General features: G+C 40.4%; 1 protein-coding gene across 1 annotated transcript; it reads left to right on the top strand.

Annotated features, from left to right (window-relative positions):
• Positions 1 to 496: 496 nt before the first annotated feature.
• PTN (pleiotrophin) lies at positions 497 to 77939 on the top strand. Its single transcript, XM_041487509.1, has 5 exons — positions 497 to 786; positions 54073 to 54182; positions 55650 to 55823; positions 56907 to 57068; positions 71264 to 77939. Exons 2-5 carry the CDS (start codon positions 54074 to 54076, stop codon positions 71314 to 71316), a joined length of 498 nt encoding a protein of 165 aa, XP_041343443.1. The 5' UTR covers positions 497 to 786; position 54073; the 3' UTR covers positions 71317 to 77939.
• The last annotated feature ends 59578 nt before the right edge of the window (positions 77940 to 137517 follow it).

Genomic DNA, 137517 nt, shown 5'->3' on the forward strand with positions numbered 1-137517 from the left:
TTTTTATTTATTTATTTTCTTGTTTCCCACTCCCGAGCAGTATTTCCAGCCGATCACTCTATGGTGAAAATGGCAAGCTGGAAGTCAGCGAGGCCGAAGTTAGAGCTCTCCAAACTCTGACAGCCAAAGGCGACCGGGGCAAAAGCTGCGGGGGACGTTTGTACCTGCAAAAAAGCAGCTGAAGCCCCGCACCGGCCGGGCTGTAGGGCGAGCTGCCTCTCCCTCTCCCTGGGTGATGAAGAGGAGGGCAAGTTGCTGGGCTAACAAGCCCGGCAGGGACGCTCGGGCGAACCTCGCTGCAGCAGCTCCCCAGCCGGCTCTCCCCGGCGCGCTGCTCCCGGGGGACCTGCGGGGGAGAGGAGAGGAGCGGAGCAGAGCGGTTCGGTCCCGTCCCGTCCCGCCCCCGCGCCCGCCCAGCCCCGCGGCGGGGGCGAGGCTGCCCCGCGGGTGACCCGCCCGGCGGGCGCGCCCCTCCGCATCACATGAGGGGGCAGCGCGGCCGCTCGCTCTGCCCCGGCGCCCGCCTGCCTTCCCTCCTCTCGCCGCCTCGCCGCAGCCCGGGCTCCGCCGAGTCAAAGCGCGGATCAGGTTCCCTGCCTCCAGTATAAAGATCTCGGCGAGAAAGCTCCGGCGAGAGAGAGAGCAGAGCCGGGCGTGAGGCGGCGGCCGGCGAGCCCGTCCGTGAGGAGCGCAGGGACGCGCGGCGGCAGAAGCAGCCGCTGCTCACCGGGGACGGTCGCGGCTCGCCCCTTTCAGCTGCGGGAGAAGAGCTTTTTGCCGCCCGAAGTAAGTCCGAGGCAGCGGCGGGGACTCCCGGAGTCTGCCCGAGGGATGGTGCCTCCGGCGCTTGTTTCCCCGGGCAGAGTGGGAAGCGCTCCCCCTCGTCCCTGCCGCGGCTCCGGGACACTTGCCCCAGCAGGACTCCGCAGAGGGTGGCCGGCCAGAGGGGCCGTGGGACTGGGTGGGAGCAGGGGTGCACCTGAGGGGGACAGCTGAGCCCCGGAGACACCTGGCCGCGGTGGTGGGTGAGGTCTGGGAGTGCCCAGGAGCAGGAACTACCGCGCTTTGCCGGGTGGGGAGCGCTGCCACGGTGCTTCGGTCCCCGGGAGCGTTTAAATGCCAGTGCAGGGTGAGAGGGACAGCGGTGGCGGTGGGTGACGGGCTCCAGCGGGGAAGGGCGGCAGGAGTGTTCGGGCAGGTCCGTTCCGAAGGACAAAAGGGCAGCGGAGCGGCAAACCCCCTGCGTTCCCCTGTGCCAGGAACGTCCCGGCTGGAACTCGGGAGTTTAAATTGTACCTTCAGAGGAGCGCTTCCGCTGATATTTTTTCTTGGGACTTGCCTTCTTATCCCTGATTTACTCCTGGTGAAACAACTAAATCTAGCAAGAGCTGATAGCTCTATCTAAAACTGCCGTCGTTAGTTTTTGTCTTCTCCTTCTTCGGGAGGGATAGGCTGGGGGAAAATCTGAGTTAACAATGGTGAAAACAGTTTCCTCTTTGTTGAATATATATGTGATTCTGCAAATGTTTAATAGTCTCCAGCCCCGGTGCTTCTAACTCCCTACCCTCCTTTCTGCTCTCCTTTTTAAAAGTACAACTTTTCACAGAGGAGGGGTAGTCTCCATCCTGCGGGAGCTTATCTGCTCCTTTTACCTCTTCCACCTGGCTGTTGCACCTCTCTTCCACGCTGCCAGTGGCTTTGCCTTGGTGGTGAATGGCTACTGCACTTTAATGTAGTGGTACCCTCGGGAGCTGGCTCCTAGGATGTGCACCTGAGAGACTGGCTGGTTCTTGGGAGCACTGGGGAAAGGTTTGTGACAGGAGTTTAATCTTTCTCTGCCACATAACCCTGCAGCTATGGTTAGTGGTGTTTTAACTAGATCCTGCTTGCTTGCAATGACTTGTATTATGGTAGAGGAACATTTTACCTGTGGCTCATCATCTCTTGAGTTGATGTCCTTTCCTTGCTTTCCCTCTGGGCACTGAGTCTTTTTAGCTTTTAGCAAAGCTCAACTTTTTGAACAAGAAATAAACGATGTGTGTAACTGACTCTATTAGGGAGAAGGAGGGAAGGGATGGAGAGAGAGAGAAAGAGAGAAGGAAAGTAAAAGTTGCTACAAAGAAATACCTGGGCTTTTATGTGTTCTGAGCAGTGTTCTTAAGCTGATTACAAAACAAATTTAATGTTACTGTGTGTTTGTTTTGTTCTGTTTGTTTCTGTTTCCTCCATGAAAAAGAATAAGAATTAAAAAAAGAAAAAGTCTGAACTTTTGATCATGAGAAATAGTTTGAAAGGAAACAGGAACCAATGTATTTGTGACAAAATTTTTTATTTGCTGTAGGAAAGAAAATTTGGAAGTGCATGGAGAGGGTACCTCATCAAACTAAAAAAAAACAAACCCCAAACCCCCTTAACTGACCCCAAAAAGCCGGAAAACCAATTCCTGATGCATAATTTAGCAACTTTTGCTAATGAGAAGCAAAGTGGAGATTTAATAAACTCCAGGCTGCACTAAACTCTTCAGTGATTTTTTATGTATGAAGCTTTGGGTGAAACTGAAGGACCGAAACTCACCGACTTTACTCCTGAGTCAGCTCTTGGGTGGGGAAAGAGGGAAGCCAGCAACAAACCTTTCTCTTACAAATGGTAAATATTCATTTACAGTGTAGAAGTGGCCTAAGAACAGCAGGTTTTTTGCAGTTATCCAGACGTCTATCCCCAGTTATTTGAGATACAGTCTGTGGCTGATGCATCCTTGCCAGCAGAAGGTTTGTCTCACTATAGGTTTACAAAACATAGTGCTGCTATCCCAGTACCGTATGCCTGACACTGGGGACACTTTGGAGGCTTATCTTATTCCTGACACAGCTGTACTGGTGAATGTTTTGTGTAGATTAATCTTTCTGCCACGAATGTGAATATTATTACTTAGTAAACTTCCAGCAGTCGTGGCTTCGGCAAGGTACTTCCTTGACATGTCCTCAATTTCGTCTTTATTATTCTGGGAATGGTTGTTCCTGACTCCTTAGACAATTAAAAAGAATTCTTTACAGGAGCTCTGAAAATGCACTCATTTAACTCATACTATTTTTTTTTTTCTGTGTGTGTGTTTGTGTGTGTTGGGGTTTTTGTCAAGGAAAATACAATTTATCTAGTGTTATGGTATAACAAGTGTTTTAGTGTAAGACTAGGGCATTAGGGATGGAGCTGGCATGGCTCATTGCTTCTGTTCTGTTCAGGCCCCCTCATTACCTACATTCCCAACTGTGGCATTTTCTGTGGGAATTGCTCTTTAACAATGTATGCTTTGCTTCGATATTTACAACCTCTTGCTGGTCAGTGTATCAAAAGCATTTTCATTTAGAGGATGCATTTCAGGACTTTAATTGAGGAAATCTCTTTGTTCCGGGCTCCATAATAAACCATACAAAATGCTGTCTTTGAACGAACTAGGTCACTGTAACGCGTGCACACACAGAGTGATTCTCATCTGCTTAGGGTAGCGACACTCGCTTGAGCCATATCCCTGGTGAGCTTGTCCCTGATTTATCCTTCTTGGACTGGCTTGTTCACAGGGAGCTTATGCTGAAAATTCACTGCTGGAGGTCATTCTCCATTCTTGGCATCTCTGGCAGCCTTAAGCTTAAATTGCAGCCTCATTTTCTATCCAATCAATACCACTCTTATGTCGCTGAGTTTCCATGGTGCCCCCAATCTTCTGTCTACATATTGATGTCTGAGAGCAGGAATAGCATTCTGTGTCACTATATATACTTACTGAACCTGTCAAAACTATTTAGGGTCTGTCGCACTAATTTATATCCATATCCTGATATTATTTGTATCTGTTGAGCTTTGACTGATGGAACTTGCTGCACTAAGGAATTGGCCCCAACAATGCACTCCAGGGATGGCTCAAGGGATGGATGTTTTGAGAAAGGGGAAAAAGACTCTCTTCTAGAGTAGCTGGGGTAGTCTAGAATCCTTTAAGCACAATAGAGTCATTTTGAAAACATCCAAGTCTCAATGGCTCCAAGTTAATGCTTTGGAAATCATTCTTCATTGTGCTGCTCTGAATGCACAGAGGGTCCTCTCCAGTGAGCTGTGGGGAGGAAAATAGAAAAGTGGGCATTGTAAAGTGTTCAATGTGTGTTTGAGGGGAGTTCAGGGAAATTTGAGTTAGTTGTCTGACATCAATTTCTTCAGCAGAAGCACTGTGGAAAAATGGAATTAGAGGAGCCAGCAATGTCTTCTGTAATGTGGATTTTGTTTTATTGCAGTAACCCACTGCAGTTTACTGCAAAAACTACAGTTTTTGTTTTACTCCAGTAACCCACAGAGCAGAGTTGTTGCATAAGAAATGGTATGGCAGTGTCTCTGTGGACTGACAGAGCAGCAGGGAAACCAGATGAGAAAAGACACATCTTCTGTATATCACTAAATTTCAGGGCACTGACTACTTGTTACTCGTGTCAGCAGTATTAGGCACTGAATAAAGACCATATCAATTTTTTTTAAAATTCAAATGTGCTTTGCAAACTGTTGATTTTGGATTGAACAGAAGTGGTCATCAACTGAAGATCTCTTTAATTCCACTACCTTTAAAATGAGCTTGATCCAACCCATGAAATAAGAGCTGGCAGTCAGTATGGAATTTGTGTCTTAATATTTTTCTGAGTTGCCAGAAAAAGTGATCTTGTGATGCCGAGTTCATCAATATTTTCAGAATCTCTTCAGGCTCCTACAGTTTCTTACCAAGTGAAAAATAAGGACCTTGAAGACTTCAAAGGACCTGTTGCAGGTGGTGGTATTAAAGTAGTTCAGTTTGTTTTTCAGCAATGGTTCACCTTACCATGGTAGAAAGGGTCAGCAGGACTTCTCCTAACTAGACACTCTCTTAGCAAATATGTCTCACCTTCTTTTATTCCAAGGAACAAAACTGTGCCATTTCAAAATATCTGGCTCTACCTTCTGCAGTGGCACTGTGATGATTTTCTTATTTTTTAACTTTATTTGCTTCGTTGTCTATATGTGTAGGAGTGACTTTTGAAAAACAGTAGTCGTCTTGCAGGCTGCTTTTTCATCTCTTTCAGGCTGAAGATTGAGAGAACACAGCTGTAGGCAGTTTGATGGGGGATGAGAAGGGGGAATGGGAATGTAATAAAAGAAAGCTGTATTACTGATAAAGCCAGGGGATTTTCACCCTCACCATCCCTCCACTCCCAAAAGCCCTTCCTAGCCTTCCCAGAATGGCACATTCTGGTTTTAATGGGGATGACCTCTGGAAGTGAGGAGATGAGCTAACTATATCTGAGGCAAAATCCAGTTCCATTGCATTAAGAAAAATGTATTAATGTGTTATTTTGGGCCTTAGGAGCACATTGCTTGGCAAGTGCCACTGATTGCATGGCAGCTGCAACAGAGGGGTAAAGACTTTTCGAGTAGAAGAGGGTTACAGGAGTTGGGTATTTTCAGATATAAATAGTCTTTGAAAATAAATAGTGCTTGGGGCTCCTGCACACTGCCATTTAGTAAACTGCAAAGTTTTAAAATGGACCTTTCTCCTTTGAGGTCTGCCACCACTATTTCAGAGCTCATTAAATGTTTCACAAGAGCATTATAAAAATCTTCCTTCCTCATTAGTTTCTACACAGTTTCAGGATAACTTGGACCTTGTAAACATCCCCTATTTAGTTGTGGTTGAAATGATCATCAAATGGCTTTGGGGAGGGAAGAGAAAGACGAGGAATTCTCTAATACCCCAGTCTAAATCCGTATTTTGACACTGGTCTACAGGTAGCTAACCACATAAATGAAACACAAATTTTGCCATCTTCAAGCAATGTTTTTGGAGGAATTCCCTATCTGTACAAAAACTCTCCTATTAAGAGTAAAACCAGACAGAACAATTGGGAAGGAAGACAAAACTGGATGGGCTCAGCTTTCCTTCCAAAAGCCTCATCTGTACACCTGGGCTCATACATTTTAGGGAGGCTGGTCCAGCTGAGTGGAGACAGGCACAAGACTATGAGGTGGGTTTCTTAGGCTGGAGTGCAAAGTTGGTCTTCATCTTCTGAGCTCATTAAAGCACAGAGACAACTCTGCTGTTGTCTTCATCATCTGACTTTGTTAATTGCATCTACCTGTGGGTTTTTCTGTCTCTAAGGATTAAAAATGCAAAAAACCAGATAATTTGACTCCATGGGTACTTTGGAATTGAATTCCTTGTGCATTGACACAACCAGTAAATATATATGTGTCTGTGGAAGCTAGAGTGCAGAGTGTCCCTGCACAGAAATAACTAAGTTAACTTCTCAGATTCAGTTCCAGTGGATATCAGGCACAGAACTTGTTTTGTTCTCTTTTTTTTGTGTTTTTTTTTTTTTTTTTTTCCCTCAGAGCCATGCAAACAGTGGCATTAGTTTCATAACCAATTAAAGATGATATGACTCTTGCATTTAAGGCTTCCTTGTTTCTACTGGATCACTAGAACAACAGATTCATTTATGTATGTATTTATTTTTTTAGCTCTACTCCTCGCACATCATGTATCTCGAAGTGCAAAGGAGCCTTAGTAGTGCAGTGCAAATGTATGCACCCATCTGTAGCCAACAACAACTGCTCACAGTCTGTAGCATCTTTCCTCCTGTGATAGGAGCATCCAAAATGTGCTTAATGCGTTATGTAAAGGTATTTGTTGTACCAAAAACTTTGTTTTTAAAGATAACTATTTTAGATGTTCTTTTTTTTTTTTTTTTTTTAAAAATAATTTTTTTTATTTTTTTTTTTTTTTTTTTTTTTTTTTTTTTTAGCAGGTTTATGGCATGTGAGCAGCAGTGGGAAGAGTGGCATTGTCTCAAAATGCCTATTTTAACATTTCTGTAATGCTCGTTTAGGCACTTTGTCAGATGGTAACGGATGGCTCTTGTAAGGAAGGTTTGTTGTCTTTGAGAGTAAGATAGGAATTGATTTAGAAATAGCCTTGGTAGAAAGATGGTGGTTCTGATATGGTGGTGTCTGTGCAATGGTGCTACAAAGCCACAGCTTGTTTTCAGACAACCGAGATTCTTCCATTTCAATATTTAGTTCTTTTTCAGCTCACTAGAAATCATATTCTTCCTGTCTAGATGAGATTAATATTTAACCAGGCACACAGCCTCCAAGCATTATTCAGGCGAAGTTGATGCTTCAGCAAGAGCTTCATCAGAATAAGGAATATATAATTCAGTCTAAGATTTAGAAAGAGTACCTCCTCCTTTGTTTTGGCAACAAATTCTTCAAAATAAGACACAAATGCACTATTATGCTGCTAAATGGTTGTGACTCTTCTTGTGCTTCTTGCAGCAAAATCTTGTTGCATTCATTGAAAGTGCCTTTGGACTGAAGCATCTTTTAGTAAATTAGAGATAATAAATTTGTTCTGGTGTTCTGCCTTAAATCTGGTAGAAAACCACTTTGTTCCTTTAGTTCGCACAACAAAAATTGCATGTTTAAAAGTAGCCTCCCTCCCATCACATTGAACAGAAATAATTTGAAGTTCTTTTTCTGCCTAGGATGGTTTCACCTGGAAAACCAGGTGAATGGTTTACTGTAGGGATTTAGCTTGCTTTTTGGTGCTGAAAAGCCCCTGAGATGCTGTGGTTGCTTCCCAGTAGCTTGTGCCACCTGAGTGCCTGGTTGTTTGCTTGGATTGCTGCCTTCCCAGAGGCCAGAAAGATATTTTCCTTTGTGCAAGAGTCACTTGCTTTTATTAGAAGCCTGTCTGGCTGCAGCTGATATGCAGTAGGGACGGCTGGGTGGAAAAAATCTACTAGCCAACAGATAGGATTTTCAGCAGTCTTCCAAAAATGCTGCAAGCTTTGATTCGGGAACTTCATGTCATTTCACTTAGTAAATCCTCACTTTGCTAAGCTGTCCCTTCAGCCCATGTTTCTTGTCCGATTTGCGCGTTGTCAGACGCTTTTGCTAATCTCTGTAGTCGATGTTTGCTTAAGTGATTATTTGGCAGGAGCGTGTGAGCAGGCGTGTGTGTGTGATTGCTGCTGGCATGGCAGTTGGTATGATATGGCATTAGCATACTTGTTCCGTGCTCTGGGCCTCCTCCTCTTCTAGGCTTATTTATGCAGCAGAAGGACAAAAAAACCCCCACAAACCAAATCAGAAACCCATGTGGGAGCTAGTTACAGTACAATGATCCACTGGCCAGTTTGACCAGAGATCTGCAGAGTTCAGAGGAGCCTGAAGGTTGCTCTCATTTCCCTTCTAGTATTAATCCAAATAAACCATCCACCAGCACAGGATTTGTAAAGAGCTAGCAGGGATTATGGGCTGCCCATGGTATCTGCATTGAATCTTGTCTGCTGTGCTTGCAAATACCATGGGAAACTGTATTTATGGGATGATAAAGAAGAAAAGGCAAGCTTCTCTCCCTTCATATTTGTTTGCTCAAGAGTCTGTCATTAAATGGGACATGGGTTTTAGTTTGTATTTTGGATTCATTAATATTGAGTGGTCATTGGGATTATAGGTGTATGTGTTTTAAGAAGTGCCATTGTCTTTTTTCCATCACTTCCAATTTGAGCTATAGTCTTTGTGTGTCTTGTACAATGCTGGAACATCTTTATGGGCTCTGAGTTACCTCACTGAGAACAGTGGGATTTACTTAGACAAAGTAAATATGTAAAAGTGCATGTGAAATCTTTGCTTGATTGTGCAAACTTCATTTATAAGTTTAACATAATTAGTGGAAATAAAGCTCTCTGATGACACAGTATGTGCTTGGGTCCATGCCCTGTGTGAGTGGGTGGGATGAAAGCTCTTGTGGAAGGTTTTGTAGAAACACTTTTACCATAAGGCCTTTGACAGCTTCACTTGGTATATTTCTGTTTAAGCATGAGCTGCTCTTCTATTAATTTTTTTTTTTTTTTTTTTTTTTTGGTAGAGACAAGTTAATGATCTGGGTTTCTCCTCCACTTTCCAATATAAACTGCTTCTATCAGTTCATGTTAATAGCCATACCTTTCCAAGGCAGAGTCTGGGCCATATGGGTGTATAACCCCTGGCCAAACCTGTCCCTGAATGACAAGCTTGTGCTGTGAAGCTTCTGAGCTAATCCTGATGAGAAGTGGAGGCTTCCATCTTCCCACTGGGATCAATCCTTGTTTTTGTCTCTGAAGGGAGAAATCTTCTGGACTTAACGTCTGAAATGTTTTGTAAAGTTGGCTGAAATCAGAAACACAGGAGAGAGGGGAACATTTTCTCTCTTTGATTGCAACTACCTGGAAAATTTGCCGTGTTTTCATGATGGAAAAAAAAATTCCAAAGTTCGAAAAGGCATAGGAAAGTGAACTTCCTATTCTTACTCATAATATTGATCCAGAAAAGTTATTTTGAAGCTGCTTTCAAAAACATTTATAGGCACTTCCAGTATTTTGCAATGGAGTTAACATTTACAAGCACCTCTTCTTTCGTGGTGGAACATGTAGTGTCCTACGTGTTCCTGGCCTTTCTTTGGCTGTTTCTCTGTGCCCAAATACAGCACCTCTGGACTGGCTTTGCCAAAGGGTGAGAGCAGTGGTAGGTTGAATACTGCCACACAAGAAAAGGGCTTAAAAAATAAAGGTGGCATCTTAGAGCATCTACTTTGTTCATTTAGTTGCTATGTACTATATTTTAGTTTGAATTATTTATGACTCTGTCTGCAAGTCCTTTAAATAAGAGCCCCTCTTTCCTGTGCTAACCACAACCGTAGGATGAGTGGGTATGGCAGGCGTGTGTTTTTATAGCGGAAACAGAGAGAGATGTGTAGAGACTTTGCCCTGACATCATGCTTTACACACACCCCAAAAGCAAGTCTCTGCTGGGAGAAACTTTAAAAAATGTAGGGATGCATAGCAAAAATGTGTTAGATAACTTTAGACTTACCAATTGTGCAACATGTACTGTAAATGACAAGTTCACATCTTTATGCATCGACACTTTCAGCATGTGCAATAAGGTTCTGATTCCAGTTGGGATTTTACCAACTGAGATTTCTCAAGTAATTGTGGGCGGGAATTTCTTGTCTTATTTAAACTGCAACAAACAAGAAACTCAAAGCAGGAGAAGTCTGTGAAGTGTAAATTATTTGCCTTAAGTCAAGAAAAATTGAGGTTGAAATATTTCATCTAAGGCTTATCGAAATGGAAATTTTTGTGTTACTGAATCTGTGATTTCAGGTCAGTGGAATTCTAGTTTGTATCTGAACACTTCCAGCACTTAATGGGCATTGAAAGAATGGAAACAAGGACTTGACCTAGGTAGGAGATAGACACAGTGGCTACAGTAAGTTCTTCATGTTGCCCTGTGATGTCCAGCTCATGCTCTTCATTAGGTCATTTTTATGAACATGATGTCTCAGAAATAAGTGCTATAGAATACAGCAGTGTGCAACAAGGGGCATTTTCTCAAGTTTATCCTTTCCTGATACATCTAAAATTTTCTTCAAAGCATACCTTTGAGAATTAGATTCTAAGTGTAATATTTGTAAACATTTTAAACAGTTGCAATAATTATAAGTTATTATAAAATTGTCTATTTATAAAATGATTGGAAACAGTTGAAATAATTTGTAATTGTTATTTGCAATTATTCCTACAATTATTGTAGAATTGAATAAAAATGTTTTATTTCATTTTCCCCCTCAAAACTTGTGCATGTCGTTTTCAATTGCTTCACAGGACAGGATGTTTTGCTATTTTTTTCTCTTTTCTTTCTTTTTATTCTCCCCTTATAATCATAACTTCTTTTGCAAAAAACATTTTAGCCTTTGATCAGTGCCCTTAGCAGAGAATAAGCTTGGTTTTCACTGCCTGATGAAAAGTGTGATTGGTATGAAATGAAAGGGATATTTTTTAAATCTCATTTGTACCTTTCTTCTATTCCTTCAGGTTTAAAATATACATTCTAGGTCTAAATACTTTCTGGAGTAGCAGAACTTCCAAGCTGCCGCTGCTGATCCCAAGTGAGCTCTGGTTTTCTTGCTCGGATTCCTGTATGCTCCCAGCTTTGCTGCCTTGCAGAGCTAAACAATTGAAGGCAAAAAGTGCTTCTGTAGCAGCAGCTGGGTCAGTCTGTGAGTTAGGCCTGGCTTTTCCCTAGGCATGGACCGCTCTCTTCAGTCCTGTTATAAAAGATGTGTAAGTGGATGGAAGTGCAGGGGTTGAGTTCTGTACAACCAGGCTTATGTGGATTTCTTAAAAATCTTTGCAAATAGTGTTCATTTTCCTTGGCTATAAGTGTGGACAGATCTGGAAGGGGTTTTCCCCTAGGCAGATAAGTCACAAGCAATCTGTTTAGGTTTTGAAGATGTATTTTCATTACTCTGAATAGCTGAGGTTTCCTGAATCTTAATTTTGAATTCATGTGTCTGTAATGTCCTTATTTTCATAACCTCAACTTGTCTTTTCTTTAATCTCTCTTCTATTTAAATAGTGCAGTAGGTCACCTTTCATAAATATTACATATTCTCTCATGTTTCTCATTTTCAGTAGCCTTTTACAGCCCCATACCTAGTTCTAAATCAACAGAATATTTCAGTTTCTTTATTTCGAAGTGTGTTCACAATTCATGTCCTTATTTTAGCAATCACATTTAGTTGAAATTTAACCCAGCATTCTATAATTTTAATTTCCGCAGTCAAACATTTTTTCATATTACAGCTTACAGTTTTAGAAGTGCTATTCCAAAGTTTTGTCTACTCTGAAATGCCTCTTTTGCTAAGGACAGGGATATGACATCATCTGTCTTCAGAACTTTTTCATGTCTAGAAGTTAGTTCAGTAGTGACTGGTGTATAGTGGAAGCAGATAAATATATATATATATATAGATATATATAGTTTGTTTGTGTTTTTTTTTTTTTCTTCCCATTGGACTTCAATATGTCTGTGGTGAATTTTATCTGGTATTTGTGTTGTCCAGTTGCCTGGATAGTTGGGAGAACAAGGACACCCATACTGAAGGTTAACACCACAATTTGTGTTTTGTGGCCTTGTTTTCCATTCTTTGTATCAGATACTTCACAAATGCTTTCTGCAACACTGATCCTCAGCAGGATTTCAGGTGCTAAAGCATCTCCCTTTGGTATGAAAAAATTACTATTGTTATCCTGGGAGTCTCCGTTCCTTGGCTAATATTGAAAGAGTGACAATTACCTCTTGTCCCAAGATACGAAGCTCTCATAACAGTTTCAAAGTCTTTGAAAATCCGAGCAATTTACATCTGGCAAAAAATAGACAGGATATGTTTTTGAAACCTTTTTCTGGGTTAGTGAGTTACCATTTGCAGGTTATGATTTATCATTGTGAAAAGTGTGCTTTTTTAGACTCATCTAGTTTGTGGGGCTCCTATTTCAGGGTAGCTGGTTTACACTTGCTTTTAACTGACTTTTTTCAGCTCTGGAAATGCAGTTTAGTGCAATCAAATTTCTCAAGTAGGTGGTTTTTTTTTTTTTTGTGTTTTTATTTTTTTTTTTGTTTGTTTGTTTGTTTGTTTTTTTGGTTTTTTTTTTCATTTGCTTTATTTCATTTCCCCTAACTCTGTCTGACAGTTCTGCCTCAAGTTCTTTACTTGTATAACCCGGGGGGCATGCATCTCCCTTCCCTGCTCTGAAGTGAAAAACGAAGCAGGGGGACCATTTAACTTCTGTGCAATCTCCCTTTCTGCCCTCACTGACTTTGCATCAGGAGAGTCTGCAGGACCTACTGGCTCTTCTGGAGTTCCAGTCTCCCGTGTGCCTAAGGAATGCCTTATTACTTGTCACTATGCATTTGCTTCCTTGTTCTTCAGCCTTGCTCTTGGACCTCTTAATCTCCATCTTACATCTCACCTGCCAAAATTGTTCTCTCTTATTAGTTTCACTTGGGCTGCATTTCCATTTTCTTTCTCTTAAAGATATTCTGTGGGTGAATAAATTCTTAAACTACATTTGTGAAGTAATTTTGTTTGCTTGTTTGTTTCTTTTTTTTTTCTGACTGACCGGAAATATCATCAGTGATTGCACTTTGGCATAATTTCAGAATATCTGTGCTCATTCTTGGCATGGTTTTTGAAAGGACAGCTCTCAGGGAACAGAAAGAAGCGACTCCCAGATTCTGTGATTTTTAAAACCTGGTTCTCTTAGCACTGATGACCTCCCAGTCATACACCAGAATCAGGCAGTAATTGTGGTGTGAAAATTTCAAATGACTGTGAGAGAATTCTGTGTTTACATCCTGTGGAAATGTATCTGAACTGTTGAAGCCTCACTTTAGAAATAAGTCTAGAAACAGCCCTAATTCCTTAATCAATTCTTTTTCATTGTTTGGGGCTTACTCATGGTAGATTTTCCTTCTGCAATCTTCAAACTAACTGCCACCATGTGAGTTGGTTACACTGACAAGAATTCGTTTATAAACATTATCTCACTTTCACCTTTATGGAAAATGGTAAAACCATCGTTTGGTCACCAACAATTTCACATCGATCAGCCCTGGTCTCAAGTGGAGGCTTGTATATTATCATCCTCAAAACTATAGCTCATCATTTCTAGTTGGAAACTCTCTCCTCCTGTACCTCCCTGCTAGGAAAGCCTGAAAAGTCCTATTTGTCCTTCTGACTTCTTCCTCCTTAGCTGGTATGTGAGCAGTATTGTATGTTTTTGCCTTTTCTGAAGAATTCTCTCTAAGCATTTTGACTAAAAGCCTGATCTGAAGTATCTGAAGGTCCACCAAAGTAACTAAATATATATGTAAAAGTAAATGTATATCTTTATATAGGCTCATTGTGATTTAGATTGGCTGTATAATTTAACAATTTTTGTGCTCCCGCCTTGTTGCGGGGGGTGGGGTGTGTGTGTGTGTTTTGTTGTTTTAAAATTAACAGCTAGGCAAACTGTGCTCCAGGAAGCTGTTTGTGATATTAGAAATGTGAGCTAATTACACCGATATACATCTAATTTGTTGCCCTGATGCTTTTCAGCTGTGGTAAATGGATAACTATTTGAAAACAAATATGTTGTCAGAAGTGAAATGTCCTGTGCAAACTACCCATTTTCCCTTAAGTCTGACTGTGTTCAGTGTGATGCTGACTTAGTCTCCACGCATCTCACAGAAAACTATTTTAATATTAACTTCTCATAATAACACTTACACATCTAAATGTCTTTCATTTAACTCCTAGAATTATTTATATTATTTGCAAAATTGATGTTTATTCTTTTCTCTTTTCCCCTTTCTGATTCCTTTTATGGAAAATCAAGTCTTAGTAAGTTGAGGTTATGGGTACTTTAATGTTATTACCTTTCAAGTGTGGAATCCCAAAGCAGCTCTTTTTTGAAAGAGAGAAAGCTTTTGTTTCAGCCTTCATTTTGGAGCTATCCTGCATGCTCAGCAGTGGTGGGGAGGGCAGGGCTTGGACATCTGCCACTGTGCTTGCTCCTCAGCAGAAGGTCATGTGCAACTCTTTCCCAGGTTGCATTCCTATGCACAGATGGAATGAGAGATGGGACAGTAGTGTCTTATCACCAGCTGATGTCACAACAAGCAGTCTCAAAACATCTCTGTGCCTTTTTTTTTTCTATTTTGATGCATGCCAGCATCTTTTTAGCGGAAGAAAATCAACTTATGCAAACATACGCTATGAGCAGAAAAAAAAGGCTATTTGATCAGGAAGTATGAAATGGGCTTGTCTTTAACAGTTGGTTTGCTTTCTTTGTCCTACTGGAACAAGATTTATAACAGTGATTAGTAATCACAAAGGTCACCCAAGCCATTTTTAATTCATATCTTTAGAGAAAAAACATCTCTAAAGGAGTATATGAAGAGGAAAGAGGCAATTGTGAGCCTGAGTTAGATAGCCCTGACACATTCTTCCTTTTTAGCAAACTGGTGTTTGCAAGTTAGGTGCACTGCCACTTGTCAGCCCTGTCTCTCAGCATTTCCATATAAGCCTGTTAACTGGATTGGGCTGGATTTAAGAAAGAGCTCATTCCTAATCTTGATGAGCTCAAGTGGCTTTTATGGAGGGTGCTGTGCATGGGCACAAGGGCTTAGTGTTCCTTGTCATCATGTGAGTCACTAAATGCGTTACAGATTTTGCTGTGACACACACAGCACCAGAAGTGACAGAAGCCAACTGAGGTTGCAGATAACCTTCTGCTTCTAAAGGTGGAGCTTTTACAACATTTGCCCACTGTGCCTCTGAGTGTGGCAAATGAAGGCGTGACAACAAATAGCTTTTATTTAAAGTCAGTCATTGTTTAGGTGGAACTTGAGGAAAAACGTGCCTGGTTTGAATGGTGCTCCTCTGTGCAAAGGCTTTGGAAATGAAATAACTTGGCCTTTCTTAATAGCACACCTGTGTTTGACATCCAGCTGCTAATGCCACTGTGCTGAACTGCACGGTTAGAGGATTTGTGGGGGAGGGAAGAATTTAAGTGTGCTGATTGGAGTTCAGTGGAAATGTTGTTGTCATGTGACAGGTAGAAACAAGGACTGCCAGCCTTCTGGGACTGGAGTGAGCCTTCAGCTTGGTCTGGTGGGATTGGTCTATGGGATTTGGTAGCCCTGTTAGTGCTAACTCTGGTGTTCACCACAGCTCATGTAGTATCCATGACGTTGTCTTATGGTGTGCTTTCCCATGTGTGTGCTTTGCAGGTTTCCAGCAGCTCTGTGAGGTCCCAGAGATTGATGCCATTCTCCTCTCTCCCTGTATGTGTGGTGAAGCACACAGTATGTGTGTATAACAGGCAAATCACAGGAGCTGAGGTCAGGAGAAGTCCAAAGGATCTGGACAAATCAGTTTCTCTGCAATTGAGAGAGTTTTTCACTGTAAAATGGAACAGAATGTCCTTTGGGGTTAATAAAATCCGCACATACAAAATTTGGAAATGTATGGTAGCAAGAGACTGTCTGAGAGCAGTTCCTCTTTGCTGCCAAGGATGCAGGGTGTTCATCTTTTAACCCAGTCACTCCAGGACAGCTGAGCTCTACCTGTGGTTTGTATGAGTTATTTGGTGCACAGGGACTAACCTAGTTACTGTGTGCTTACAGTTATGACAGGTTTTGGTGTGACAATTTCCAAGTAGGAGTTGGGCATAGTGGCTAAAATGTGGTTGACCCCCTGTGGAGCAACTTCAGCATCTGCCTTTTTGGAGGCTGGGTTGGTTTGGAGCTGGGGAGGCTCCTGAAGAGGCAGAGACCTCTCAAAACATTTGACTTTGTGATTCCTGGAACATCTGCCGTAGCTGGAAAGGCAGATGAAGATGGTGTCCAAGAAAGGACCAAAGAGGATTAATTGAAGCATTCTCTAAACCTGAGGAGAGGACTTTGATGTGCTATGACAAACCTAGACAGGACATCCTGGGAAGCTCCCAGGCCTAACATTGATAGGGAAACAAGCTGCATTGTCATGCTCTTAGACCCTTTTTCCAGGGCCGGTCTTGGGACAGCTGTTGGGATGGTGGATCTGGGAAAAAGGGCTCTCACACTGTGGGGAGCAGTGGATTAAGCAGGTAGTGATTAAGAAGTGGTGTGAGTGCAGGGACACAAAGGACTGTAGTAGCAATGCATATTTGGTTGGTTTTTTTTTTTATCCTAGTGGCTAGAGCAGGACTGAATACAGAGGAAGTGCAGTAGGATAAGACATGTTTTGATGCAAGACCAGGGCAAGAGAAATTAAATGATGCAGTGTGAAATGCTTTGGCAGAATTGTGTTTAGGAAGATTACATTGGGCTTGTGTGCAGCAAACTTGGTGCAGTTAATAGTATTTAATGCTATTATTTGGTTTTTTTGAGGTTTTCTTTTCCTCTCTTTTAAGCAATGTATTTACCACATTAAGGAAAACAAAATGTTATTCATATATGTAGTACCTTCCAGGGAACTGGGAGGAATCCAGTGCAGTTTGCAATTCACACAGATTTATTTATTCCTGGCTGAAAAATCGGCTCCTGGGATGCTGTGGGACAGTTCCCAAACAGGCATGTGATTTGACTTAAAAAAACTTCCAGCTTCTTGTGTCATACTGTCCATTCAAAACATTTCAGGACATTTTTAAAAGCTGGTCATGATCTGGGCCTGTGTATGTGTGTTCTCTTCCATTCTCTTTGCTATCCTAATTACTTTTAATTTGCAGCACCTGAGCCTTGAGGAGAAATCCCATCAGAAATTGTGTGGAGTCTCTGGATCTTTTACTGGATACAGAGTTGAGGCTTTCTCTTGCTCTTCCTTGGGAAAAAGGAGAAAAAAAATCTATTGCTGAAAACATATTGGGTTAAGAAGGCAAGAGATGAAATAATTACACTTGTGGCCCCTGGAATGTAAGGATAAGTGGGTATAGTATCAGACTGCAAGGGAAATCAGAGGCACAACTTCTTCAGAGACTTCCCCAAGCATGAGCTGGCTGGTCTGATGGCAGAAAGTTTGCACACTTTGAGGAGGTTGATGTCATGGTGCTCCTCAGAAGCCTGCGTGTTAAATAGCATCCCTTCCCCATTTTCCAGTCACACGGCTGCATAAGATAAAAGCTCCGTCGAACTCCAGGACCTTGGATCGGTCTGGCAAAATCCAGCCAGCCATTGTGAGTGTGGTTAATTCACACCGTCGCCACAGAAGACAAAATGGATCTTTGAAACAAATGTGGTGGTGGGGGTAAACCCATCAATCATGTGAATGCCGCTTTACAGTAATTCACAACTGCAGCTTTTCTCTCAAGCAAGGGCTGGCCGAGTCTGATCAATCCCTTGGCTCTCAAATGGGTCTCAGCAGGCAGTAGCTTGCTCCTTGTGGGTTTGTATGTACATGAAAGCCCACTTTATATTAACTCTGTGGAATAGTATTTTTCCCTCTCTCTAAACCCCTTAGCACTAATTCAGTGTAATTATACTCACTGAATACAGTACTGACAGCCCCATTCCTCCCCCTTTCCTGTCAGGATATTTGCCTAAAAATCTCTAGATGAAGAAAATCCAAAACAACGATGGGATTCTTTGTTCTGGACTTTTGCAGAGGTTTTTATTATTTTAATGTAACCCGATGGTCATACTTTCAAGTATTTTCTTTAAAGCTGAAGACTGAAAACATGTTTTAATTTTTTTCTTTTAAAAATTAATGAAGAATTAGACTTTAGTCTATAAGGAAAATGTTAAATATTGCAAAAGTCATTGCTAACTGAGCGTTAGAGTAATTATTAACAGTCTGAGGCTGCTGAGGACTCTTTCTACCTTTCTGGAAACAGGCAAAGATGTCAGGAAAGGACAGGAGCCTCTTTCCACTTGTTCCTTTTTGTGTCTAAGTCTGTATCGTAGGGTTGGGTGACATTTTCCCTGTTGTGTTTCAATACTGAAAATAATCTATGCAAGTGGCTTAGCACAACATGTCCTTTCTATCTCCGTATGTATGAATGAAACCTATGTAGTGGAAATTTCTGGAAAGCAGTGATTGAAAAGGATTTTAGGGGGTCACAGGAAGCAGGAACTGACAGATGAGCTCTGAATGTAGTGCTGTGGAGAAAAGTTTAAAACCAAATCTTAGGCACTTGCCTGAGAGGGTCAGACCATGGTGATGATGGGGATACCAGGATAAGGCATCCTGTGTTGGTGTCTACATTTTCAAAAGATGCAAAAGAAAAGAACGAAAGGAAAGGATTAACTCTTCAGCAAACTAGTGCCTGGAGAAAGTTTGCTCTGCAGCTTAAAGAGCTTAGTCTGCCTGACAAACTCAAGAGGAACAGATAACCACATTATAAATGTCTCCTAGGGAGAAAAATTTACAAGTACAGAAGGCCTCTCTTGACTTGTTGGGGAAAGCTATAATAAGAAAAATTCAATTACAAACTAATTTACTGTATTACAGTGTTGATGGTGCGAGGCAGGATGATAATTTCACAAAAGCTTTCCTTAGAAGGCTCTGGATCTCTCATTTTAGAAAGTGTAGATGGCAAATGTGGAGTTGTGGATACCAGAAGATTGGTACAAGGAGCTAACATGGGGCTTTTGCATAAGGACATCCATTTTGTCTTGACAGAAGAGTTTTTCTCAGCTTTTCAGGGGTGAAAATGTGGGCGGGTCAGGGAAGCAGAAGTTGTGTTTTGAAAGATAGCAAATGTGTCCTGCTTTAGCAAGTAATTGAGTTCCCTTTTTAACTGTAATATGCAAATACTGTAATTTAGGTGCCAATTTGCTTCCTACAAAGGCTGTGACATGTTGCAAGTCACACCTCTTGTGTGCCCTTTATCATATAAATTTGTAACTTGGTTTCTGTAAACCTAGAGAAATAGAGTCAAACATCAAGTGAAAAGCAGGGGGAACAGAGAAACATTCATCATAGAAACTAAAAGGGCCATGTTGGGAGGTCAGCAAAGTAGAGAGTTGTTTACTCTTTCCTTTCTAGACATATTTTGGTTGTTGGTAGTTTTTTCTGTTTTCTTTCTGTTTTTTCTCCTGCTTACCTTGTCTCTTTGGAATGCTAGCTAAGTGCTTGCTTTCCTTTCCAATCAAGAGATATTTTCTTGACAGCAGACAGGCAGGCCACAGCCCTTGTTCCTGAAACCCAGGCACAGAAGGTCTCCATCCAAGCATTATCTTCCTCTCTTCAAATCTCACCTATATGAAGCCTCTTAGACAGGTGAATTTGAATGAGCAAAAACATGCATTTTTGAGATACGTGGATTGTGTTTAGGTGGGGTGGAGGAGGTGTCAGCTTTATAGGCTTCCTTTGCTCATGGGAGCACCACATGCTTTTCTGGTCATGTGGATAAGCCAGTTCTGTTTCTAGAATCAAGGGAAATGCTGATTTTCCTCTCATTGAGAAGAACGAAGAAGCTTAGCAGCTTTGAACTCTAGTTCAATCTGAGCACTGGCTATAGCTGTAATAAATTGCTGGCTTTATTTAAGAAGATTCTGAAACATCAAATACCTAGCAGGATTTTCCCAAATGGGAAAATTTGTTTGGTCCTCTGAGAGTATGGAATTATGCCAGTCCTTAAATTGTGTAATACAACTTGGGTGGGGAGGACGGGGCAGGAGAGCAGAAGTTGTAAGCCCATGATGTGGAAGGTGGTTATACGTCAGTTCCACAGACCTTGGAGCAGCTCTGTTCTCTTTGTCCTGTTTTGTTTCACACAAGGATCATTCTCCCCAGTGAGCATGAGGACCCATTAGGACCCTTTCGTTTTGTCTATCTGATTAATTTTGCCTGTTTTAATGATTTTGTTGATCTAGTGGTACTATCTGGCAATTCAGCTTCAAAAGGCTGAAACTTTAGGCTGAAAACTTTGGATAGAAGTGCCAAGATTGGGCTAACCTGGGTTCTGTGGCGCAGCAGGAAAGTAATTTGGATTTCTAGAGCTGGTGAGATATTTATTCTCAAGCTTTATGCAGGTAGCTCCTCCTGTTGCTACAAAAAAGTGTGTTCGACAAGTTGTGCTGTTTAGGCCAAGGGATCTTAATTTTGAACTTTCTTCTGTGAGCAGTTGCCTAGGTAGCAAACTTCCTAGCACAGGAGAGGACATTTGTTTAAACAACACACACAATAAGTGTTACCAGAGCCAGATAACTACAGATAAGCAGGCAGCTTGATGAGATTAGAAGGGCAGCAGTAGATACCACAGATACACTATGAGCTATTCAGATTAGCTCCTAAAAATCCTTAAACAGACTTTACTGAACTGTGCCTGGTTGAATTGTTCTCTCGTGGGACACTGTGTTTTGATTTGTGTTGCTGACACAGAGGGACTATCCATGCTATCTTTTTTGAGTAATTGTGAGCTGCCAAGGCTGAGAGTTCAAAGCCTGGAGCACACTGAATTGGGGAAAGGCAGCCAGGAGCTGGTGCTCTTGATGAACAGATGGTGACCCAGAAAGCTGTCTGCTCAGCAGTAAGTACTTAATGACATGCAGGTGTCCTTCATGTTTGGTGCACTGAAGTTTTTAAATTTACTGTAGGAAGTTTCTTTGAAGACCAAATGAGGCTTCCCACCTCTGTGGAGCCATTTGTGGCACAATTTGCTGCTTCCAAAATCTGTCTGTTTATGTTAAAAAGATGTGCAGCACAGAGCTGACCTGAACTGCCCTACAGCAGGAATCAACCAGAGACATCTTCATTCAGGACAATTCAAAGCCTTAGCCTGAAGCCACCAGAGAGAACCATTTAGAGGGTAACTCTAAAATATTACTGATATCCATTCTTAACAGTAACACAAGTTTGTTATGCCAGAGATGTGTGATTGCTCTGTGTGGAAGAGCATCCATCATCAACTTTTGCCATGCCCTGAATAAACAGTGATTTTTTTTTTTTTTTTTAAGAACTAGCAAAACCTTTCCTAAGTGATCTCTTTCTGTTTGCAAGCCAGCTTTGAATAGGCAAGGCTACATGGAGGTAGGGAGAAAGGAAGTGGTCTGGCAGTCAGAGGCCTGGGGAAGATGATGCAAGGTATGAGGATATGAGGAACATCACTGTTGGGTTTCTTGGTCTCTTACCTTTCCCCCTCAGCTGTGTTGCAGGGCTCTCTCCCTTCTGTCCTCAGCCTATGAGTCTGTAGCATTACTTGTGGTTTTTCCACCTTAGCAGAGCTGTTTCTCCTGAAGGACAAGGCACAGAGGGGTAGCAGCAATTCTGCATTGTGCTGGCAGCTTCAGTGCTGGCATCCCTCTGTAGTGAGATGTGCCTCACCAGCTTTAATAGGCAATACCTGTGGTCTTAACAAACCTTTGTGTGTTTGGAGGGATTCAATCCCCAATGACAGGGCATGAAAGTAAAAACACCACCTCAATAGCAGGCATTCTACAGGTGAAAAGGAGTGGTACCTGTGCCTACTTCTGTTTTTGATAGATGAGTTTTGATAGCTATGGAAGAGAGATTTGGAAGCAATGCAGAATGCCAGCTTTAGTTTCAGTTAATTTGTATACAAGCTGCCAATTCTATTTTTCTTTATTCAGAAAGCTTTGTGAATATACTGGCTCTCTCTTACTGTGATTCCCAGGCTGTATATTTTATATTCACTGAAGTGAGTGTTTGTGCTTGTGCCTGGATTTCCCTCCCTGAGGAATCCTCGAGGTAGCTCAGGCTGGGGCAGGGTATGAGCCACCATGGAGGGTAATACAGATTAACCAAGAGCTGAAGCTTGAGTGTGAGCTCTGGGTCTGAGCTCTGTGGCCAGCAGAGGTGCTAATGTCATTCCCAGGAAGCTTGGCTTGGCATCCAGTTCCCTGAATTAACACTGAATAAAGTTTAATGATTCCTGCCTCTTGGGTGATACCTTTCCACTCGAATGCTAAAAAAAGGGAATTAAATAGTGGCAAAAGGATTGGAGGAATGAAAGAGAATCATGCCTGATTAGCTTTAGGAAGGAGGAAAAAGAATCTCACGGTTTAGAATGGTAATCACTCTGCAAGGGGCAGCTATCTCCTGGAGTTATCACTTAATCTCTAGGTAGGCTCTCTTCTGAGTTGTGCTTAATGGGTAAGCTTTGGACTGGCCTTCACTGTAAAGAACTGCATTATTATTTCTCTGTTGGGATAAAGGCTGGAAGGCAGTCTTAGGTAAGAATTTGCCTCTTACTGAGATCTGCCTTTTACAGCTTTTCTCCCATAACCATCCTCAAGGGCCCTGCTGGCTTCTGCCTAATTTTTAGTATCTTAGAGATGAATTTTGACTGGTTATTCTGGGAAGTCATCAATTATATAAATGTCCTAGTATAATCTATGACACTCTTATCTAATACCTTTGCAAAAGGTTCTGGGTTTAGGGAATCACTTGTCACAGCTTGTTGCCTTCCTTCTGTCCTGCTTATCTCTTTTTCAAGTGGTGCAGGCAAATTAAGCTCTTTGGAGCTGCTGCATTTCACTTTCCTTTCTATCCTTCTCTCTTTCTTTCTGTCACTGGCATCAGCAAGCTCCCTCAGCTCTGTAAGACAGCATGCAGTAGCACATTTTCCTTCATCTGATGTTGGGATATGTGGTGTCCTTTGGATGTGTTTTTAATTATTATTGTTTCACTGTGCATCTGATTCAGATGCTCTGAAAAGAAGGAACTCTTTGCAGTTGTAGTGAGGTTGTAAAAAATGGGGAAATTGGAGGAAGGCACTGGAAAACCAGTGCTATGTCTGAGTGAATTAAGCTATTGCCTCTAGAGTGCTTTACTCCCTAGTGACAAAAATGGCTTTGGAATTTGATTGATATCACACACGAAGACAAATCAAGCTATGCGATGCAGACATGATGGGGAGGAAAGGCAGGTGTATGCATCAGGAGAAAAATACTTCTCTCTAAAGTAGACGACTTGCTGGATGGAATTTAAACACTAAAAACACAGCTTTGTTTGTAATTACATTTTTTCCTTTCCATGAGAGGTCCATCCTTCAAACTTTCACAGAGATTTCTTTTCAGGAATTTCTCCCTTCTCCCCTCAAATATCTATGTTTTCCTGGTAATCTTTTGTTAAGAAATTCTATCTTGGGAAGGGGCTGAGGAAACCACCCCTGCTCCCCAAACCAGCATCTTTCTTGGTGGAATCTGTAGTTTTTGCAAGTGAACTATGTTCCCTCACACCTCCTGTGCTTTTCTTTTTCAAATCACATAACTTCCTGCATGAGGTAACCTTTTCTATCTCAGGCTGTCTCTCTCCCTTGCTTGCTCTGCCTCTGGCTTGCTCTCTGGGTCTCCTGCTCAGTGATGAATGAGTTTCATTCATCTTTCTTTTGGGGGCTCTGTGAAAAGCTTTAGACTTTGCCTGCTCCCATTTTTTCGCTCAGCTATTGATTTCCATGGCAATGGAGAAAGGAGGGGGGTGGCAGAGTGGGTGGCAGTGGGGCCAGAGGTCAAGAGTGGCCACTTTCTGAATTAAAGCTTTGAATTCTATTAAAGGTGACACGTTGTAACCTGGAGTAACTCTCCAAGAACTTGGCTGTCAAAGTCATCAAAGCAAAGAGAGAGGGAGGCAGCAGAAAGAGAGAGATCAGAGGAGGAGGAGGAAACCAAGAGCTTGGAACTGCTGTCAGGATTACATCTGGTGACTTAATATAGGGGTAGTTCATTTGTGTTGCCATACACTGTGCTTCAGTGAGGCTGTGCTCCAAAATCTGCATGTGGATGGGGTGTGTGAGCTAGGGAGGATTCTCCTCATCCTTTGATCAACAAATGTAATCTGCCGATTAAGTGATTAAGTAAACAGCCCTTCTCCTCAGAGAAATGGGAGGGGAAAATTGAGTGCAGATAAGAATCCCAGCTACTTTGGCATTTCACTAGGCTGTTTTTTAATTTCTTTCAAAGAGGTTCCAGGAGGACTTGGCCCACAAAGATGAGGGATGTTTTCTTGGCATCATACAAACAATCCTTGAGTGAAAATCTGTGTCCCAGAAGACAGCATGTGAAATAGGAAAGTGTATCAAGCTGTTTCCAAACATCCAAAATGTAGGTGCTTTAAACCCGTTAATTTAGGAAACTCATAAATCTCTATATTAAGCAAAAAGCCAACATTAAACAATAAAAGACCAAAACCAAAATAATACCTGCTGAATTTTGGCATTTGCAGATGTTTTTTTCTCTGAAGGTTGGTTATACAGGGGAGGAATTGAAAGGAGGCACCAGCACCTCATGCCGTGTGTGTTACATTCTTGATTCACATCCTCTGTTTGAATGGTCTCATCATGGTGGTAATCAAGTGCTAAGATTCCCCTTTTTACACTTCTGTCTGAGGCAGTGGTTCAAAGCAGAATTTTCTGTTAGTTGCCAAGTGTTGTGGGATCTTGCTTCTGATACTATTGAGTTTCAGAACTTGATATCCATCCATCTCCAAGCTTTCCATTTCTTCTTGTATGATGACCTGAGCCTAATAGGAACTAGCAGAAAAGCCTTCTAATTGTAGAGTGGAAAAAAATTGACATGCTTGATTTCTTGAGTTTTCTGTAATAAATGAAAATGCAGATGTTTGGTGCTAAACTCCTTGAGGAACCTGCTTGGAAACCTTGCCCTCCAGCATTATGTTTCTCAGCTTGCTAAATCTGTCTAGATCCCAGACTGAGCAATGCTGTTCTTACCAGTCCTGAGTATGTTGCTGTCAAAAACTGTGCTGAGTGCTCAGCCACAAAAGTTTATAAAAGTCTCTTTGTACTCTGAATCATAGATGAAACCTTCAGCATCCAGGTCAAGTTGGGATGTCTGGAAAGACTCAGTTCCTTCTCATTCAGGGTACTTGACACTTTGCAGAAAGGTTGTTCTTGTAATTATGGTTTCTCTGCTTATTTTGCTGCTCACTAGCATCCCTGAGTTTGTGTGTGGGCCTGTAAGGAACAGCTTAACCTGTTAAAGATAGAGGAGGATTCTGAGGTTTTTATTTTGCTAGAAAGGTGGATTTATTTTGCTGGAAGCTGTTAGGGTTCTTGGCTAAAAGTCGACTGTGACAGACTCTTGCTGTTGTATTTTTTTATTATTATGCATTCCTTAATATACAAAAATGAGTCCTGGAATCTTGTAAAATAATAATCTTAATGATTCTTTTTTTTATTTTCCAAGCTTGCATTTTCATGGAGTTTTTCTACTGACGTGTGGTACATAAGACAGTAGCCAGTAATTGGTCTAGTAATAGTAAGTAGCATATTATTTTTTTAATTTTAGGCATTTCTTCACTTGGTTAAAAAGCAATAATAAAGGACTTGTAGCAAAAGGAACACTGGGTTTTTCAGACTAATTTGCACAAACTCTGCATCTTTGCAGTGGAGTAAAAGTAAGATTTAAGGCTGTATGTAGTAACTACAGGAGGTAAAAATGAGGTGCTAGGAAAGTTATTAGAAAAGTGTGACATTCATGTGCATTTTTTGTTTGTTTTGGGGCCTAGGGAAGATAGGGAAGGAATAGCTTGATATGCCAGAAATACTCTAAACTGACAAGCAAAGGCAGAAGAGAGGCTTACATTACTGAATGAGTGAGAGTCCAATTCGTCAAAGGTAATTCAGAGATATTAAAATTCCTCTAATGAGGGAGAGAATCAGCTGTAATATTCATTATTCCCTGCTAAAGGAGAGACTGCTGAGAGAAAGAGCTCTAACTTTGGGGAAATGCTGCAGCTAATAAAGGCAGCCAAACCAGGCAGGGAAAGAAAGGATCAAAACTGCAACAGCAGCCACTGGTTCAGAGGTATGCAAACTCAGGCCGAGGGGACCCCAGAAATAGGCCAGAGACAAAGTGAATGGAGAATAAAGGCATAGGAGGTATTTTTGCATGAGAGGTAGAAGTAGGCAGTGCAGGGAGTGAGAGTGTAGAGTTTCTTGGTTAATAAGGGAGATATTGGCCTACTTTAGCACACTGTCTGGCAGCACATGAATAGGAGGGGAGCTGCTATCGTGTTTGCAGTTGTGGCATTTGATTGGAGGTCTCCCTGTTCTGCAGGATGATGAATTTGTTGCAGCCTCACCTCACAGAAAGGGTGCTGTGAGCTGCCTCAGGTGCAGCACTTGTACCAAGTGTACTGCGTGGGGAACCAAGGGTATTTATCTTAATCTACTTTTGTTGGTGAGATGTTTGTTTGTAACAAATCTGCTCCAGCAGGATTTTAGGTTGTGTTATTCCTCTATTCCACTCACCTGAAACAAACAAAAAACTAAGACAACCGACAGAAAGCATAGGAATTTGATTTACTGCAGAGACTGGATTTATCTGTTCTGCTATCTTTGATCCTCCTTTTCCAGGTACGCTTTCCTTCATGTGATAGTCTCCTAGTTTCACCCTCAAGGGTGTTGCTTTCCTCAGTCTTATTAAATTTCTTTGTATTTTCATATGTACTTGGCATACATTCTTCCCCTCTCTGTAGCAAACCCACTTGTTAATGTTGGCTCTGCCTTGAAAAGCTAGTGCTAAGAGGAAGCTGACTTAATTGTGTGTTATCTGAGGAGTGAGAGTACACTGCCTGGCAGAAGCTGTAGTAGGACTGACTGGGTAAAGCACAAGCTTTTCTTTCCTGTCAAGCCATTTTCAGAACCAAAATGCAGGAATACAGCATTTTGCAAGCTGTAGTAATCATGCCTTCCATTTAGATGTGTGTCTTGCTGAAGAGCAGACATGGCAGAACATTAAATTACAGGACTTTTGCCTCCCTACCTGGCTGGATGTTGACTGTAAAACTTGTTAGCAGGGATGAGGTAAGGTGAAGCACATGTACTGTGTGGTATCTTAAAAGAGAAGGGGACAAGTGGTGCTAAACTAGCTTTTTGTTTGTAGGAACTAACGTAGCAACATTGCCACTTCAGCTGCTGTCTCAGTCTTGTGCAGCCACTGACATCCTGATAAAGTTCTGTGTCTGAAGGAATAATGTCTTTGCTCCTTAAAAGAGACCTAATTGCTGTGGAAGGCAGCCTGGAGCTGCAGGGAAATTGGTCCTCTGCTGGTGGTTTATACCAAAGTAACTCTTTAGACTGCAGAGATTTCTAGGCATCCTGTGTGTCTTCTTTGGTCATGGAGCCAGGAAGCCAAAGTAGCCTAATAGAGGCTAAATTTGCTAGGAAGCCACCTAAATCAGAATTGTCTTTGCTTTGGAGACAAGTCCAAACCTCCAGTAAATGCAGAGGAATGGTTAGATGATTTGTGCAGTCTGGGTGGTGTGAAGAGGTCCTGATCACATTAACTGTTTAAATACAGCTTCCCTGATACCCGTGAAGATGAATTGCTGCTAGGAAAACTGGTAGGAGTGCCTTGGAACAGTCTGCTGTCAACTGGCCCCTGAAATGGCTTGAACTCCTTGGATGGTTTTGTTCCTTCCTGCCCCCAGTCTCCAGGCTTTTCCACTAAGAGCCCTGCTTTTTATTTCTAAGGTTATTTCTGGGTCAGTGAAGATGAAGATATAAGCCTTGAGCCTTGAGCCTTGTGAGGTAATCATCCAACCTTCTTCTGGCAGAAAGCTGCTTACAACAAGCCTATGCTGTGGCAGGGAGAGAGGTAGAGTGAGAGGAGATAGGATGGCCTGGATCACAGATCTGGAAATAGATGCTGGAAATCCCACTCTTCTGACGTAGAACTCCCATTGTTAAATCCCCTGACAGCCCCTGGCTTATGTAAATGTTTATATGAGGGGAAATCAAATTACTACAATCTTCCAGCGGTTGAAAGTCTGACATCTACGGGTAATTGCTTTTCACTTAAATTCTATAAGGTTTAGTAGTAACAGTTATTAATTTCTGTGTTTCCATCCTTTGAAATCTTACAGGGTGCTTTTTTTAAGGTCTAAAACTTAGTAAGTTCCAGTATAATTAAGCTGTCATCATCTTGGCTTGAGAAGACAATCTTCGGAAGGATTTATTTTTTCTCCATTTTCTTTGTTGAGTTTCAGGGCACACAAACTAGTTGCCTGCTTTCATGTGCTCTCAGGTGAGCTACTACCTCAGTTCCAGTGTCCTCATCATAGCTGGCTGGGCTGAGCTTCATATTCAGAGATTTTCTGTATTAGCCTTCCTCTTCAATTCACAGCCTTCTTGTCCCTGTGTCTCCTGGCCCATCCCATTCCTGACTGTCATTTTCGTCCAAGTCCTTTCTTGTGCCATCTGTTTTAAGCCTTTTCCATCTGTGACACAGTCCTCTACCCTGAAAGGGTTCAGAGTCTTTTCCTTGAGTGACAGAGTTGGGACTGATTTCTGTGCTCAGTGTATCTAACATACAGCTTTTGTGCCATCCCTCTCAGCTTTTGGGAACTGTTTCTCGTAAGGTTTATATGCAATATCTGTGTGCTAGGACTTTACTCTCTACCTTCAGGAATGAATAAAACCTCAGGTCATGTGAAAATGCAATGATGTAGTACATTTGTTTTTTAAATATATATTTAGAAGAATTAGTAGACAAGGGATACAGACAAACGTAAATCCAAGTCCTTGTCCACTTCTCACTGGATTCATTGTGACTGAATCATTACTTTTCTCTTTTCCTGAAAAATTGCAAAATGGGCAAATGACTCTGAAAAGATGAAGCAAATGATTACTGCTCTTCTTTGGTTTGTGCTGTTGTAGTAGGAGGAATCAATGGGGTGAATCAGAAGCTGGCTATCTGCCCTGACCCATAAGGAAACATGGTCCTAGGGCTGGAGCAGGGCAGTGGTAGGAGAGGCACTGGCTTTATTCCATCCTTTCCAAGGGCAGGCTGCAGTTTTGGCCAATCCTGTCCATGTGATAGTGAGGATGTATTGCAGGTTGCTGTGCATCAGAGCATCACAGTAACCAGCAGTGCTGCTCTGGGAATCTAGGAAGAGCATCAGACTAATTTTCTCATCACTTTTGGCTGATGTGATTAGCAGTCAAGGGTAATCACCTGCAGGAATGCTCCCTGTTGCCTCCCTGAATCCATACATGAAAAAGCTGGTGTTATGATCCTTGGCAGTATAAGCTGTTCTTCCTCCTTTCTGTCATAGATGAAGATATAAATATTAATGAATTTAAAACAGGGTAATGCTTCATCCTCTTTCCTCAACTTGTCTTCTTTCTGTGTTCTGTGTTGCTTTGTTTCCCCTGTTGCTAGAACAGGGAATGACTGGAATGTTCTCAGAAGCAATCTCATATGCATACATCCATTATGCAAACAGATACAGGTTCTCTTTTTGTAGCACAATGTAAAAGTAGAAAAGAGCCAGCCAGTCTCAGTATCACAAACTACCCAGAAGGGAAAACCTAACATGGCAAGGCTGGATTTTGGTGTTTGAACCCTTGCCTTTTATGCTGGCATGCATCACTGGAGGTGCCTTCAACCTTAGTAAGCTAATTGCTCAGGAGTGGGATTGAGAATCATTAAGATTGATGATGTACAAGGACAATGAAGAGTCTATGGCTGTGATCCTTAAAGGCCTGCTGACTGAGTGGTAGCTTGGGTGCTGAAGATTGTGTGGCTACAGTAATGTAAAAAGTTAATGAGGTAAGTTAGCTTCTAATGAGCCCTATGAAGCCAGAGATTTCCAATATTCTACCTACTCAGGATGGAGCTGAGCTGCAGTGATGTTTAGCTGTAGTTAAACTTCACTGCCCTCTGAGAAGTTATCAGCACTTGCTGAGCACTGAGCAGAGGTATAAAAGATACCTAGATTCACAAAATGTGTATCTCATACATCAGTCCCTTAGGACTGAATATGCAAGCACTTGCCTGATATCAGCAGAATTAGTTGCCAGAAAAAAATAATGGATTTTGTGAGATGCACACATTTATTAAAGGCAGCAAGTTCACTTAATGTGGGTTTTTACTTTCTAAAGCATGCAGCCTTACAGACATGAACACATGATCTTGCAGTTTTAAATATGAGAAAAGATCCATTGCTGGGTCCATTGAATGTTTTGGGTTTTGTTTTGTTTTGGCTTGATTTTTTTTTTTTTTTAAGATTATTATTTTTTTATTTTTGTAGAAACTGAGGTGGGAAGGGACGATGAATGCATGCAATTTTCCAGTACTTTAGGCTTTGTAAATGCAAGAGTTTTTGGCTCTGCTTTCTCTTGGCATGTGACGAACAATAATAAATAGCATAATTTTCAGAAAGTTTTGACAGTGGAAGGTTGTTCCTTGCCCTTCTGTCAGCATTACTCTTTCATTTTCCAAATTTCATCAGGATTTATGGTGCCACAAGGTCCAAGTTGAATGCAAGTCTTTCTTTTTCTGCTTGGACTGTGCTGCCTCACTCCTGCCTTATTGCAGTTGAAACTTGAACTCAATCTTCATAGGTATTTTCTCTGAGAGGGACTAAAAGTCAGTCTCAGGAAAGCTTAAATATACTGTTTCTTTCAGGCAAGATATTTTGAAAACTACACTGGACTTTCTCTACCTTCTTGTTGGCAATAATTTCCAAATGCAATTATTTGGTGTAATTATAAAGAGAACAAACTATTCCCCCCCCCCCCCCCCCCCCCCTTTTCCTATTGGCAACATTTAACTCAAAAGGAGGCTGTATGTTGCCAGAGTCCTCCCACTCCAGTCCTGTCCTGCAGGGACTCTGTATATTGCTTTGGAATGTGCCAAGACCTTTTGGGACACCCACACCCTGGGAGAGAAAGGAAGATCAGCCATTTCATAGTTTTCCTGCATTGATTTTCTGATATTGCTATGAAAAGTATCAGGGGTGTACTGTCACTATTATATTTGTGGCCATCTAAAGCCTTGCAAAATCTTTTTTTTTTCTCCTCATGTTTGTTCAGGATAGGACACTGGTTGCATGAAGATTTTTCACATTCTGTTATATCATAATCACCAAGCGTTTTCCAGTATAAAATATGAATGGCTACTGTTGTAGAAAAAAAAGGTCAATTTAATCAGTTAATCAAAAATACAATCAGTCATGAAGTACAGTGTGCCCAAAGGTCAAGAACAGTCCTAAGTAAAGTTTGTCTTTGTAACTTATGTTTTAAGCAGCAATATGTTTGGGTTTGTTTTTTAGTTTTTTGGTTTTTTCATTTGAATCGTTGTGCTTTAGACTGTAAAGTAGGGAATGAACCCGAGTGTGACACATTGAGAATTTTATATACATTGCCTTGCACCTGGTATCACTTTGCTGAAATATTTGCATTGTGATTTATTCCCTCAGTCTTAAACTGGAGCAATCATCTGCATCACTGGCCATAGTGACCACTGATAGTTCCAAAACAATTGATAATAACTGATACTGTTTTGGAATTGTTGCATGTTTAGGTGTCTCCTATCATTACAAGAATGGTTTTATGGTTTGGCATGTTGCCCAGTCATTGGTTCAAGGTGAGTATAAAACATTAATGGATCATTCTCCTACTCATTTGAATGAGGATAAATAATTAAAAAAAAAACCCAAGAACTACACAAAACAGTGAAAAATTGGGCTGATGCTGTGAATTGTGTTATTTAATGTCTTCCTGGTCCATAAAAGTCTGTTTTGGCATCTGCGTAGACTTTGTATTTAAGAATTGATTTCTAGGTGTAAACCTTATCACCTTTCTTTTTTTTACTGTGTATATAATTCTTATATTCCGTCTGTCACCCTTTCAATACATTCTTAGAAATTTCATGTCTTAATACTTGGATCTGTAACAATGCAGACCTTTAATCAGTGTTAAATGTTCTACTTTGCTCAGTTTGTAAGCTGAAATCACTAGTTTATCAAGCCTTGACCTGTGTTGCTAACTTATTTCTAGAGATGAAACAATGTAGGCTTTGTTTTTTTTTTTTTTTTATTTCATGTGGCTGGGGTTGAAAATTTTTAAATTGAACCCCAACCATTGCTCTTGGCTTGGCAGTACAGGGAGAAAAAAAGAAGCAGGAAAAGGCCAAAGTGCAGTTTGATACTTTGGAAATGCAGCACAATGAAAAGGTGAAATGTTATGGTGGCAAAATTTAATTAGCGTAAGATAAGAGAAAACAAATCATGACATTTATTTTTAGGAAGAAGCCTCCCACAGAGAACTGTGAATACCTTGCAGGGAGAAACAGGCTGAAGGGGGCTGTTTAGAGTGCAGATATTCTCATTAAGCAACAAAGCAAGAAAGTATCTTTAGAAACTGAAGTTTTTATTGTTGTTGTTGTTTTCGCTATTAACCATACCACCACCCATGAAGAAAAGTGGGTTTCTCCCACAGCCACTAATGACATAACAGAGTTGGAATCCTAGAAAAACTGGGGATATAAGCAGCTGCTTTTGCAGACTAGGTATTCCAAAGAGAATATACTGCCTGTATTTTTGGTGAAAGAGGGAAAATAAGTTAAATGATAAATTGAGATTGAAATGAGAGAATAAGGTAGAGTGAAAAGGGAAAAGAATGGTGGGAAAAACAAAGTTAGAAGGCACCAAATAAAGGACCACTTAAGAAGTGCAAGGTTAGACTCTGGAAATTAGTATAAATGGAAAAGAGCTTTCTTACTGCATTTCCTTTTTATCTGAAACACTATTTTGCTAACTCTCAGCTTCCTGTATATTAGTCTGAATTAGCAGATGTCCTGATTCTCTGGATGGGGTCCCATTCTGTACAGCATCGAGCTACAGGATGCAAAAGGCCCTGCTGTGTCTTTTAGATGATCAGCAAGAATAATAGCTGAAGAAATACAGAAATGGGATTTGTTGTCTTTATCTAGGTCATATGAGTATAATTAATCCATTGCAGGCAGCTGTGATCAAATACGTATTCACATATATAGGTGTGCCTATTTACTTATATATGTGTGTGCATTTGGTTGGTTATACCAAAAAGTCAATTAGACAGGGAATAGTCAGAAAATTATAGATGAGGAAAAGCAAGAATTGACAAAAAATTTGCTTTATATCATTGTGCTGCATCCGGTTTGCTCTTTGTCATGGTTTAACCCCAGCTGTCAATTAAGTACCATGCAGCCAGTAGTTCACCTTTTTCTCTAGTTGGAGGGGGAGAATAATTGGGAAGAAGTAAGACCAATGGGTTGAGATAAAAACAGTTTAACAACTGAAACAGGATATAATACTTATAACAATAAAAATAAGTGTAATTAAAAGGAACACAGCACAAAAGAGAGAAATAAAACAAAGAAATAAAACCCCAAGTCATGCACAAAGCAATAGTTCACCACCCACTGACTGATGCCCAAACAATCCCTGAGCAGGGATAGGCTCCTCCTGGCCAATTTCTCCAAATGGTATATACTGAGCATGATGTGCTGTGGTATGGGATAGCTCTTCAGTCAGCTGGGGTCAACTGTCCTGTTTGTGTCCCCTCACAACTTCTTGTGAACCTCCAGCCTGCTGGCTGGCAGGGAATGAGAAGCTGAGAAGTCCTTGAATTAGTATAAACACTATTTAGCAACAAGTAAACATCAGTGTGTTATCAACATTATTTGCATATTAAACCCAAAAGGCAGCACTGTGCCAGCTATTAGGAAGAAAATTATCCTAGTTAAAAGCAGGAGATCCTTCCTCATTCTTGTCACACTCATCCTACATCAGTCCAGAGACTCTGTATTCATAGCTATGAAAAGACTGGAAATAGCCCTTGAGTTTTCATCAGGAGATGCCCAAAAAAGTTGGTAGAAGTTGCATATAGCAAGAATGCTGTGTGTTGGGTAACACCCAGTTGGAGTGACAGTCATGTGTGACTGACCACTCTTGCAGGTACCAGAATTCAGCCAGAATTCACCTACAATTCCGATTTTGCTTGTTTAGCTGTTGTGTATCTGTGTGCAAGTCACTGCAGTATCCGGGCTCTGGTGGATGCATAACAGTCCGTGACTGTTGCTGCGCTGGGGAAGGGCTGAGTAAGTCAACACTGCCCCTCGTCTGAAACACTGCTAGCCCAGTGGGAAAAAAATGCTTAGGAAGAAGCATTCATTCACTATTTCATTCCTTATTTGGTGGCAGGATATTCCCTTGTGGTAATTAGTACAGTGTTTGTTTAAAAATCATCCTCTCTAGCTCAGCCAGAGGCAATTTTTGCATGAGTCGACAGCTTAAAATCCAGCAGGGGGCAATGCTGGATTGCACCTATACAGCTACTGCAAATGAATCTACCTCGAGGACCCTTGAGTTATCTTCCCTAATGAGAAATCCTGCATTTAATTCATGACAGATTATACCAACCTTGTGGTTGGGATTTTGCAATAAAGTCCTGAGGCATTTCTGGAAAAATCACTCTCATTGGAAGTAGGTGTGTTGCCAGTATAAAAATGGACTGATTACATTGCAGGTTTGAGCTGTGCAGAATAAACTGGTAAAGACTTGTCATAACTTTTTCACTAAAAATATTAAGAGTTAACATCTCTCACCTTTTCTTCTTTCCCTCCTCAGTACCTGCCCATTAACTTCAGCTATTGCAGTTTTATTAAGGCCTTTTGCCTCCTTCAGTATTTTTTGCAAATTCACAAAAATGAAAAATGACAAAAGTCTGTGTTCTTGGGAGACTCATTGAAAGGGAATTCCTTTTTTACAGAAATTGTAAAAAACTTGCATACCACGGCACTTTTCTGCTTATTAAACCTCTGGGAAGAAATTAGAAACGAAGGATCAGTGGGAAGTACCATTTAAAGTTACAAACATATTCAGCTCTCTAATCCCTCATGAAGAGTATAAAGAGCAGTGGAAAGCTTACAAGGTCTGGTGCATTTCTAGACAGCTTCAGATTCAGAGGTTTATATGACACTGATTTCATTTGAGGTGGATGGCACTCCTGTTGTCTCAGGATTCTTGTGTGTGTAATTCTGCTCTAGCTGAAGAATTCAGAGCCTTTGGGAGCTCTTTGCTCTGACAAGGGTCCCTGGGCCCAGAGAGGAGCCCATTAAATTGGTCTTTCAGTCACACACTAACTCGTCTTTATTACCACTCTGGTGGCTCACAGTAGCACAGTCCCTGGAAAGCTGCTTTTGCCATGCTAGTCTCCAAATTCCTCAGTCAGCAGTAGCACTAAAGAGTTTCAGTTAAGTTTATGGGAACAAAACAAAATGTGTTCACAAGGGATTCTGTCTTGAGTAAAGCATCTCTTTGAGAAACCTTGTGTACTTTTCCTATTCTCTCAAGTCAGACAATTCTCTGGAGTAACCTGCAGAGAGGTCTAAGCACCAAATGGAGAAGGATTTCACTTTAGATGTCCAAAAATTGTTATCACACTTTGTATTTTTTCCCTGTTCCTAACTCCAAAACAAGTCATCAGTGAATTCCACATCTTGCAAGCCAGTTTGTTCTAGGGCACTAGCCACCCTTATTAGGATGCAGGGCAGAGAATCCATTTTCTGTGGTTTGCATATTTGATTATAATTGCAGAGAGCAAAGGAGAGGAGAGGATGGAGGGGATGAGGGTTTGTTTCACTGGTGCTTACCTCTAGGGTGGTAAGGATGGTATGATATTGAGGGAGGGTATATTGAAATGGAAGGAACACAGTAAAGCCTCACTAATTTGAACCATGGGTGATACACCTTTTTGCATTTAAATATTGTGTCTTGGAGGATCCAACTTGTACAAAGAGAACTTGCTGGAGACAAGCAGATGCCCCCCTTGCTTTGTTTGAGGGATTCATGCTGCTACTCCTGTCCTGGGCAGGTACCACAGAGACATCCAGCCTGGGACCAGCAAAACACTGTGATTGATGGTTATTGTAAAGAATAGAAATTCAAGAAGAAGTTAAATTTTAAGGGGTTTAGGACAGTGGATTACCTGAGGGAGGTAGTTATGAGCTTTTCAGTGACAAACTTTACAGTCGGGGAGTTATAACTAATCTCCAGGCAAACTATTTTTCTTAATTGATCTGTGCAGAAATGAAGATGACCTAAAATTCAAAGTCTGGAGCCAGTCCCCTCACAAATTCAGTGTGTGTGTGGTGCCCTGAGACAGCCTGCCTGCTGCTTTTTAGGAGAACTGGTGTTCCTGGATGAGAGCTGTAAATACCATGCTGTACAGATGAGTGTCTCGAGCTACCCCCTCAGTAGGCCCCAAACCCCTGGAGCAGCCAAGTTGTGTCCCAGGAGGAGGAGCTGTCTCAGGTGCTGTCCCCAGTCTGTATCTACCCCAGTGGGAGCTTCAAGGTGCTTTTGGGTTTTGGCTCCTGTCTGTCCCCACCAAATCTAACCCCAAGAACAGGTGTAAAAAAAATTGATAGAAAAATATATTCATTTTTGTAGTAGACAACGTAGATACAAAGGCTATAGATACAAAAGAGGATGAAGGTAAAAAGACTGCCATGGCATTTCTCTTCAGCAAGAACTAAAGACTCCAAGTGTTGTTTATAAAACAAGTCTCAATATCCAGCTTTTCTCAAGTCTTTAAGAGTGCAAATATAGCTTGGAGCCAACGAAATTTCATTGTCTCTGCTTTGTGGCCAAGTAAGGGTTTTAATTATATATTTTTTTTAAGGACATTCGGACTGGGTCTCTGAATACCAAGTCCCAGCTGATCATGAATTCAAATGGCTGAGGCCTAAGCCCCTGATAATAAGGGTTTATTAAGGAAGCACTAACAGAGCTGAACTGGAGTGGACTGAATGGCTAAACCGAAATAATGGGATGCTTGTGGCAACCAGAAAATGATTGTTTATTGGCATAATCCCAGGATAAACTTCTGCCAAGAGCACAGGGTCTTTCCTTGCCAAGTTCTTCATATGGGGAAATACAGTACTGAATTTCTGCACGTATTAGCAGTGCAGAAGACTGGGAGGAGAAGTGGCAGTTTGCATGAGGAAGGGAAAAAATTGTTCATCCCAAATGGTGTAAACACTGTGATCCCTAGAGCTCCACTCAGCAGCAGACTCTAAAGAGACCACCTGGGTTTCAGCTTTAGGAACATGGTCTGAAAAACATGGGTTTGGCTACGGAGTTTTACCACTTGAATCTCTTTAAGTATCCCTGCATGCATCATGCAGAGAGCAGAAAAATTTGGAACTTTTTCCTAAAAATCCTGCCTCTATGATTGTTGAAGTGCTTACAAGCAGTTTCTTTCACTCATGACAAAGAAAGCTGTTTTGCAACTCTGCTGGGAGATGCATTCTGAAGAAAATTCTGTAGAATAACACTTGGCAAATATTTTATTCACTGAGAAATGCAGTTATACAGTGTAGCTTTGCATGACTGCAGGTTAAGTTTAAAAGTTTATGGAATATCTGCTGTTCATATAAGGAAGAAGAGAGGTTGCTCTATATCATACTGCCTTGCCCTTTTCTAGCAGTCTTTTGAATATGATATTTAGTGAGGAAGACCTGATTCACATTACCTCTCTGTTGAGCTGGGAAAGATTTTTCTTTTCAGCCAAAAACTGGCATATATGGATGCCATAAATATTGTCCTATGAGGCACTTCATAGTGGTAGTTTCCCATATCTCCTATGCAAGATAAACATGTGGTATAAAATACTTTAAAATTCCCTAGGGCATAATAATCTCACCTTCCAGGAAAATGCCTTGGAGGCCATCAGAAATATCTGTAGTATAAAACAAATTCTCTATACGGGTGATTGAGGTGCCTGTCTGAAAAATCACTGAGCTGTAGCTAGGGCTGTTTTGAGGAGTGGGAAACAGTAATCAAAACATCAGCTATCAATTACAGAAGACAGATATTCCAAGCTTTAAAATTTTGTTTTTAAATTAAGCATAGCCATAAATTATTTTTCTCTTTCTTTTACTTTCTGCTGGCAAATTAGCACAAAGTTTGTGTGACTAACTGATTGTTCAAAGTGCCAAAGTGGTGGTTCTCAAAAAGCTTCATCAAGAGCCTGGTTGCTGAAAACCAGTCTGGTTTGGAAAGATGTGGAAAATTATATTGTCTGGGGAAAAAAAAAAAAATCAATCAGTAGATCATCAAGAAATCTAAGCTTTTGTCAACCTGGTTTTTTCCCCCTTGTTTACTTTTAGTTATTGCTGCATTTGGATATGTAGCATAGATGCAACTTTTAAAAATTACATTATTTATATGTTAATAAGAACTCAGTTTGACTGAAACCTGCCTTTCAGCAGTATTTTAACATCCTCTAGGCTGTAGCCTCCCTTTGGAGGTTAAAAATGGCAACTTCTTCCTTCCTAAATCCATCCTTATCTTTCTGGCATCTCCTGGCTGATTCTGTAATATTGTGATGATACACTACATCATTAGTATGACTTGTGTCACACAGGTCTGTGCAGAATCTGGACATGATTCAAAAAAAAAAAAGGAAACAAAGATGAACTTAAATATCTCTTTAGCCATTGTCGTTTGGAAAGACAACTCAGTAGAAGGCTTTTCACGTGTGACCTGTTGCATTTGTATTTATGTGAATCAGAGTGAACTGAAAAGTAGTTCTTGGGTCATTTTGTTATTCTCAGCTTGCTATTAACTCTCTCCACCAAAGATAGTGGTCTTAAATGTCACTGTTTAATACTTTTTTCTTTCTTTTTTGAGTATTTAGTTCTCCTGTTTGGACTCTCAGGGTAACAGTGGGTCTGGTTCTCCCCCTGTTAGCTGCCAAAGTCTCCAGTTGTCTCCCTGAATTTTCTGTCTCCTACTTGCACATTGAATACTGAGATCTGTGGCAGATGCAAAATGAAGAAAATGGGAACAGTCTGAAATGTGTATTTGCCTGCCCACATTTTAAGAAGAGTTTCAATTTTATGTTGCAAATTTTGCATTAGCAAGAAATTCCAGTTTTCTGATTATTGTTGTATGATCTTCCCATCAAAGAATTTGTTAAATACATAATAGCATAAATAACTCCTCCAATTTTTTCCCCTTGTGGTGTTGTTTTATATTCTCCCAATGCTAGAAATTATTCTTAGTATCAGAGACTTAGATGGAATAGAATATATGTCTGGTTTTGGAAGAATGTAACTTGCCTTAGGTGCTCTCACCTTCCACTGGCTTGGTAAATGCTACCTTCCTTTTATTCCTGCTACCTTTTATTTTATTTTATTTTGTTTGTTTAAAAAGGGTTGTTTTAGTTGTCTTGAGAGAACTTTGCACCTAAAGCAGCCATAGGGTGCAGAACAACTGATAAGGACATTGTCTTTAAAAATGTGTGTACAAGGGGAAAGGAACAAAGAGGAAGGGAGCATTTTCTGTGATTGGAGAAGATGAGGTAATTGAAAGGGTAATTGGAAGGGTAATTGAAAGGACAAAGTGAAATGGTGTCCCTCAGTTTAGAGCAGGGATGTCAGATGACAAGAATTTTTCATTTGAAGGGAGTTTCTTAATTTTTCCACAACTTTCTACCAGGTAAGGATGATAACAGAGGGAACAAATCAGCCATGAAGATGTGTTCCCACCCTGCTTGGGTAGATGAAAATAGACTTTTAAAGAATTGAATGTATTTTGACCTGTTGCATTTCTGGAATGTAGCTGAGGCACAGTGTCCTTTCAGTAGTAATGCAGACTGCAGCCTTATTCTGTAGCTACCAAAATTTTGCTGCAAGTATGCAGCTCTGGATAGGAAAAGTTTTTATGAAAAAAGGAAAGGTTTTTATGCAAAGTAACAAAAAAGTTCAACTGTGCAAAAGCCAGAAAGGCTGCACTGAAGTTTCACCTCAGGTAAGTTGCATGCTGTACAACTTCATCCTCTATCATCTATTATATAGCTACACTATCCTTTGACATTTTTTACTTTGGATAGAAAAATGAAACTTATTGCAATAAGCTAAGAGACTGGACAGGGACAACTCTGTCTTCCTGGGCATGTTTTTTTTGGGGATTTTTTTTCTAGAATGTTTCCCTCATTAAGGTGAAAGACTCTTTTCTCTGAAAAAAGTTCTCTCTGTCACACACATCTTTTGGATAATTACAAGCAAGTCAATTTATGTCTATAAACTTCAGTTTCTGTTCTGCCAAGTGATGTTGATTGTACTTTCCTTTCTTCCACTGGCTTGCTTGTTTCTAGGACACAAGAAATCTCCCATGGATGGAGGCACTACCTTGTGGTGCTGACACCATCAGTGAAGATCCTAAAGCTGCTTCCCTGCAGCTGTCAAAAGGTTGTTCCTTTCTAGCACTGATAAGGTCCCAGTGAGCACTGGCCTGTCTCCAGTAACTGAAAAGGAAATAGCAGTGCATCCCAACTCATTTTTGCTACTATTAAATTATATGATGAATGCTCTTTCATGAATCTGAGGGAGGGTCCCACTTAGTTGCTAAAATTGCACCGGGATAAATGAGGCAGTTCCTGAAGTTCTAGCTAAGTGGAAAGGGCTGTGAAGTACCTGACAGGAGGTTGTGGTGAGGTCAGGGTCATTCTCTTTTCCCAAGTAACAGGTGATAGGATGAGCAGAAATGGCCTCAAGTTGCACCAGGCAGGTTTAGATGGAATATTACAAAATATTTCTTCACTGAAGGGGCTGTCAAGCCCTGGAACAGGCTGCCCAGGGAAGTGGTTTAGTCATCATCCCTGTAGTGTGAAGATGTGGCACTGAGAGACATGGATTAGTGGTGGTCTTGGCAGTCTAGTTTGATGGTTGAACTTGATGATGTTAAAAGTATTTCCAGCTTAAAATATTCTATATTTCTATGAATCAATTGCAGAACATGAGGTCTGGGCTTTCGGCTTTGTTTGCTGACTGGTGTCACACTGGAGGGCATTTGTGCCTTGGAGATGCTGTTTGCTGACTAGCAAAGATGAGATAACGTGCCACACAACTGCTGCCCTTTGCTCACTGTTTTTGGAAGAGAAGGATTTAAATACACATTCTAGCCCTGTGTCACAACAAGGCTGAGACACAGATTTCATTTCACATAGCCTTTGTTTCAGTTTATTTAATTTTTTCCTAATTCATTTTTGCATAGCTGTCCCAATGCCCTGATGTTTGTCACTTGAAGCAAAGAGACAATTTCTCTGAAAAAAAAAGTATAAAGAGAGTCCCTTGGAAAGATTAATAGAGAGCATTAGTGAGAGGCTCTGTTCTTTCAGGTTAGATAGTTTTCTGACTGTACTGCGTATTTTGGAATGTCATCTGAAGGGACAAATAGCAAAGAAGACAGAGTCATATTGAATAAATGAAATGAAATGGGTTATTTTCTTTATGAGTATGGCCCATTTCCCAGAGCCTGATTTGAAGATTAAAAAAAAAAAAACCCAAACAAACAAACTAGTAAAAATTCTCCAACCAGGCAGTCATTTCAGGCAAATCAAAACTCAAATATTTGCTAAAATTTGTTTGCTTTTGAGGAAAGGTAGTTATCAAAGATAAGGGGGTTCTGCTGAGTCGGGCAGCTTTCTTTTAACAGCATGCTGAGACACTGGGAGTTTTACAGTGTTCCTGCTGCTCTCCTCTGCTTGAGGGAGTCTGCCTACCCTGCTCAAAACCTGGAACTATGGAGGCATGAGATGCAGGAAAGTAGAGCAAGCTGCAGCTGATGCTGGCTAATAAAATTATCCCCTCTTCACATAATCATTTTTATTATGGGTTTCTCAGTGTTCTTTTAAGGGAGGCAAGTGCTATTATCCCTGTTCCAGAGATGCAGAAGTGAGGATAGTGATAGATGCGGTGATTTGCCTACTACTGTTGACCTGAAAATGTCTTCATTGGGGCAGAGGGAGAAAATGAAAACAAAAATACAGTGGAGGCATCTGTTTGGCTTGTACAGTACAGCTGTTCATTATGCAAATCATGTCACAGCTTAAACAGCTCTCAAACCATGATTCATTCACAATGGTGGTGTGACCACTGGGACTGTGGTGGCATCAAAGTGTATCTGCACATGGTTTGTGTCCTCACGGTATCAGTAATAATCTTTGGCTCTGGACCCAGTTACAAAAATTGCTCCTTGATTGCTCCTTTTTTTTTTTCCTTCCTGACTGTGATACCCACAGGGCATTGTTACAACTGCAATGGACAGGAAAAAGGGGCTTCATAAGCTTGCTCTGTTTCAATAAATGAATTTATATGAGTAAAGAAAACTTTCTCTTGGATAGACAGGGAGAGTGCAAGACTCTTTTCCACATTCTGTTCAGCAAGTTAATGGGAATATGCCCCTCCTTACTCTAACATTTTTCAGAAGGTACCCAAATTAATCTCTGGTAGATGAAAACACATTGGGTAGTCAAGGAGGTGTCAACAATATTCTTTATATCAGAAGGCTCTCTGTAATAGTATTTATTTGGCATTTTCTGGTCTTGTAGTGTCATGGTAGTGGAGCAGTTGGGATCTGGTCACTTGCCAGAGTTTGAAAAACCATGAAAAATTATTTGCATTTTAACAGTCTCAGCTAACCAGAAGATCATTAGGAAGAGCAAAACCACTGGTAGTTTGAGGTGTGAAAAGAGGCAGAAAGAATAACTACTTAAAGCCTGTATTCCCTCTGCTATCATCAAATAATTACATCTTTTGCACCTTGGGAGAGCAGAGTTGAAAAGGAACAGAGAGAGAGGATTTACCAGTCACTGTGGTACTCCTGACCACAGCATGAGGAGAGAAACAGTGATGCAGAGGATGCGCAGGAGAGTTCAGTCAGAAATTTGGCCTCACTGTCACTGAAACAAAAACCTTTGGAGGGAATGCAGGTCAGTCTCCTGTGGTCTTCTGGTGAGCAGATACAGGAGTGTCTAATCTTTAGTCCTGGAGAAATGAAAGTCTAAGAAACCCACTGTGATTTTGTTGATACCAAGATGGAAGCAGTGATTGTTGTGGGAAGAGCAGGGAGGGGAAAAATATTGCAGTAACAATTGCAGTAACATTTTAAGTGGCTTAAAATGTCTTTTTCAGTTAAGATTTGGAAATATAGTAGAAAGAACTGAAATATTAGTTGGTTTGGGTTTTTGTTTTGTTTCTGCAGCCTCACAGCTGGAGCACAAGGAGTGGAAGGTCAACAGAAGAGGAATTTCCAGAACTGTATTAGTTATCAATTCAGACTTGCTCAGACCCACAAAGAGCAAAAGAGAGAAAGAAAATGTGTGGGTTGTGGATGAGAACAAAATAAGAGCTCATGGAATGAGAGGAAACTGATTTCAACAGCAATGTTCATTTCAAAAATCTCATTTCTAAGACAATTTTTGAAGTCCAGGGCTAAGAAAATGATCTCTGTACACTCACTGGGGACCAACAGAAAAAATAGCAACCAGCCCTTTTGCATTAAAGAAATGTAATGCTTTTTTTGAAAGCACAGCATGTTTTTTTCATCTCTTTATAGACATGATTGGTTTCTTAACATCAGTTTATGATACTGAATGGACTTTTTTTGTTGTTGTTGCTAGGTTGTTAGTTGGGTATTTTCTCTATTATTACTGCTTGGAAATATTAGATGTGTTCCCTAGGCTTTCTAAAACTAAAACCACTTTTTAAAAATCTCATGTTGGAGGTTTGGAAAGTGGGAAGCATAACATTTTTAATCCCCTTGAAAGTTTTGACCATTTGCACTCCAGATTTTTAATTCTTTGGCCTTTTAATCAAGGTGCTGCCTGATGTGTTTGTTTAGAGCTATGTTTCCACTTACTACACTTTTCCTTTGAGGGAGAAACTATTTGCTACCATTATGTCTTGTTCACAACTGTACTGCATGAAAGCTAAATTTTGACCCCTGAAAATGACACCTTTTATAAGTGATTAATTATTCTTTGATCAGCTAAAAGAAGCATTAGGGTCCTCTGTATAGCTTGTGTAGAATTATTTACACATTATTTAATTATTTAATTTTTTTAATGGGACTGCAGTTGTATAGTAGTGAGCTATAAAAAACATACATAAATTTCTTTTAATTCATAAGAATGCTTTCAAAGACTTTCTGTCCTGTGGAAACTGATGCTCTCCCATGGAACATTTTGGAAAAATGAAAGAAATGTTCCATCTGTGTTTGTTTGTACCATCCATTTTCTTGAGTCTTGCATCAGTCTAAATTATGCTCAGCATTTAAAGGCAGAACTCATGTTCTAACACACCTAGGGGTGTCTGTTATCAACTTGAACTATTCATTTGTGTCTGGGGAACTAGAAATATAAAACATCCACAGTGTGTGTGTTTGCCTCAGCCTGATGTGAGTGACAAATATGCAATCAGCTAAGCAAATATCAAAGACTAGGGGAACTCTTATCCACAAATGAGCTAATTACTTTGGTTTATTTACTTGAACAAAACTAAATAGGATGTGTTAATAGGTTCTTGTTTTTTGCCTTTTTTTTTTTTTTTTTGTTTGTTTGCATGTTAATAATTTTCTTCAGGCATGCAACTCTTGATTCCCTACTTCTTTTTATGGCATTGCCATAGTTCGCTGGCCTCATTGCTCATTTTTCTGGCCCTTAATAATGCCCATGTTGAAAAGAGAACATAGAATTGGTTACATGTTGAAAAATGTTGTCCCCGAGCTGCACACTGCAATTTTTGAAATGAAGTGTTTGACTTGGGCTCATCAGAAGGGTCATGCTAAGATTTTTTTCCTTTTTAGCTAATTGTTTAATTCTTGTTTGTTCTTATGGTACTCTGTGCTGTAACTGAACATAAATGCTGGTTTAAAAAATACAGAAAGTTTGCCAAATATAATTCTAGCCTTCTAGAGCTTTCTCACATCTCCGTGGCTGATCTTTAGCCACAAACAGATAGTTACACTCAATTTTATGTTTTCCAAATTTGCTACTGTACTGCAGAAAAATTTGCTGCTTACCCAACTCTTTCCCACACTGGCTCACCTTGAAGCAATTGCCTCTTCCCTGCCAGCTGCTGCTTGCCAGCTTTTTCCCTCCTGCCTGCAGGGAGAGCATTGCTGGAGCTGCTTCCATGTGTGGTGGCCCCTCTCTCTACCCCCAGCTGGAAGCAAGGTAGAGGATGGAAAGAAGGAAAGCTGAAAAGTGGCTGCTAGTTGAAATTCCCTGATTCTCTTACCATTTTTCCCAGACAGGAGGACCAGTCAGCTGCACTGGGTTGTGTGTTTCAAAATGGGGACCTGAAGGCTGTTGTTGGGATGCTGGCTCTGCTCCAGGGCTGAAGTGCAGGGGGCTTGTTTTCAGTTTCCTACATGGCTTTGAACTGTCTTGTTAGCACACAGGTTCGGAGTACTGGCATACAGTGTTTGGAGTTAGCGATGGAACTGCCAAAATTTCATTAGTATGGGCCAAGAGGAAACCAAACCCTCTCAGAAAAGTCATAGAAGTATGAAAAATGAGCACACAGGTTTTGCTTTGGGCAGAAATGCAGTGGCTGCAGGTCTCTGAATTAATATGGGGGAGTGTTTGATACACTGACCCATCCACTCACCCCTACCTACCCAAGTATAAAATATAATTTCATTAATTACTTTGTCAAAAGAAGAAAACTCGTTATTTCGTCATTTTCATAGTAGGTTTTCTTTAACAAAATCATTCTGAAAGATCGCTATTGTTATAAATGAGATTAAGACATGTTTTTTTCAGGCAGAGAGAGACCATTTGGCTGAATAGTCAGTTACTATAATTAAAGGTTCTTTCTCTCTTTAAATCTTGGCTCAGTCTTGGACTTAGATCACTAAGGCTATAGTAGAAGTTTTAAATGAACACAACAGTTCTTTGGTCCATGAAGGTGTGATAAAATGATGGAGACTCAAGATTTTGAGCTCTGAGAAGAGTTTGGTGAGCTTTACCCTTAAAAAAAAGTATACAGAGAAATGTATGTGATGTCTCTGTCTGCTTTTCATACTCAGAAAGGAAAACTAAGGTAAATAAAGATTTTGCATTGGATAAAGGAATGACACTACAATGGCAGGGTAGACAAGGCAAAGAACTAAATTGGATTATAAACCACAGTAGTCAGGATGGAAAGCAGTTAAGGAAAAGTTGGAACCTGAAACACATTTGAGTGAGAACAGAGAGAAATATCAGGTGTGGGTGGCCTGGGAAATTAGTTGGAGGAGCTGGAAACAGGTGTAGTACTTGCAAATGAAAATTATTGGGTTAGCCCCCACACACTCTGTAGTGGTAGTCATGACTGGTTAACAGAACTTGAAGGTCGAGAAAAGGTTCCAAAAATAGAGAAACCACAGCAAAGGAAATATAGCTGGAAATTAATGATACACACTAAATAAATAAATAAAAGCAAGCTATTGATATACTTGTTTTGTTCAGCCCGGAGAAGAAACTGAGGGGAGACCTCATTGTGGTCTTCAGTGAGGGGAAGCGGAGGGGCAGGTACCGCTTCTCTTCATTCTCATGATCAGGCACAGGGCCCGACAGAGCAGCCTGAAGTTGGTTGGAAGAGGTTTAGGTTGGATAATCAGGAAGACGCTTTTCCCTCAGAGGGTGGTGGGGCACTGAGCAGGCTCCCCAGGGAAGTGGGGTCAGCACCAAGCCTGACAGAGCTCAGGAAGTGTTTGGACGATGTTCTCGGGCACATGCTGTCGTTCTTGGGGTGTCCTGTGCAAGGGCAGGAGGTGGACTCAACGGTCCTGATGGGTCTTTTCCAACTCAGCATACTCTGTGATTCTGTGGTACATAAGGCAGTCATGTGAATCTTATCCTGGAGGAGTATGGAAAAACATCTACGAGCTTTGTGCCATCCCAAAGTTGGATGTGGATAACTTCAGTAAGAAGCCCTTGTCTGATTATGCACAGGTAAAATACAAGGAGATCTTTCATAACAGAAAGATTGATCTTTCACAACTTAAATTAGAAGGTAAAAAGTGCTAATAGTAATAGGCTCTAAAATGTGTTGATGTGATTTCTTTACTACCTAATATAGAAGTCTAAAAAGTTGCGCTATTTTAGAATGTGATTCAGTATGATCTTATATCTCATCTTAAAGTTTATTCCTAAAAATAACCATTTGTATCAAGTGTTAGCAAGCTGATTTGCTTTATGTTGCATAGGAGCTTGAATATAGATCTGATTGAAGTTTTAAATTTTAAGAGTTGGCTTTTGTGAAATCAACTAAACTAATGATGTGTGTTGGACTGATGCAATTTTTTTAATAAAGGATTGATTAAAATTTATTTTGTATCAAGCTAGAAATAAAATTGAAATTTATTTCCTCAAGAAAATGAGTGGGGGGAAAAAGCTGTAGAGCAGAATTCCATATCTAACTGGGAATTCTATATCTAACATGTCTATCAGCCCACAGAAGTGCTATTGTGAGCTTGCAGAAATCTAAAAAAATGGCAGTGATCATCCTGTAAAATAGTGTCTTGAAAGTCCAGACACAGAAGACTGCTGAGACTCACCAAAAACTAAGCTGGCTTAAATCTTGCAAGGGCAACAAAGAGCAAATCTTGCTTTTTAATTTTATTTCCCTACTAGTTCAAATAAAGTCAACAAAGGAAATGTGTATGTATGGGAAGGAAGAGGGAACACGCTGCAGCTGGAAGAATATGGCTCATAAAGGTCTGGCTCCAGAAGCATGTTAGCTTTTGCCTCAGTTCTCCATATGGGTGATCAGGTAGGACATAGGGGCATGCAGTGGGTGGTGAATGAGATAAAGACCTGGAGAAAGCAAAAGATTCTTCAAGTGTTTCTGAGGTAAAACTCCCAAGAGCCAACTGCTCTTAATTTCTCTTTTACAGAGAAAACTTGTGTTTTCATCTCTGACTACTGTAAAAAATGGCATGTGACATTTCAGATTCATTAAGACCACTAAACCATGAAAAATTTTATTTCCTGCTGTTGTGCAACTGCAGTTTAGCAAATAAAATATTTACATTTAAGAAGAGGAAAAGAAGCAGATCCAGGTAGCTACAGACATCTGCCCTCAATGGACTGCAAAGCGAGCACATTTTGAACAGGAGAATAATTTAAGAACTGGAATTAAATATTAAGTTTCATTAAACACAGCATGTGTTTACTGAAAGGAGACTGATGTCCCAAACTAGCTCATTTAAAAACTGATTTTGTAGATGTGACTAATCTGGCACTAATCAAACTGTAATTTATTAGAGTATTTGTTGTGGAACTTGATGAGAAATTATTCATTCAAGCAGGAAAAAAGAAGGATTAATGCAAAAGTTAGTTCTAAAGTGGACAGGGAGTTTAAAGAGGACTCAAATTGAGCAGTGTTTTGAAGAAACATAATGGGTTGCAGGAACTTCTTAAGTCTGCACCTGGGATGCATTTTTATTTGTGGTCATGGGATGAAAATAATAGTGTGTGAAGCTGGGAGTCATAGCTCAAAATATTGTTTACTGCAAAAGAGGAACCATACCTTTTTTTTTTTTTATAGTTATATTAAGCCAAAGATTTATTGTTAGTATAATTTAAATCTTAGTGGTTTAATCCAAGGATTGTTATTAGTGTGGATGTAATTATTGCAGGAAAAGATTATATCTATGCAGGTGTTGTAATAATGTTGGCAACAAAGCCACCACCACCACCAGTTAAATTGTTATAAATACACTTAGATTCAACTGCTTTTCCTGATGTTATGCTGACCCTTCCCCAGCTCTTCTTAGCCCTCAGCTTGGTGATTTCCTTGTGTGGGTGGTAGAGATGGTTATGGTGACCTGTCATCCTCTGGGGTCCTTGTCCAGGAGGATGCTCATGTTGCTGGTTTCTTTTTCCTTGCTCGAGGATCACCCTGGCGTTGAGGTTTTTTTTTATGTTCGCTAGCATGCTTTGATACCTTTCTCTCCTTCATTGGTCTGCAGTCTTGTTATATCCAAACTTCCTACAGATGACACCTTTCAGGTATATTGGAAACTACTTCTGCTGTCTCTTTCTTACCCCTCTATCCAGTTTTGTCCAGGTCCGTGTCTGAATTTCTTTATCTGACCTTGGGACAGTTGTTTATAACAAGTGTTTGTGTCTCTGTTGATAAGCTGGTGTCCCATCTCACATCTTCCATGTCTGTATTCCTCTGCACCGTATCCTGTGTCTCCACTTCTCAAGGCCTTTGCTAACATACCAGCCCTGCATTTCTTTATAAGATATTATCATAATAGAGTCACAAAACCTGTGTGGCTCCATACAATGACAAAGAAAAGTAAATCAAATCAGCCACAGCTGGCTGGTCAATTGGAAGAAATGCTGTTGCAGCTAAAGCAAATATGACAAAGCTGTGAATAGGACAAGGAATGCTCAGAAAGGGCAAACTTTGACAAGCCTTGATCCAGAGCCCTGGCAAACTGTCTCCAAAGCCCATGGGCCATCATTAGCAAAGGCAATACCTTCAGTGTTGCTATAGATGCAGCTTAGCAGTGTCATCAACACAGCTGGTGTTTGGAAGAGCTGGAGGATATGGACAGGTTGTTAGAATAATGTGAAAAGACCTGATTGTTCAGAGTGGTAGATTGCACTCATATGGACTAATAATGAAATACTTGCTTCTATAATCTGGGACCTTGCCAGTTGCTTTGTAAAGAACAGATGAAGGGAAGGGCTTGTGCATAAAAGTTATTAACAGCAAAAAAAGCCACCTGTAAAAGGCATATGTGATGCTGGGATGTGTTGCATATGCCAGCTTCAGTCAGGCTAGGAAAAATTAACTCTTGCTCACCAATAGAGCTTTCATCCAAAGTTGTCTGCTTTGCTCTGAATGCTTGTGTTCAGGAAAGACTTGTTCAGATTCAGGAGTACCTGGGTGTAATTGTCTAAGTGCAGATTGAGTCACTCTGGCAAGCTTGACTTGCTCTAGCAGAGATCCAGTGGTCTAAGAACAACATGGAAATGTCTGTGCTGCCTTGGGCTGCCCACTTGAGTGAGACTGTAAAATCAGGTTGAGGGTAGTGTGGGATTTAGAGTGGGAGGCTCAAGCTCTGCTCAAAAAGTCCCTTAAACTGCAGCCATGGAGTGATTTCTGCCTGATTATCTTTCTGAGGCTCAATATGTAATTGAAACCATGGATGGATGGTTGATTAAGCCATTAATTCTCTGATTGCCTGCCATTTTAAAATTTTCCTTTCATTTTTTACTCCCAAGCAGAGATTGACTGTGAAATCAACTGTAAGCCTGAAGTAATTCCTGTGCCTTATTGTTGCTGCAAGAAGCTGTTTGCCATGGTGTATCTCAACTGGTCTTCAATTCTCCCTTCATTTTACACTTCATGCTTTTTTTAACACTCTCTGGTTTATTGCTTAACTATCATTAACCACTCCTCTTTTCTATCTTTCCTGTTTTGGTGCTCTTTATGTGATTGCTCTTTTCTTCATGTTGTTCCACCTTCCCATTTAAACTGTTCTAAACTCTCTTTCTCTCTCTTTACCTTTTCTCTCTTCTGAAGTTTCCTGTAGCAGCCCATGCCTCAAAAATCTCTTTTGTTTCTTTCACTTTTTTCTTTATCTTTCTGTGGTTGTAAATACCCCTGCCATTTGTTTAAATGCTGCCACCTTACTCTGTTTAGGAGCTGTCATGCAGGATTATAGAGAGGCTTCCCTCTCATGGCACATGATTTGCTTGTTATTGTTGATGTAGCCAGAGGGCTCATTACAAAAATAAAAATATCCATGAGGAGTCCATTTTGTATATAATGTAACACTTTTTATGTCATTGCTGTTACCAGTTCTGGCAGTTCTTTAAATCAATGGTTGAACAAAAAATGTTATCAAAGAATCTAATAAAAAGGAAGAACTTTGAATTTTGAAAAAGTAAACCAAAAAAAGACACAGTTATTTTCAGTAGAATATATTGTTTGAAGAAAGTCTGGTCTGGTGAGTTTTTATTTTAATCTAGCTTGTAACTGGCAAGTAAAATATTTGCAAAAAACCTGAACATTGGACTTGCATACTTGCTGGTATTTTCTGGTCTTTTGGGAAAAAATACCTACTATTTTGTGAGTACTACATATGGGCTGCTTGTAATTTTGTGAGAGTACCCACCTTTGCTGTTTACCATGCAAACTGTGCAAAACAGTTAAATGGTTTTCTGTGGTCGTACTTGTTACATGATATTCAAGGTGTTGGTGTGGTGTGAGGCAAAGTCTCCATTTGTACAACATGGCTTTTCACTTGTGGGTATAGGAAAGGCACTTCAGGAAGCAGTCTGGGTCTCTGCAGAGAGACAAAATATCTATATCTCTGCAGGTTTAGTGTTTGCATTAGACATTTGGCAAGTGTTTTGGCTGTAGGGGAGTCTTGAGTCTTAGGAAAACATGCTATATTAAGGCTCTGTGGGGTTTTGTTTATAGGGCTTCTGGAATGTTTCAGACTCCAAAACCTAACTATTTTCCCCATCTGTTCTGCTGAAAAGAATGTCAGCCTGATTTAAATTTGAGTCCCTTTCAACTTAATATGAGGCAGCTTCCCTAGTAACAATTATCCATGATTCCCAGTGACTGGGGAGCCTCTGGGATATGTGTGACCACATCCCAGGTCCCTGGGGTGGGCAGCAAGGATGTAGGAGGCAGCCCCAAAACTGTGACCATATCTTGTATTTGATGGCATCCTGCAGAGTAAAACCACTAGTGCTGCCTTTGCTTCAGCTTCTGACACCTGGCAGACAGTGACTTGAGAGAGTGTTTGTATTTCCTGCTATATGTGCTTCCATGAAATTAACTCTCTCCTTCAGCAAAGGATTCTGGAAAGCTGATTGAAAGAGATGAAGTGAGAAGATAAATTATGGTGAAAATTGGGTGTTAGGGGATGTGCAGTGTTACTGGTGGAGAAGCTCCCCCAAAGGAAGAGACAAGGGACTGAGTGTGGAGTTTGGTTTGGTTTTTAAATAGTATGGCAACTGTGTTTGAATCATAAAATGGTTTGGATTGGAAGGGACCTTGAGGATCATTTAACTCCAGCCCTCTGCCATGGGCAGGGACACCTTTTTATTAGACCCCTTGCTCAGCACTCCATCCAGCTTAGCCTTGAACACTTCCAGGGATGAGGCTTCCACAACCTCCTTGGGTAAGCTGTTCCAGTGTCTCCTCACCACAGTCACAGTAAAGAATTTTTTCCTAATATCTAATCTAACCCTACTCTCAATTTGAATTCATTCCTCTTAGTTCTGTCACTACATGCTCTTGTAAAAAATCTCTCTTAATCTTTCTCAGGAGCTCCCTTCATGTCCTGGAAGGCTGCAATTAGGTCACCCCAAACCTTCTCTTTTTCAGGCTGCACAAACACAATTTTCTTAGCCTTTCCTCATGAAAGAGGCGGTCATTTGATCATGGAAAAGAAAATTACTTTTGAAGTAACCTGAGCTAAAAGGCAGGTTGCATATTTAGTTTTTAATTGCTTATTTAATGTATTTATTTATCTATTTAATTTTTTAAATTAATTTTCTGTGAAACATGCGAGGTTCTGAGTGGAAGCATGCAGCAGAAGAAAAGGAAAAACAAACCCAAGCTCTCTGGCAACTCACGTGCTCTACTCTGGGCTGAGTTTGCTGGAAACAATGGTGGTCCTTTCTTCTTCATGGGAAATGATACTTTCTTTTGAAGTAAATTATACTGGTGCTAATGACAGCTCTTTCAGATATTTGAATGCCAGGCCTCTTGCAGTCTTCAAATGAACTTTACTTCAACACAGCTATTAAGTTGTCTCATCTGACTGCTAGAATGATATTAAAGCCAGATACTTAAAAGTCTCCATGTTTGGGATTCCTCTCCTGTTTTCCATGTCAATTATAATTATGTTGCATTTGGGCAAGAGATTGCCAGCAGAGAATACTGAGGAGTGCCAAATTAAATTTCAAATACATTTTGTTCTTTGTTTATGTTGAGAAATATTTCTCCTCCATGGTTGCTGTGCTCAGCAGAATGAGATCAGGCTGCCATTAAACTCTGTAAATATCAGTCTAGCTGAGTTTTAAAGACTTAGTGGCACTGTTATCCCTCCTCTGCAGGCTGGTGTAACATGAATGTCATGGGTCCTGGTTTGAAGAAAAACAAAACAAAAAAAGATTGGAGAAACCTTCCTTTCACCCGAGCAATCTCAAGTCCACTATCTTGGAGCCTAGCTGCCTGCTGGAGAAATGTCTCTAGGAAAGGGGAAGGTTGCTTATTTTAAAATTATGTATTGAAGGCCCTGTGTTCTGGTAAATAGTGCCAAAATGAGATAGTGCAAATTATAGAAACAGGAAAGGGAAAGCTCAGAATGGCTTTTGGTGACTGGTTAGTGAATGATGCTTCAATCCCAAGCAAATGTATTTAATACCTTTTTGTATTTGAATATTTGCTTCCCAAATCCAGATTTTGGGTTTATTAGCACGCTGTGGATAGCCTCTAGCAGTGTGTGCAAGTCCTATCTCTGTGCCTACTTTGCATTTCAAGCAATTAGCTTAATTTATATTATGAAGAGACACTAATTGGAGGGGAAGGAAGAAGTATGTAGCAATATGCCCATGACAATTGAGATAATGCATCACATATCACCTATATAAGTTTTTGTGAAAGAAGCTCTTTTCAATTGTCACCTAAGCCTAATAAGAAATTCAACCATTGCAAGGTGGACAGTAAAGTATTCCCTACTTCATATGAGTTGGTAAAGTGAAAAATGAAGTGTATGTTTTGCTTATTTTTACACAGTCAGACGTCAGAAAAGAGGAGAGGAGTTCCAGACCTGTCAGGATCCTTGTTTCTCTAACAGGTTTCTAGAAGACAAGCAGTAGTTACAAAACTTCCCATGGCAAAACTCCTCCAGTAACATCAGTGCTGTAGATCAGGGATTTGGTTACATAGGCTGGAAAATAGTTAAAAATCTTCATATTCTCTCTGGAGTGGAGATAGTTGCTCATTCTGGCGATAGTTAATTATGTTGACCTGCTTGTATCTTGTGGTCCTGAAGCAGAGCTTCCCAAAAATGCTTTAGCTGGAGTCCCACTTTTTACAGTCTCACTAACCATTTTTTTCCTTTCTGTCATTGATCTGCAGAATGCAACAGCAACAACAGCAACGTCGAATGTTCACAGCTGCCCTCCTGGCACTCGTTTTCCTTCTGGCAGCTGTGAGTACCACTGAGGCTGGCAAGAAAGAGAAACCAGGTAAGGTCCAGTCTATTTCAGAGTTAATCCCCAAGACAGATTTCATGTGTGTGAGAATGTCGGATGCTTCTGGTTTTGTTATGAAATCAGGTCATTTGTTAACCTTTTGACATCAGGGTAGGATTTTTGGCTGTGACATGTTGTTCTCTGTTAAATAGGGAAGCAGAAAGGGGTTTCCATGTCAAGTGGAAGATTGACAGCCCCAGAGACTGGAGTCCTTGGTTTATCACACAGTGGATATTGCAAAGCAGCTTAAAATGTGCTCCATGAATAGTTTCATGCTTGACTTAGGGGGAGCCAAAAAGGAGTGATGAAAGAGCAGTTGTGTCAGTTCCTCAGTGTTATATATGACAGTACTACACTGATGCTGTGTGATGTGGAAATCCTCTGACAAAGAGTTGTACTAACTCGCTGCTGCACAGACAGCCAGACATCCAGCAGTAGTTGCTTTCTGTCAGTGATGAACTCAGACCTCATTATAAGAGAAACTGGCCCAGGGCGGAAAATTCATATCTGTCGAACTCAGTTTTGACATTTTTTTAAAGACCGTATTTTTTGGTGTTTTTCTTAAGGTCTTATTATTTTCACGCAACTTGCATACCAGATAATATGAACTGTGAGTAAATCAGGATTACTGTTCCCTGTAAAAAAAAGGGAACTTTTTAACCATTTTGGCTTTGTGGAAATATGAGAAAATGGTAGCATAAACATGCAAGACCTAGAAGAAAAAAATAAATTTATATATTTACAGTTACTTGTGATAATTTAGGGACCCAAGTAATTATTTTTGTGAATCCTTAGGTCGGATAACATTGCTATCTTTTCTCATAAGACTTTTCTTTAAGGATCTAAATAAAATCATGATCCTTACTTTTTCCCTGAGCAACAAACCCACCTGAATTAACAGCACTTCGAGTACACTTCTCCATGTAGCTCCTTTGCCTTTGAAGTATTCTGTTATAATATGTGACACGGTATAGGAAATCAAAAGTTTGCATCCCACAGCTGTTTCCTGGAGGTGCTCAAATCCTCTGATACACTATTTCAGCACATACATTTCTCACTGTTTAGTGTATATTGCTTCAGCTGGAACTGAGGATATTTGCATGCCACCAGCTGGAGACAGAGCTTTCTGAGTGAGATCCATTCTACATGTTTTGGTCAGTGATCCCTGTGGGTTTTTAGATTTCTAAAGATGAGAATCCACTTGAGACTATCTGAATGGACTAGTAAACATGGCAGTGGGACTGAGTTTGAATGCTCATCCTGCTTTGGACTCAAAGGGGCTGACCTGTCTCTGCAGAATTGTGAAGAGGATGTCAGACCTTTTGCTTTTAAGGCCATGGTGTTATGAATGTCTTCCTTACTCACCCTTCCAGGTGCTGTAATTTGGTTAAGTTTAGGCAACTTCTCCGTAGGCTTTGGGTACTGAGAAGTTCTCTTGCTTGGTTTCTTGTCTTCATCCAGAGAAAAAGGCGAAGAAGTCTGACTGTGGGGAATGGCAGTGGAGTGTCTGCGTGCCCACCAATGGTGACTGCGGCCTGGGGACACGTGAGGGCACCCGCACTGGAGCTGAGTGCAAACAAACCACCAAGACTCAGAAGTGTAAGATTCCCTGCAACTGGAAGAAGCAATTTGGAGGTCAGTACCCCTCTCTTAAGAGATTTTCTTAGGTTTTTGTTTTGACTATGGAGCAGGAAGCCTGTTTTTTCTGTTTAGTTCTGCAAATGTCTATGTGAAAGTGTTAGTCCTGCATTTCAGGTTCATCAGAGCTAGAACATGAATCAGAAGGCAGCTTCCTCAGAGTTCCTCTGCAGAGAGTCCCTATAACTAACTTACTACAAACTCTGCCTTCCTGCATGCTGAAATCTGCTGTCTGCGGTGTTCATCCCTGTTTAGGGCCGTAGTGCAAGTTCACAGCTGTGAACCTCTGCAATGGCTGTCACAGGCTTTACAACGTGTGATGTGGAGCGTGGGGGACTGGCTACCCGTGTGTGCAGTGAAAGGAGGGAGTGAAGACCAGTGTATTTTTATCATTCCAGACCAGTGTATTTCATTTTTACCATTCACTTCAGAAGGTTTGTGCGTACCAATTGGGGAAGATTGTCAGATCTGTCCTGGACAAGATGTCTGTCCAAAACTCAAATTTGATTACTCTCGCAAACTTGGCTTTTTTTTCTAGGAAACATCTTGCATGATTTTGAAATTATTGTGACCTTACCAACACAATTGTGACCTTACCAACACAATCACAAACACTGCAGTTTTAGACTTGAGAAGTTTATGGGTGCATGTGCATTCTAGAAACTGTTCAAACTTTATTTGGTAACCTCTGGTGTCACACAAATGGAGAAACAACGATATGGAATGTAAATGACATTTTAAACTGCTGTTTCTTTTTTTTTTTTTTTTTTTGTTGCTGCTGTTCATATTCGTAGCTGAATGGATTTCTCTTTATATGCCAAAAAATGCAATATCCATGCCAAAAAATGCAATATCCATGCGAAAGCAAGAAGATTAAATTTTAAAGCACTGAGGAGGGGATGAGACTGCAATTACCACCACAAATAATCTTTAAAGTTTTCTTGGGATTCTTTTCTTCAGTTGCACATCTTTTTGTCTGTAAGCACCAGCTGCCTGTGATATCCTATTAGACTCACAGCATTTTTGTTTTCATGCTCAGTCATTGTGTTTTAAATTTTGCCTTTTTTTTCCTTGCTGCAGCGGAGTGCAAATACCAGTTCCAGGCCTGGGGAGAATGTGACTTGAACACAGCCTTGAAGACTCGGACTGGGAACCTGAAGAGAGCCCTTCATAACGCTGACTGCCAGAAGACTGTCACTATCTCAAAGCCCTGTGGGAAGCTTACCAAACCCAAACCTCAAGGTAAATTCCATTTGCTGGAAGCTGCATGATAGTTCACTTAAACCACTGGGTTTGCGGTGTCCTGCATGCTTCAGTGGGAGCTCGGTTGTACAGGATATTGCACTTTCATGGCCTTTCCTCAGCTCTGCACTGCTCCTGTCTGTCAGGGCTCAGACAGGGAATATTCCTGAGCTGTATAGTCAAGGCTGTCTCACGCTTGAAAAGTAAGCTGAAGATTAGAGCTCCAGTTTTAGCTTTAGAGCACTTGTACTGTTACCAGTTTGCTTACACAACTAGACTTCCAGAGTAAAGATTTTTTTTGTAACTTACTTGTCAATGGGAACAGAATAATAATAATAATAACATGAAATAATATCCCTTAATAAAGACATCTTTTATATAGGTTTTCTTTGGTATTGATTAATGACTAGTTGAAAAAAAGGACTGTTTTCCTTCTGGACAACATTACATTGAAAGGATATTCTTCTCACTGCACACTGAAATATGAAAATATTGTGCACCCATGGGGGTGTTTATTCATTATTCAAACATAGCAGGAAGAACAGTACAGAATGTATATGTCTTATTATAGTGTGACTGACAGTATAATTCCTGGTACACAGAAAGACATATGCCCTGCATTTGTGTTTCCAGGTGGCCCTTAGAAAAACGTATTTTCTTTCTAATCATTAAAACCTTTTAATGTACTCTTTAGTTGGAATAGCAGGTGCTATGTCTATAGGATGATTTATAGTGGGAGCTAAAACTGTGAGATCTTGTTTGAGATACAAAAGTAATGTGTTTTAAGTAGATTATAAAAGCTATGCTACCCTGACATTTGTTTACTTAAAACCAGCAGGGTTTGACAAATTCCAGGCTCTGAATACTTGGATAGCAATACAAATAAATGTGATTATGTGTGACAGGTGCACCTGGGACAAGCAATTTTCAAACTGTGGGCTGTGGTGCACCATTGATCAGAGGAGTACCTGCAGGTGGCCTGCTCTGCTTGAGCAACGAGAGAAGTTGCAGGCACCGTGTGTGCATGCATGCGTCCATCCATCCATGTGACTGGTTTTCCTTGTGCACCATCCATGGAGTTATTAGACAAGTCCAGAACCTGTGCAGACACTGACAGGCTGTGGAGCAGTAAAGTTGCAACTAGATTTTCAGAGACCACCTGAGTTGGTTGAGCTGGTGACAATAAACATCATTTAGGGATTGAAGTGATTGGATGGGAATGCAGGAAGGGCTTTGAGATGTGTGATTTTATTATTTAGCAGTTTGGGGGGCAGGATTTTTTTTTCATGTTTTTGCTGTTTTCTTTTTCTCACTAAGATTCCATGCCTAAGGAGCCTTTGGGAGTTTACTGAATGAGGCGTCCTATTGTGCTGCCAGAAGGCCTCTGCCCCTCGAGCCTCTGCCTTGTCCTGCTGCCACTGAGTCATATATCTATATCCTGTCAGTGGCTGTCAGAACAGGGGGAGAAGGGGACAAAGCAGAGCACTGATGCAGCATTGTTTTATGAGAGCGGTGCTCTTGGGTGGTACAGGCTCATTTTCGAGTTACAGTTTTAAAGGCAGAGCTTGAGAAATTGCTGGATTGGAGTCAACTTTAACTGATTCTAGAGTTTATGAGTGAGTTATAGCTGAGACTGAAAATTGGATTGGGACTGACTGCAGCAACCAGTTATGGGGTTTGACTTAATTACGAAACCTGGCTTTATTTGATTTGAAGGAATACAAAAAGAGAAATAGGTACAAATGTGGGTTTTTAATCATAATAACTGTGGGCAGTTCTGCTCTCCTGATCTGCATTAGAAATCTTCCTGCATGCCACCTGCTCACTCATCTGCTCTTGGCATTAGTAGAAACAGCAGGCATGGGAGTCACATACACGCAGCCTGCTTGGGCTCAGAGCTAAGTCCATATTGCAGATCTGTGGGTATAACTACACAGGAGCTACGCTGGGCAGTGTGTTGGCACCAGAAGGAGGAACTAGAGGAAGAAATTAGGTCAAGCAGATTAGTTCTGTCTGAAAAGTTTTGCCCCACTGAACTTTATTTCAGAGTTAAAAATCAGAGTGCTGGCATGTTGGCTGGAATGAGAGTATTTCTTTTTGTCCTGAGGTGAAGGAAATGACAGGTTGGAGGTAAGTCCAAACCCACAACTAAGATAAAGGAAAATATTTAAACTGCATGCAATCTGTAGCTAGAATCTTAATAATTTTCCTTATTTGGAAATGGGAAGAACTGACTTGTAGCCTGAGCACTTCAAATGGTCTACAGTTATATGTTAGGCTCCTTTTTCACCCCTAACTTTGCATCAGTGTCTCAAGAGTATAACAAGGAAAGCCCATGATGCGTTACTTGGAAGCAGCAGGTCATTTTCTGAAGCGTGAAAGGTCTGTACTGATATCCAACTAGATCTGTGGATGCTGATCAAGGGCTGTCCATTCCTACTGGGATTGCCTGGCTGAGCAGGGCAGGGGCTTGCTGGCATTTGGGTGCTCTGGCAGCAGAGCAGTCAGCCAGGGGCTCAGCAGTTCAGGAATCTGTTTTACTGTGACTGGTCACCTCGCTGGTCTTTGCTTCAAGATGTGCACCAGTGCATGCCCCTCTGACAGCAACAGGCTGTGAGCACCAAAAGCAGATGAGAACTGACTGAAAATATTGCACTGAAAAATACCTGTATATTCAGAAAAGTGTTATTTTTGTGATTTTCCTGACTAACCCCCTTTCCAGTGAGGTGAAATTTTTATTCTATTAGGTTGTATTTGTAACCTCTCCATTATATCCATTTTCCTTTTGATTTCATACTATAAATGAGGTCAGTAAAAAAAGCCCCTATTTACTTCTCCAATCAATGGTACTTTTATATATCTTCTTTTAATTTTTTGTTGTTTGCCATCTTTTAAAGCTTCTGACTTAAGTGTTTCTTGGTGTAAGAATACTCACTACTGGACTTACCTAAATTCCTTCTATTATTGCAAAAGAGTTTTTGTTATGGAGAGACTGGAATGTAAACAGTATTCCAAGCACGTCCTCTACAGAGGACACCCACTTATTGTTCATTGTTCTTATTGTTAATTACACTCACTAAATTAGCTAAATATAATTTTAATTTTGATCATTGTTTGCATGGGGAGTATCTGAGACCTTCAAAATTCTCCCTAATTTAAAAGAAAAAGTAATTAATGTGATTATTTAAGAACTCCAGGAATTGTGTGGGTAGGACAGGTTATCTTGTCTAGGCCTGACCAATGAAGCATTGTGCATCAAATTTCACCTGACACATTTCCTTCATGGGATGTGGTGTCTGAAGTTCTTCCTCACCTTCTCTGCTCTTTGAGGAAAAGGCCAGTTGATGGATCTTAAATGTAGATGCTGCTCTACTGTTGCTTATCCACCTTTCCAGCCCATCAACATATGGCAGCTTTGCTGATAGGATGAGTCTCCCTCCTCTCACTTAATGATTTAAAAAATTGCTGCTGTTCATAGGAGTAGGATCTATTCTTAACAGAAAGGAAAATCATACCTGCAAAAAAAGATCTCAGGGTTTATAATTTTACAGATTTGTTGATAAAATATAGTTTGGTTTTCCAGGACTTCTATGATCTCTGACAAAACTTGTGCTAAGTTAAAGCAGGAGATGCTCATAAACTTTGGGAATCAATTTCTTCTTCATAAACTGGTAACCTAAGTGTTTTTATGGATTTCTTTTATGTTTAGTAATCATCCATAGAAGAGCTTAAAACATTTTTAAGCACTCTCCATTATTCTGGAAACTAAAAAAATTCTTCTTAGCAACTGGTCTATGTCAGCTGTCTTATGGATTACAACTTTTTTTAAGGATGAGAGCAGATGATGAACGAGGAATTTTAATCTTACCTGGCTTCCTGACAAGCTCTTTTCTCCATAGTTTTGCTCACATGCTCTCAGACTGGAAGACAGTGGCTTGGTCCTGGGCTGCTGTGTTAAAGTGTAGGTAACACAGGATGAAAAACATCTTTCCTTCTTGAATACTGTACATTTAGGCAGGCAGATTGTGATAGTCAGCAATGTGATAGTGATGTCCCAGGCACCATGGTTTGTTGTGTATTTGGTCCACAAATGAGGTCGTGAGAAAGCCTGTGACGAAGTCTAGAAAGGATGAAAGGATGATTTTATCAAAAAATCCCAATGGAGGCAGGCACTTCTTCTCTAGCACACACAATTGCATATTGTAATCAGTGTCTGCAACGCTGGTGATGTTGAAGGTCTCCCTAAACTGTCCTGACAGATGTGACAGACTCGGGCACTTCTGTCAAGTGGCTGCTCTAATGGCCAGCTTGCACTGAGGAGCACAAAACGCTTCCGACATCCTCCATCTGGCCAGCTTCACACCCACCCAAACTTGATTGATGCTTGTTCAGGTTCCAGCCAGCCAGAAAGCAGAAGAATGGAGGATTGTCAGGATTCAGGAAACGTTTTTCTTGAACTGCTAAGAGAGGAGGAATTTCTTTTCATTGAGCTGGGTTGCCTGATGGGCTTTATTTCTTCCTACGCTCTTTCCGTCACTCTCATTCTTTCTCTCTTTCGCCCCATAACTGTTGTACTTTCAGATATTTAGTCTTCTGATTAAGATAAAATTGAATAGAATAAGCAGTTTGCCTGCCTTTTTTACAATATACCCTCCATTTTTTTGAATTATGCTCCTTTCTGATAACTTTTTCACCTGGCTGTATTTAGTTCTTTTTAATAAATCTTCCTTCCCAACTCTTTATCAATTTACAGTATATCACATCTATCAGTTACTTTGTCATGGCTCAGCTCAGTCCTTGCCACACTGGAAAAATATGTGCTAAGGTTGGCAAATATTAACACTGCTCACACCACTGTTGTCTTTAGTAATTGGGGTGCCGACCAGAGATCACATCCTCCAACATGCAATGTTTGGAAAGGTTTCTCACATAAAGGCAAGACCTAACTGAGCTGTTAATGGCTGTAATCTCTTCTGTATAATTCAGATCACGTTTAGCATTTGAGAGCATAGCAAGGTGTCAGTACAATTCCCTGTGTTTGGCATGGTGTACATGCTACTGCATGGATGAAATGAACTGCACTCTATATTTTTAATAATTTCATATAATTTGAAAAGTTTTACTTCGGAGTTGAGTGAAGTATAAATAATCTGCCCTACCTTGTTTCTTTTATCTGTATGTCTTTACAGGCAGCAATTAGCTAATCCTGCTATCACTCCTTAGAGCTCAGGAAGTATAATTAGAAGAAAAGTAGTAATTGAAAGTCAGAAAGGCGAAATGATTTCCCAGAACGACTAAGTATCAGTGGTGGGTCCAGGCATGTTAGCTAGTACCTGCTGCTCCCATTTATCAAGTAAATAAAATTATCAGAAGGTGACAATTGACTTCAAGATGAGTGTCTGAACTTCAGTCTTTAATCAGGGTCCTTGGTTTTATGTCAGTCATCTCAGTGGACTCCCATCAGCGTTAAACACCATTTTATCTTGGGTCTTCTCAGGAAGCTTCTTGTCAAACCATAGAGGTGGACTTGTGTTAATGAGCAGGTGTGTCCCTGTCTTTACTTTGCTGACAGGAACAGAAAACAGCCTGTGGTTTTTGAGCATGCCAGTGGCAGATTCCTACCTGTTGGGGGAACATTTTACTTGCAGTGTGCTGCCAGAGCACACTGACCAGCTTTGGCAGGATGACTGGACTGGTGGTTGTTGCAAGGAGCTGACAGCGGTGTGTGAGTGACTTTCTCTCCATTTGTTCCTCAGACAAACTGGGTGCTGCACTGATGAAACTGGACCACTTCTTTTTGCATGTTGGACAAGTTGCATTTTCTGGGATGCTCTCCCTCAACTTTGCCTTTGTGCAACAGCACAAAGCAGCAGGAGGGGACATAGACTTGTTGAGTGGAAATTACTTGTTTGGACTGTGATTTTGTATTGTTTAAAAGATGCTGGTGTCTCCTGTTTTGGCTTTGCAGTCATGCTGGATCTCCCTCTGTAGGTTTTAGAATTCCCCAGCTTTAATGTAACTCATTAGTCGTGCAGGCATGCAGCTAGTGTAATAATTAGTATTACAGGAGGCAGAATAATAGAATCTGCTCAAACTAATTAGTTATAAAAATGAGGGATTTTCTCATATTAGGAAACAGCTGTAATAGTTAAAGAAAAACCTGAAAGGTAAAACTGGGAGGTTTTTCTCTTGTTCTAAAGGGTGAGACAGGTTTACTGAAGAATGACCCCTGGCACTGACCAGGAGCCTGTAGTGGAATACAGTGATCTCAGCTCTGTGGGACAGGACACTGGACGTGTGTGGCCAGTGGGAAAAGCATAGCTGGCTGTTATTATTGTTGCTATCATCATGATTATTTGTATTGCATGAGTGCCCAGAGGCCCCAGCCGAAAAAGGGTGCCATTGTACTAAGCACTGCATAAACATTGTGAGAAGCAGTTTTGCCATGAATAATTTATGCCTTATGGTGCTGGGAAACGTGAAAACCAAGACAAGAAACAGTGGTCCAGAGGGGCGAGACTGGGCACTAAATGCTTGGTTGTGTTTCCCAGTGGTAGTCTGAGGACAAGGCTTGTGTTTCAAGGTGAAGTAAAACTCACTGGTAACTTTAGACTCTGAGACGTGATTCTGTCACTTGGCTCCTTGCTGCTGTGACAGAAGGAAATATTATGTTTCTCAGTTTCAGTGGGAATGAGAATAAGCTATATGAGAAAAACAAAACACAATGGTCCACAGTGTGGACCAGCCTCAAGCTGTTTATAAGCTGCCAGTGCAGCCTATAACGAATAAAGTTTGGATGTCTTTTAATGGTTGCTTTTATGTTTCCATTTCCTTATGTTTCTTGGAGGCTTTGTGCTGTCGTTTCCCTTGAGATTGCTTTTGTAGCTGTGAAAAATTTTACTGTTTGGATAAATAATTTGAATGCCTTGTCAGATCATAGCATAATATCAATCTGATTGACACAACCCTAATTCCAGGGAGAGGGAAATGCATATAGGAGAGGGAGAGAAGAAATTTTTTTTTAAAACTAAATATTTTGCCGTTCTTAGTTGTTCTGCAGCTTTCATAGGTGTTTTTGAAAAGAAAAACACTGGGGTGTTTCATGGAAACCTTAATATCCATGTTTTTCTGACCCCTTGGTTTGTATTTCAGATTATTTTTTGTTTTTCTATGCTGTCCCAAAATATGAAGAACTGGATTTGACGAATTCTCATTTAACATTGTTTCTTTTAGGGTTTAATGCAGACCTTTGTGGGTGAAAGCTTAAATAGCCTTGTGTGTGTCAATTCTGTTACGTGCTCATTGCCTCACTTTCTTGGCTCATAAGAGCAGCCCAGCCTCCTTGGCATTAGTTAGTGCCCTTAAACCATGAAAATGCCTTAAGCTATGGGATTTGCTGTGATAAAAGGTATGCCATCTGCAAATGCTCACCCTCATTACTGTTCCCAGCAGTGACACAGAAAGTCCTGTTCCTTCCATTCTGTTCTTTTCTATTTATTCACTTCCTTTCCTTTCAAACTCTCTTTCCCCCCACCTTCTTTTTTATCCCTCCATCTCATTTTCCACATTGCCATATCTCTATTTTTCCTTCTGTCTGTGCTTACTGCAAAACTTTTGCGGGCAACTCTGCAGAGTGGTGAGCACTGATTAAAGCCAGCCCCATGTCCTGTGCCCCAGCGGTAGAGCTCATCTGGGGCAGATGCAGAAAGCACAGCTGAGAAGGGCATGTGCCTGGTTTTCAAGAGCTAACTGAACAAAATAGGTTCTCTATTGACATTATTGGTCTCTATTGACCACAACTATTTTTCTGTATAGGTATATACTAAAGTTCCAATGGATTATTAAAGCTTTCTGTCTCCAGCAGTCTCCTGCAGACATGTGAATGCAGCGAGTAAACCCCAAATGTATCAGCCTGTGCTTGCACCTGTCTTGCTGGCATTAAGAGGGATCTTGTGTACAGCATGGACAGGGAGGGGGCTGAAGAGCCAGATGGGACTGTGTCCCTCTTGTGCTGAGCTCAGAACATGATGAAGAACACTGAGAAAGTCCCTACCCTACACAAGCAGCAGTGTGAATGTACCCGAGGCGGATGAGAAGCCAACTGGAAGAGCAAAGTGCACTACTTCAAAAAGTGTTAGCCAGACCCCCGTAGCAGACTCCAGTTGCAAAACAGCCTTGATTTGAAAAGTTTATTCATTGCAATCTTCTGAATACTTACTCTTAAGATCTAACATCTTAAGGGTTAACATAGATGTAAAGAAAATCAGATGAAACTTTCATGTTCTTTGCCTTCGGACTATTAGGCCATTGAACAAAGTCAGAAGTTGTGTGTGTCTTTGTGGTCTTTTGAGTGCCTCTGCATAAGCAGTTTTGAAACTTTTTCTCTCAAATATTTGAAGGAAGAAAATCATCAAAGAGAAACCTTTCTGATGAAAATCCTTGGTTTCAGTAAATTCTCTCTTAAAAGCTCCCTGTAATTCCTCACTAGTTTAAGTTGGGACGTTAAAGAAAAGGGTTTAAAGGTCTTACATCAGTATGTCAGATTCAAGAAGTGGTTTCTGACTGTCTAAGATAATTTCAGAGTTTTGTGGCTCATTTTAGAACAAATTGGATTATTTTTCCTCTACATTTATTTCTTCTTGCAATGCTAATGAGAAAGAAAAATTATTGACACATTTTCTGTGAATGGTGACTTGGTTCCATTCCTTTGTCAGATATGTTAGTTTTTGTTACCAGCATAAATCTGGCTATTCCCCATTCCTAACACACCTTGCAGCATGACTTTCTGACTTAAATGGGGCAGCTGCAGCCTTTAGGTCTAAATCAAATCATTGTTGCGTTCAGCTGGAAACAAATGAAAGTCTATCCAAAACAAAACTTTAGCAAAGTGAGAAGCAGAAAAAAACCTGATGGAGAGGAGTGTGAAGAAATTGAGGAACACAGATAACTAGAGAAAGCTGGTAAGGAGCACAGGCTAAAATATAAGTGATGTAATAAATTTTAATCTATTAATGAAGTAAAAGTTACATCAGGGTCATTGACTGGAGAGGTGCCTTCTGCTGCTGTTCAGCTGGTAGATTATTGCTTTTTTCCCCCATCCAGTAGAACTGGGTTTCTCAAAGAGGCTTTTCAAAAGAATTCATTAGGGAGCAAAGTTGGTTTTTTTATTAGTTTTTCCTTCTTAAACCATTTGGAATACATAAATGCTGTATATAGTACAGGAAAAAAGGAAGAAAACTATTTAGATAGCCATGAAAAGTTCTCTTCCTCTATAAGAAATAGAAGTACTATGTTTAAATGGTTTTCAGAAATCCAGGTACTTTTACAGTCCTGGAAATCACAGGATAATACAGTTTCTGTTCCTAGACAGGAGTGTGAATCTCTGTGAGATATTTTTTCCAAGGTATAAAATCCTTGATTATACAAAAGCTAAGACTTCTCCATTCCACAGGGACAGGCATTTTATCCCCAAAATTTAGAAGCTCCCTGCACCCCATGGCACCGTTGCCCTTGACCACCATAGAAACCTGGTGCTTTGGAAGATTTGCTCCAGTTGAAAGGTAGAGAGGCCTTTCTAAATATGCCTTCCTCTGAGCTTGGTAAGACTGAATGAGTGCTAGGCCCTGGGAAAATTGCATCTTGAAAATCTGATGTGGAACTTTTTTACTCTAACCTTCTCTCAGCACAGCTTTTGCTATTTTGTATTATTTATATTGCTTTTGGGGACATTGCTTGATATTTATGCACAGAAGTTCAGCAGTGCCATGAGTGAATTGTTACATTCTTTTCAATAAATGAAAATAAAGACCTGAAAATCTCAGTTTACAAAGCTTGAGTTCCATTAAAATGTAATTACCTCCCTTTTGTGCCTTATACATTAAGACTGGTTCAAATGGTGTGTGGCTCCTGCTCAACTGAATTACTTTCATTTGCTGCTTGCATAGTAAGAATGAGATTCTGGAATAAAGATGACTGTTTAAAGAGGACTGCTGCAATTCCAAATTGCATAGAGAAAGTTCTGCTAATCAAATTAACTTGTTTACTCACTAAGAACCTGACTGGAATTTTTGTTACTGGTCATCTTGGGCCCACAGAAAGTGGGTCTGTTGCTAATCCATGACCAGTTTTTAATCCTGTGAATAATTCTAAGTCTTGTGACTATTAGTAGGGTTATTCTGGTGATGAAGGATTAGATAATCCAGTGCCTGTGCATTGACACACTTTGCTCCTACAGGGCTGTTTGGTTTTGATCTTGCTGGAAGTGCACTGGTTCCAGAGGGGAGCAGAGTGGCTGTGCACTGCTTGGATGTTGCACACTGCAGGGACTACCAGGGATTTGGAATTTGCTCTCTGCACGTGCCCTGCTCCAGGATATTTAGCCTGGCTTAGCAGGTCCCTGAACTGACCAAAATCTGCTCTTCTGAAATCCAGGATTTTCATCCTTCTTTCTGCTTTGCTTGTGCCTCTCTGGACTCTGAATTCTACCATAGATAGCTCATAAAGATATCACCAACTGGTGTCTGGCACAAGTGGGCCACCTAACTTGAAAGCAAATAGGGCAGTGAGTAGATTTAGATTCAAATTCTGTGTGGGCTGGTGTGAACCTGAGTTTTTACCATAGTGTGTCTCTATATTTTTGGTAGTGCTTGTCTGCAGCAAACACATTCCCTGAAGGCAAAGGACAGCTGGTGCACAGCTCTGTGGCTCTGCCTGTGGAAATACCGCACTCAATGGGGTGGGTGAGGTGAAGGAGGCTGCTGTAGGCCCAAAGCTCCTGAAAATGGCAGGGTTCTGCTCAGAATAGTCCCTGCTTATTGGGCAGCCTTTCCTGCTCCCCTCTGGCTCAGGGGTGAGTGTTGCTGGGGTCACACTGCTTTGCAGTGCCAGTGAGATGTGGAGTCAGCTTTGTGGCTTCTCCATTAAAAAGGCTGTCTCAGTGGGCTCTGCTTAGTCACTGTAATTTCTGATGGGGCCATGTTAAGATGCCTGGTAGGAAATGGCTGAACTGAAGGCTTTAACATCCAGTCTGTGCTAACCTGAATTGAATTTTGATAATTTTCCTGTATGGAACAGGAAACTGAAGGGGACTGTTGGACAGTGTACCAGGAGATCTTCCCCTAGCTTAACTGGCAAATGGCTATGGCTGATGCTGGAGTTTGGGACTGATGAGCTGGCAGATAACTCTCATTGTTTGAACTTGTCAGCCTTTTGAGCATGGTGATTTCAGTCATTCCTGGTTACTCTGGGGAGGGTAGCACTGGCAAGGTCATCAGGGTTATGTGGTTCCCAGTGTGGCTGTGACCCAGCAGCTTGTCATAAAAGTAGAAATCGTAGCGTAGGGTGAACAGAGGTGAGGACAATAAAAGCCTGAATGACACAAATGCAAAGAGTATGAAGAGAAATGAAAAAACATGAGCAAAGTGCATCTTAAAGCAACTTTATACATTGTTAGCCATGGACATACCATAGCCTGATCATAATCAAAACAGGTAGAGTATAGCTGTGAACAGACTTGTGAATGAACATATGAACATCAACATTTTCATGGGTCAGCACATGGATATTGGTGTCTGTGGTGGGAATTATAAAAGAACTTAAAGGCTGAGAAATATTTGGGTAGTTTCCTTTTTTATTTTTTTTTAAATATTCCCACAATTGTGTGTGTTCATGTCATTTCATGGAGCAAATATGCTGTGCATCAATCCAGATTACCTGTCTGAAAGACGAAGCTGTGGTGGTGTGAGTACTTTTAATGAGGGAGGAATTCCATCTGGCTCATGTCAGTTTTACTCGGCTGAGGCCCAGAGCTGAGTCACTTGTCTTTGGAGGTAGATGGTTTTGGCAGTTTGGATGATGTGCAAATTACCACAAGGAAGACAAAGGGGAAGAATTGAGAAAGGAAGAGATGTGGACCCACAGGCATTAAGTACAAATAGATGAACAGTGGGTTGTCTGGTACCGCAGGTCAATGAGGATGGGGAGCCAGTGCATTCACGTGACTCCAGACCACAGTCTTCTCCTGGACTCTTCTGCAGAGTCCTGCTGGCAGTCTGCCTGCATTTATATGTCTCCTTTGCTCTTAGTAAATGTGGTTCAAGTCTGTATAGTGCCCTGCTGCTTGTGCTGGGTCTAAATAAGTGTTGCAGATTCCAGTGCTGGTCTGATTGATAAAATGCCACTGTTTCTTTCAGAGAAAGTGGTGTTGTGTGGGGAATAAAAAGTATGAGGGAGAGTGAAATCAATACAGAATCCAGGAGGGTCAGTCTTAGAGAGAGGCAAAATCAGAGGAAGTGGAGGATGTGGGTAAAAGAGATTGAGGGGGGGGATACAGGAAATTTGCAGGGGTGGAGGAAAAGCTGTAACTGAAAGCAAATTAGATACTAAGCCAATGAAAGATTACTTTTTCTAATGACAGGTTATGAAATATTGTCAGATTCTGTGAATAGCTCCAGACTACAGACATTCAGATGCACATGCAAGCACACATATACGTTCAAAAGCAGGGGGGAAAAATTAGTTTTCAATTAAAAAAATTTACTTTTTCTTCTAAATTATCTCTTTGAGATTAAATTATTATTATCCCTTTGAAATTTAAGCAAAGTTTTTAAGGGAAAGAGATTTTAGAGCAGGTTATATGACTAAACAAGTATTTTAGTTTGCTTTGACTAAAGGATTATTGGAAGTAATTTTTGTTTTGTTGTAACAGGTGAAGAAAAAAAATGTTGGTTTGAAACACTAGGAAAAAGCAAAAACAACAAAATGTGGTAGCCTAAATTTGCCTTCTGCTGAAGGTACCTGGCCCTATCCATACCTGAAAGAAGTTGGTGTAGATGCCTTGGCTTTAATGAAAACAAGCTGTTTTTACCACAACTGGTGATTCCTAGATTATGTTATGTAAATGAGTCAGAGGGCAAAGAATATTTAAAAATAACAATTCCACCTTAAGGGCTAAGTGCTCTTCTTCTCATTCAAGGTGATAGTTGTTATTTAAACAGAGGTGGTGTTCATGGCAACAGGATTGCCAGAGTTCAAGAAGTCCTTGGACAGCCCTCTCAGGCAACATGGTGTGATTTTTTGGGTGGTCCTCTGCAGGGCCAGGAGTTGGACTCAGTGATCCTTCTGGATCCCTTCTAACTCATCATATTCTATGATTCTATGATAGTTTTGCTTGGTTTGGTTAATGATATCCAGGTTTAGGCAAACCTGGGTCTGCTTGCTTGCTGTTCTGGTTCCAGGAAAGATGCTTCACAGAAGCTTTGTTTCCATCTCTCTGTGGTACCTGTTGTTCTGGTTTGTGCTGGTATCAATAGGGATTCACTCATGTTCCCAGTGAGAGCTGTTATTTTCCCCATTACAAGGTGACATGTGACACAAGAGTACCTAATCCTCTTAATTTGCTTTAATTTCCAAGGTTCCTGTGAATTTCCTTTATCTGTCGAATACCACGCTACCCTAGAGTACAGTGAAAGTTTCTGCAGGTGGTAGCACAAGATGCAAATTTTTACTTGTGCCTTCCCATCTTTCCCTTGTGTACCCCAAATTAATTAGAGAAGCAGGTGCTCCTTATTCCTTTGCTCATCCCATCAGTCTAAGCTGGCTGGGCAGGCTGTGCTCCCAGGACCCCAGACCAAGATCCCATTGCCTCCCTTGCTTCCCGAGTGGACATAGGTGTCTCTCCCAGGGGAACGGGGAAGGGTTGGCAGTGGAGGAGCTGGAGAAACAAGAGCGCTTTCTCCTCATGCTCTGGAGCTGCTCACACATTCAGAGAAAGCCAAAGGCTCACAATGAGACAGAAAGGAGGCAGGGGAAGGGTATATGTGTGGGTTGTGTGTGCAATGCTTTCTTCCCACTCTCCACTGAGCCATGACCCGGTTTCTCCAGGAGATGCCTGCTGTTTTCTTATTTTCCAAGCAAGTTCCTGAGACAATGCTTTGCATGCCAAACAGGGTCAGCCCCTCACATAGGGAGGGTTCTGAACTGAACATGCAATTCCCTCTCCATCTTCTCTACTGCCTCAACTTTCCTGTTATTTTTCTTCTTTTCCTTCTCTTTTCCCTTTCTTTGTTCAAAATGAGGAGACAATTCTCATGTGCATGGAGAGGAAAAAAAAAGGGGAACTTCCACGGGTTGTTACATGAAATTTATTGCAGTGCCTGCTAGACACTAATTTTTTATTGTTTTTGTTATCTTGACAGAATCCAAGAAGAAGAAAAAGGAAGGCAAGAAACAAGAGAAGATGCTGGATTAATGGAGTCAACCTGGGCAATGTGAGAAAGGGACATCAGAAAACATGATTAGTTAACAGTTTCATTTATACCTAGGCATCTTATCCTAAAATTATTTATAGCTTAATGGTACCATAGAAGGAAAAAAGCAAACACACAAAAAAATCACTTTTTTTTTTATATTACTTTAGTATTTTTAATGTATAACCCTAACAACAACTTTTAGAGGCCTGTAATAAAGGACTCCAAACTCATTTAGAAAATTATTGTATATTGAAAATGTAGAGGTTTTTAATTTTTTTTTTCTAAAGTCTTGCCATAGGTCTCAGTCTGGTAGTACATGCAAGCAGAACCTGAGCCTGTGTGGGGCTCTGCTGAAGCCAGTGGTACCCTGTGTGAACATAGCACTCTGGCTGGATGCATTTATATTTAAGATTGGGACCTTATATCTGAAAAGTTGAGTCCTGTTTCTTAATATCTGATTACATCTGCATAATTGTATGAAACTGTTTGTTTAAGGAAAGGATGGGGGCATTTTGTTGAGTATTTACAAGTATGGGATTTTCTTGGGTGTGTGCTTAATGCTCATTCCAAAATGTCACCATCTACAGGTAAAAACCAGTAACACTCCTTTCCTTAACCATATTTTGAATGTTGGCAGTAAATCTAAAATCTTTCAACAACTGGACATAAAAGAGTCCTATTTTTTCATGATTTCCTAGCAATGGTTTTTCAAAGTGGAATGACGACAAAACTTTCCACTTTTCAGCATATCAGTGTTGGTGGATGGTGGTGTCCTCCATTTCACCTATCAAAGCTGAAAAATGCTGTATTTTATTTGTTCATTTTGACAGAAGGGGGAAAATAATTTTCATAAAAGATCTAGTTGAAATTGTTGTGATTCTGCCTAACCCGGCTCTCTTTTGTATCAGTGGCAAAATTCCTGTTGATCTTAATTATAGCTGGTTAAAAACCAGGATGTCTGGTGGGAAATAAAAGAGAAATCTGTTTGAAAACCACCAGAGGTAGTTCATATTTTTGACCAAAAAGGGGACAATTTGCGGGACCTGAAACAAAGAGGAATGAAATAATTTTTTGTTTATCTTTCAGTAAAACAGAAGGGAAATACAAAGCAAGTATTTTTTGCTTTCTTCCACTTTTATATAAGCAAAAACCCTTGGGAAAAGCTCAGTCAACATAAAATTAGTTGTGATTTTTTTTTTTAATATAGTCTGCAGGGGAAAAAAAAGAGAAAAATTACAACCAGCTGTTTTTCAGTTTGTTCAGTTTTACCTGATTTAAATGATTCTGAATCCTAAGGGAAGTCACAAAGTAGAAAAAAGATCTGACAAATGGCTGGTCTGTCTCAAAGTAAAGGGCTGTTTAACAAGCTGACAACAAGTAGACCAAAATTTTTAGAGGAAACATAAGGGATTTCAGTGCCCAGATAAAGTTCAAAATCAGACTTCAGAATTCTAAATGCTAATATTCAGCAGCAAGAAATAAGCTTTGCTGCTTGTGTGGGCTGCAAGCTTGCCTGCTGGTCAAGAGAAGCAGTCTCCCCTGTACTCCTGCATGGTACCCACTCACTTCAGTGAAGCTGCAGCTGGCTGTGTTCATCTGAGTAAATCACATTTCTCTCTTGGGATTAGCCTGTAGACAAGCAGAGTCTTTTTCTTTTCATACTAACATCACTCCCCTTTTCTATGAGAAAGAATTGTAACAACTGTAGAGCTTACCCTCTTTTTTCTCATGCGGAGGGTACGGCTGATCTGGACTCACAGTGAGGCAAGTCCTTCTGTTCCCAAACACTCCTGAAGCCTCCTAGCCAAGGCTGCACATAGCTTAAAGTTGACTAGCCTCACAATTTCCCAGACTCCTTGGGTGTGTTTTGCCGTCTGTGTTGATGTCCTTGTTATTTTGACCATGCTGTTAGACATACCTGAGTCTGTGGTATAGTTAAAAGTGTCCCCCACACATGGTGGAGGTGCAATGACCAAATCTAAATCATAAAGGCTCATATTTAGGTGGTTCTGGGTGCTATTTGGTTTGTTCATGGTCTAATCAGGTCTACCTGTGCTTGTGCCTCAGACTTAAACTAATGGTTTGGTAGGTCTGGTTGAAAGCAAAGGGAGAAGGAAACTTTTTTTCACTCACCAAAGGTTTGTCTGTCTACATGCTGCATCAGTTCACTTGAAGTGGCTCAACTTTGAGTGCCAACACTGTTGCACCATTGTCTCACACTGGTTAATCTAGTCCATGTTTCATAGGGAGCTGGCAGGAACTGGGAATGATGCTGAGATCAACACTTTGATTGTTGTTTAGCAAATCTTAGATGTGACTTCTTATTTCCACCTCAGTGAGTATAAAGAAAATAAATTCCCCTGTGTTTCCTCTGATGCCTCGTGGTCCTTTTGTTTAACTGCCCATCTGGCTTGTTAAAGGAACATTCCTAATAGATTTTGAAGGAAGCCAGTCAGGTTCCTGTGGTGGCATAGAGCCTTCATGGAGAGAGTTTACAGAAAACAAGGATACAAAACAAAAAATATCATGTTAGGACCAGAAGAAAATTCAGCAAAGGGTGTGAAATAGGAGAACATTTCTTATGTATGACTTGTCCACATATGTTCATATCTATATTGGCATCTTATTGTTGACAGCAATTAGAGTAATAGTTTACAAGCTTAGAATGAAAAAAATTTCCGATAAGCCAGAAGAAAACATTCAGTGGAATGTCTAGCTATGCAAGAGATGATAAAGTAATTTATGACAGAACACAGAGGAAGATTGAATAGGTCAGTCAGGTCAGCTCTAAAAGGAGGCTCCCAGTACCTAAAAGGAGCCCTTGTTTCACTAGTGACATTATCAAAAAAGCAAAAGGCAACATTCTGAACAAAACCTCTTCCCACTCATCTTGATCAGTTTCTACTTCAGTCATTCTGAAACTTCTCCATATTTGCTTTCTAATCTTCTACCCTCCCTGCTTTAGGAGGGCAAGCTGGTCTGACAGTGCTGTGGGAGCAGCTACTTCAGATGAAAACCGTGTTTACCCTCTTGGTGCTATCCTATCACAATGAAAAATCACTTAGCATAGATGTGTTGCTTACCTAGTTTAATGGACAGAAATTTGTTTCATGAATGTCCCTCTCGAGGAGTGGTTTACATCTTCATTTGCTACAGCTGTAATGGAGTATGGGGGGGTGATAAAAAACCCCCAAATGACAGCCTTTTTCTGAGTGTTCAGATCTATTATAAAAGAGATGGGTGAGTTGCTGAACATCAGCTATGGATGAATCTGCATCCAGATTTTGGATTCCAGTGAGTTTAAACCTGAATATATTTGGGTTTATCTCCCTTCTCTTTAACTAAGCTGAGGCAATGCTGCTTTCAGTTAGGCCTGTCTATATCTTGATTTAAAACAGTATTTGAGGACTGGGACATTTTCTGACTTAGACTGGTCTTCTGACAGAAATGTCCAGGTCAGCCTGGCCTATTTAGAAGTCTGTTAAGTGCAGCAAAACTTCTGGGCAAGGCTCCAGGAAGGGAAAATGTTTGTTGTACATGCAGGTAGATACTAAATTGTAATTTACTGATTTTCATCTTCTAATTCCATAATGACATTCTGGGCTGAACTGCTTTTCAAAGGAGAAAGTTAGAAGAAATGAAAGAATAACAATTACAAAATGCATGCAGGCAGCTTTGGAGAGTCGGTTAAGAAAAGAGAGATAGGAAATCAGGAGCATTTTATACAAATTTTTATTCCCTGTTCCTTACATGCAAAAGGCAGAAGTCCTGGTTGGCACATTTGTTTTTTTATGCTTTCCCTGATTTGTGCCTTAATGAAAATGAATCAAATGTAAAGTGTTACAGAGAAGTAAAGTCCCACTTCAGCCTCAAAAGAAAGTGTTCAAGTGCAGACAAAGTCAAAAGGAGACAATAGTATACAGGCTAATGTCAATGTTGAGGGTGGGACAACGACCTAATTTTCCCTCAAGTCTAGGAACTGCAGCAACATTAACAATGTAAACTCACCACTTTTCTAACGCAATATATTGGTGAGGTGGACACCATTTTGATATCCCACAGCAGTGGGATTTCATGTTTCCACATGAAAAATGTCTCCCAAATCATCCAGAAGGGATGCAGTATGTCAGTGGGGGGAGGTGTATTGTATTCAGTCCATTTTAATTCTCTAGGGCAGCACTTCTCTGAAGCTGAGACTGAGTTCTCTCCTTTGCAGAGACAGATTATACCTGTTGCCTGCCTTCCCACACTTCTCCATAATTTTGATAGCATTTATTCTGTCAATTCTGCTAAAGCACTCTTCTTCTCAGTTAAACTTCTGTGGAAGTTGATGATCTTTCCTCATCCTTGAGACTATATTCTCCATGTCTTCCTGGATTGTTGCAAAACAGCCCCAGGAAGCCCATACCACACATTTCCTCCAACTGTGTCCTTCTGAAATTAAAAGATGCAGTAGCAACTTTTTAATCACTGTATGACAGTGAACAAGGAAGTATGATAATGAGCAAAGAAAGAGAGTCCCTGGATTCACTAGGAGAATGGATTGCTGGTGAAACTTTCCTCATAACTTGACCACAATTGTCATGGCTCCCAGGGGACAGAAATGATCAAATGATCATCTCAAAAATTAGAGACATTGATGCAGGAGTGTCTGTCTTCAAACAAAAAAACACAGAAAACAGAAAACCACCTTAACTAGACAAATAGCGACAAGCAGCTGTATCCTTTACCACTGTCCTCTTTTATTATCAAGTTATTGTGGTGCATAGAGTTTCAGGGATAGTGAAAGACTTGCCTGAGCAGGTATGGAGCATGAAGAGAGCCTCTTCCACCCATGGAGAAGATGTAGGTAATCTCATTCATAGGAGCATCAAACTTTGCTTTTGGACCAAAACTAAACAATGCTGAAATCGAATAATTTTCCTAATGGCCCCTTTCTGCCACTCTTCACAAATGACTGTCTGTCTTGTGGCCTCATCACTCTGAACTGAGCAAGAATCTGAGAAAGCATGAGAATTCAGCTATATTCAGCTATTATCTCATTGGTGGGATTGTACAATCCTTTAGCCCTTTCTGCAGTTTGCCATTTAAATTTGGATGTCTTGGAGTCCCAGATAGGTAAAGAACTCTGTAAGTATCTCCTAGCCTTTAAACCACTTGGCTTTGAGTGAGTTGTATATATATAAGCTCTACCTACAGATTTGACTCCTTTCTTAAAAAACCCATGATAACAAACAAAACCCGCAACAAAACTGAAAACACGTCCAAAGAGTGGATTTATTGATGAGCTAAAAACGGAGATGCAGAAGTATTCCCATTGCAGAAGATCACTGAAAGTTGCAGAAGATCATTGAAAGTTAAAGACTGTACAAAACCTTTAACCCTGAATTCAGTGATGGAAAGCTAGGAAAGTGGGCAGCCTCTGCAGGGCTGTTTTATCCACAGACAGTTTAATTCAATTAATTTTGCTGTTTGAACTCCCTCGCTCTATTCTATCTGGCAACAAGACATTATTTAACTTTTCTTATTATCATTCATTGCACTCCCCATATTACAATCATGTAGTTCATCTAGACTTTCACAGCTGGAGGAAATGGCTGTGATAGTCCAGAGTGTGTTGTGGTTGCTGAGGTGGCCTGAAGCAGAGACAGGCTGCAGCTTGGAGCTAGAATCCACCTAATGCAGATGTCAGCATCAGACACAGCAGCTCTCTAAATACACACACATGCATACTGCATATATATATATATACACACTATATATACTTTCATACATAGGGGAAAACTCTAGAAAGGTGCATGCATAACTCTAAATGTGAATCATGACCATTGCTGCCACATTTTCAGGCTGCGGTTGAAATGAAAGAGCTTTTTTCCCTGAGCTGTTGTTTAAGTGAGGATACACAAGTAGGATGAAGAGCTAGATTTCTTCCCACTTGCCAGCACTTCAGTTTAAGGATAGCTGTGTCCAAGGGAAATGCAAAACACATGCCAATGTCATGGCCAAAAGGACTTACTATCACAGTGATGTTCTCTTCTGTCACACCAAGTACACACAAGGGCTTTGCTCAAAGCTTTGAAGTGGACGAACTGCTTCAGTTAATTGTGAACAAATAAACACAGACAGGAAAAGTCTTTTTCTCTGCCAATAAACAGTGAGGAAAATGGGTAAAATAAGATGGAAAAGTAACAGTAAGAGAGAAATCATATTAATTCTTGTAGTTTGAGTGGTAAACCGAAAGGAGAAATTAAAGTCAAAATAACAAAGCCTGAATATCATGTTCAATGGATTTCTAATTCTGTATATATCTATTAAACCAGTGCTATATGATATCTTCTTATGGGTTATTTTCTTTTCCTGTTCCTTTTCCTTTTTTTTTTCCAGTTTGTATATTGATTTTGTAAGCTAGCAGTGTGTTACCCTTTCAATTTTTTAAAACTTGTATGAAAGCCATATATCCATATTGTAGAACGAAAGAATTAATCCTGTAACATCCCTTGATATTTCCTTTAGCTCTGTGGGATTTTGGGGGGCTCTAGCAAATGTATATGTTTACCAATTGTATCAGCGTAATTTACTTGCTCTTAGTGGCGATAAAGAATTAAATAAACTAATACACAGACGCATGGTGTTCTCATTTGGTTGTGGAAACGGTTTCTGGTGTTTCTTAAATTAATTCTAAGTATATAATGGTATCTCTTTATTATACTAGTTTTTTTTTGGCTGTAAGTGGGGCTTGTCACATGAACAGATCTGTAAATTCTGAAAAAGTTTTAGTCTGTAGGAAAGAGGTCTGCCAGAAAGTGAATCTAGCAGGAAACATTTCTTTGATTTGTGCCCACTAAAGCCTGTCTGTCCCAATTTCCTGGCACTTTTCAGTTATTTTAAGCAGCTTGTTTCAGTATACAGTTATTTCAACCTGTGTGACATTGACACAATGATGGATTACAGATGAAGAGTTTGATTTTTTTAAAAATTACACTATCAGGTATGCAGTGGTAAGCCCTCATTCCCAGCCTTGTCATGCTCACCTGTTTAACAGTAACTTTAATGTGTGTGTGTGTGTTTGGTGAGAAGTGATTAAGACTCAAGAGTAGAAAAAAGAAACTGCATTCCAATTTCTCTGAGTGGTTTTTTCTGTGTCCAACTATTAGTTAAAATCTTAGAATAATTAATTAATTACTCCATGAAAACCTTTCCATCAGTCACTGCCAAAAGAGGGAGATGCTTCACATTTTTTACAAGACAAGAAGATTGATATAGGCTTCTAAAATTGTTTGGAAGAAAAATAAGTATTGTAAGGTATAAAAACTGACAGTACATTCTTCAAAGCACTAATGGACTCAAAAACCTAAATCCTATCCTTGGAAAGGAGACCAAGTACTCACTATTGTTTAATTACAAAAGAAAAATGTTAATTCCTTTTTAATATGCTGCTTGGAAGTTAGTTACAATTTTAGCTTACAGGGTAGTGAGAGAGTTTTAAGATGCTCTTGTACTTCCATGTGAGGAAGTACTGATCCTGTCAGTAAATGTGAGCTGCTCGAGGACTGTGTCAAGTCATGCTTAGCTTCCCTAAGCTTCATCATGCTGGAGACACAGTTCTGGATTTCTTGTGTCCTTCCCACCTCTGTCCTCAGATACTGACTGACCTATAAACATGGAACAGAGCTTTTACAACCATTCTTTTCGGTTGGGTTGCTTTCCTGGAACAGGGTCTTAGGACCTTTTTGGTTTGTTATGTATGGATTAGATGAATGGAGAGGACTTCATGTAGAAGAGACCCAAGTTCTGCTACCACTTTGTGCTCCAAACTTTTGGGAATGGTGTTTCGTTAGGTGGGTCTGTATGGAAGGAGGACCACCAGAGGTGAGTGGGGTGAGATGTCTGCAGGCAAGTATCTACTAGCAGCACAAAGCCTCTTTGAGACCTTTAAGACCCCAGAGCTGATCTGGTGCACTACTACAGCTGAAGTTCAAAGCCTTTTTGCACTTCATCATCCCTCTGCCCTTGCACGGGATAGACTTGTGATTAAAACTCAAATACATGATAGTCGCCCTCACACAGAACAGAGACACACTCACTTCATCCCTTGCCTTGCAAAATTACCTCCTCTTGTTCAGGATGAAACTTTCTCACAAAGTAGTAATCCAGGTTTTTGTCCTTTATTTTTTATGGTGATGTGGGAATTTGCCTACATGAGATTCTCTGTTTTTCTTAGTTAGCTGGTACTAATTTTCTCCAGTGAAACCCAAATGGAAGAAAAAAGCCCTGTAATCTTGTAGTAAAACACAATTCTATTATAAAATCTTCACTGGGAGCATTTCTGAAGAAAGATTATTACATTTATGGTCAAATGAGATTTGACATTAAATATAAATATGCATACACACAGAGACTATCTTTTACAGATAAATATCTCCATTCTTGCTGGGTACCCTGAGTTACAGAAGGCTTTGTTGCTACACAATCATCACTGAAATTATTGTCTCCATTGGCAAAGAATGTTTTTTGTTTGTGTTTATTTAGTCTCTGCTTTCTTAGTTAACACTTTTCACTTACTGCTTCACACCATTTCTACCACAGGAGCAAAAGATGAAATCTTGGATCTGAAAAGGTCAGTAACAATTTTTTTTTGTTCTGTTTGACTACATAAAGCCTTGCAAGACCAAAACAAACCCAGAAAATCTGTCTTAAAAAGATTATTTTCAGTTAATCAACAGCTGTTTAAGAATTTTTATTACTGGTGTTTATTACTGGATTTTCTGGAGGCAGAGTAAGAGAAAAGTGTTTTATGTTGGGAATGGAGGAAAAGCAAAGGTCTTTCCATAATGATAATTCACTTTCATACCCTTCCATTTTGAGATACAGACTTTTTCCCCCCCAGATATAAAATTTTAAAACCTTAGTGTTCCTAATAAAAGCATTCTGCACCTGTATAATTATGTGGGGGCTTTCTGGCTGAAAGCTTTTTTATTACATTGATTTTTAAAATTTTTATGACTCATTACAGTTCACTAGAGATGCTCCTGGGATCTAGATGTTCAACCTTGGTCAAGTGCAGTGGGTGCTGCTTCAGGGTGCACAGTGGGGCTCAGTAGGATGAAGTGGCTGCCCAGGGATGTGCTTGATGCCGTAGGAATCTCCAGCTGGAAGGGTGAACCAGCTTCCAATTCCTCCTCAAAGCATTTGTGGTGCAGGTAGTTGCCAAAGAGATGTAACACAAGGCAATATTATCCTATTGTTTTCTCCTTCCTTTCTTTTATTTCTTGCTTGTTTGCTTTCTTTGTTTCCTCCACTTTTTCCTTGGGCTTAGGACTCACACTGCTGACCTGGAATTTAGAAGTGATTACCTGAGAAGAAACGTGTCCATAATGTCTGCAATTACATGGAGTCACTGTTGTAAATAGTCTTAAAACTTCTGTGGGGCTAGAAGATATGGGAAGAAATTCTGGGAAGAAGTGGGTTTGAAAAGTGGGAATAGAATCCCTGGCATAAAGATCAACACAACAGAAAACGGTATGTGTATTAGAAAAAGACACAAGAAAGGACACAGACTGGGGCACTGAAGAAACCTGTCACAAATATAGGTTTGCCTGGGTGGTTGCTGGAACTGGCTGCAAGGTAAGCCAAGAATATCTGACATATAAAAATATATAGGTCATACATATATCTATATCTATATCTATATGCACACACACACACACACACACACACATTTAGTATATCTGACAAGAGATACTAAAAAGGATTTATGTTGAATTCAGGACCTGATTTTGGATATATTCCAAACATTAACTGGCCCATTTTCAGCATGGAAAATTGTGTTGAGACTCATGATATAATATGCAATGATCCTAAAATACGTAATATCTCAGTCCTGTAACAATTTACATGAGTGCTGTGCATGTAGTCCTACTGACTCAACAGGACACTTCCCAGTGCCAAAAGGGGTGGCAACTCCTTAGCTGGGAATGAAGTGCCACGTTTGTTCTCTTTGCTTCTGTCCTCCTTTGCTGACAGGGGTCCATCACGCCCCCTCTGTACCTGAGTGTCTCAGAGACAAAACATACACTCCCTCTGATAAACACTGTTTTGTAAGTAGCTGAATTTGAACTGGGCCTGGGTTATCACAATTGCTACTTGCTGTCTTATCAGGAAAGCTCCCTAAATAAGCTACTGCTCTATCTGCTCACATGCAAAAGAAAAAGACCAGTCAATTTTTTTTCAGTGCAGGGTGCCCTGCAACCTTTCACATAAGGGTCGCAATAAACTGGTACAACAGAGTAAGAAAAAGGCAATGGAAAAGGCATCCCCCTTCCTACTTTGTAGCATTTATGCTACAGGTCTATAGAGACTTCATCAAGGGAGATGAAAAATAGTCTAATCTTAAATCCAGAAATATACTTGCGGTTGTTATTAGCAGCAATTACAAAACTGTGTAACAGCCATTATTGTGACTTATGCTGCAGTTTAGTGATACACTCTCAGTTAACAGTTAACACCTTTGATTCAGAGATTTTCATGCAGTTTGGGAGTGCTCAGCACCCACCACCCCTGTGGGTGGGGTCAGAGGTTAATCTCAGAGGCTGTCCTTAAGCTCCCTCTGTAGTCAATGGAGTATGACAAGTCCATTCAGAAGGTGATTTAGACTAGAGGGCTAGTTTAGCAAATCTGAAAGATGTCACAAAGGGCCCCTTTCCTTGCTAGATGCTGAGGGAGCTTAGGGAAATGAAGTGTATGAGGATGACTGGGGTTTTGCTTGGTCGTTTGCCCTTCCAAAAAGGTTGCAAGCTGCTAAACTGGAAGGCAACACTTCAAAAGTGTTTAGGAATTTAAAAACTAAAATATCTTAACAACTCTGAATACAGGGACTCAAATGTGTAAAAGGCAAGTGGACTACAGCCATGTATTATGTGAGTGAATTTATCTGAAGTCCCAGCGCAAAACTTCCCTGCCAGATGGAAGGACTGCCCACACAGCACAGCTGGGAGGGACCAGAGAGTGTGAGAGAGGTGATAGTGGAGAGCTCACTGCTCCTCCTTGGCCCTGGTGTTGGTATGGAGGAGAGGGGAGACAAAGTCCCTGCTTTTGTTCCCTTTTCCCCAGTGGAGGGAGGGAGGGAAGCTGAGCCGTGCCCCTGGCGAGCTCCGGGCGCTTTGTGGCACACATCAGGTGCGAGGGGAGCTCCTGTCCCCGGGTGAATGCGAGGCTGGGCGCGGATACCCCACTCCTTTCATGGCCCCCTGGGAACCAGGGCAAAGCCGCATTTCTCAACAGCAGGCCAGGAATTCCTGGAAACAAGTGAGCACAGGAAGGGGCCATGGAGGGAGAATGGGGATGGTTTGGGAATGGCTCTGCACGACCACTCCTTATCTCACTTTTCCCCCTGACAGATTTAGGGCTTCATCCCACAAGGCGATCAGCATCTCCTGAGAGACCTCAAACCAGTACCTTAAGTACTTTTCTCTGTCAAAAGCTCATCTGAACACCTTTTAAATTCTTCAGTTGCAAGGGGCTACATAAACTTAAACACAATTATCCTGGCACCCACAGGCCCCTCTTCTGCACACCCCAGTTCCTCACTTGCTCTCTGTTTGAGGTGGGTGAACTGTCACCACCTGATGCTCTTGCCCTGCTCCCATATCAGCAGCTGCACTGACAGGAGCCCTCAGCCAAATGCCTGGCGTGTGGGAACCTCTGCCAGGACAAAATCACATATTTAGCTCTCTGTGCCAGTGCCAGCTGGGAGGTGTGAACGCCAAAGAGAGCAGGCTGCAGCTAGCTGGCCGTGCTATTGATCCAGAGTCAGCCAGTGTCAGAGAGCCTTGGAAAAACAGAGAACCATAGAATCACTGAGGTTAGAAAAGACCTTTTATATCATCAAATCCAACCGTTTAATCTGGAAATGCCACATCCATGAGTTAGAGCAGAAGGCTTGGGGTGCTGAATTTGCCTCGTGCTTTTAATACTTAGAGTAGGTCTATAAAAAAGAGAGAGGGTTACTTTTTATGCAGGCAGATAGTGATAGGTCAAGTGGGAATGATTCTAATCTAAAAGAAGCTGCCTTTAGACATGCAGAGACACTCCGTACATATCCATGGAAAAAGAAACAACTGTGTGTGTAAGAAACTGATTTTTTGTATTGCCAATCAGCATATAATTTAGGAACTACTAAACTGACATTCCTACAAGTCACAACTTTCTATTCACAAGAAAGTCTTTGGCATTGAACCACAGCCGTGCTGTGGGAACAGAGTTGGACAATTAATGGATGTGATTGGTCATTTTCAGTCATTCCACCCCAGTGACAAAAAGGGATTGCCACTATCTACACCAGAAAGTCAGCTTGAACTATGTGAGGAAAGGACAAAATGAGAAATCATGAATAAATACAGGATAAGAAAGGTGGCAGGTTCACAGTGAAGTGTGCAAAGAATATGAGCCATAAATAAACAACTTTTAAGCTTTGTTTACGGTTTGGAGAAGGTTTTGCCTCGCAATTTGGAGAGATGACAGGATAAGTTTTCTTCCTACGTGTATCTAGTGCTTGCAGTGCACACCCTGGCCTCTTGCCAGGGAAAGACAAGTTTTTTTTTCCTAGTCTGCCAGGTAGGCTTGCAAAATAGCACTCACAAAGTCAGGCAGACTACCACTCAAACCAGTCAACAGCTCTGCATCGAGAGCTTTCAAAGGGCAGGAGAATGGATTGCAGGTACCTTTTGGCTTGGAATGAGAGGCTGAAATAAACTCTCTTGCTTAGCATTATACATCACTGCAAACACCCAGCAAGATGTCAACATGCCATGCTCATATCTTGCCAAGAGCTTTGGGACTTTAGCTCATCTCTGTGGTGAGAGACCACTGCTTAGGCTCTCTGCTCTCTGTCAAAGCATATTATGCCTTTTCAAGCTACTTGCTTTCTAATCTTCACCTCATTAGAAGGGCTGGCTCCAAAACACATATTTAACAGTCATGGGATGGAGCTAAAAGCTTTTCTGCATGCATTTGCTTTCTATGTGTGACTTCTTTTAATTAGAACCTTCCATACTCCTTTTTTAGTTGCTTGAATGTTGGAAATATTTAGAAAGAAATCTCGACTTCTTTTCTATGCAACTGAAAGGAAACATAGTGAATGAAGAGTTAGCACTAGCTGCTTTTTTAAAAAGCTGGTCTGGAAGAGCCCTGAGCCCTGCTTCATATAGATATCGTTCCTCTTGTCCTTCTGGGAAATGCTTGGGTTTGACCTAATCCTGAATATTCTTTACCCAACTGCAGCATCCTAGAGGCAGGAGGCTCTGCAAGAGGCATCATGTTTACAAGCAGCATTTGGAACAGCTTTTATCTCCATTTCCCCCCAAGAGTGGGCTGTAAAGAAATGAGGTGGGATGGTGAAGAGAAACAGTTGATGTTCTCAGCCTGCTTTATATCTTTATCCACTCTTTGTGCTAATGATGCCCTGCAGAGTTCATTTTCTATCTGTCCCAGGTGGAGAATGCATTGGAGATGGCTGTTTTACACTATGTTTATGCCAGTCATACTTTTCTAATATACATACATAGATTTCAACATATAGCCTATATCTGAATATATTTTTACATGGCTTGTATGTGAATTCTATGGGTTCTCTGTTAAAAACGCAGTGTCTGCTAAGTTGTGGAACTGTTTCTATTCAAGTTGCCATCACAGTTAAAAATCTAAACAGGTTCAAATAATGATTGGACAAATTAATAGGAAAAATACCCCAAAACTTTCTGGACTGATAAATACAGAGCTGTTGTCTGTAATTTAAGAAACCTCGAAGAGGTAGCTGTTAAGTTGGCAGTACAAATTAATTAGGAGTTAAGAGGTTGCCTTCCTTGCCCTGAATTTGTTCTTTCCCCTGATGCCACTGGTCACTGTCTGTATTGACAACTTTTAAGGCTGGGGTGATGACCTCTAAAACTGCCTCACAGTACCAGCCCCAACAAGCAAAACAAGGCAAAAAATAGCAGATAATCCAAAAGTGTTGTGGAAAAATAACCAGAAAAAGAGAAAGGGATGAGACCACAAAACTTTCTGGCCATGTAGAGGCAGCACACAGAGCTTGCTGGACTTCACCACCTACCTGGTTGTTTGCGCTCATGTTTTTTGTAATGTTTCCAATGTTTAACTGTAATAATACTCATACTGCAGTCTCATACTGCAACTTTTATTAAACATCATTTCCTTCTCTTTCCCTGCCACAGCAATCTGGTGTCAGTGAGCACAGAGGAACAGAGCTCAAGGAGAGCAAAGAGAGCAGAGAGCCCCGAGGGACTGAGCACTCACAGGCACTCCCAGGGAGCCTGGCAGTGTGTCCTGCTGCTGCACACCATGAAGGTGAGGGCTGCTGCCATCCTTTCATGCCTTCTGCCCTCCTCTACTCTGGAACCCTGTCACAGAACCCAGCAAAGCCTGAAATGTCATGTACCAGTCCTATATTAGTGCTTTTAGGCATTATTTATCCTACAGTCACTAATTCTCACACTTTTTTTTTTTTCTTTTGGTCTCACTCTTCTATGAGTCTGTTGCTCCTGACCAGTTCCTGCATGCTGGGTGCTTTTATGACTGGAAATTAATTGCAAGCATTTTCCTGCAGAGATTTGTTTTGTGACTTCTTGATGGCTTTTCAGCTATGCACTTTCAGTATGAACTAAGCCTCTGTCCCTAAGTGAGTCTGTGAAACTATTAGAATTGCCTTGCTGGCAGAAATTATAACATTTTAAGATTCAAAAATTGACATAGATGAGCTATTTATTCTGACATTTTTTTTTGTCAGCAAACCACACTGCTGGGTTCTTTCCAGACAGCTAACAGAAAAAGGGCATCTGTGCATTCAGAGGAAACTCACTTATAATCTGAATTACTATTAGTGGAAGACATTTTACACTTGATTTTATGAGAGTTTTTGGTTTTATCTGAGACTCCATGTCTTTTTGCTTTGGCTAAATTTCCACTGAACTAAATGGAAGCCTGACAATCAGAGGAATTGAACCATCATGCCCTCATTTTCAACAGTTACAAAATTCTTTATTTGAAGCTGGGAAATTTCAGTGACAGGTGACACCCCTGCACAGATAATTATTTTTCGTACTCTGAAACATAAATGGGAAGGTTGTCTTTCTGCCAAGGGAATGTGCTTATCTATTTTTATTTTCCTGTAGTGCAGTTGCTATTTGAACCTGTTTGTAAGGTGCTGGTGTGTACTCTTTATGCAAACCAGCCATTGCTGACGGGTTGGTGTGTGCTGTGACCCCATGAGCAGACAATAAAATTGTACTACTGTGTCCATACATTGCTGAAGAGAGCAAAAGCTTTCCAGAAAAATGAAAAAATCCAGGCAATCCAGGAGACTAGTAATAACTTGAAGCTTTTCTCTTCAGTTATGGCTAAAAATATATACAGTTGGCCTATGATGCAACTGAACTCGACCAAAAGACACATCATTAGCTTTTATGAAATTATTTGATCTTCACTTATTTCCACCTTGAATACATCATTACTGATTTTTTTTTTTTTATTACTCCCTTTACGTTGTCATGCAATTTTCAAGGCAGAGTGAACTCCATGAATTTATCCCCTCTTACTGCTGTAGCTGTGAAAACACATTTCCAGCTTTTAGCTGTCTCTGCTGCTGGAGTTGGCCTCCTTTTGCAAACACAGTGACACCAAGACAGTCTGCTGTGATTTCCCAGGCATCCAGCAGGAATCCCAAGGGCTGACTGGCTCTCCCAGCACAGCCATCTTCTCCTCTACAGAAGAAAAAGTCTAGAAAAGATCATTTAGGTAGACTAGAGAAGGTGTTTTGGTGCCAGACAGACTATGCCTGTTGTGCAGGCACCAGACCTTTATTTTGACTTTCCAAAGGGTCCCTGTCACGTGGTGCAGTGTTTTGCAAGGTCACTGCTCAGGGCAACTTTCAGCTGGGACAACTTCATGGTTACTTTTATCCTTTCTGGGCCTCCCTAATCTGGCATCACCTGTGGCTGAGCTCTTCTACTTGGCCACCCTCAGGAATTTCCTGCTGTACTGGCCATCAGGTAATGTGGTGACTAACATCCCATTTTTGCATCTGTCACAGTAATAGCCCTTGCCATCTTTACTGAAAAATCAAGTGAAGATTGAGAGAGTGTGTTGGTGCAAGTCATTTTATAGAGCTGATAAAACCTTAGGAAAGTGAGGGCAAATCTACCTTATGGACTATGTAAAAAAGCCCCACATTATCATCCTAGGCATTTTGCTTTATTCAGTGTCCTTTTTCCATCCCAATGTCATTTGATTTGTCATTTATACCAGGGGAATAACATAAAAGCTTTCTCTGTGTGTATTTCTCTCTAAGCTCCATCGTCTGTGAGCAGTTAGGTTGCAGACCAGACAGATTGCCCTGGGACACTAATTAATGCAGAGCATTTACTGACATTACATCACATTAAAACCAATTACACTTCCATTACACTCATCTACTTTACCCCTTCCTGTATATGTGCCTGTTGAATCCAATCCATATTTAATTTGGGAATGGATTAGCTAATGAGGTGGTAGAATCAGTTACCAGCCTGGCAGCAAGGCAGTGAAAGCCATCCATAAAACACTTTCTGATTTGGAAGTTTTCTCCGAAGAGCAGCAAAGAAAAAATAAGCTGGAGCAGGGCCTTTTCATTAATCCCATTTCCCCTAGGAATAGTCTGACCACAATTCCCTCATGTGGTCAATTTTATTTATTTATTTATTTATTTATTTATTTTTCTATTTCATGATGGTGTGGGGTGACAGTTACTGAGAAAAAGCATTTGTGCAATAATTGTTCAAGGATAGAGGAAAGGTTTACATCTGCACAAACTGACTCCAGAAAAATTTGCTTTAGTTAAATAGCATATGTTCTGGGATCTGAGTGATGCTCCAGAAATATTCTGTCAGTGGAATTATTCTGGAATAGTTCTAATTCTGTATCTAATGCCCTGTTCTTGTAATTTTTACATGGGGGCAGAAACAGAGGTTGCAGCAGTCAAGCAAACATGCTGTGCATGGAGCAGGTCAGTGTCCCACTAGCTGGGAAAGAGACCACAGTGACAGCTAACAGTGAGGCTCAGAGGTCTCAACAGGGAGAGGAACTGGGCATCTCTAGGGAGGAAGGGATACTCCTGGATGCTACCAGGGAGGAAACAGGAATGAGCCCAGGTCCAGGTAGAACAAAGAGAAGAGGGAAGAAAAAGGGTGGTGTGGGTTACATCAGCAGTATTTTATTTGCTGCTTAGTGTCAGTCTTGTACACTTCTTTAGCCAGGCTGGTGCTGGTGCCTGGCTTTTTGAACAGTGACAAGTGTTTCATACAGCTATATCTAAAATGCACAGTCAAGAGCATTTCTAAAATTGACAGCTGATTTTAATGGCTTGTAGCTTTCAATCATGAAGGGAAGAACAAACAAAACCTTTTTTCTAATAATGTTTACACAAGTCCCAAAGCAGGCTATTTTATCCTTTACTACAGTCAAAATAAACCAAACCAGACTGTCCAAAGAAAGGAAGAATGAAAGAGGTTTTTATCCAGGTTCTTGCCTCCTGTTCTCCACCCCCTATTCTCTGCAACAAAAAATTGATTGAATCATGGAAGATGGGGAATCCAGCATCACAGATTGCAAGGACATGCAGCACATCCACTTGCTTTATCAGACAATAGAACTGCCTTCTAGTCCCAGCTCCAGCCAGCCCTTTTAGAGCCCTGTTAGCAGCAACCTGGCTGAGCATGGCAGCTGGACAGGGCTGGGCTGGTCCCCATCGTGTGGCCACTGCTTTTCGTCCCCACTGCCTCACTCTGCTGCTGTGGGTGGCAGCAGGCAAGGGCCATGCTTTTGAGCAGAGGAGCTTGCCTAGGTGAAGTTGTGTGCAGCCTCACAGTTGAGGATGTAAAGTAGTAGTAGTCATAAAATGAAGATATTGAAACTATAATCCTCACTCCAGCCATGAATCCAGAACACACGAGGAGATGGTGCAAAGAGGAAAATGAACCACCTTAATGCAGAGTTCAGTCTCATGCACTTTTCAGCACATTAAACCTTTATTTTTCTTTATAGATGGACACAGCTTGCAAGGGACAAGTATCTTCTGTTTCTGATTTAGTGGTTTTAGCTTTTCAGCTCTAACATACTGAATTTTTGTTTTATTTCTAAGCAAGGTACATGGGAAGGAGGGAATACATGTGTGTGGTGCTCCCTGGTAAATTAGGATTATATTCGCTTGGTACTTTGAAAATATCATACGGATATCTGAAATAATTTTAATTATAGTATTTTAATCATAATTTTAATCATAGTATCTTATAGACTGGCCAAAGAATCATGCAACTCTTCAGCTACAATATTGTATTGATTATTTTACTCTGTTTATAATAGCAAGATTGCTGCTGGTACCTGAACTACATGGCTTAGAGGTTACCTGAGAGATGTTATAGTCCATGCAGGTGTGAGCATTCTCTAAACACTGAATCACAGTGCAGCATCAGCCAAAAAAAGCAGTAAAAAAAGGATTTGACAGTAGGCACAGAGAGGAAAATATGAGTTTTGGGTGCTGCAAAGATTTCTAAGATGCTGAGGAAACAGCAGCCACAACCATTAGCAACAATCTAAATACAAGTCTATGTGAGAGATAAAAGAGAAGACAGCACAGAAGCTTCTGCTCTTATTAATCATTGTAGAGGTAGAGCAGGGAGAGCAGGGAATTCAGGGTCTGGTTTGTCAGATTTGAATGCATGGAGGAACTTGGATCTGTACCAGTTTGGGAGGGCACCCTGCCACAGTGTGCCTTACATTTTGCCCTTTCAAGGTCATATTTAAAACTGTACAGTGTGAATGCACTTGCTAGGAAGCCAATGAAATTTCAAAGCAGTCCAAAACCATTCAAGTTGCTTTGAGCCCTGTCTCAGAATGCCCAGTGTGCCCAGCCCATCACCAAGCAACTCGGGGGTACACAGAGCTTTTAAATGTAAGGCATTTTAGCACAGTCCAAAGATGCTGTCATGACACATGCCAGCAGTGATTCACTGCCTCTCAGCTGCCATGTGATTACCTCCCCCCATACATTCTCTCTAATTATTGCTTCCTTAAAAAAAAAAAAAAATCATTGTGTTCTTATCTTTCCCATATAAAACCATCAACTTGTCAAAAAAGAGAGTACCTGGTAAAATTTTCCCCTTTTTTAACCTCATCTGGCTTCTTTCAAACTGAGCTATGCAAAGCTCTAGTGCAGCCAGACAAGTCCTCACTGTTGAGATTGCACAGACACTGGGGGAATGAGGGTGGGAGGAGCAGGGGAGTTGTTCCTGTAAGGGTTTTGCTGCAAGCCGCTGCATTCTGCACGAGCTCTCAGACACCTTGCAGTTGAGGCAGGGCAGGCAGCTAAAATGGAGCAGTGGGAGCCACATTCAACAGGAAAGCAGCGTAGCCATAGAAAAATATGATGGTAAATTGCATACTTCAGTGCAAGAAAAGCTGCTGATTTAAACAGCCAAAAAAGTGAAAACTTATTTTTGTAATGAGACTTGTCCCTGGAAAGGAAGCAGGAGGTCCTTGAGTCATTCTTTGGAGTGTTTTATTTTGAGGCAGAGGATTTACTTTACTGACTGAAACTGGATTGAAGGATTACTGTGCTACAAGCAGGCCATCTGTCCATAACTGTATTAGACATGATAATGTTCTTTTCTTCACCACTATTAATACCATGGCTCCAGTTGGCCTGCTCCTCTGCATCGTCTGCCTGATCTGCCTGGTAAATAGGAGCTACAAGAGACTGCCCTGTTCTGAGATAAAAATATTTTAGCAAGTCTAAAAACTCCCATTGCAGGGTGAGTGAAGGAAAGGGAGCTTCTCTCCTCTGCCATGCAAGATGCAAAGCCCTGGTAGCTTTAAAGTTTTGTTGGTCAGTGCTCAGCAACAGAACCAGACCTCTCTACACCAGTGATGGCATTGAGACATTCACTGCATCAGGACAGCACTAGATCAGGACAGTGCCTTCTTACTTCTACCTTCTCAGAAAACTTAGGCAATTCTTAACTGAAGAGATTTGGAGAGGCATTCTGGATTTGTTACTTTCTTTTGCAGGTCTCCAGCTCCCTGCCAGGTGCAATTACAACTGTTGGCATATTTAGGATGAAAGATAGTGTTTTATGGGTTATGCAACCAATGTGGGGAGCAGAGACATGATGAAAAGAGACATCTGCAGAAAGCAATCTGCTTTTGTGACAGCAAAATTTCAGCTTATTTGCCTCTTTGGTTGTGACATCTTTTATTTTGGCAAAGGTAGCAAGTAATAAGTAGCATTTAATCATCAGAATACCCAGGGATACAAATGCACTGTGATTAAACTGGGACTTTCTTCTGCCACTATCTGGATCAGCAATTGAGTTTACAGCTGGAAAAAATGTCTCTTCTTTTATTTTTTTTCTCAGTTGGTACCTTTCTAGATGGCAGATAGGAGCCAAGCTTATTTTCAGTAGTTGTCAAGCTCTTTCTTCTACATTCCCTAAGCTTGTCCACAGCTCCTGAGCTCTGTTTTTCTTTTGCCAGGAGCTCAGAGCTCCTGGAGCTGCTGGTGGCAGGGCAGAAATTGTACAAGAAACAGTTCTTCCAGCAGCTTCTCAGAGCAAGGGACATTTCTCCCTTCTGCTGGCCATTGTATTGAGACACTCTCATCACTTTAGTTCTTAAACTGTGAGATGCCCTGCAATGCAGGCTATCTTAATCCAGAGGAAGTGAGGTTTCAAAATAACAGTGCATGCAGTGCCATTATAGAAAAGAAAAAGAAGAAAAGAACATTCCTTGGGCATAATGGTATCATTTTTGCCAATATCCTCTAACTTGATAAACAAGAAATAGAGCATTGATTCATAGCTAGTTGAAAAAAGAACCACAATTCTCACTAATAACATTTCTGGTTTCTGATTTGACAATAGCTGATAGCAGCTTTTATAGACCAATCTCTACTGAGCACATACCTGCAAGGAAATGGACTTGTGAGTTCATGCATTATAGAGGCTCAGCTCAGGAACAACTTGTACAAATTGATGGCAAAGGCCAAATCAAACACACAAAACCTGCTCTGACAGCAGCTGGTGAGGCACAGGCCTAGACGAAGTAGGTGATTTCCCTCTGCACTTCACCTGGAGTCCACGAGGTGCCCTGCTCTTCCAGCTGAGCCTGGAGAGAAAACAAATGTGAACCAACCCTTTGCAACAGCTACTTTTGCTAGTGAGTTCTTGCTTGCATGTGTAATTCCCACCTGAGTAAATGCTCTTCACTGCAAGGAAGGATTGCACAGCTTAGCACCACACTGTGGGCTGAGAGGAGGAAAAGTGAGTGAAGACACCATATGTGGGGAAAGTAAATATCCGTGCATTCCTGGTGCCAAGGAGAACTTCTCAGGTTCCCCTTGACTCAGAATTCCAAGGAAAAACATCATCCTGAGGAGAGATACTTCTTGCTGTGTTTGCTCTTTGTGGAAGAATGCTTTTGTAGTTCTATTTCTGATGGAAGATGTGTAGGGCTCAAGGGTAGTCTTAACATAAGAGGCTAAATTACTGTGATCACTTTGTGCTTCTTCTCCCTCCAGGTGCTGACTGAGCCTTTTAACATAGCTTGAGTGGAGATGCTTCACAAAAGGTATTTCAGGTTTAGTAAGCAACTAAACCAGTTCTAAAAAAAAATTAAAAAAATATAAAATAAAATATAAAATAGAATATTTTTTCCCTGCACATTGTTGTCAGGTTATTTATAACACTAGCATGTGTGAGCCTAAATAAGCTTGATTAACAGCAGAGAGTGAACTGTTTTTCTGCATGCATCAGATTATTTGAATAGAGAAACAATCTCAAGAGCTGTAGCTATTCCACTTCTGTGGATTAACTGTTTATTAGTGCAAGGAGGGCTGATTATGCAACTGCTCTGAGCATGCAAGTGCAGAGTGGACAGTGATGGACCCAGGGAAACATCAGATATTGTGTCACTAGAGGAACAGATAGTCCTTCCCAGTGGTCCTGCAGAATCACAGGCTAACATATAACATGAGGAAAACTGATTTTCAAGTCATAGGTGTTGTTAAAGAATGCATGGGAGCCTCTTGGTGGTGAAGCTATGTAAGTGTATCTTCTGATGGACTTTGGCACAGAAGAGGCTTGCTTTGCTAGGATCAATGTGATCCCTGACAATAAATCCTGGTCATTCCCCAAGTTCTCATTCAGACTTGAGGGACCTGTTTTTTAAGTTTTAATACACTCTTTCAGAAGAAAAAAATGTATGAGTTTGTTTCTGGAGACATGTAAGTTTTCAGTTCTATAAAAAGGAACTGCCCTCTCGTGGATCTCAAATATTCGTTTCCCTTGCCGTGACTAAACTGCAACAAAGATGTGATGTGATACTGCACACTGAAGCTTTCTTGTCCTCAGGAAAAATATGTGAAAGGTAGGGTCAAGCAAAATGGAGATATCTTCTAATCTAATGCAATGCAATTCCCTGTGCTAAGTGGAAATGGCCTGTTGGATACCTTTTCTAGAGGAGAAAAGAAGAATGAATCAGGAAAACTGCCATAAGAAAACATTATGCTGTCCACAGCACAAGAGGTAGTTTGCTTTATTTTTGGTCTGAGTGCAGACTAAACTAGTGCAGACTAGAAATCTACATTTTCTCCAACAGGATATCATTAGCTATCACTCACCTGCATTCTCCTAGCAGTGAAAAACTGGTTCCTTACATGTAGAAACATATGGCTAAAGCAGTAGGTGCTGCAAACTTTTGTTTTCAGTTTCTGAGGTACCAAAAGGTATGTTGTGCATTCAGGAGGATAAATACAATTGATACAGACAAATGAAAATGGCAAATGCTGTCTACTCTGCTGGTTCTCATCCACATTTTTTTAGCTAGCTTGGTGTTCTGCTGTCACTAATTCTTTTTAAGCATGTATTTTTCTGTCTTCATTTTGCACTCATCCTGAGTACATGTGCTGCAACAAGCAAGAACTCTTCAGCAGATGTTTCTGCTTTGGGGACTCTGGCATCCCATACTTGGATATTTCTTGAGAACTAGAAATCCTGACTGGGACATTTCATTTTTCTCACATGAGCTATGGGAGCACCACAGAATAAACTCTAATCAGTACTGATTCCTGTAGCTTGTATTAACATTAATTTCTCAACTTTAGGGACAGAACATACCCTTAGCAAATTTGAAGATGATGCTAAACTGAGGGAATGCTTAACATGCTGATCAGCATAGTTCCAATCCAAAGAAACTTGCCTGAGACAAACTCTTCTCAACAGTGGTAAGTGGTATAAAAAGAGACAGAAGTCACATGTTGCAGCTTGGCAGGCTCAGGTTGAACATTAGGAAAAATCTTCTTCACTGTGAGGCTGGTGCTGCACTGGAACAGGTTACCAGAGTGGCCAGGGACTCTCTGTCCTTGGAAGCTCCTGGGACTCAGCCAGGCAAAGCAACAGCTGATCTGATCTAGTGCTGGCTACAGCCCTGCTTCTTATGTGGGACAGCACCAGAGGCACCCAGAGATCTCTTCCAGCCAGCACTCCAGTGCTTGTGTGAATTTGAGGGATGCAGTGAGCCAGTCTAAAAGAATCCTATTGCAGTCAAGCTTTAATTGAACAGCCTACAGTTATGAAGTGTTACTGAGAAGTGAGCCATGTCTTCATGTACAATAGGAAATCTATTTTCCCAACTCGTGCTACATGTGTTTACAAAAGTTACACCAGAGCACATGAGTCCCTAGTGAGGGCAACTTTTCTTACTGGCTTTTGGCCCAGTTCTGGAAGGCTTGTAGGACATGCCAACGTGTAAGTATAGATTTTGTTTTAAACCACTGCATCTATTTGTTGCTTGGTTAAACTCCAAAAGTATGTGCATAAATCTATAATGAATAATGAAGAGGATTTGCAAGTCCTTAGCTGGCTCCTGGTGTGGTGGTTGTTCTGTTCCTGAGGTACCTCAGCTATGGCTGACACTGAAGAATTAGGTCAGACAAACTGAGTGTACATTTTACATTGAGCACATCTGTGTCCCTTATTCAGGTTACCAGTTCATAACATAGCATATCTGCATTCCAAGTGAAACTTCCATGAAAATACAAGCTGCTCCTACCTTATGAGTCCAGTTCTTCTTTCCAGGAGGAAAATCCCCCAACATCTGCAGAAGTGATAACTATTTCAGCTGGGAGTGTTTGATGTTCCTTGTGAAATACACCCAAAACAGCTGAGGAGCGTTTTAGAAAGTAAAGAGGGCTTGCAAGTAGTCCATGACATGCTTTAGCTCTTCACCAGATTCCTGTCGTGTTCCACTAAAGCCAAGAATGTTATTACTCTGGTTGATGCATTATTCATAGGACTCATTAGTTTGGTGTCACATGGCCAAAGTTATTTTTTCACAGTATCTTGTTTCAGTATGAGTGAAAAGTGTAGAACTTAAATTCAAAGCGTGTTCCAGGCCTGTGGAAACCTTTTCTAAGGATCTTTTTTGAGTAACCCTGTACAAAACCTGAGGGAATGGCATTATATATTGAGACATTCTCATTTGACTGCAGTATTTGGATAATAATTTGTAAGAATTTGTGCTGTGTGAGTTTAAACATCATGAAACTCAGATGCCCACTGCCCAGTTCCATGTACTTTTCCAGAATAATTTCATGTTTCTCTACTTGTTTTCATAATTTTTATGTTCATGTACTTTTATGATACTCTTATTCCACAAAGAGAATGATTATACCCAGTGTAGAAGAGGCCCTTATCATATTCAAACCTCATGATGTGACCACTATTTTCTGATAAGTTTGAAAGGGTTGCAGGATGTCATTTGCAGCTAAGAGCAGGTAAGTTAGTGAGTCTTCTACTTGGCAAAGGCTTCTTATCAGTAGAGAGATAAGAACTATGGTGAGCATTACATGCATGTAAACAAAAAGGAAGTTATAGGCTGCCACTGAAACTTTGTATATTTGCTCCCTTTCAAAAATATTGTACTTTGAGGCTTCCTGATTTGAACTTTGTCTTCTAAATATGGAAATATTTATATGTCTTATTAACTGAAAAATGTCCTTCAAATCCTTCAGCCAGCATCTTGTTGTCCAGTATTGTGTCTTTAGTTTTCAACATTGACATTTGTTTATGGTAACTTAGTTGGCATAATTTAATACAAATTACTTCATCCAGGAAAGTAAGAATAACACCGTTCAAGTACTGTGACTTTTTTTTGTTTGATCTTCACTCATGCTTTAATTTCCATATAATTTATATGTTATAGGAAGCCAGAGACAGAATTAGTGTCAAGAAAAGCCAGAAAGAAAACATTGCTCAAACATGCAAGATTCTCCTAGAGTCAGCTCATTCAGCCATTATACGAAATAAATTTGTACAAGGCTCTTTTTGTCACATCATTTTATCCTGAAGCTGTGATTTAGTCAAACCAAAGAACAGAAAAGTACGATGTGCTATAATGGACTTGTGTACCGAACATTTACTTGTGCCTTTTTTTAAGCTGTTACATTGCCCTGTTTTCAGCCCACTGGACAATGTATGGGGCTCACAAGCTGCTTTATAGCCCTGCCAGCTGCCCTCTGTGTGGTGATAACAGTCATTCATGCCTCCTCTGCTCCCAAAACACTAGTGGCCCATTGGCAACAGGAGTAGTGTGTCTCAGCAGCCACCCCTCTGAAGGACTCCTAGCTGGGCCTTCAGAAAGGCTGAGATCAACATTTAAAGTAGATGCAGTTACCCACTCCTTTATAGTAACTCACTTCTTTATGAAAGATCCATGGTTCTGAAAAGCAACTGTGCTTTAAACAGCAATTAAAGATTTTTAAAAAAAAAGTTTGGGCAGAGGCTTCCATTAAGTATTGCTGTTAATCTTTCTGCTCCTGGTCTTTTTACACAGGTATCATTGAATTAGTGTAAAGTCATATGCATAAAAAATTAGGAGACTACTGTGTAGAATACATTTTTTCTTTAAACAATTACTTATTATTGACATGAATACTTGATGCTGGCGATACCGTTTGGTGTGTGGCCAAGGATAAAGACCCATAAGGATTATGCATGGTTTAGGAAGAGAAGCTGGAAGTAAGGATGATATTCAGCTAGGAATATGAAAGAGAGATCTTGTGTGAGTTGGGTGCATGAATATCCATCCTAATCAGAGGAGAATCAGTGTTTTATTTAGCTTTTTTATAAATATCTAACCAGCGGAAATTCTTTTAAGGTACTTGAATTGCACTGGCAAGTATGACACCCGACACAAAGGAGCCCTGTGCTATTCAGTATACAAATGAAAGTTGGGAAAGACACCATAAGATAACTGAAACAGCAGTGTGTGGACAAATGGAAAAGCCCTCCAGTGACTGTGCTGGGAGTTCAGACATCCAAACCACAGGTAAATCCATAGAGGTAGTACTTCAGACATCTGAATTTGAGTGTAATGAATAATCTAAGTGACTGAAGAATAGTCTTCACTGTAGCTGAGGAGGGTACAAAGCCATTTTATGTATATGCCTAATGATCCATTAAAAAAATTGTTCCAAATTGTTTGACTTGTTATAGGTGAGGCTTTATTTGATAGTGATCCAAAATCTGATATCCTTATCTAACAGCTGTGTAAGAGTAGCCTTTCTGGGCAATGGCAGAGCTCAGAGGGTTCCATTCATAAATGTCCCTAGCTTTTGTTCACTGATGCCTTGATGGACATCTTGGTGACTTACTAGGCTGTCCTGGCTCCTGTAGGAATAAGCCTAAATATTTGTAAGGTTTCTTTGGTCTCAGTAAGTTACAGAGTTGTCTTTGTTGCCCTTTGCAACTGCCCTGGGTGCAGCCCCCCTTCAGAGAAGCAAGCTCCAAGGATGTAATTATACCCTCCAGGTGTGTGGACACACAGGAGCTGTTTCCTAGAGCACAATACCTGAAGGCAGTGTGTTGAAAAGTTGGTTTTCTCAGAAACTCTGAGCACTGGAAGAATCTTTTGTACTGGCAAGGTTTTCACTTCCAACTGTGTGAGAAACTCATGGATCTCGGAAAAACAGCAAAACATCTGAGTTTTTACCCTTGCACTGTGTTCTTTGGACTTAGTCCAGATGCTTCAAGGTCTCTATAATTCCTCTTACACATCTTCTATACAGCCCATTTTTCTCCTCCCTGAGTATTGCCCTGTATATAAAACTAAATTCCTTGTCAGCTGAAACTGATGAATTGATTTCTGTGACATTTTGTTCAGATACCACTGATCTTTTTAAAGAGGCATCTGAAGGGCTTCTTACCTTTTGGATCCCAGAGTATATTCCTACATAATTTTTCAGGGGTCTAAGCCTCCTTGCCATTATCTCCTGAACTTTTCATCACCTTTCTCTCTTGTTGTGACAGTGACATTCTGGTATTTGCATTGCTTAGTCAAAAGTTGTGCTCAGAGAGTAAATGAAAAAGCCAGCAGACTCACAATGAGAAAGCACAGAGGAGGCACCAGGTACAATTCAGCTTTTTCCCTGGTCCTAAACTGTATCTGCCCATTGAAGAATACTCTGTTATATCTCCAGTTTAAAGAAGCTTTCAGTATTACACTCATTTCATCAAAGCAATAGTGATTTGCAGTAGCTGATAGCCTAGTTATGTTCAGATTTTTAGAAACAGCCCAGCAGACAAGTGCAATGAATGTAAAGGATTATCAAATAAGCGCTATTTTTGGTTTATTCTATTACATATCTCACTGGTGTCAGAAATGCTTGTGTGGCTATCTTTGAGGGAATAATTCTTCCATTTCAATTTTGGTTTCTTCATTCTACCTGGTGGATTATTAATTTTTTTTCCCCATGAAATCACGTTGCAGCAGAAGACCATAGCCTCTTGGGTGAAACACTCAATGGGCAGAAACTGCAATCTGGCCATTTTCAAGGGGGGAATCAAATTACAGTTTGCTGTATAAAGCACAAACAAATTTTGGTCTGGTTAGCGCTTATCTATTTTTGCAAGTACATCACTTTGGAAAGAGACTTGCTCAGCTAATCTATGGCTGTCATGGAAATGTAATTTTTCCTTCCTCTGAACCAATCCTGGGCACCTGGCAAGCTTGCTTGTGCACCCATGCATTCAAGTCTATCAGTTTCCATGGAAACCCATCAAACTGTCGCACCAATTTTCTAACATGCTGCCACTTCACAAACACAGGACAAGTTGTTTTGCACAAAATTCCTCTATAATGCAGTTCTGTTTTCTCTCCAGAGACAATACAGCAAGACTAAATGTTTATACATTTAGATGGCAAAAATTGCTTCTTATTGCAGGTAAACCAGCTCACCTATGTGAGAATGTTTCAGAATGCTTTCAGAAACTCTCTGAAAAATACATTTTAGGCTATGGAACACCCCATCTTTCAGTGAGAAAAATGAAAACTTTCTTTTAAAAAGTATATTTATTCTTTGATTTCATTAATACACCTCTTATGTCTCTGGGTGCCTTCTGGGAAGATATTTGAATTCCTAACTCAACACAGCTGCTTCTTTTGTGAGACTGCCATGCTAACTTTCAAGTTAGTTTGATGAAGTTGTTAAAGGAGTTTAAGAACATGAAGTCTTTGACAACAGGAGAGGGGAGTCAGAGTTCCATGAGGTCTTGTTCACTCTAGGACTTAAGGCCCATCTAGTGGCTAAAAAAATCCATGGCTTTTTGGTTATGAATAATTCAACAAACAACAAACAAGTTTTCAGAAGAACTTCAGAATCTCAGAGGTACAGACTTGTCTGGTACTCTCTCATCTCTTTCCAAACATGTAGGTTTCAGATATGGTCCAACACATATATTCCTCCTAGCTTTTCTGTTTGAGTAAAACTCATGGCATGCAACTCAACGTCTATTTATTATTCAGCTGGTAGAAAGTAAATAAATATCCTGACATAACCATTTTTTGATTCACGCACTGCTCATTTAAAAAAAAAAATGATTCCTGAATCTTAGAAGCTACCAGCTCCTGTAATGAGGATTATGTTCTGAGAAATTTTTAAATATCAAGTCTTTTTCTGCATTTGTTTCTTCCCTATGCAGTACTGTTTCATTAACATCAGCAGTTGACCTTCATCTAAACTGGAGAATCATCAAACATGATGATTTCATGGTTCCTCATTTTGGAACAACAAAAAGTAGTTAATGGTACATGTGAGATGAAGCTCAAAGAGGAAGTTCAAAATGAGGACAATTAGTTGTCAGGAGCCATAGAATTAATGCCCATCAAAATTTGCAAGAATTTTTGCTTTATCCACTGAATTTTTATAATAGAGATCAGATGAAGTTGGTAGCTGAAGGGGCATAAACTGGACAAATGCCTATTTATCAAGAAACAACTTTCAGCGGAGGAAACAGAATAGTGGATACCATAAAAGATTGAATACACTTAATATTGGCTTGCTTAATGGAAAACTTTGCCTACGCCATTAGCTTTAATTTAATGCTAATTTGCCCATTTAATAACAATTGATATTAAATAGTTTCCTATTTAACGTTAATTGAAAATCACTGGTCTCCTGTTCCAGACAATATTTAACGTCACTTATTTCCACTAGTGACAAAAAATGCATTTTTATTGTGGTCTAAAAACTTTGCAGGAAACATAAAGTACAGAAGAAGCATAGATCAGTCAGTATAACTATACACTTTAATTTAATTCTACTATTATTTTAAAAATGACCATCAAAGCCCTAGAAACATAATTAAATGCCACAAACCACAAAGGATACACTGAGACGAGACTACAGTGGCTGCAGACTGAGTCATATTGTGTTTGCTTCCTTTACTTTTTTCCCTCATTTTTTCTTTCTGGTTGAGCATGGGCATAAAATGGTTGTGGTAAGGAAAGGGATTCTGGTTTGGCTGACACCTTTTCCAGATTAAATCATGTACTCACCTCCTGACTTTCCAGGGCAGGTGCCACTGGCCTGCCAACAAAAACTGGTGGATAATGCCTCAATTTACATTCACTGTTTTGCTAGCTCTATGAATATACACTGAAATGATGGATTATGGATTCCAGACTGTCTGTGAACTCTAAAAAGATGCTCAGCACTGTACAGCCTCTCCCTATGGGTATCTGTGAGCTTTCTTTTAGGTACAGAGTGTAGCTCTTTTTGGAAATTATATTCTATTTCTACTGCAGGTGTGCTTGTATCACATGGACCACACGTGTAGACTGTTTATAAAATATCTGCGTCACTTCCCTCATGCATGTACATGCCCAAAGTAAACAGAGTATGTAACACCTGAGGGTGGGATCAAAAGCTGAAATATTTTCACATGCTATGTATGGTAAGTACATTTGCATCATTATTTATAAGTGGTCTGTCAGTCTAGCTGTCTAACCTGCTACTGATGTCAGGGTCTTTGTACCTACCTCAGTCTTGATGTATTTCTTTGCTATCATTTTGTTTCTCAGGATTTGACTAATTTGACACAAGTTCTCACAGTTTTGTTGTCGGTGCATTATCTTACTGGTTTATTTCAAAAAGTACAATGAATAAATTATACTATTGCCTCTTTCCTACATGCTGGGAAAAAGCTCTAATTGCTTTCTGTCATGAAGCAGGCATGGCTATTTCCTAAGTAATTTATCTTCTCCAGAATAATCTCCCACTGAGAATACTCCCTCCTTGTTGTAAAAATTATGTATTTTGGAGGGTTATAACTAATATCAGTGATGTTATTAATCTCCACAGCATTTTCTAACCTTTTAAACAAAAAACCAAAAAACCAAAAAACCAAAAAAACAACAACAACAACAAAAATAATAACAACCATCATAATTTATAATGTTAAGGAATTAAATTATTCCCTGAAGGAAAATAGGTTTCCTGCACAATTCTCAATTCTTTTCCACAATGAATAGAGCTTGTAACAGTCTTTTAAAAGCAAAGCTTATTGTAGAGAAGTAGGAGGCAATGCAGATGGCATTACTTTCCTGTGTGCCTCATTGCTCCTGCACATGGAAAGTGAAGAATGAAATCAGGGGAATGCTGATGGTAATAGGTCGATTTTGGACAGGAGCTGGCATGTCTGTTGTGAGCAGCACTGACAGATCACCCTCTTTTCTGATTCTGATTTGTGCTGACATACAAACATCCCTTTATCTGAATCAGTATGAGGCATTGAACACACCGAGCTATTGCTCTCCCACTGCTTGCACTGATAATTCATCGTCTGCAGTAAAATTTGACAAGCATAAAATTTTGAAAAGGTCAAGTTTGGGGTCTCCTGAGGTTATTTTTGACCTTAGTTTTGACAGCAAATGAAGGAAATCAGTAGCTGTGTGCATTTTGCAGGTCCATTAAGCAAGTGAGGCCTGGCAAGTTGCTGTTATTAGTAGGATTAGTGATAGCCACCTTTCCATAGCTAATGGAAGCCAGAGTTGACATTAGAGTCTGGCAAGTACAGAAGGGCTGGCATGACTGCAGGGACAACATAAATGCACACAGCAATTGATTGTGAACAAATAGGAGCTTTCCAAAGTGGAAATACTACTGCTTTGAGACCATAAGTCCATATCCTGGTAGGGTCTTTGAGGTATCAGCATTTCAGAAGGAGGCACTAAGGCTTTAATGACATTTGTTGTATGTTCTTGTTCATGGTGACCTGAAATGTCTGAACTTCTGGTCTAACAACTGTGGTGTCTTATCCAGCTGGAACAGGAAAGTAATCCTCTCTTAAAAGATGACTTTGCAGGGTCAGATTGGAAGGTTTAAGGAACTGTCCCATACCAACCTTTGCCATCTCCAAAGGCAACAGTAGGGAAACAAATACTCCTCTAGGGAGTAAATCTGTGTGCTTACTCATTTGTACCAGCAATAAATTACAGCTGTGGTGCTCCTACTAACACTAACAGGTGTGGTCTAAGAGGAGCCAGCTTCAGTGATGAAGTTACTTGTTCAATAAATATGTCAGAATCCATTTCCCATGTGCATCAGAAGAAGAAAGTCCAGTTAGTTGAAACTTAGGTAAAATGTAAGAACTCTGTGCTAAGGAATGATCATGTCTGGGAGACAAACCCCTCCTAAATTAAATTTATAGATGTGAATCCTCTTTGTCAGTTTTACCTTGTTGATGTTAGCCTTTACAGGATAGTCACAGAAAGAAAAGGAGGAATTAATGTAGCAGGAATACTGTGACCTTGGTATTAATGAGGGAGCCCTTCTTCTGAGGACAAGAGGAAAGTTCAACAGAGAATTTATGAAGTGGCTTTTGACAATTTAGAAGCACTAATATAGGCTTTGGCCAAATCAATATAGATAATATTTATTCATTCAACTGTACAGATTTTTAGTAGTGGCTTGATTTGCTTTCATAACTTTTTTGGTTTTACAAAATCTCACCTTCAGGGAATAAAGGAGGAGTTTGCTTTAAGATCATTCCTCTCTTTCAGGTTTTGATTTGGTCTATTTAGAAAGGAAGATAAATCCTTTGTAATGAAAAAGAGAATGATACAGGAAAAGAGGACTGGATCAAGAGCTTGTACAGGCCCACAGGCTGGTCCACCTGTTTTTTTTGGCAGTCAGAGACCTTCTAGCCACATTCCCTTGCTGTCAGCAGTTTCACCTGTCAGTCAGAAGTTCTGGTTCCTCCTATCTGCTCCAGCACAGCACTCCCAGGACAGGGAAATACCACATCTGCCTCTTGGCACAGGCTCTTCAGCCCAGTTTTGTGATGGCTAGCTGGCAGCAATGCACTTACATGCTGTTGCAATAATAGCAAAAAGTAATGAGGAAAGACAAGAAACTTCAGCCAGAGAGAACTGATTTCACTTCCAAAAGGAAAAAAAAAATAAAAATTGGTGTTTCTTTGAAAAAAGTAATCTCAAGTCAATTCAGAAAGTGTTGGAATTACAGGCAATATGGTGCTGTTTTGTTCCCTACTCGATTTCTGTTTTAGCTGGGCAGTATGTCAGTTTATTTTTTATTTATAATTATTTTATAAACTCACAGCCAGCTCAGCTAAATGAGTTCATCCTTAGAAACAGGCCATCATTTATTATGAATTGTGCCATGTAAGCTGCCCCAGCCTCAGGCGTTTGTGCCTTTTAGTACCTTGTGGCCCAGAGAGCATAATGATAAACCCTCATAGTGATACCTTCAAAGTCATGTCCTGTTCTACACTACCATAAAATCCTCCAGACTGAATCAATACCAAACGTGGCTATGATAGGGAGGAAGGAAGGAAGGAAGGAAGGAAGGAAGGAAGGAAGGAAGGAAGGAAGGAAGGAACTTTCATAGTAGCAAGAGATGTGATGAAAAGTACTCATTTAGGGAAGAAAAATAGAAAAGAAAACAATAAAAAAACAGTGTTAGGAGGTGAAATAAAACTTAAGTCTTGAATTCTGCTGTGACTATTTTATCTTTGGAGGACTTCTTTCTCTAAGGGTGATCTTCTGGTGATATTTACCTGTACAAGGAGCTTTGACAATATACCTAAGGACTATGGGAATGTTTAAGAGGATGGTTCGGAAAACAAGACATGATTTGAGCAGTGCTGGGTTTCAAGACAGACAGCATCTTGAGATGTTAATTAAGTCCATTTGGAAATATTGTGAAGAATATATAGTATTTTCTGTTAGAACCATGCCTTGAATGTGATCCTCGGTGGATCCTTCTAGTGCACAAGTTTTGGACTTAACTGGGGCTGTTTGTAGTCACCTGTAGCCACCACTCTTCCATTTGCTGATATTTTCACTCAGTTTACATGACAGTGGGTAATAAATAAATAAATAAAAAATAAATCTGTTAGATTTCTGTCTGACTTGTGGGCACGTGGATGTGCACTATGCCATGAAGAGCTACGGAAATTATGTCAGTGATGTTAAAATGTTGTAAGTACATGGTGTAGCATTGTAGCTCTGAGGGTTTAAAGCAATACAGCATCTGCTGGATAATTTCATTGTCACTAACAACTGTCAGTGATAGTGGGAGGTGGCAGGGAAAAATCACCAGTCTGATTTACACTGAATTCTTCTTGCAAATGTTCCTATCTAAAAGGTTTCCAAACAATTATTAGTTCTTTGCATTAGAGGTAGTAATATTTTCTCCTCTGTGAAGAAGAACACAGTGACTGCATCTTGTCTGCATCCCTTGCTCTGAGAAAGACAAAGTTTTAGAGAAACCTCAGTTGTCATTTTGCTTAAATTAATTGAGTTGCTCTGGATCCTACACGGCATTTGCCTCCTGGGCTCCCCAGGCAAAAATCTCAGCACTCAGTTTCTCTTGAGCTGGAGATACTTTCTCACAAGATCCTTTGCTGAACCAAAGCTCAGCAACCAGCAATTAGTTTTCTTGTATGTTTGTAATAATGTGTTCCAACCCTTGGGTTGGAATCACTTTCATTGGTCAATATTTTAATATTAGAAGGCATTGGGAGAGGTAAGCCTGTTTAGTGTAATTTTTTTGCAAAAGCTATTTAGTATTGCCACAGAGGAGCTATATTTTATTTAAAATTTTTTGCAAAACCTTCATTTTTCACATTTTTTAACATGCCAAAACTTCCCTTTAAAGGGGCTTTGAAAGGCAAGCATTAAACTGGAAGAAAAATAACTTTCTATGAAAAAAGGTGGGATTTTTTTCCCTTAGTATGGAAAATAAAACATGACAAAAACCTGGCTTTTAAAAAATCTGAAATAGATAAGTGCATGCAGTAGTTCTTGACTGCCATTTTTCAGTCTACAAAATTACTGATATTGACTGCATTTAGTATATTTGTACAGAGTATGTAGCATAAGATACACAATATACTTATGAAATAGATGGGTAGGACTGCTGCTGTGCTGTTTCATTGACTTATCATATACATAAGGAGCCAACAAATGTGTGTCTGTGCCAGACAGTAGGATCAAGGGCCACACTAGAAATTGAGATCTTAGCTCTTTTTTAATCATAGGTCATAAACCAATTTATTTCACACTAATTTTATAGATATTTACAATTAAATTGAATTGTGCCTTCTCTGAAGCCATCTCTTCCTTTGACTGCATCTGAGCTTCTAGTGAAGAAAAATTACACTGAGCTTGTGTCATCCTTAGCAAGATGTTATCTTGACATAACATGCAGGGGCAAACAAGGGGAGGTGCCTTATTGCAAGAAGAAGAAGAAGAGGAAGAAGAAGAAGTAGCTTTTACTACTGTCTGGTGAGGTAAAATATTTCAATCTCTCCAGGTTCCTTCAGGGGAGTGCTAGCAAGCATACTTATCTTCTTCTCAATTCTAAGTGGTGCAAAGACTGAAGAAAAAGCAAAACTACTATAGGCCTCTATAATATGGCTCAAACACACTGAAGGTCATACAGATCTGCCAGTTTGAGAATTGTATTATTGAATACTGAAAACTCCAAAATAATAAATAAAAAGTATTCTAGGAAAGCAATATGTTCTGTTCTGCAAAAAGAATATTTGATTTTTTTCTGAACTTGAAGCCATCTAGTAACCTGAGCATTTCAAATGGTATTCCTGAAAGAGAATTCCTAAAATGTGAAACCTATTTTAAACCATGAATGAATTTCTACTGAATTGTTATGGATTCTTCATTCTTGAAAAATGTGGCATTAAAAATTATTATTCTTCCACAGAGAACATGCTTGTCCAGAAAGAGATAATTCAGTCCTGAAAATCATGTGATCTGTGGTGTGCTTTTGGCCAGACTAGACTGTCATAGTGGCACACTGGGATTATTTATGGATGTATCTGTGAGGAAATGCTCACAGAGGAATCTGCCACTCATTTTTGTTGAAGAATTTTTATTGATGACTGGTCTTTATTTTAACTTTTTTTTTTTTTTCTTAGTGTGCCCCAAAACCAAATTCTAATTACCAGCTTATGGGGGGAAAGCTTAGAAAAACCTGTCTTAATTTCCTCATGCAGATGTTTAGATGCAAGCTAGAGGGGTGGATAAGAGAGGTGGAAAGCCAAGGGAAGGGCTCTCCCAGTTTGTTAGGTGTGATATTGTGTTGTCAGTGCCTCATGATGCTCACAGTGCTGGAAGCCTTGGCAGCTCTGTCTGGCAGTCACAGCCACAAACAGCAGCAGACATCTTGTTTAAAGGATGAGAGAATGTTTTTTGCTGCTGTTTCAGCTTTGGGTCAGTGTTTGTTTCTCTGTTCTCTGGATAAAGCAGCTATTGAAGGAAGTGAGAGAGAGGCTGCAAGCAGAACAAGGACTAGGAAAGGAAGCGCAGTGTTCAGCAGCTTCAAATTCTGTTCCTGACACCAGCAACAAAATTGAAATAGTGCAAAATCCTTAGTGTTGGTCCTGCTCTCGCATGTGCTACAGTTTGAGGAGAAGGAGCATTATCCAGCTTTTCTCTGCTCTGTGAGCAAGGAGGCACAAAGCCCTTTCCTTAGAAACAGTCCAAGCTGGAAAACACCCACAAGGATCATTGAGTCCTGCTCTTGGCTCTGCACTGGGCGACTCCAACTCCACACTTTTGCTGATTTATAAATATTTATGTAGACTTTAGAGAAGTTTCTGGCTTTTAAGTTACTGCAAAATGTACCCAGGATGGTCTAAAATTTTGTTTTTCTTGTAGGAGATGAAATAGATCCATACAATTCCTTTGTTTTTTCCTATACCTCAAATTTTGCCTGGGCAAAACTCTTGAATACTTGTAGTATTTTTGTTTGAGAAACGCTTGCAGTGAAGGCATAACTTCTTTGTTAATGTTGACGTATAGTCTTTTACGATCAGAGCAATTAAACTGTTGCTGTTTAAGGTGAATATGTATGGCAGGAATGTATTTGTGCATATTCAGCAAGAGCTTGAGGATGAACCCAATGGAAAAATAAATAATGGCAGTGTACTGGAATCTCAAGGTAAAAAATGCTATGACTAAACTAATGATGATGCTGGTTTATATAATGTCTCCTTTAGTGGAAAAAAAGCATGACATATTCACATTACATTATTTTGGCCTCCCCAGATTGCCCTTCTTAGGGAAATGGAAAATTTTCTTTTTCAAGAAATGATTGCAGGATTTCTGTTTTGTTTGTTTTTCAAATTTTCAATGTTGTGCATAAAAGCAAAATTCATGTCAGTGTGTCCACCCTTGAAGTGCTGCATGGATAAATTAGTGGCTACACCTAAACATACATTTTTTTTCTCACTCACCTACAACTCTTTCTCCCCCCAAAAAGGTGAATAACTTGAATTAACAAGAATTTCCAAATAATATTTTTAAGAGTCTGCTGAACAAATATCTGTTTCAATGATTTGAGCTAGACTTTAACTAAGAGACTGAAGAAATAAAACAAGAAATTGTGAGAGGAAAAAGACTAGCTATCCATCATCTGTATCAGTCTAGCTTTTATTAGAACTCTTCTAATTTGATTTAATCTCTGCAATGACTTCAAATTTCTGATTTCATAAATTCTCCTAATTAGTCTTGGCACAATTACTGTGCTCCCTGATTGTGATCTCTTACAAGGTGTCAGGGCATGTCATTATACTAAGAGTGCACATGACAGAGTTAGAGGGATGTATCACAACATTCTAAATGCTGTCTGTCCCTCTGTCCTTGGAAATCCACTCCTGAAACAATTACACTGGTGAGGAAAGGCTGTAACAGGTCAAAGATGCTTCTGAAATATCATCCTTGTTGTACCCTGGAGTGGTACCCACTGATCCTTAGATTCTGCATTGAGAAAAAATTTTGTCTCAATTGATGAGGAATTGATTTAATTCCTGAAGGAAGACCCTGAAGTTGAAGATGGATTTCAGCCACACTCTATGTTTTTTACCTGATAATATTTAAATAATTCCACCTTGTTATTTCCTGTATATCTCAAGGAAGTTGAAGTCCTCTGCAGCTCAAGTGCAAGGCAAGAATGAATACAGTTCATTTGTCAAAGTGTCACTGACTTATTTTATAATAACCTGTATAGTAGCCACAAGTTTCAGATTTATTTCTCTGGTGTGACAGTGAAAGCAGTTTTGTTGCAGATAAATTGACACTGGAAACAAGCTCTGCCTTTCTCTTGCAGCATTCCTGTGGGCAGCAACCACAACAGGGCCATGGGAATCTTTGAAGGAAAATTTTAGTGCGCAATAAATAAACATTCATAAATTATCAGATGCCACAAGACAACTTGCTGGAAATGTAAGCCACAAAAAGAGACCCACACTCAAACCCAGGGATCAGCCTGTGTCCACATATAGGCACACATACACAATATATAGGCACACATACACATGCTCCCACACTATGTAAGAGCAAGCAAAGGTTTTCCTGTTTCACAGTAACCATAAATGTATAAAATCTTTTTACTTACTCACCTTCAGAATTTAATATCCACACAGGGAGGAGCAATTAGGCAAGTGCTAGACTTTATCATGTCAGTGTTGTTAGGGGAAACTTGTTAACATTTAGAGAGGATTTGAAGGGGGTTTTAGCATTGTATGGATTTGGCAATATCCTAAGGAGAGAGGGAAAGTAAGGAAGAGCTTAGAGAGCACTTTCCCAGTAGGCTCCTGTAATTTATGATCTCCGGGAATATAGAAGAAAGGTGTGAATGAGCTGGGACATGTCAATGTCTTTCATTTCCCCTGTGGCATGTGCCATCCCCAAGACGTGTACCTGTAATTATCTCACTTGCTTTAGCACCAGAGTTGTTTATCAGGAAAGATGTGTTTCCCATTCTTCCTGCATTTAGTGGAAATAAGATACTCCTACTGGCTTTGTGACATTTAGAGCACTCAATTTAAAAGAGATGTTTTATTTTCTTTTCAAGTGCCTTCTCTGTTAGCTTCATACTTTTGAGACTATCCACAGAGTAACAGTGTGATGATTGTTTTCTAAAATCCTATTGAAGTTTCATTAGATTTTGTTGGATCTTGTAATAAGCTAGGAGAAGTCTTTGGGACCCATGAGTATAAGTACATTTATTTTGCTAAACTTTATTTTCCTTTCCTCTGTTGCCTAGGGCTAATATTTGTTTTGTGTGACACTCTGTAAATGTATTAAAAGACTGTGGACATACATAGAGGGAGGTGACTGCATTTAATCAATGTCTGACTGCATGCAAAGAAAAGTATTTGATTTCTCCCTCATATCACCAGTAAAGGAAAAAAGAAAGCTAGGGAAGAAAATGGTGGTGGTTTCAATCTTTCTAATTAAAACCTGGAAAGGAATTATTGCCTCCATCAGCCTCAGTGTTGACACAGTAGATGGGCTGTAGATAAATAGCCCAGTCAAGCCCTTCTGTCAGCCTCTGTCTTGTACCGGGGCAGAAAATGGACAGGTCTGAGATGGAGGAATTGTGCAGGGCAGCCTGAGCAGCTCACACATATGTGGTGTTTGGCTTCAAAAAGCCATCTGCTCACAGTGCTTTCCTATGACATGCCTGTGTTTCCAATGGAAAATAGCTCAAGATTATAATCTCAATTTATCAGTTTCCCTCTCGCAGGTGTGGAGACAAAATGCAAGGCAAGGCAGAATCAGAAACCATGCCTGGGATCCACAAAATAAAATTAAACCATTGAATCAAGTTTGTATGCCTCTGCATTCCATTTCAGCTAGTAACGTGAAAAAATACAGAAAAAAATTTACTTTACAGTAGCTTCTACATTGCTGTTTGGGTTTTGTGATCAGAACAGAGCTGAGAATGTAGGGCCAGGATCAAAGACCTTTTCTGTTTCCCACATTGCCTGTCAGTGAGGTGGTAAAAGAAGGTGGGAAGGATCACAGTGGAGACAGCTGACCATGGGAGAATATTCTGTGTCGTATGATGTTGTGTTCAGAAATTAAAGCTGAGGGAAGAAATGAGGATGGGGTATTCAGGGTGATGGTGTTTATCTTCCCTAACTGCTTAGGTGTGAAGGAGCCCCGCTTTCCTGGCCATGGCTATACACCTGCCTGCAGATGGAAAGTAGTGGATGAAGTCCTTAATTTGCTTTGCTTAGGTGTGCAACTTTTGCTTTACCAAGTTTACTGTCTTTATCTCAGCCAACAAGGTTTCTCATTTTTACTCCTCGAATTTTTTCCCTGTCCCTCTTCCAGTGTGAGGCAGCAGCTGTGTGGAGCTGAGCTCTCCACAAGGGTAAGCAGGCAGGAGTCCTTTGTGGCGTGTGGCCAGTGTAGGGCATGACACACAGTCCATGTACCCCTGATAGTAAAATGTATATTTTGGGGCTTAGTATTTCTGTCTTGAAGCAGAATTTGTTTACAGCAGTTCACAGAGGACACAAAAAGTCCCTTTTAATATGTGGCAGTAATTACATCTACCTAATATAGACTTAGGTACATGTTCAGTCCAAAACAGAGGTTAGCAATTCCTGTTTTTCCAGGGTATGAGTCCTTGTTCAGTGTGCTGGAGGAAACTGAAAGTTGAAGCATTCTCTGCCCTTACACTGAATTAACTGGGGGTCTCAGCCACAACAATGTAAATGCATCTACCTTGGTGATTCACTGTCAGTTCATTAATTGATAAAGAGCTGACTTCTTACCCAAAACTGAGCTTCTAAAATTTTCATGATTGCTTAATGGAAGGGACCAAAGAAAAGCCAGCCAAGGCCTGTGGGCTATTTAGAATTTGAATATGACTAATTTTTCATTCACAATTGAATTCATGCAATGCACTCTGCATGAAGAGCAAAATCACATGTTGTTCCCAAAATAGTTTTTAGATGACTTGGGGCAGACAGTTTTGTTCTTTGATTGTGTACACTTAGGACAATAAAAGCCCCAGGGGATCCTAAACGGGACATGGCTTGAATACTTTGTGCTAACTAATTCCAAGTGAAATGGCATAGCTGCTGATTAGAAGCATTCACTAAGTTAGTAAGTTGTTTTAAAAAGTTTGTGCTATTTCTGTCTGCGTTTTACCTAAAAATTCAAAGCCTCACTATAGCAGAATACAAAGCATTATTTTAATGATTTGTAAATACATAGGAATAAATGTTATTTGAGATATATCTTCCAGAACAGAGTAATTTTTGTTTATGTGTTGGTTTTTTCCTTGCAGGATACTGAAGATTTGCCAAGATGGCACATCAGACTGAGCAGACTTCTGGTCAAAGAGAATGTGTTCATTAGTAAAGCCATCAATCAATAAATACTAAACCTTTTGGTAGGTCCTTCTAAAGCGTAAGACCTTCTAAAGGACAGTGTAAGAAATAACATGTGGAAATCATTATGGATGAAAGATAAAAATGCTGATAGTAATTTTGCATAAATGGGAAACAATAATGGCCCCACTTATGCCAGAATAACTTATTATATTCGGAAGTTACATAACTGGGACACTTTATGGACACAGGTCAGAAGAGTTTAGTCTGTTCAAAAAGCAGCTGATCAAAATTTTATAAATTGCCTCAATTGAGATAAAAGAGTACTCTGATATTTTGCCACCTTAAATAAGATATTTATTGATATAAGTTTATGCAAATAATAAAAATAAATGAAAGACCACCATGGAGAAAATGCTGTCTTTCTATTAATCCCATGCTCATTCAGCAGAGGAACAGATTCTCATCTTTTAATATCTTAAAAATACCTCAGTGGCTCTAGCTCAAGAATTTAAGTTTCTTGGGTAAGGTTTCTGCCCTAGTAAATTAAATTCTTTAGAAAGACTCTTTTCATTTACATTGTATAATCTTTCATATCACATGCACTTTTCACTGTAATTGTTGGCTGCAAACCCTTTATATCTCTGTGAGACAGGATATGTATGAGGTACTATTTACTTATTTAGTCATTGCATTGCAGTTTCAAACAAAAATTCTTTTTATCTCTTACAGTTGCTTGGGGTGGGTTACTTGAACTCTCTTGGTTCTCAGCTAATATCAACATATGGGAGAAACAGAACCTGTCTGGTTCATGTTCTTTTTTGCTCAACAGTTAATTGCTGCGTGTGCAAGGAATGTCAGCGCTGCCAAATGGATAACCCTGTGGAGACTGACCTTATAGCTTGCTGTGGGGTGCTTGTGCCTGGGATGAAGCAAATTCCAGAGCAGCAGGGACCTGAACATCTTTGAGCACAATCTGTCTGATTTTACCATTTTCCGAGTATCTCACAGAGTTATGGCCTTTAATCCAGTGCAGAATGAAAACAAGGTATTTTCTAAAAATGGAATTCCTGTTTGATATTAATCTAGTCCCACATATTCCGCTGATCAGGAGGGCATTGCTGGAGGAAATGAACTACCTCAAGGCTGGATTCCACTGCCTCCTTAGTTCAGACTGCCCAATAATTTATGTAGTGCTTAGAAAGAGCAGCCAGGAATTACTTTAAATGGAGTGAGACCTGCACTTGTATTCCTACTTAAAATTCATCACATTTCTCCCTAAGCCATCACCTGTTTTCTGTGAAAGCTTGGAACAAGTTGTCTGAAGTAAACAGGGGTTCATTGGCTCAGCTCAGCTGGAGTGCTGCTCTCCACAGGCACCAAAACCACTGCAAACTGCTAAGACTTTGTGCTATTTTCTGAGTCCCTGACAAAGGCGTGGAAAGGAAGGAATCTGACTCCATGTTCTTTGTAAGAGCCTGAATGAGAGATGCGGGACAAATGCTATACTAAATTATACTAAAGAGCACAGAAAGGATACAGAGAGAAAGCTTGAAAGACACTACTGAAAATCCGTGACTCTCTCCTCCAGAGTCCAACACAGCTTGGCATTTGATTGGCCAATTAAAAAAAACAATTCACATGAAACTGTTGGATAAACAATCTCCAAACCACATTCCAAAGTAGCAAAACACAGGAGATGCAAATGAGATAATATTGTTTTCCTTTTTCTCTGAGGCTTCTCAGCTTCCCAGGAGCGAAATCCTGGCAAAGGGATTTTTTTCCAGAAAATATGACAGTGACAAGTCAGTAGCTGCATGTGAGTGTTTCCACTGCTCTGTTGCCACCTTACCTTTCACAACGTTGCCAGTATTTTACCCACCTCTTGTATTTAGCCTGACTCATACACTGTTCATTTTCTGCAGCATTGTCAATACCAGTTTTGGGGGTTGTTTGTAAAGGAGTCCAAAAGGAATACCTCAGTAAAAAAAGGAAAAAAAAAGTCTCATTCTACATTTTTATCTGTTTTAGGAGCTGAAAATTGAGGAAAAAAGGGGATGTTAGACTTTAACACATTTTGCTTTTTCCAAGAATAGTCTTGATGCTAGCCTTTGAAGATTTACTTCCTTTGGGGATTGTCTCTTCCCCCTTCCTCAGAAGCCTGGATCAGAGCGGTTTGCCCTTGAAGGCTGTTTCTGGTTAAGAGGAGTTGTCCTCCCACGCTCTCCATAACTGCTCCTGCTGAGGATGAGTGAATTAAAAAAACCAAAAGCACTGTGAATGTCAGAAATATTATTTTCCTTGTGATAGTTTAATGAGGTTACAGCTTATGGTAATCAAGAAATTCCCCGCTCTGTGAAAGAGAAGGGGTTTATGCTAATCCTCTGTGATGCTGATTGTTTTGCAGAAATGATGTTGTGCCTGTGTAGCAGCAGCCCCAGCCCGTGGCCCCTCGCTGCTGGGCCTGGGGGAACAGGGCTGGGGTTGTGAAAGGGGTGAGAGAGAGCCACCCCTGTTTGGTACAAGCTGTCTAGGTGCCTGTTACAGGCACTTCATCAATGTTCTTCCCTTTGACCACCACCTCTGTGCTCTCTTTGCAAGCGCAGTGGGTTGTGAGACCAAGAACATATCACCCCCTTTAAAAGAAACAATTCCATTTAATGAAAATCTTTCTGTTGAAATATATTTTTATGGGTATGTTAGTTCTCTCCCTTAAACATTGCTTTCATAAAGGTTATCTGTTTTCCTTGGGAATTTTATTTGCATGTATTAAGAAACTTGTAAAACCAAGAGATAGAGCTTTCACTACAGTTAAAGGGTAAGAGTGTTGAGAAGGCTGAATAGAAATATTTTAATTGTGGTTAAAATGTTTAATTGTGATTTAAAAAAAAAATGCCAAATAATCCCACTTAAAAAAAAAATCCCAAGTCCCACTTTAAAATTTGATCTCTAAAACTAGCCGGGAACATATTTAAGTGAAAAGTGTAACAGTTTAACCAGTAGAGATTGGGATAGCGTGGATTAACCTGTAATCACAACCCTTGTATATATTGAAAACGCTGTCTTGTTTGCTCACAGTATGCTTTTCCATGCAGGGATAAACCCTGCTCCTTCTGGCTGGGCTCTCTTGGCCCTGAAATTCTATTGGCTCAGGGGAGATGAACAAAAGGCAGAGGAGAAAACACAGCTTGTTACTAGCTGGCAAAAATGAACTTTGGAGAAGTCTGCATTTCCAAGAAAATATTTTTGGTGTCTATAAGCAAAAAAACCCAACCCAGCACTGAAAGTTATTGTCTTCTGAAATGGAGGGATAATTCAGGAGTCAGCAGCACAGTAAATGGTTCAGGGATTGCTCTCTTGAGGGATGGAGTTTGTTTCTTGAGGAAAAAATGTGGTGTGCCTCCTGTGCATTCAGAGATATATAGGAAAAAGAGACACTGATGAGAGTCCTTCAAGCTGACAGATTACAAGTGTTCTACTTTATCACAGAATATTCTGTATTGAAAGGGACTCACAAGGTTCATCAAGCCCAGCTCTGCAGGAAACGGCCCACCCAGGGATCAATCCCACAACCTTGGTGCTGTTAGCACCATGCTCTGACAAAATGAGCCAGTGGGATTCCATACTGAAAAGAGAAACTCCAGAGACTTGCATGCACAAGGTGTAATCCTACAAGACTACTTGTGTACATCCTTGAAAAGCTGCAATGTATAGAGAGGAAATTGTGACTAGAATTTCATAAAGTACATGCCAAACAGAAGAAATTCCTTTGTGCACCCATGTTACCTGGGGTAGAGTCACTTCACTGATCCCTAACATTTTTCTGGTAAAGTTGCTGTATTTTAGAAGGCTGGAACAAGTACTGCAATAAACAGCACAAGTTGGATAGTCATTAAAAAATCCACACCAAACTTTAAATGCTAATCTGTGCTTGAGACAAATAAGAACCTGGCTCTCATGTGATTTGGGGCATGCAACAGCTGAAAAATGCCTTTACCTAAAAGAATTGTTCAGGACTTAGTGTGTTATGTGCCTAAAGGCACACATTCTTTCTCTGTCCCTCTTTCTCTTTGCCTGAGGCACAGTAATTATATCCGTATTTTGGGAAAACATAGGCAGACCCTCCTTTCAGACATAAAAAAGTCTCCTGTCTGGATTGCTTTTTGTTTCTTGTCACAGAGAGAGGGAGAAGGCTGTGACTGCTTCCAAAACTGCCTGCCTGTGTGAGAAACTGAAGCAGAAGGAGGAATGAGTGGTGTTAGTGCCAAGTTCCAGAGCAAAAGAGGACTTTGGAAGATGTGGGATGCTCCACATTTCTCAGAGGCCTGGTTTTCCTGAGTGGAGAAGATAGGTGGTAGGTGATTAAGAATTAGAAATCTTCATGGCAATTTTTGCCTTTCGATATGCAAGTAAGAGCAAATCTCCCTGGGTCTCCCTGGGTTTCCTGTTGGCATGCTCTTTGTCCTGGTCCCTTTCTCTTTGCACAGTTCCCTCAGCCACAGCAGCTGTGGAAACCTTGTCTCCAGCTGGAAGGATGAGGTGTGGGAACTTCCCAAAGCTGCACATTGGTGATGGCATAGGGGGCTCAGCCAAACAACTAACACATTTTTTTAATACAGCTAAATGCAGGGTTGTTCATCTAGGAATGAAAATTTTTGGCCTTACTTATGTAAGATAAAGGCTGTATTTAGAAATCATGATTGAGATAAAGGACTGAAGGATTAGGGTGAATAATCTTTGCAACATGAGCTCCAAGGATGGTGTATTAGCAAGACAAGAGCCTGAGCAGTCCTTGATTGCATAAATAAAGATCAACCACAAGCAGAGCCACTGTTACCACCACATGTACCAAGACTGTACACAGCTTTTATAAGTAAACCAGATCTGAAAAGCAGGAATTGTGTTTTGCAGGGTGTTTCAAGGCACAGTCATTATTTTTAGCCCTGCAAACCAAAGTTGTCTGATATTTGTTGTGCAAAAGCTAAAGAACTCAAAGGCATTCAAAGCAGCCTGTGCTAAGCAGTGGTTTCACTCCCCTGGGACTTAAATTCAGTGGCTGGATTGAGTGTCCCAAACTCCAAGGGTGCCTTGGAGCCTGGGTACACCTTGGCACCTGGTGTATATGCATAAGATATATGTATATATAATACACCTGGGACATCTGAGCCTCCATGATGGTCCCTAGCCACAGCCATCTCTTTTCCCAGCCATGGCAGAGGTCCCATCCTGTGGGAGTACTGCAGCAGAGCCTGGACATGTGTGTCCCTTGGGACAGTCCCTCAGGAAACCCAAGATGGTGGTCTTTCCACCTGGCCATGGGTCAAGGTTTGAGCGTGTCTGCTTTGCTGGATTTGGATCAGGAATTTGAGCCCAAGATTTTCATGCCAGGAGCAGTGCCAGGAGAGCTCTTGTGCAATGCACAATGAACTGCAATGCTCTCAGTTTGGGTCCACTGAGCTTCAGTGAGTTACAAAAAGTGCAATAACTCCAACTGGAGACAATCAATGTAGAACACTGCTGGTATTAGGTCAGTCCCTTGGATTACCAGAATTAAAGGTTTCAGATCCCTGCTTTGAACTTGCATGACTTGTACACACATCAGCCACGTTCCTCGAAAATTCTTGCCTTGTTAGTCTAATTCTGAGGCAGTTTGGCAATCTCCTGTAAATCCACATGTTTCCATGGAAAGCTTTGTTTTACATTGAGATAGGTGTTTCAAATAAAGCAGTGTTCCCAGTCAGCTCTGTTTCATATTTTTTAAAGCGTATTGACAAACTGAAAAGTCTAGAAAAGAGCTACAAGGAATACTGGAGTCCTGGAAGATATTTTTACTGTAAAATGTCTTTTTCATTTATCTTTAAAGGTAAATTGTGCCTGTTCACTGTAGATAAGTGCCTATGAGAGAAGCAGATTTACTAGGAGACAACATTTTAACCTTCTGAAACTATAAAAATCTGCAAATGGCTCTCATGGCTGGGAGTTGAAGCCACTCGAATTCCAAACAGAAATCAATGGCAAATGTTTAAGCTAAGAATATTCAGTCACTGAAGTATCTTTAAGAGAAATTGATTATACATGCCAGCAAACCTGTCACTATACCAGGATTATTTTTAAAATGTCTCAAAATTCAGCAGAAAGTTTTTCTATAAAACCAGTTTTAATTCAAGTGGAATTTCTGGACTTGCAGTAGGAATCTCTGGACAGTAACTCATGGTATCTCTTCTGCAGAAGGTCAGAGTAGATGACTATTGAAGTTAAGGTTTTGCAATTATTTTCTGCCTCATAAGTTAATCTAAAATTAATGATAATAAAAAACACTAGGTCAAACAAAATGTTTTCTCATTAGATTCTGTTAAAATCTACTTAAATGAAACACGGCTTGTTTTTCTATTCCTTTCCTTAATTTTTCCACATATTAAACTATAATGTAGGCAATTTTTCAAAGATATTACTTTCTTTTTTACATTTTCCTTAAAATATTTCAATTATTCATTTACACTTTTGACTTTCTTTTTTCCCCATATATAAATTTTGAGGAAAAAATTGACAAATAGCTCTGCTTGGCTCAAATATGGGATATTTTATTTATCCCACCACTAAAAGAATCTATGCCTTATCATCTGAGCTCAAATGTTTGTTAGGTATTTGAGAAAAGAATCTGAACTCACACTCTGGCACATTTCCCCACACTGAAGGGCATGCAAGCCCTGGGTTGACACATCCCTTTTTTCACTTGAGGATTTGTTAAGTAGTAGTCTTAGTTATAGAGAGATGACAGAAAAAAATTTGTAGATTCTTGTTTATATAAATGTTCAGTAGTTATGGTTAATAAAGAGTAGCAAATTGCCATGATAAAGGCAGATAAGTAGCTAATGAAGGCTAATTAGGATCAGACCACCTCATTGCTAAATAGGGTTATAGTTGGCTAAAAGAGAACACAGATGCTGAATTTCACCAATATTAGTGATGATTTCAGCCCAGGAAATAGATTATCCTGCCCAGATTCATTCTTTTTCTAGTGAGAATTTTATAATTTTATTTTAAGAGACAGCTCCCTGTACTCATGAATGTTTCCACAGAGATGAAAGGCAAAGCTTACGAGAAGATTTTAACCATAAATATTTGATGATTTGCTTTCAAAATATTTTTTTCTTTGTTTCCTACTAAGTATGCCATAGATGAGGAAAGCTCCCAGGGATATGTAGAAGTTGTACACCTAAAAACACAGAGATAGCATTCTGGAGTGGCATTCCTCGTGCTTTCTTACTGTGTGGTGAATCCAACACGCTGTTAAAAATGCAATTCCTTGGACAGTCCTTTATTTGGTGTAAAATGAGAAGCTTGCAAATGGATTAAGTTTCAAAGAAGGTTCAGTATGTGCTTTTGATTGTCTGAGTGTCTGTCTGAATCACTTCATTTCTACAATAAATAGTGACATCTAAAAAACATCTCAGCTGGATGACTGCAGTAATCACCTCATCTTATTACTTTCAAAAATTTGCATGTTGTGACTTCAGAAGAGAAAAAGAGTTCAGAATCCACATTCATTTTTGTTGGCATCTCATTACAGATAGTCCTAAAAATGAACAGGGTTCCAATAACCCCCGAAGCTTAGTTTCAAGGAAGACTCCTGCCTACCAGGAAATAAGCTCATGTTCAAATGCAGCCTCTTGCACAGTAATAGCATCACCACTGGGATCTCCAGGATTTCAGAAGCCTGGGGCCCTGAGCACAAGGCAAAAGTCTTTCCTGAAGGTGAAAGCTCAGAGGTAGGAGGAGAGGAAAGGGGAAGGGCAGGACTGGGGAGGGTTAGGTGTGATTAAGAGCTCAATTTTTCTTCAAGAAATACTACTGAGTGATGACACCTGAGCTCCCAGGCCTATTTCTGTGTAATCCTGATTAGTCTACATTGTGTTGGTGGTCAGCTGTTGGATCAGGTTACAGAACTGATCAGCTTATATGAGTCCTGGTTTCAGCCAGGGCAGAGTTCATCTCCTTACAGTGCTGTGTTTTGTATTCTGAATTACAATGGTGCTGATAACACACTGATGTTTTGGGGTTTTTCCTAAGTCATGTTTATTCTAAATCAAGGACTTTTTTTTTTCCTTGTCTCATGCTCTGCCCATGAGGAGCTGCACAAGAGAAACTGGGAGGGAGCACAGCTGAGACAGGTGACCCAAGTGACCAGAGGGATATTCCACACCATAGAATGTCATGCCCAGTGTATAAACTGGGGGGAGCTACCCAGAAGGATGACTGACCTGGACTGGGGAAGGAGAGCAACAAGGCTTGTGAGGGGCTTGGAAAACAAGCCCTGTGAGGAACGACTGAGGGAGCTGGGGTTGTTTAGCCTGGAGAAGAGGAGACTCAGAGGTGACCTTACCACTCTACAATTTCCTGAAAGGAGGTTTGTCCTAGATTGCAAGGCAATGTGTATTCTATTTGCCATCTGTTAGAGGCGTGGCAGTTATCTTCTGTTGATTGGGCAGTTTTCCTTATCTCTTCCATAAACCAATCCTCCCTCCAGGGAGATATCTTCTGTTAATGGGTCATTGAATGTCACTGCATGACTGATGAAATCACATCATCCCATTGTGAAATGCTCCACCCCAGAGGGAGGAGCCAAGCATTCCTAACTGGATATAATCTGATATTTTGGGGCACCAAAGCAGCTTCTCCACTGGATTTCCCAGAGGAACAGTTGCCACTTCCATTGGATCTTCAGAGGAAGACTACACCCTTCTGCAGGATCACAGCTCCAACAGAACCACACCTGACACTGCAGGAGGACTGCAGCCACAATTCCAACTGGACTGCTACCAACACCCTGACCAACAGGGTGTCAGGTTTGTATTCTGACTGTCAGTGTTGTTTTAGTTTACTGCATTTTTTTTATTTTCTTCCCTAATAAAGAACTGTTATTCATGCTCCCATATTTTTGCCTGAGAGTCCCTTAATTTCAGAGTTACAGCAATTGGGAGGGAGGGGGTTTAGATTTTCCATCTCAGGGGAGGCTCCTGCCTTCCTTAGCAGACACCTGTCTTTCCAAGCCGAGACAAGGTTGTAGTCAGGTGGGGTTGGTCTCTTTTTCCAGGCAGCAACTGGCAGAACCAGACGACACAGTCTCAAGTCGCGTCAAGGGAAATACAGGTTGGATATTAGGAGAAAGTTTTTTACAGAAAGAGTGATAAAGTTCTGAAATGGCCTGTTCTGGGAGGTGGTGGGACTCCACCCCTGGATGTGTTTAAAAAAAGACTGGATGTGGCACTCAGTGCCATGGTTTAGTTGAGGTGTTTGGGCATGTGTTGGACTCAATGATCTTGAAGGTCTCTTCCAACCTGGTCATTCTGTGAATTCTGTGATCTTGCATCAGTCAGCAAGTGGAGAACTACTGCGCTGAGCAGTTCCAGAGCTGGAGAGAATAAACCAGTTTGGGTACTGATTTGAAGAGCCTGGAGCATTGGACAAGTGGCAGAGCATTGTGGGTGACAGCTTGGGGTCCCAGCTGGAAGAGCTGCCTGTGAAGCTCCTTCATGGGAATGATTTATCACTGCAATGCAACCTCTGATTGAGCAGCAGGCAACCATCATCTTCAGAAAATGCATATGTGAGGATGAATATGCCATGGGGAATACTCTACCTTCTCCAACACTGAATTAAAGGGCAATTTTCTTTTCTAGCCTATTGCTGTAATTATTCTGTTGTGTTTGTAGTACCCCCAATATATGTCATGAATAGGAATGGACCTTATAGGGTCTCCAGCTGCAGAGCTCCCAAACATCCATCCACTTCATGATCAAACTCAGAGTCACATAAGGAGCTGGGGACTCAATGCCAGATCTTTTTGGTACACTTCCCTTTAGTGACAGGGCACTGAAAATCTCCCTTTGTAAGGAGCTGGGTGCCTAGGAGAGGAAGACCTGAGAGCTGCTTGCTGTGAAGGAGCTGGTTCTTTTGGTTAACTGGAGGCAGTGAGGGATAAAAGAGGGCTTGAGAAGACTGAACACTTTCCTCTATTTTATATTTCTATGTACAATATTTTCGCAGCTTGCTGCCAGTTTCTTAGGCTTGAAGCAATACTTTAGTGGCCCAGGAATGCTTGTCTACCACTAGAAAGCCTTGGTTCATATCTCTGTCATGTCCAAGAAGTGAAATATCCATTTCCATTTAAATCCATAAGAGCAACAGATTCAGCTTTTTTTTTTTTTTTTTTTTTTTTTTTTTTTTTTTTTTTTCCCTATGTTCAACAGAGTGGCCACCTTTTAGTTTAGAGCACTGGGAAAAAAAGCGGGGGGGAAGTCAGTGCTCATAGTTGTCCCTGGCAATATCTGAGGCCCCCTCAGGCATCTTCTGCCACAGCTGAGTATCCTAACAGCAGGTACCCAGCAGGTAACGAATGAGTCATTCTTTTGTTCCACACTTGTAGTTCTTAAAAAGTAGGAAAGGTTCAGCCAGGAGATATAAGGAGACATTGCTGACAGCCCCTGCTGACTGCAGGACTGGGAGAAGAGCTTGGAAAAGAGTGAAAACTCATGGATAAGAACAAACGAATAATTGAAACAAAGCAAAATATGACACAAATAATACCAATTATAACAATGCTAATAATTGTAGTGAAAAGGAGGGAGAGTGAAATAAAACCCAAGAAAGACACAATTCAAGTGATAATCACCCGATGCCTGGCCTGTCCCTGGGCAGTGATGGCCACCCCTGGCCAGTTTCTCCCTAGTTTATATACCGAGCATGATGTTCTTTGCTATGGAACATCCCTTTGGTTATTTTGGGTCAGCTCTCCTGGATATGCTCCCCTCCAGCTTTTGTGCACCTGCTTTCTGAAAAGTCCTTGAGTTTGGGTAAACACTACTTAGCAACAACTTAAACATCAGTGTGTTAACAACCTTTGTCTCATACTAAATCCAAAACACAGCACTGCAACAGAGAGAAGAATATTAACTCTGACCTGGTTGAAACCAGGATGGACAGGCAGAACAATATTTGTTTATGAGTTTTTAAATCCCAGCAGACCTTGTGGATGAACAGAGACCCTCCATGGTCAGCACTCTGCAGGCAGAGGCAGCTCTAGCAATGCAGCTGCAAGGTTTTAGGCACTGGGGATGTTTTACCAATTCCCTACTTATTCCTCTACCTTTGCTCCTGTCACTGCACAGGGAGTCTTGCAAACTCAGAGTCCTCGCTCAGCTACCATGTAAGTTGTTCTTAGCTCATTTAAGTGTTTTTCTCTGACGTTTTGTATGGCTGTTCCTGTGTCCTTAGGGCTAAGAGCTTGGGAATGTGTGGAATGTTTTGTTGTCTTCCTGTGTTATAACTTTTGCTGAACCTTTTGGACTATTTGTTTCTTATGTCAGAAGAGTGGGCACAGGGGAAATGAGACCTGTTAGGCATTGCTGACTTCTGCTGAAGGTGTTGGCTTACTGTGTCTCCATGCTGTGGTCTAGTGACCTGAAGTCAATCATCTTCCTCTTCTGCTTTGTTCACTACGATCTCAGTATGAGGGATGTCATAAAGCCAGGATGAAAGTTGCTTTACACTACAGAACATAGCTAAAACTATGAAAATAAAAACTTGTATATTATTAGGAAAAGCAACCAGGAAAAGAAGCCTTGTCTTGTTTTCTTTTCTGAACATAAATGTTATATCAAACTCTATTTTTTTTTTTTTTTGGCACTGGTCTTAAAATCAGGTTTATTTGCATTGTGTTTGCTACAATTGCCTTTTTCACGTACACCAAGAGCAAGCTGTTAAAGTAAGCAGTGAAAATGGGATAGCTCACTCAAGTTTCCTCATATTTACCTTGGAAAGCACCCAATAATTTGGGGTTTTCTGACCAGCAAACAGGATTTGCCCCTGGGAGCAAAGACACAGATAATTTTTTCTGTGCTTTGTTCTCCATGCTCCTTTCAAGCTGTTCCAATTTCCTCTCTTATTCCCGAGGTCCACAGAGCAGCCAATCCAGGTAGCTGAGCACAGAGGGGCCTGGGAAATGGAGGGCTCTGTGCAGCAGCCACTCTGCACCAGGCAGTGCCCACGAGGAACCCCAGCCCCACTGCAAACTCCTGATTAACACACAGATGCTGATCTGACACCTAATGGCTTTGTATGGGAGTTCTCAGTGAAACATCCTGGGTGTAGTAACTTCTGTAATTGATGGCACCTCTTGAAACCCTTCTGGTTATTTAATTAATTGCAGGCTGGTGCTAAGAAAAATGCAGCTTGTGGTGCTTGAGCTGTTTATTAGCCATTAATAACCACGTGGGTGGACAGCTGCATTGTGCTGATCAATGCACAGAGCTCTGCTTCTGAGATAGGGGTACAGAAAATTTGGCACCCAGGCTGTGCAGGAGAGAGGAGTTCCCTTCTTGCCTATAGATGTTTTTCTTGCCCTTGCTCAGCTGGCCTAAAGTCTTACAAGAGTTGATCACTCCCAGGTGTTTGGAGAGACACGTTTGTGCCAGGCATGAAAGACAGGCTGTGTGCTGATGCTGCACCACCTCCTCCCAGCTGAGGAACTGAAAAGCTCCCACACAGATTTTGAAAAAAGTATTGCTTTTCAGTGTTTTTCTGTGGTTTAAAACATCAGATTTTTCTTTTGCTCTGCTCAAACCACACTCACTGCACAATTATGTTGAAGGTAAATTTTAAATATGGAGAAATGTATTTGTACTGAGGAGACAGATGTTATTTATACTTCAGCTTCTGTGCTTGATTTTGGGATATCTAGTATGTCAAGATCCTGGCCTTCAGGTTTTTCAGTTGTACATCTGTGTATATGCTCCTGAGGCAGACACACAAATAGTAGAGACATTGAAATAGTTTTCCAACTCATGGAAAACTAGGAAATTATTATTTTATTTGTTTAAGCTTGGAACAAAAGCTTGTTTCTAGAACTTTCCATGAAATGATAAATCCTGAAAACAGCTTTCAATATTTTATGTTATACAGTGCATGAATTTCATTAATTTCATTACTGCAGCATCGTTTGGAAATGCATATAATAATCATGCAAAACTGTGACATACTCAGAGAATAAATGCTGGAATTGTACTAAATGAAATTTTAATTTTCCTGAATTTTTCATTTCTAGTTTTGAATTGCTTTTCTGATGTTCATGTCACTACCGGTATAATACTACACCCCTCCCTCCCTCCCTCCCTTTGCCACTTGGACTCTAGAATAATTTACTGACAAATTTATAAGTGAGACGTATTCAAAAATGGTCACTGGGATTGTATTTGCTCTGAGTTGAAGATTAATTTTGAATTTATTTTCAGATAAGCTACTGGCCTGATGAAAACCAGCAGAAATTAAAGATAAAATTCATAACACTCCTTCCCTAAATTCAACATTTCATCTAGGTTCTTCCTTTAAGTGCTTTGCTTTGGGGCAGAAGTACCCACCACCACTAACATATTGTGTTATCAACAGGTTGGGATCACTCCTAGTCATGGAGAAACTGGTGGTTTCAAGGCACTGATCTAGAGATGAGGGCTATTTTATCTCATTATAAGGTAATCATCACTGTCTGGACCCCTGAGGAATTACTGTTTCATTATTAGGTCCATAACATAATAGAAAGAAAGCCCCTTGGTGGAGGTTTCCTGGAACAATAGGCAAAAGGCAATAGAGCAGGAGATAGGGTGTGCAACAGAAATTACTTTAAACCAGAAAGCAAAAACCAGAGTCTCAAGGCTTCTCCTGGCAAGTTAACAGCCAAGGGTGTATTTTTTTATTCAGTATATTTATTGCTTATCCATCACAGTCACAACCTGTGTCCAGCATAACAGGAAGAGCAGCGACTTGTGGGAAATTGAATCCAAATGAGTTATTTTATTTTTCCCTTCTATACAAAATGCAAACTTAGAGAGGGAGGAGTGGATGGAAATGGAAAAAATGCATGTAAACTACTGCCTGTTCCTTCCTTGCCCTTTGGGTGATTGTCACATTGGGCCTTTGCAGTCAGGTTCTCAGTTCCCTTTGTAAGGCTCCTCTCATTCCAGGTTAGTATTCATGTGGAGTGATGTTATTGTGAAGTGGCTTTCCTGGCACCTTCGGTGGGGTGTATGCTAATACGGAGTGATGGAGAGGAGAAAACCTGATGGGGATGTCAGATCCTGTTAACAGAGCAGTCCTGCTCTGCCCTTTCCAGCTCCACTGCACCAGGCTGGAGTTCTCTGCCTTATTGCTTTGTTCTCTTCTCATGAAGTGCCTTTGAGAGGGATGAGAGGAGCAGGTCCATGCCAGCCACAACCACTGCACCCAGGGTAAGGAAAGAAGGCTGTTCTCCTATGCCCTCAGGAAACTTAGCTGAAAGGTGGCTCTACTGTGTTCAAGGACATGCAAAACTGGGCATAACAGTTGCTGCTGTAAGGACCAAATGCTCTCCCAGAACAAAAGACTCTCCTGAATACAGAGCAAAGGCAAAACCAATCAGTTTTATTTTTCCCCTTATAGTTTGCACCTTTGCATAATGGATTTCTCTTCTTTCCTCCCCTGTCTCATTTTTTTCCCAGCATAACACCAATTATTATAATTTTTCTTACAGCTGCATCTACAAAACCTATGAAACCCTGGGGCTGCGCACATGTGGACTGAGAAGCATCTCATCTGACTGTAGCTATTCAAAAAAGCTGAGCCTGTCACCCTGGCTCTCCCCATCATCAGTATAGGCAGAAAAAACTGTATCCAAAGAGGCCTTCAACCCATTTAAATAAGATTCCTTAAATAAGGGAAAATTATGTTTCTACATTGCCCCTAGGAGGGTGTCCTACTTTTGGCAGATGAAGCGTGACATGCCTCATCTTCATTTCTTGCTGTGGCTTCACAGTTCTTTGCAAACACCATTGCCTTTCACTTCTCAGCCCTTTCCACTCTGAACTGTGTCTGTCAAGGGATTAACACATATTTTAGCTTGTGTCTTTTAGAGTATATATTCCTCTTTGCAGCGTCCCAGGCATTAGAGGAGCACCTCTGTAAGTGTTCATAAAAGCATAATCATGCTGATTGTATGCTCTGGATTATGACCCAAGCATGCCCAGAATAAAAATCGTGGTCATTCCTGTTCTCTGTGGAATGCTATGGAAACCTGCTTATGCTTGCTCTGGCCTCGTTCGTGTCTCTGTTTGGCCACTGCTCAAGGCTGTGCATAAGCCGTAAAACTTATCCCTTTTGTTCCCTAGAGCATTTCAAAACCAGGAATTCCTTTGAAATCACAGAATCAAAGAATAATCTGAGTTGGAAGGGACCCTCAAAGATCATTGGGTCCAACTCCTGACTTTGCACAGCCCATCTCCTAGAGTCACAACATGTGCCCAAGAGTATTGTTCAAATGCTTCTTGAAACCCTGTGAGTCTGGTGCTGTGACCACTGCCCTGGGGAGCCTCTTCCAGTGCCCAGTCACACTCTGGATGAAAAATATTTTCTTGATAGCCAACCCAAGCTCCTTTGACACAACTTCAGCCCATTCCCTTGGGTCTTGTCACTGAGCAGAGTCTTGTCACCACAGAGCAGAGATTAGTGTCTCCCCTCCTCTTCCCCTTATGAGGAAGTTGTAACTGCAGTGAGGTCTCCCCCTCAGTCTCCTCTTGCTTTACCCACCCCACCTCCCCTCCAACTCGAAAAAACCCAAATTAACAAATCAGCATTTTATAGCAGGAAAAAAGTTTCACTAGAAAGTTCCTAACCAACTCCATTATTTTGTAGTTGTCTAGTTCATGTCTTCTCAGGATGAACAGAAAACTTTAACCCTCCCTTTTATAAAATTATGCTGACTTTTTTCCATACAAGGAAATTACATTCTCTGTAATGGAAAATATACAAATTAAAACACTTGGAAACTTTTGGTTTATTTGTCTATCATTTTAGGAAGACAGCATAACAAAATCTGGGATTTGATGTCTATATTTGATATGCCTTGTTTATATTTACTGTGGAACACCCTGAACATCCACTATTTTAATAACTAAGCCTGTATACACTGAATTCTGCTCTCATCCTTATCTCTTGGCTACTGGCAGGAATGCTGAAGCCTAACCCTCCTGTTGAAAGATATGAAACATTGGCAGAAGCTTAGCTCTTACCCAAAATGACAACCCAGCCAGACAACCCCAGATATCTTAATTTGTTCCAAAGAGTGCAACTTTTACAGAGTTCTTGCTTCTTTGGGCTCCTGGCACTGCTTAGTCTTCCCATCTGTAATGGGAGATCTGTGCGGGAGAGATTTAACTGCTTTGACCTTGTTGCCTGTTCTTTCATTAGGTTGCATTTTAGTAGGATGAATTTTGCAAAACCACAGATCCATTGTGTCTATAGTTCCAGAAAATGATTTGGTGCTGCTGCCATTGGCAATGCTCCTGTGCCATATGGATTTAATAACATCTGCTCAGTCCTGTTGATAAGTGTTTTTCAACTGCAGGCAAAATGATAGTAGTGATTATGGGGGGAGTCAGGGAAAACCTTTGGTTCCTAAATTAAATTCATTAGCTCCAGTTTTTTGAGGCATTCCTTCTTATCTCTTTCCCTCTTACATTGCTTTGCATTTTTAAGACAAAGGCTTTGATTTCATAGTTATTTATTTAGCATCTTTAGCAAGCTGTTAATGAGAGAGAGAAACCTGGAGAGGAAGATGAGAGTTGTCAGAGACAGGTGAGGAAGGAAGGGACAGGGAGAGGGTGGAAGGACCAAAATAAGGAAGGAGAGGGTGGTAAGACAGAACAGAGTGAGAGCAGAAGGAAAGGGGTATTTTTGTCTTCCAAATTCTTGGACATCATTCTTCCTGATTTTATTCTTTTCCCGCATTCTGTGTGTTGGCAGAAGTGAAGTTGGCAACTCCATGGGGAAGAAGGTGTCAATGTCCTGGTGCTGCCAAGTAGGTTCCCACATCTAGATGGTGCATGCAGTGGTTGACCAAAGGCCAGAAACAGTGTTAATGGATTTACTAAATTTCTCTGTATTGATTTTCTTAGGGTGCTCCCAGAACTCAAGGTGAAGTAGGTAGCTACACTTTACCTAATTTTTTTCTGCTAATAAATGGCCTCAAAGAGAAGCACTTATCAAAGACACTGCTGGTCTGCTGGCCATTGTCTCAAAATGTCTCGAGAGGGGAGATGATATACATTATTAAGTATTACATTAACTGCAAATATTACTGGCTGTACTTGAAGATTGGGGTGGTAATTTTTATTGCACTAAGCATGATTCTACTCTTTTAAAAAAAAAGGTAACTTTGCTCACAGCCTGGTGGTAAAACTGTGAGTGAGTGAATGGCTCAGGCAGGTAATCTGACATATCCACGTATCTTTTCTACTGTGTACAATCAGCACTGGCAAAAAAGTTTTCAAAATATGTGTGGGAAGACAAACAAAAGTTTAGCATCAGTGCTCTGAATTTACAGGTAGCCTTAGCTATGTGTTTCTGCAATGTGGATCTTAAATACATGCATAAATAAGAAATGTGCATGCTGAATATAGTTGTGCCTTGGGAAAACAGGTTTCAGGTACCTGCTTGTGTCTCTGTTGTGATTCTTACAAATGTCTTTTGACCATCAGTATCTACCCCTTAAAATTTTCCCACCTTGTAGCCTATCAGTAGAGTCCCTGCTCTGCAGGGTGCAAGGGGGCTTCGATACAGGACAAGTACAAACAAATAAATGTTATAACACATCAATTTATCTGATTTCTCTGAGACAAAGGCAGGTGAAAAACTGTCTTTTCTCATTTTCTTTGTGGAAAGGTGCAGGTGAAGAGGGATGCTGAAATGGCTGAAGGTGAGCTTGGGCTGAAGAAACAGTAGAGCAAATGACAGAGGCAGAAAGTCTTTGGCAGAGAGGTTGAGACAGGTTTAAAGTCCTGTAAAGCTGGAAACAGTGACGAACCTCAAATTTTAAAAAAGGAAAAATTAGGAAAAGGAAGCCAACATAGGCCACCTTATTAAAATGTCTTTTTGGAGCAGCTGGATAAGAGTATCCTAAGCCAGACAGAGCTGATGCACCATGCCCAAGAGATCCCCCTTCAATCACTTGTCAAACTGATAGGCTGACTGTGCTCCAAAAGCCAGATTTACCTGGGCAGCCATGGTCCCCAGTCACCAGCACTGGATCCCTTTGCTGCTTCTGAGCCCTGTCTGCTTCTGAAGTGGGGGTGAAACTGTGTCCTGGAACCCCGAGAAGCTGAATATGCACCTTATTTCTTTATATCTACTCCTGGGTACTTTCTGAGCACGCCATGCAGACAGGTTTGCATTCATAAGGCAAAGGGAGCTCAACAAGCATTTGGTTGTTAGTGGTGCCATCTCCCCTCAAAGTTAAAATTTTATTTTGCTTGAATATAACAGGACAGCTAAAAAAGAATCTTACTTATTCCCTTTCAATACTTGGATGATACAAATATCTGGAAGAATGTTTTATTGGACACCCTTGTCAGAATGCTCAAGGGACATTGTGGTTAAAGGTGACATTTTCTGAAGGAAGAACAAAGCTGTGGACAAAACAAGAAAAGGTGAAGTTGTACTTGAAACCCCTCTTGAACTTCACACTTGCCAAGGAAGTCAGGGAAAATAAGCTTAGAAATTTTTTTCCTGGTTACTACAGACATTCTCAGCCTGTGGCTACTGTAGGAAAACCATTTTTCTCCATCTATCACCATTACATTTCACAGAGTAGTTCAGTCAGTAGAACGATTAAATAGATATATGGCATACAAACACATTTTTACTATTATAATTCTCTTTTTAATGCAATGCTTTAACTAGGAATACAACTCAGCAGAAGTACATACATATATATTGCATGTAATTTTAGTTGTTTCTTCAAAATGTTGTTTCAAAACCTCATAATCTTATTCCTTCATGGCTTGTTTTGATGCAATACCTTCTTTCTTCATCTTGTATAAAAAATGCTGCTGAAAAACACAGATATTTTTCCTCCAAATAGAACACAACATTACATCCAAATTCCCAGTTAATATAACTTTATCAAACTTTGCTTCCACTATATGAATGTTGTGTATAATATATGTATATCTATACAGCATATATAAATATATGTCTATAATGTATATATAATCAAGTGGGTCAGCTTTACACAGCTAACCATAAACTTGTGCTTATCTTATTTATATGAGATCAAATGTACGGCATCAAGAATTTGACCAGTCCCCTACTTGTAAGATTCTCAGTTCCTGGTTTTACCACATGATTTTGGAGATCATATACATGTAATGCATTCCTTCTTTCTTGCAGTAGTATTTTCTTTTGAAGAAAAGAATGCAGGTTTTTAAAATATATATATATATATATATATAAATGAATAACAAGTTTTTCATATTGTTAAATTAAAAAAGATCTCGAGATGAGGTTCTTCCTCATACATAGAGCTCAAAGTGTAATTTGACATTCATTGCAGATATATTTACATTATAAGCTTATCTGGATTGTATTACACATAATGTATTATTTTTTACACAGTCAAAATATGGTGTTGGTCATGTTAAAACACACTATCTAAAGATATTTACAAATTGCTAGTCTCTAACTTACCAACCACCTCAGCTAAGTGGCACCAGAAATAAGGGATAGGGTAGAAGGATGTCTGTTGATTGGCAGTCATGGCACTCATACCAGTGTTTTCATTACTTTTACTGCCACTACTGCCAGGATGTGCTTCAGGGAAGGGCTGTCTTTGGAGTAGAGTTGGAGAGACAGTCTCCAGAGGGGGCAGAGATCCCTGCCTCTTCCCTGAAGCCTACATGAGCTGGGGGAAGCAGAAAAGCAATCCAGCTGTGACTTGCTTGTCCCTTTGCCAGTAAGAGCACACCAACCTTGTCCCCCCGTGCTTTCTCCAATGCTGTCAGGTGAGTCAGTCCAGATATTAAACATTCAGTGTTTAATATCTTAAATTCTTAAATAAATTCTTCCTTCCAAGGGCACTGTAACACGGGCTGTGATCACACTGCCTCATGTACCACACAGAGCTGCTTCTGCCAGACTCAGAGCACTTTGGGACGTCTCAGAAAATGGTTTCTGTGTGCTTCTTGGCAAGTATGATCCAGAAAAAAAAAAAAAAAAAAAAAAAAAGGAAAAAAAAAAAAAAAAAAAAAAAGAAGAGAAAAAGAAAAAGAAAAGAAAAAGAAAAGAGAAGAAACTCACAGTGGAAAGACCAAAAAGAGTAGCTACTGAATGGCACTCTTCAGGTAATGCAGAACTTTGGAAGGCAAAAAGACACCGGAATTTATTTTCTTTTATTTGGTTATTACTGGAAGGAAATATGTTTAACAAATCTACCCAGTACTCTGAACTATGAGGCCTGGGACAACTGATATGCTCATGTAACCCACCAGCTCCACAGTGTAGCAAAAGAGGCCATTGCAAAGGGAGGGAAGTAAAAATATAGGAGAAATAATTACATCGGTCGTGGTAGATGTTCAACTCAGCCTTGCTGTAATTACATTCTTAGGTTTGGGCTCTCAGTGAATACTCTACCAGTAAGCTCATGAATGAAAGGGGATTCGAGGGAAGGCAGGGCTGCCTTTCTGTTGCACAGAGCAGAAAATCAATCCATGCATGTGGCAGCATGATATCCCACTACCAGCACATTCACTCTTTGACATTATCCACCGTTGTGCCTAACACAGAGATAACACAACTGGGGAACAAAAGAACTGATTTGGCTTTGTTTCATCAGAGGGTTTGTTTTACTTCCAATTTAAAGCCCATGCAGAAAGGATTTATGGAACTTGCTGCTCCACACAGATACACAGTAGCTTGGGCTTCAGTGGAGGAGGATGTTGCATGGTAGGGAAGGCAGTTTTTGGGTGGGGTCAAGGAGGTTAAATACCAGCATTCACAGGGCCTGAAAGGCAAGTGAAACTACAAGCCTGTAGCTGTAACACAGGTGGCATTTGCTAAAGTAAGGAGGAAAGCTTTTTGGTAAAACTGTGGCAAAAGAGGAAAAACAGGCAGAGAAGAGAGGCCACAGAAAATTAAAGACCATCTCTGAGGTTCCTTCAAGGCAAGATTCTCTAAAAACATTAAAAAAGATAGATTGCTTAAAAGTCTAGAGCATTTTGTAACATACCAGAACGGAAAAAGCAATATTGTATAGAAATCATACCCTTGTAAGTGTCTGTAGTGAAAGAAATCTAACTTCTTTTAGGCCTCTCAATTTTTACCACTTGCACTGTTGTCATCGGGGACTGTTAAACTCCAAATTCACTATCAGCAAACACCCCCCATGCACAGGGCCAGAGTTTGTTTCCCTGTCCTTTTTTATGTAAAATTTTAGATTCTCGCCCCCAGAAACTCCACAATTTGTCAAAAAATAAAGATGTTTTGAAAGTATTTTAAGGGGAGAGATAGCCATCAGCATGGCTCTACTCCACTCCTGCCCCCAAGCTGCATTCATGTCAAGTTTCCAGCAAGTTGGTTGTCAGGATGCTTTACCTATTCAGTCCTGCTAGGCCACTGCCATGATTAATTTTGGGGCATAGAAGTGGCAAGGAGAGGTACTGTCAGCAGAGGTGAAAAATTCAAAGTGTGCTACCCCAGCACCACAGGAGAAACAGGGAGCTGTGTCCTGAGGCAACACTCACTCATCCACAGGAATGTCCCACTCATAGGAATAAAGAACAGAGCTCAAAATCAGTCAAAACTGGGAAAGGGGACAGTGGGTTTGCTAGCAAGTCCCATAGATAGATGGACACATTCAAATCCATAAGGGATAAAAAAAAGTCTCTGCCCTCCTGCTCCTATCCCTAGATCAGAGGCCAGGAGCTGCTGGGCCACTTCAAAGGTTTCTTCAGTGGTGTGTGGGCTGTTTTCACCACAGCCACACTTTTTGAAGGCACCTCTTCTTGTCAATATGTTTTTCTCCACCAGAAGAGTATAAAGCAGAGGGCTGATAGATTTAGCACTTTCTTTTCTCCCTTTCATGCTTTGTGCATGCCTAACAACTGATTTCTGGGGTCCACTTGAACACTCCGATCTCTGTGAGCTATTGTACAGCAAAAAAAAAAAAAAAAAAGTGCTTGTGGAATCTGACCTATATAGTTGTGTTTGTTGTCTTTGGACTACCTTTCATCAGGCAACATTCAAATACTTTGCTATCTTTCAATAGATCCTATGATTCCTAATAAATCAAACAGACATCTCAAACAGAAAGAAGGCTGACAAGTTTTTCTTAGATTTTGTTCTCACTGAAAAACAAATTTTAAACATTGCTTCAGCTTGCTTGCTTTCTTCCTTTTCCCCTTTTCCTTTTCCTTCTCCTTCTTTTTCTCTTTCTTTCTTTCTTTCTTTCTTTCTTTCTTTCTTTCTTTCTTTCTTTCTTTCTTTCCTTCCTTCCTTCCTTCCTTCCTTCCTTCCTTCCTTCCTTCCTTCCTTCCTTCCTTTCCTTCCTTCTTCCTTTCTTTCTTCCTTTCTTTCTTCCTTTCTTTCTCTTTGACACACATCTGTAATACTCAGGAAACTTGCCCACTGGATTGATGTATCTCCAAGTTGCTGTTCTCTTCCTGGAGCATGAAGGTAGGGCTGTCCCATGACAACACAAATCACTCCCCATGGGCTGCCTCTTTCTGGAAACAATGAAAGAGGAAGAAAAGGAGGGGGCAAGAAGTTCTAACTGCAATTTTTTGTTGTTAGTTATAGTTTTTGGGATGTTTTTTCTTCTTCTTTTTGTTCTCATGAGTCACCTGCACAGTGTGATGGATTTCTACGTGAAACAGAAGTGGCCAGCACAGCACTTGGTGTGGACATGCCGCTGGGATCCTCTGGCCAAGCTCAAGGTGAAGATGAGGCAGCTCCAGCAGCAGGGCCACCTGGGGCCTTGGGGACCACAGGGTGCAGGTGACAGCCAGGGAAGCCAAAGTTACCCAGGGAGAGCTGCTCTTCAAGACTGACATCTAGATCCTGCAGATCTATCGCTCAGGAGGGAAGTGAAACCTGGTGAATGTGGTTTGGGACACAAAGGAAAGACATGAAAGCTCAAAGGATTTTCAAGAAGAAATTATTTTGTGGTTCTGGACCATTAGCACATTTTCGTCTTACTGAGCCACAACCACCTGAAGACCCAAGAGGTTCCCAATATCTGAGGGCATGTTCTGCCTCTTCTCTGCCTTCAGGAGGGGCGAGACAGTGCAGTAAGTATTGGCTCTGCACGTCCCAGCAGCTGGCAATGCACACTAGGCAGACAAGGTTCCATGCAATATCTTGAATATTAGCTTGTTATTTTTCATGTATATAAACCATGTAGGGTTGTGTGTTTGCATGCCTGTGGATCCTTACATAGGTGCACTACGTCATCTATTTTTACACTGTTTAATTGTTTGTAAATGTAAATGTACCATAAACTGTTACAGCGTGGAAACACAGAGGATTGTGTGCTCTGCAAGCCTTTTAAATATACTATAACACAAATCAAAGCATCTTCTGACATCAAAAGTGAGGGTGGTGCTAGGAAGAAGTGCTGGAAGACTTTGAAATTATGTTTTTCCTTTGCTTGTATTTTTTCATAAATGCGGGCCCCAAAATACTTTTCTTCCTGTGGTATTTTGAGTGTCATCATATCACATGATGGAGGAGTATAATTGCAATCTATCTGTTGCACTTCTTAACCTGTAGGAGTGTCCTTATCTGTTAGATTAATTAATTATGAACAACTGATAGCTTTAAATGTGAGAATAAGGGATTTGCACACCTGCCAGAAAATCGGAGTTAAAGGAGGAAGTATGGCTATTCAAACCATTATTTCCCAGTTTGAGTACCTGTACTATTGATACCCACGGCACTTGCTGAAAGAAAGAAGCAGGTGTGTTTCTTTTATGAAACTTTTCTAAAGAAGTCAGATTTAGAAATTGAACATATTTGATTTTATTTTATCTGGATTTTTCTAACACTGTAAGAGAATGAAAAACCTAGGAATGTGTAAGTCCTTCCTTTGACCTGTCAAGATAAATAGTGAATGAAGTTTTAAAAGGCAAGCAGTGCTCATTTTGGCAAGCTTTGTCATTTAGTTATTCTTCCTTACAAGCAGGAAAATGAAAACTTTGATAGTAGATATGACTCAAGGCAAGTGAGGGTTGCAAAATTAGATCCTTGGCTGTATAGAGACAGTTATATTAGGATGAAATCACTAGGGGTATAAATTCAATGACTTCATATTAAGACATGTTAATCCGGAATTTAACATGGCCTTAATTTACTGCAGTTTAATCCTCCTCATTTTCACTTTCTGTTGGGAACTTGCACTGCAAAACATGAAAATTGTCATGATACCAGAGTGCTTTGGTACTGTGTTCCATTAAACTTGTCAAATTAAGATTAATTTCTCTGTAATCTCAGAGGTTGCTATTTTGAGGTGCATTTTGGAATACTCTGAAGTTGTAGCATGAAATAACCAAATTAATTGGTGTCCTGTTTGGTGGGTGGCTTTCACTCGAGAAAAGGGATCCTCAGGACACTGTCTATGCTCTTTTTTGGTAAGAAAACATATAAATGTACCTTTGTTAGGGGCTGGAAATTAGAGGTACGAGAAGGAGGTAAATAAAATATGCACAGACAATCTCTGCTTTCAGTGATCTATACCCTCTGACCTGTCCACAAAATGTTTAGTTTTGCTGCGGTAAATATCAAATACTGGAATACTAAATTCTTTGTTGGGCAGAAATGATCTAAATTTCACCTAGTGTAGAGTAACAAAAAATATTTGAACTTAACCCTTGCCAGACTCCCATCAAGACTATTTTAATACCTAGTTTTCTATAACCACAGTTTTCCTGTCTGCATTTTTATTAGTGTTACCCCTTGACTTACAGACAAAATATGGCTCTCAGGTAGTACAAGGCAATGTGACCAATATATTTTCCAGAAAGCAAACATCTTGTGCAGGATTCACCCAGAAAGGACTCCAGTTTCACACTAAGGGATTAGCAGAGCTTGATCCAGGTGGGTATGTCAGTCTGTCTTATTCTTTACCTCAATAAATTAATCACAGAATTATCTTTTGACAGGTCAAGAGCATGGTCATCTAATATTAATTATTCATTCTGTGAAGCCTCAACATGCCTCTTCATCTGTACATCCAACTTTAAATGGATGTAGCTTTTCATTTTTCTAGTAATAACCTTGTTTCTACTCTTCAGCTGA

The sequence above is a fragment of the Pyrgilauda ruficollis genome, unplaced genomic scaffold (assembly GCF_017590135.1).
Source record: "Pyrgilauda ruficollis isolate IOZ18807 unplaced genomic scaffold, ASM1759013v1 scaffold80, whole genome shotgun sequence".
Taxonomy (NCBI): domain Eukaryota; kingdom Metazoa; phylum Chordata; class Aves; order Passeriformes; family Passeridae; genus Pyrgilauda; species Pyrgilauda ruficollis.

What these genes read in the sequence shown, in the direction of transcription:
- PTN (XM_041487509.1), top strand. Translation starts at nt 54,074, where the DNA reads ATGCAACAGCAACAACAGCAACGTCGAATGTTCACAGCTGCCCTCCTG. An exon ending in CTGGAAGAAGCAATTTGGAG is followed by an intron (nt 55,824 to 56,906) that starts GTCAGTACCCCT and finishes TCCTTGCTGCAG; the next exon opens with CGGAGTGCAAATACCAGTTC. An exon ending in TACCAAACCCAAACCTCAAG is followed by an intron (nt 57,069 to 71,263) that starts GTAAATTCCATT and finishes TTATCTTGACAG; the next exon opens with AATCCAAGAAGAAGAAAAAG.